This window comes from Harpia harpyja, chromosome 1, assembly GCF_026419915.1.
Source record: "Harpia harpyja isolate bHarHar1 chromosome 1, bHarHar1 primary haplotype, whole genome shotgun sequence".
In the NCBI taxonomy this organism is placed as follows: Eukaryota; Metazoa; Chordata; class Aves; order Accipitriformes; family Accipitridae; genus Harpia; species Harpia harpyja.
The window spans coordinates 10,059,263-10,203,441 of record NC_068940.1 but is presented as its reverse complement, the minus strand read 5'-3'; the positions used below and the strand labels follow the sequence as shown (position 1 = coordinate 10,203,441).

Sequence of the window (144,179 nt, the reverse complement as noted above, 5' to 3'; positions counted from 1 at the left end):
GCTGAATTTACTCTACAAGCATTTTATCCAAGCGTGGGTTTTAGCCCAGGAAATGATTCCTTCAGATAGGCCAAAAGAGGACAGAACAATTCATTTTCTGCTTACAGTGTGCAATGTGACCCAGATCAGATCCTTTTGTCATATCCTATCGCACCCTGAATGTGTATCTCAAAGAGGCTGGACTGCCTGGTACAGGTCACCACGTAATATTTCCCGAGTATTCGTGCTTGGTCTCTGTACAATCACAGATCAGTTGTGAACAGCTGCAGAAAGTGAAAGAGGGTCATGTACTGCTGACACAGCTTTGTAGTCGTTATTCAAATAATGTTCACAGATGCTTTCTTGCCAAATTTTTTTGCTTCTTAAATCAAATGCCACCAGCCCTAGAAAACAGCTTGTCCACCACCACAGACTAGCAAAATAGCAATCATGTTACGTTCCTCCATCACTATGAATTGCCTAAATAAAGCAAAGAATTTGTGAAAGATAGCTTAGAGTAAGGATGGTCTTTCTCCAGAAGAGTTTATAATGTGTTTCTTCTCAGCAAACAGTGGGTACGTGGGTTTTGGCCCCTTCTTGAACACGAGTGGCAACTCTGCAGATAAACTCGCTGCTGTGAGCCAACTTCCTGATTTGCCTTTGGAAATGAGGCAGGACTTGTCCGATTTCTCATGAAACGCATGTTCATTAAAGTACTTACCAGCATCCAAATAGTCAGAGGAGGTAAATTCCAATCGTCAGTTGTTACACAGAAAATATTATTTCAACAAAAAAAGCCCATGAGAGTAAATGAGCAATTAATTTAGCCTTTAACAAGCATAGAGTTCAAACTAATTGATAGAGTTGCTCAAAAAAATCAAGGAGGTTACTGCATACCTAAATGAAGAGGGACCAGACTGTTTATAGACTTGCAGGCTCAGGCTCAGGTATTAGACAGCAGCACCTTTCCAAAACACCAGCAATCACAACGGAGGGGTTTCGCTGGGCAGCACTTACCTTGCCAGGGACGCTGCTCCTAATGCCCTCCACCAACCCTTCTCGTCAGGTTTCTCACATCCTCGGTAAGGTTAACGTAGCCCAAGGAAACCACGTCTGCCCGTTGGCTCGTTAGGGAAGGCTTGGTTGTAGGAGTACTTTTTTACTCCGTCTCCCCTCTTTCTTGTAAAAGAGAAACTACAAATGTTTTTCTTCCGGTTTTAGTCATTTCCCCTTCACTTGGTAAACCTTATTTTTTGACAGGATCTCTCAGATATTCAGCCTGAGTGATCCTTTAATACGAGAACCCACGGGGAAAGTTTAGTGGTCATCTGTGGCTGTCTTGTAGGGACCAAATTCAGTGGAGCTATGCTGAGTAATAATTTCATTTTATTGTGATGATTTACTTGGTAGTCCCAGTTCCTAAGGATATTTCTAACCTTCCTTCAGCGCTAAAAAAGAGCTTTGTAGCTCTGGAAAGTCAGATTGCGGGCTTCAAGCTTTCCATGCCATGGCCCAGAGGTGCTGTGCAGGGTGAGACGGCTGCTGGCTCCAACAGCTCAGCACCTCCATGGATTACAATTGTGGGCAGTAAGAAATGCCTCTGTGCTTCAGGACACTTGCTGTCGTTATTGCAAACAATTAAGAAGCCAAGAGCCTGAGTTGCTTTAAAAAATGAAGTTAAGGAATAGTGGGGTTGCTGCAGATAGAGGTTTCCTTCCCATGCAGGTATGGATCAGGAGTGATGGAGGCTTGGTGTGGAGCTGGAACAAGGCCTGGGTGTTCATCTAAAACCACAAAGTGGGAAAGTACAATTAGGTATATTACCCCTTTCTCCGATGGCAAAATTTCCGTCAGTCACAAAGCAAAGAACGTCTAATGGAGGAGGGAGTGTAAGGGAAGCTGCCGTGTCCTATGAGACATTGCTACAGGTGTTTTGGTTGTCCTGACCACAGGTGCTAGCAATTTCTAGAGAAGCAACAGCTGTAATGTGATGCTGATAGTAGGCTTTTCAGTGGCTCTTTGCAGGGCCTGAAGGGAACAGCCTGTCAAGCAGGGGCCATACAACCATGTTGCCCTTCTACCAGCCTGGCCAAGCAGGCAGGGGAAAACCTAATTAACTCAGGAGAAAGGCACTAATGTCTATCATGCAAATAATACTGAGTAACTAATCTCTCCATATTGAAATATCAGTCAGTACTGAGGAGTCTCTAAACTCTCCTCATTGTGTGATGGAGCATGGCTGAAGGGAGAGAGAGGATGGTATGGAAAGAGATAAAGTGACGATATGAAACAGTAAAAAAGAAGTTATACAGATTTGCTTGTCAAGACAAGATCTGAAAAGCTCTGTCAGTGAGTGGGAAAATTGAGCCAGATCTCTGAGGTCAAAAGTGGTGGGCAGGGGGGAAGTGAGAAGCACCAGGGTCTGATGGGCTGCAGGCTAGAAAGCTGGAGTTAGCAAGAGAAGGAGAGGTGAGAAAGAGAGAAAGGCTAATTCGTTGCACTTCAGCTTCTTAGTGTCAGTGCACATGAATTCAGAGTGGGGTACGTGCTGAAGCCCTTACTCAGGGAAGGTAATACAAAAGTTAATTTATCAATTTCTGTACGCCTCACAGCTACAAAGAAGCCTCTCAATCTGTCCCCAGGTCTATTCTGCTGGAAAAGGGGTAAGCAGCCAAAGCTGATTGATCAGTTACCTTACGAAGCAAGCACTGTTTACATTTTTATCTAAACTGCCTGTTTGTTAGTCCTTGCTTTTTCCTCCCATAACACATTTTTAACATTGTCAAATACTTCTCATCTCCAGACTAATCAGCTGCTCATCTACGTAAACACGGTTGTTAAATTGCTTGTGGAACATTTTGCCAAAGAGCAGTCTTTGCATCTGAGATAGGAGGACCCAGAGCAAGCTCTGTGCTCACTAATAGCCAGCAGCTGGTCATGCTGGTCTCCTTCCTGAAGTTGTATTTCCCTTGTGCTTCATGAGCCAAGGTGGCTGCAGGTCCTAACTCCAGGGGTGCTAGCATCTACTAATTTATTTCGAGGTGGCAAGATCAGGACTTCAGGTTCAGGTCCACAAAAATGGATTGCCTGCCTTGCCCTGGTCCAGAGGTTATCACCTCTGCAGATGCAGCAGCCTGGCTAACGTATCTGCTCCTGCGTTCCTAGGTATGACCATGTGTACCAAAGTGACTTGCATCAGCTTCAACCTGGCCGCAGAACGTATTAGCTGAGCTTTCTGGGTTGCGATCCCTGCTGCACTGGGCTGCTGTGGCTGAAGCAGGGGCAGGTGCCAAGCTCAAGCAACAAGGACTCCTCCAGCTTTTGCACCTTTTCCTCCTCGGACAGCGAAACAGAGCCTGCAGGCAGCTCAGTGCCTCTGTGGGCCATGTTTGGAAAACCTGCTTCCCACAGAAATGAACCTTCCTCAGCAAAGACAGGAGTTGCAGCCGTGCACTAGTGCTGTGTGTGCGTGCTACCTCCAAAAGAAGGGGTCTTCAGGCATTTGGAAACCCTAGAAAATCCAACTAGTTAGACTACATCAGACCTGAACAGGCTGGAGTTGTTATTCTGATGAGGTATGAGTATTATTTTCTTAACCTACTCAGTCCTCGGGGGGAACTGTGACATATTGACAAAAGGTGCCTCTTACTGGTGAAAACTAGTCATCTTTTTGTATACATGTATGAGCTTTTTCATATTAATTTCTGTTGCACTGGGAAGATTGCTGTTTTCTGTGTCAGTGGAGAGGTGAAGCATTTGCCAGGTCCTCGTAATTCTCATCATAGGTTTGTAAACTCTCTGCAGTAATTTCAAATAGGAAATCCCAGCTGGGATGTGGATAAATGCTCCTGGTGAGTCAAATAATAGATATCTTAGAGTAAATCCAAGGAAACATATCTGAGGGCCCTCCTGCATCCAGAAATGAAAGGTTAACTTTAGACGAAAGGGAAGAACCAAATGCTTTTGCTGCAGTGTGTTGAGCATATCAAAATAATTACTCGGGTTTTCCCATCTCTTTCAAGACAAGATCTTCATTCCCAGCTTCTCATTTTCCTCAGCTGGATAGACTGATGCTGTGTGTCCAGATCGGTGCTCCTCCTTTTTGGGTATGACAGCTATGTGTCTTGTTACTTGGAATGGACATGTAAATCAGTTTGTCCTTCCGTATGTGAAACCCATTATTCTCCAAAATTTTTTGTTGAATAATAGTTCCAGGCTTACTTGTCCCAAAAAGAAATTTAGCAATCCTTCCTGACGGTCACCGAGTTGGTGAAAAACGCCAACAAAGTGTTGCGAAAGAAAACAGACTCCTCCTTTCAGGCAGCCTCAGCACGTTTCAGGCTGCATCCACATTACAGACATCAGCTACTGCTGTGTTTTGACTCGCAGAACCTTCTCCTCCCAGAGAGATTCCTGGTATAAATGCCAGTGAGTTCACTATTGAACAATTTGCTGTCTGTTAATTCTTTTACTCTCTTACAGCCTACAGTGCAAAAGTTGTTTCCAGAGGTATTCCACCTTCAGAAGAAATCCTTTCCCTATTCAGCACTGGTCCAATGGGTCCATTTATTCTCCCAGATAGCAGCTTGTACCCCTGCTATAGTCATCTGTAATCATTTTCCCTAAGTCCAGTGGTCATCTCTTTCTATTTTTCTACAGATCCTTCTCTTGCCAAATCATCTTCCAACAGCACCATGAATCTGTATGTTTATAGCCCCCTTTGAGGTAATTAGTGCCTTGTAATGCTTAGACTCATCAAGTTTTGTCTGAGCTTCAGCCCCCGGAGCTGTCTATGTATCTGCACCCCAGTTCCTCAGGAAAAGGATGTTTTACGTAAATCGCTTTTACATAGCACAGTTGTTGCATGAAACCTGACATGAAACAAATGTTGCACAAAATGATGCAGCAGGCTTGAGGACTTTTGCATCTTGCTCCTTTCCCATCTTCCCTGTCTCTGGCATGCAGCCGTCATGGCAGGCGCTCCTGTTTAGCCCCATGCTCCTCAGAGCTGGGGTCTGCAATCTCTGAGCTGCTCCTGGAGCACTTCTTAGCTAATTAAGCTTAACAGAGCAAGCCTCTGGTTGTGGCTTGTTTGTGTCTTTTTTTTTTTTTTTTCCTCTAGGAGTTGTTTTGCCATAAATTCACCTGTGATGAAGCTTGCAAGCAGGACAAATACTCAGGGAGAGGTGGATGTGCCACCCCGGTGTAAGCTGGGGGGTTCACAAAGATTGTTAAGGCAGTGGACTGAAAGCCAAAAGTGCTTGTGGCTCTTTTCCCAGCTCTGCCATGGAGTGTGGTCTCTGATAAGATATTCTGGCACCCTGTTAATACCTTCTTTCTCCTCTTCTCCTTGGCAATATCAACTGCAGAGTCCCTTTGCATCAGGATTGACTTTTGGCTTATTTTTTTTTCAGTGCCGTTAAAACCTGCTTCCTCTCCCCCTGGCCTGTACATTAGATGGATATATTTAAAGTGATCCTCAGTACAAACCTTGAATAATGACAGCAATAAAGAGGAAGGAACTAGAGACGCTTGGTTCTAAGAAACACCAATTAGGTTTCATGGGCATCTGCAGTTGCATCAGTGTGTATCAGGGAGCTCTTGGGCACAGCTTCCTTTGGTTTTCCTGAAAAACTTTTGTTTCAGACATCTGTGTTTCAGGGGTTTGGGTCTGACCCTACCAAACACTCCAAAAAGCTCTTTCCTCTTTCATCGGAACAAAAATCTACATTAAAAGAATCTCAAATGTAGAGATATTGAAACCAGGTACAAACTGTCTGCCTTGGGTCTCCCTCTCATTTCAAGGCACTGAGTTCACTTCTCTGCTGAGGGAATGAAGCTGTCTTGAAGCATCAGCAGATACTGAAAAGTAAAACCATGCACTGAGTTTCAGCTGGGCTCATGTCAAAATTACGTTAAATGATAAGTCTCACTGGGCTTACGAGTGAGGCTATAATAATTGCTCAAAATTGTGCTCGGGGCATTAGAGATTTGCTGGAAGATTTATGGCCCAGAAGAAGCCTTTTACAGTAAATCTGGTCCCACATCTGGTTCGACATTGCAGTCTGAAAATGGGTACAATTTAGAGTTTTGTGTCTTGCCAGGAAGGCTGTTTTTCACCCAGTAGAAACAGAATAGCCCAGACTTGTCTTGGTTTGGATGCTGACTAAAGTGGTGGCTCTGAGAGAAAAGACAACAGTGGCTTCTGGGTGTTTTTTACAAAACTGAAAATACATGTCCAAGAGGTGGGTTCTGGGCATAGTCTAAGCAGTCATGTTGAAGGACACGCTGCTGGGTTATGCAAGGGGAAGCAGAGCCCTTTCTGATGCATCTCAGTGCCAGGGTGAATCAAACACAGGAGCAGTCTGCATGAAAGTGCAAACGGTGCAGAGCAGCTCGACAGGGCTGCTGCTGTGCTTAGCAAATGAGACAGGGCTGGGAACAGTGGGGAGAGAAGGTATAGCACAAGCCAAGCCATTGCGAGTGGCCTGATAGATCCATTTCAATTATGCTCAGGGTCCCAATTCATCTCCCACCTTTGGGATGCTTGCAGTCAAAAGAAATAATAGAAATAAGTTACTGTAAAATGGTAGACTGGGATCAGCTTCATAATTTATAGTCAGCTGCACTTTAAATTCCTTTTTTACTGCTTTCTAACTGAAAGCTTCTGACGCACGACTTTCAGGGCAGATAGATTATTGCACTAAAATTTCTCTGGGATGCTTTGTTTTTCTGTGCTAAGGTTAGATTGCTCAACATCCACTTAAGTAAATAACATAAAACCCAAGGACTATCTTTAGCTACTGCAAAATGTTTTCCCTAAAATAACGAAGTACGTAACTGGCATTGCTTGAGCAAGAGTTTATGATATTGTTTCAGTATTTTTTAGTGTAGTAGGAAGAGGGCAGAGCAGTAGAGAATATCTGGGAGTAATGCACTTGCCCTTTTCCTTGGTTCTAGGAAAAGCAGCCAAGGCTGGCCCTGAGGCAGTAGCAAACCTGACTCCACGGATGACTGAGTGCAGTGGCTGACGTGTGTACGTTGTTCTGACAAGACAGGGGTGAGCAGGGTGGGTGGGAGGCCTGTTTTGGGGGAAGCGTCAGATAGTAGTGTGCACGGAAGAGAAAATGGGAAAAATGTGGATGTGGCACGCATTAAGGTCTGTGGGTTGTTAACAACTGGGAGGTGCTCACAGGCAAAGATTTGTTTTGGGTGGAATATCCTACATCCCTCCAGAGCTGCATTTCTGGGCCAAGGCTGGCGTAGGGTGTCAGGGGAGCTTTAGAGGAAGGAATTGGTGGGCCAGCCTGAACGTGACTTGTGCAATCTCCATTTCTGGTTTTTGTACACAGGGAAAGGAAAGGTATGAGTACACTAGTTGTGTACTAGTTGATCACAAGATCACCGTGAGTCACTAGCATGACCAGCCCTTAAAAAAACGGGGAAATGTGATCTCAACATGAATTACCAGGAGGGACACAGAAATATCAATGCTATTTCGTAAAGCACCAGCAAGATGTCATTGAGAAGTCTAGTCACCTACTTCCAAGAAAAATCAGTTCATACTGGGACAGATGCAGAGACAGGTCATTAGGTTCATTAAGTAAATGATTAGGGGTTGTTTTTTTGTTAGGGAAAGGTATTAAAAAGCCTGCTGGTTTGTTTAGCTTAGCAAAACAAAAGCTTCAAGGGGATACAACTGCTGTCTATAGATACTTCAGCAAATACACACCAGCAAGAGCAAGCTGTTTAAGCTAAAGGAGAGCTCTGACACAAGAACAAACGAACCTCAAGTGCTCACGCCAGCCCTGGAAGGAGACCTCTACCCTTGGGAGAAGAAAGAAGGGAGTATTGGTGTGATAAAACGAAACCTCATTTGAAGGTGCAGACGGAAAGGCATTGTATGACCCGGGACAGGGAAGTCCTTTCCAATCTTAAGTCCCCATTTGCAGCAGGGTTTACAATATCTGGTGGCGAGAACAGAAGCTCTTTAGTTGGTGGGCAGTTTAACATGGGAAGTATTTAAGATCTTCCCTCATATTTTTAATGCCTTGTGCTTGCACGGTTTTGTGCTCCTGTGCAAAGAGCTGTAGAGTGCCATTGTTCTGACTTACCTTTGCTTTGGGTTTATTTGGACAAGGGTAAAAGTCTGCATCGAGACTGAGCTATTGGTTCATATGGAGACCAGCTGTGAAGAAATGGAGAGCTTTTGTGAACGGCTGAAGTATGTGCGAGGGCACTTGCAGCAATTCTGTGGGTTGCGTGTCTTGTTAGTCTTTGCGGTTTATTACCCCGTTGTTTAAAATTAATGGGAGTTGTATGTATCTTGTAAATGAACATATAGGATCATTTCCAATGTCTCTATCCATTTATTTCTCTCCTAAGTAGAAACTGATGAGATCTGCAGAAATCGTTCATTGTAAATAAACGCCTTGACAAATATTTGAATGTTTTTGTTTTATAAGTTAGTTGTAAATATTTTTGTCATCGTTCAATTGTTACCAGAAATAACTCCGTCCTGGAATTCACTCCCTGATAATATGTTACATCTTCCTGGAATAACTACGTTCCAGGGGTCACATTCTGCGAATAGCTTTCCTAACTTAAATTACTAGCCAAATAGTTTGAAGGGTCCTATATGACTGCTGTTGCGAAACCCGGCTTTCCTGGTAGCCATCTGCATTTAATCACTTTAAGGAAAAAAAGTTACGTGCAGCGCTTTTGGACCCATGCTTTTCTTTTGAGAGTGCATAACTGCAAGTATCTTCATTATTCACATTTTATGTTCGTGTGAAGGATGTTCATACCTCCTGTTCCCAAAAACCACAGTGGGGTACTGCTAATAATGGCCATTCTTCAGTGTCAAGTTATACTTTGGCGATAGCTTCAATATTATCACTATGGTGCTATAAAGAAATGAGGAATATGCGTTTGGGCTTTGTTTAGAACAGAGCACTGCAGTTTTCATATATGTTCTTGTTTCTGTAATTTAAGAACTTCCAGGCTCAGTAAAAGTTAGAAATCAACTGAGAGTCTGGAAATGGCATAGGTAACAAAAGGAACAGTTATTCTTTAATTCAAACTAAAGTTATTACTATCCTTAGGGCAGGACTCGCTTGGCAGGGAGAAGGGTGAGGGGTAAAAAGAGATGGATGGGGAGCACAGATGGAGTGATGTTCTTCAGGAGACATCATCTGAATGTAAGAGAACCATTTCACCTCATCTCTTCAGCATGAAAGATATTCAGCTTGCTAAAAGAAAACTTTACAGGACTAAGGACCAAACTACCTTTCTCAGTTACTCCACCTTATTCCTCCAGCTCTGTGAAGTTAGTGAGGAAGCTGGAAGGCAGAAAGGCAGGGCTTTGGCACAGGGAGTGAATGTGGCCCCGGAGAACGGAGCACCACGGAAAAGCATCGAGTGGAGCGGGGCATGGCTAATGGGAAAATACAGGAAATTCTTCCTGCAGTCTCCAGGGAAAAAGGCTTATTTCAAGATCAGAAGAAAGCAGTTATCTCTATTTTCTTCCAGGTAAAAAAAACCCAAAAACCAGACCAACCAATTCCACAATCATATACGTTCCTTTTTTTTTTCAAAGTATGGTTTATCATGAATGTACAAACAGAAAAAAGGCTGCTTCTGAACAGCCTACAAAACTTTTGTTTCCCTGCTAACAGTAAAACAGTGGTATGATCCTGACCATTTGATGAGAAAATAGGAAGGTGGAGGGTCCCTCCAGAACAGACGCTAATTGTTTTTTTTAACATTTTGCGTGGAAAACACTGAGTTGGGCAGCATGTCAAAACCTGCAGTATTTTGGCTGAACTTTTTTGAGCTTGGGAGCATATGGGGTATTTTTGCCCAAATGGTAATATTTTACTCTCTATTAGATGTACGTGATGGATAATTTCATTTAACCAAACCCCTGATTTTTCCATAGGAAACCATTTGCAGTGGAAAAAGGTTTTGTTTCAGCTCTAAGAGCAGGTGACGGGCTGCGCGGCAGGAGGACCAGGTACCTAACGCAGCCTCAGCCCCAGCGGCAGGGCTTATGGAGGGATATGTTTTCCTTGTAAGCTTTTATAACCTCGGCAGTGTTTCTAACAGCCAGCAAGTAGCTACCAGGACTCAAACAGCTCTCTGGTGACCGTCATGTTCCTGAGGCTCTGCTTGACTGCGGCATGACTTTATATAGCCATTTATTCCTTAATAGCTGCAGGGATCGACCACATGGAACAGCATCCTCGGAGCCGGCACAGCACTGGCTCTGAGCCTGTGAGGCCCCCTAATTTCTCCTGTTACATCCTGAGGTTGCTCTCTTTGGAAAGCCCAGGCCTGCCGCGCCAAGCTCGGTGGGATCGATTACAGGGCAGCCGCTGCCAAACAGCTTCGTGGGGCTGCTCAGAAAACAGTCTCTGAACCGGCGAGGCTCAGCTTTTTGAGCAGAGGAGCGGCAAGGGACCAGTGCTGGGCTGTGCGCCCCGGGGAAGGCGAGATGAACGGAGCCATAAGGAGAGGTTGCTTGGTTGTAAGCTGAGGTTTATATCGAGCACCAGTATTGCAGGGCAATATGCATCAGGCTCTCGGTGCACCCTGTGGGCAGTTGGGAGTTAAACCTTCAAGTGGTGGGTGTCCTCAGGATCCCGTGTCCAGGGGTCTCAGGCATCTGTCTCTACCCGATGGGGGGCAGTTGGCTGAGACATCCAGCCACGGCTTGGTGTGAGGAAGGGTGTTCTGCTCAGTGGGCCAGCAAGCATCTGACGAGCGGGCATCATGCTTTCCCCTCCCGCAATCACTGTGCAGAGGTGCAGCATGCTGTGACGGACAGCACTGCTAAGCCTGCCGAGGCCCTGGACCACCCAACGCCATGGTTTGTTGTTGCAAGGCTATGTGGAGCAGTCACTCATCCGTACGTACTCAATCCCCACCAGGGAGGGATACGCAGTGACATTTGGATGTGATGGGCAGGCCAGACCCTGCTAAGTCAACTAGAACCTGCAGCACAGGGTTTATCCTGATTTCATGCTCTTGTGGTGGCTTTGTACTGATGGCAAGGTCTGCTCCAGCATGAATCTTGCCAACGCAAAAGTAGCCAGCAACACTTTTTAACCAACTTGAGCCAGCAGATTGAATTTATGTCAGATCAGCTTTTGCATCACATAGTCGCACAGTTTCACATACAGGACTAGCAGTATCTGAATGCACTGTTTCTCCTAAACTATGCCCTGCCTGAAAAAGGCATCTCTGCTGATCACCTGCACTTGCAGAAAGGATGGGGAGAAGGAGGGAGAGAATGAGAGGGTGAGTTTGCCTGCTGGGGACTGAGGACTTGCACGCAGCGGCCCTAGGAGAGAGTTAACCCTGGAGCTCAGCGCTCACTCTCTGCAGGGCTCTCCTTTGCTTGCAGAGGGGCTAGTAACCCCTGGATGGACGTGTGTCTGTAAAGGATGGGGGAGGGCAGGGGGAGCTTTTATTTAAGGAACCTTTCCAAAAAAAGCTGCCTGTGAGATTATTCTTTCACTGTTCAATAACACACGTTGCAAGAGAGAGGGAGTACGATATTCTCCAGATTAGGGAAGAGGACTTTCTGTGTTTTGAACTGTTTCAGAGAGGCCCCTCACAAAGACTTCAGAACAAAACTAAAAATAGCTTACTCCGTTAATACTAAGGAAACACTTTTTTTTGCCAAGAAACTGCAATCCTATTTTTTATGCCCACTGATTTTAGAAAGCAGACTTGTAAGTCCCTTTGTGTTGGGCCTCTTTCTAAGTAAAGAGCATTAGGAAGATCAAGGTTGCTTTGTACTTTGTTTGAAGAGCTATCAAATAGCAGCAGTATCAGATAATGTGGATTATCATCTTCTAGCTCTCTACAGTTTTATGCATTTTAATTACTTGTACAGAAAGAGTTCTGTGGGACGTCTGAGGCTTAGAAACAGACACTAATTAAACAAGCAAAGTGTGCTGAGATCTCTGTTTTCCTGAACTGTGTCAGTAACAAAATTCTCTAACAGAGAACAAAACAACAAGTTTTTGTTTTGTCTCAACAAAAACTACCTCCTCCCCCTCTCATCTGAACTGTGGGTATTGAACAGTGTAGTGTTTTTATAATCATCTGATTTAGGTAACAGCAGATAAACTCAAAACACAGAAAGAAATTGGGCCAAGAAATCCACAGTTGCTGTTCCAGTAGCTTTCCAGAATCCCTGACAAACCTCACGTCAAATCCCCAGCTGCAGCTTTACCTGAAGAAAGCCTATTTTTTCCCTGTGGATCAGTGTTGTTACAAAAAAACATTACTAAATCGTAGGTAGAAAGGGCGATCTGTTCAAGGCAGTGTAGAAACATATCCGAGCTCAGCCTGGTCCCACTTTGTCTTCCTTCCAGTAGGTGGGTGCTGGGAGGAGCACTCGTGCAAGTTGAGCGCACCTTAGAGACTTGAAGATCATTGACTACTTGCCTAAAGTCATCAGGAAGCCTAACAGCTGACCCTGGAGGGGTGGGAAAGGGACACTAAATCATGATCAAGAATATGCCCAGATTAAAGGAATATGGGTGAAGGGTTGGCAATTTCTTCCAACAACCTTGTCCTTCTGTCAAAATGATGGTATTTTAGCTCCTGTCTGGACTGCTGGCTCTGGGCTGGTGAACAGGATTCCATTTATTGGCCATTTTTGGTTGAATTGTTAGCTGCACGCTGATTATAGAAACCCAAGTGCTAAATACGGTTGCTGAATCCTCAGCATCCCTTGTCTTATTCATTCCCTTCCTTAACAGAGCTGAGTCCTTGGAGTCAGTTTCACACTATTGCAATGGGTATTTAACAATACCTGACGTGACACAGAATACTGCAGTATTTCCAGGAAGAGAGTTCTCCGAGGCAGGCGGTTTCTAGTGTGCACGTATGTGCCTGTACTTGTGTGCGTGCTGGCTATACTCTTCTCCGCAGCTGGGAGATAAGAATGGGATTATCCCGTATCGGCCAGCTACAGGCTTCTCAGACCTTTCTCTGAAGCATCTGGTGCTGGCTAGCATCAGAGACAGGATATTGTGTCTAAGCAAATCTGGCAATTCCCTTATTTCCAGGCACTGGACAGAAACAGACTGTTTTCTAGTAGAAGGTGGCTCATATTTCTTGCCAATGCTGACAGTCAAATACCGCTTTCACATTCTCTCTTACTCCTAATACACAACCTCAGGCTGAAGGTCAAAGGGTAGATCCTGGATGTTCCCATGCAAGGAAAATCAATTTAGATTCACAAAAGGCAGAGCAGTTGGTGCAGAAGGTCACTGCATGGTCTCAGTTGCTCTTTGGGTTTAGAAATTTGGACAGGGAGGAAGGGGGGGGGGGTGAACAAGGATGAATTGATGGAGCAGGATTGCCTGCAGACTGGCAGAACAAGAAGAGGCATAGGCAGAAGGGCCATGTGCAGTAGAGATTGATGCGTCCCACTGTGCCAGGACCTGGACTATCCCAAAATCCCACCAGTAGTTGTAATTTGGCCTCAGTTCATCCCATTGTGAAGCAAGATGTCCACCAAGTTTAGATTTCAGATCCAACCTGAGACTTTTTACTTTATTTTATGGGGATATTTGATACCAGATAGTTTGCTTTGAATCAAGCAACAGACTCAGACAAACAGAGAATGACCTGATTCCTTGCGCAAGGATGAATAAAGATGCTTTTGAACCTAAAACACTGGGGTAAAACTACAAGTCTGCTGTCCTGGTGTAGCAGGAAAATCTGCTTGGCCTCTAACAGACAATTTGACCCCATAGGAAACTAGAGCTGAGAAACACTTTCCAAGAGGTTTGGGGGCGATTCTTTCCCTTATAAAGATGCTCATTTCCCCCAAAAAGGACATTAGCAAGAGTCAAATATTTTTTGGAGGGGCCAGGGCAAAAGACTTTGAATGAAAGGCAATGGGGAAAGCAACTCCCAGGGCAATAACGCAGCGCATGTCTCCCCCCAGCACACAGTGTGTGGAGGAGGTATCGGTCCTCTCCACCTCTGCCTTCTGCTTGCCTTTCTGCTTTCAGGCCGGTGAGTGCATTGAACGGAGCCACACTCCATGCGTCTCACGAGGAAGTGCTTATAGCTTGCGTTAGGGACGTTGGCAAACTCAAGCTACTCATTATCGCATCATGTTTAAGCTAAGTTTCACAAAGGGAGATAGACTATTGCTCCTCTGAGAGGCTAACGTCGTCATTTGGTAAGAAAGCACCCAATGAGTTAATCCCCCCTTCCAGCTCATTATGGTTTTGAGCACCGCTCAGTAATAACACCATGCATAGCTTCAAATTTAAGTACCAAGATCCCTACATAGACCGTTTTGCAGCTTTCATGTGTACAGCAGAGCATGACAGCTCCCCAAGGGCCAGACCAGTGCTGCTGTTTTCGTCTGGAGGCAGGTTCTTGCTGCAGAGTCTAATGCCCCATTGAATTCAGTAGGGTTACATCAGAAGTAGAATATGAATCAGGATCTTAGTTTGTCATTTGGCGTTTAGTTCATATTTGGTGTTGCTATAAATAGGCCATTTGGCTGCAATTCTTATTTCCAGATTTTTTTTTTTTTTAACCTCAGCTACGCTTTTTTAGACCACGAGTGTGTGATGAGTCTCAAAATGTCAGACTTGGAATTGGAAAGGGCAGATAATTGAGGCATGGCTCACTCCTGTCCCAGGTTGCTTGCTGCCTTCCCACTGCGGGCAGAAAAGGGCCAAATGATCAGTCTTGGCGCAGTCATTGAGGCTTGTTTTGAGTTCCTAGGAATTTAACCCTATGACTTTGACCTTTGACAAGAACACTTAATTATTTCCAGCTCTCCAGCCAGGTCATAAACTGGCCCTTTAGAAAAGTTTCCTGCTCTCCATAAAAGAGAGCTCTTGGCTCCTGTCATAGCAGAGTTTACATTCTTTGAACAGAGGGGCTTCTTGAATCAGCGGGATGCTATGGCTGGGTTAAAGAGTTCAGCATTTGGTTTTGTTTTTAACAGTAGATGAATCTGTGTTCCAAAATGCCATCCCGTGTCCAGATTTTGTATCTCCCCAAATTTTCCTTTTGTTTTTTGTTTCCCCAGATTCTGGAATTTGAGATCGTTCCATTATAAAAACAGAATTTATCTACAAAATCAGAATAAAAACTATTCCACCCTTTTTTTATTTTCAGGGTCACACTTGGATAATAATCAATATTTTATTCATCCAAATACCCAGCAGTGACTGTCTTGTGCTCCTGAACCTTTAAGTTTCCGTAACAGCTTATGAGTATATCTCTTCCCTTGGCTGACGTATCAAGCTGCAAATGGCACACTTTCCATGCGAAGCAAGAGAAACTTTTCTTTTCACCTTTTTCTGTAATGTTCTCCATGCATTCCCGTTTGTCAGGGGAACATTCCTCCTTCAGTCAAAAAATAATAAATGCAAAACGTTAGTTATGCCAGACTAGCCAACAACTTGGAAAGCAAGACCCCAGCTGCAGTGCGTCGTGCCTTGATGAAGGAGTATTTCATCCCACGCTTTCTCTGATTTAGGTAAACACACAGACCTAAACAACCACAACGCACCAGGGAGTAAAGAGAGACTGCCTGGCAGCCTTGCAAGGCTCCTGCTTTTTAGCAGCCCAAAGATGGGTGTGTGCTGACCTCCGTGCGCACGTCACTCCGTCACTCCCGGTAAGGAGCTATTGAAGCCTTGCTTAAATGACAGTAAGGTTTAACGGAGAATGTAATTCTGCCTTCCCACTTAACAGCTTTACCAGTAAGTTGCTGCTTTTTCCTTACATGGGGATGTGGCTGGTGGCAACATTCTTTTAAAATGAAAAGGCGGCTCTCGGTACCAGAAACCGCTTGCCCGCATTTCTAGTGTGATGCACTGTAAGGCAGCAAAACAGAGCTGAAAAACAAACTTTTACTGAAACACTTATTTTTAGACTGATTTCCCAGCTTATGCAGCCCCAGGCTGCCCCCCGAGGGCACTGTAACTAGAGCTGGCCTGAGGCAGGCGGCTCAGGTCCAAATCTGCGTCTGCATCAGCCCAGGTCTGCAGCCTGGGATCGGAGCGGGGTGAGTGAGGAATCGCTCGGAATGCCTAGCACCCACACCGCGAAGCTTCGGCCAGACCCGGACGGCGACCAGAAACCCCCCGGGTGCCCCCACGCCTTCACCTCCGGATTTGGGGTCACTGAGGTGCTGCAACCAGCTGCAGGACCGTCACCGACCAGATGTCGGCGAGGAAAGGAATGAACACCAGCCGTTCCTTGCCTCGTTGCGGGGAGGGGGAAATGGAAATGCATGCATTAAAGATCACCAGTGGTAGCAGTGTTTGCATTTCTTGGTCTGCAGAGAATGAATTAATTTCAACAGTGACATTATTAAACTTGTCTTGGAGACCAGAAAGCAGCTGTAAGCATCTTTCCTGCTCAGGTAGTGTCCCATGCCTTGCAGAAGGCTGGATTCCTGAGCGTGACCTGGGAAATCCTGCCCTTCCCCTGCCTCGGGGGGGCCTGCCAGCTTCCACCTTAGCTATATGTGGTTATATGCCATTGCTAGGCCCAGGGGAAAAAAAAAAAATAAATTTAAAGAAGTCTGAAACTTTACAGGCCACAAGCCCTCAGGAAAAGGGCTGCATTTCAAGATGAATTGATTTAGCTCTAAATGCAAATGGCATGTTTGTAAAACGGCACAGAATCTCAGTTGCTGAAAATAAAACAGTGATTAGTGGCGATGCTGAAGTCTGTGTCTTCAACGGTTTGTCTTTTTTTATGCTTTTGTCCCTTCAAAGTCTCCTGTCTGTACATAATGTCCTGAAAATGCCTTCTGCTCCCTTACCCTCACCAACAGCATTTTGCAGCAGATGAACTGCATTTTTGCATGTCCTTTCCTGTAAGTCTTTTCTTCAGTTCAAGCCTGCAAACGATTGACTTTTTAAATTGCAATTCCATGCTGCCTGAACTGAATTCTCACCCAGAGGCTGCTTTATACTGCTCCAGCAATGCCAAACTGCTGAACTGCCAGCGTGGTATAAAAGAGACCTGGACATTAAAAAAACATCCTTTCCTGTCTCTAGAATATTTTCCATACTCTACAGAAGTACCAAGTACTTCTGTTTTCTCAAAATAAAAAAAAAACAAAGCAGCAAACTCACCCATTTAATATTCCTACTCCCCATATATACCATATGGTATTTTAAATACCATCTTTCAGGGCCCTTCTTTTTTAAAAGTTAAGAAGTTTTATAGCATAAATATTTTCCCCATGAGGTTAAGAAACCAATGTGTCGGACACTATATTTTTTAACAGTTATGGTATATTAGATCATGGTCTTTTGTGGTTAGGTATGACATCAGGCCACCACAAAGCCATACCAGGAGAATCACATGGAGGAAAACATGTCAAGTTAATAGCTTTCAACATGCAGGGGAATTCAGAAAAGCCAAAACCTGGGTATGTGGAATGATCTGTCATTATTCTGACAAAGCTAACCTGAGGTGACTTGCAAGCATGTATACTTATAAGAAGTTTAGAGGAAGAGATAAGGTGAAAAGAATTACTATTTGGATACTGCAACTTCAGCAAAAAAATTGGCGAGGCAGGCAGGTCAGCCACTGCCCCCACCTGCCCTCCAGTAAATCCCTGATAATTCACCTGTGATCTGAAGCTCTTGGTACAAGCTTAGGCTTTCCTAAATGAGAACGGCAGCCCAAACTGTTAACAGACCCACCTCGTTATCTGGTGCACCTGGCCTGTCACTTTGGTAATGTTTTCATTTATCCATTCCACTTACCTAGTTGGTTTGTTTTCTTAATGCAGCACAGGCAATCCTTAGACCTTTTGGCCATCGTCAGGCTGGCTGTAGGTGATTTAGGTGGGGAGGGAGCTCGGGACCCAGACCTGGGTGGATATAACCTGTCTTGCAGGGTTTCCTATTTTGGGGCTGGGTTGTGGAGCTGCCCTGACTTGTCACAGGTGCAGAGGGATTAGTTCCTGCCTCCTGCTGTCCCCATCCTCCTGCGGCTCATGCCATAACTGTTCTCCCACCCAGAGCAGCTGGGGAGCCTGGTTTTGCTCTCCTACTGCATCTGCAGCCGCAGTCAGTGCTTGCCATGGAGCAAGGGCCTCTCCGAGACAGGTAGCATTGCTCATGCGGGGAAAAGCAGGTCTCGGCAAGGTCTGCCTCGGCGGCAGGTAAGCAAACATCTACAGAGGTTTGCATTGACTGCTGAGGAGAAGTTGTTGCTTCTGTGGAGCTCAGATCCCAGGGTTGTAGAGGGGTTTTTTGCCTGTTTTTGTTCAGAGCAAATGCCTGCAACTTTATTTGGGAATTTGCTATTTCTGTTTCTGACCCATAAAAGAAGTTGTCTGCCTGGGAGGTTTTCTCCTTTCTCTAGCTATACTAATTGGGCTAATGAAAAATATTTCTTCTACCTGTAAGCTTTATCTTGGCTAGGACTTACTCCATCCCTTTCCCAGGAGATAGCAAAGTGTGGTTCTCACTGCTGGCCTTGTATGTTGAAGGATAGAGGCAACACGCGAGATACCCTGTATCTCTGATAAGCCTTAGAGAACTTGAGTTACAAGCAGTCTCATACTGATGTGTGTACATGCCTGCATACATAAGAGATGCTATCTCAAATTGCAAAAGCAATCTTCCTATTGGCATTTCTTAACTTTTAAGTCCTCAGCTTTGTAAACTAAATAATGTCCTATTAGCATAGATTTGCATTTAAGCATGCAATAAAACGCCTTCAGGTGCTGACACCGGCAGTTACTTTATATCATTCAGATTACAGATTTATTGATACAACAGGTGCAATTTTCCTCCCCGAAATGGAAAGGGTAAGAGGGACTTCAGATTCAGATGTATTTTATACACTGACATTATGAACCTCTGCTACTTCTGCTCCACGGTCTGCTGTCACTGCTGCTCCTGTCCCTGACACAGCAGAGAAGCAATGTCAGACGCAGCGGTGGGAGCTGGTTGAGCCCCAGCAGCAGGGGATGCAGTTGCTACCAAGCTTCTCTAATTTTCCTTTTTGAGGAGGGGCATGCCTTCTACGCTAGTGTGTCTTAGGCACTGGAAAATACATTAGTTGCTGGGACTGCTCATACATGCAGGACTCTCCTGGGAGGTAATCTATTGATACTGATTTCCATTGTAGCATATATTGATTTGATGTCTATAATCGGTCGAGTCAGCAGTATTTTTTTAACTGAACAAGTGTCCTATGACTATCTTATTATTTTTCATGCTTGTAATTTTTCTATAGCTATTATGACCTTCTATTCTTAATGGGGCTTTCCTTTGCAACGTGCAGCTGAGATGCGTAAACAAAAATTTTTCAGAAGCAATTTCACGTGACCCATCAGGCCATTCAGACTTAACCAGTCTGCCTTGTACTTTGAATACTGACTATTCACAGCAATGCTATTACAAAGCATATAGAGCTCAAGGATTCCTGTTAGAAATTTTTAGGGAAATCATTCTAAATAAAGAACTCACTCAGATTTATTATTTTTTCAGCTGTTTACAGACAATCTACAAACTTGGTGAGAGAATAAGTTTGTGGACTGCATTGCATGAAATTGTAGCAGCTATTAAGTCGAATCTAAGCAAAGTGGACTGGATTTTTACTTCCTCCTCCTGTCATTGTCTGTGCTAAATGACTTTTACAAAAGCACTGATAGCAAATTTCACTCACAATGTTTCTTATCAGCCCTCACACAGGGAGATGAAGATATTTCTGATAACATTTAAAGTTATTCTTTTTTTAGATTCCAATGTGTTCATAACAGCATAGAAAAGGGAATTGGTTCTTCTGACTCTGCACGTGGGACAAACCCCCAAGGGCCAATTCATTTGCTTTGCTCACAGCGAGCTGCTGCTCTCCACTTTTGATTTCATAACAGCTTGACACTAGCTTAAATATTATCCTTTTTAGTTTGCTTTAATGTGCTCTGGGATTTGATTTTTTTGTTGTTGTTGTTAGCTGGTTTTGTTTTGGATGGGGTTTGGAGGACTTTTGTGGTCAAAAGCTCTGACACAGGTCTAAAACCCCGCATTGCTCCCTGTCCTGGCAGCCTGGGGGAGATCAGCTGAACCCAACCTGCCCCGCTGCTCCCCTGAGTGAGCAGTTACAGAGGGGAACTGGGGCAGTAGGAGGTGTGACACTTGAAAAAACAGAGGGATCCCATTTTCTTTGCAAAATGACAGAGAAATATAGCAGGCCAAGCCCCTAGGTATGTCTTTGGGTGCTGCACCAAACACTGGCCTCCTGTAGCTTGCCTCTAGATTTTTAAGGCACTTTCCTGAGTGGGGCTGGGGAGGGGGCTTCATAACCACCTCAAAGCCACATCGTGCTGCACCCTTGTCCTGCGTTAGCATCATCCCTAACAGCCCCTAGCTTGTGGAGAGGTGGGGGGAGCCCCATCAGAAATGCACCTATCATTAGACCTTCCACCAAGGGCAAGATACTCAGTGTTTGCTTCGTGTTGGGTTGGGTTGGGCATGCCTGTACTTCTAAGCCCTTAACACCAGGGAAATGCTGCTTCCTTGCCCTGGGTTATTGCAAAACACAGTTATTAATGGTTGATGAGTATTTATCAGAGAGTAATAAGGAACTTCCTGACTTTTCAGGGAAACATTTAGTGTGGCTTTTCTAAACCACCAAATAATGATTATGGCCATAATTTTCAAAGAAAACCCTCAGCTAGGCACTGAAAAGAGACACATGGTTTCCACAGGCTGGCAGCACTGCACAGCTCCCCTTGCAGCTGCGGGGAATTAGCGCAGGGAGCAGCAAAGCAAAGCAGCCGGCAGGGAGGCAGCTTTGTACGTTATCTGCAGATGTTGTTGAGAATAGCACTGCCCTGGGATGGCCTAAAGGAAGAATTTGTCCCAATTACAGCAGAACCTTTGGAAATTGGTGGAGTGGTAAGGTCCTTTGTCAATCTAGCAGCAAAATCCTCTCCCTCCTGTGTTCTGTGACAAAGAGAGAGGACAAATATTCTGGGTTGGGAATTGTACAAAAGGAGCCCTTAGAAGTTCTGCAGTCCCTGGTTTCAGGTCCTTAGCAAGGGATTGCTTCAAGCTGTAAAAAAGGAGTTTAAACAGTCCTTAGTTAACCTCTTTTCTTTGTCCAGAGTCTTCTCATGTCTCCAGCTGCTGTATTCATGTGCTTCCCCAGCTGAAAGGGAGCCAGGCACAGGGCAAGCAAGTCTGTAAGCTCAGAGACTCCCTCTCTTACAGTGTTTGGAAAGCAGAGTGAAAGCATTAGAGAAAAGCAGTCGTGGCTCTTTCCTGGCCTGTTTTGCACCTTTTTGGTATGCTCTTACCCCAAAAGCTGATGATTGCTAGCATAAGGATTGCCGTGCTGGTGGTTTTCCATTCCTAGTGGAAGCTTAAAGTTTCTGCTTCTGACTGGTGTAGTTCATCGCAACTATCAATAAAAGCAACGGATGAAGGTTAAGTCCTTGAACTCTACATTGGCTAAGGTCCAAGTCTTGCATCTACTTACATTGGTGTGCTACAATATATTATAAACCTCTGATCATAAACAGAGATTAGATAAATACTGCCGAGACAACTGATAATGGCCAGGAGTTAAAAAAAAAAACCAAAACAAAACCCACAGTTGTTTGTTGCCAGGATGGTGCTTGTCTTTTAGAGGAGGAAGTGTTGTCTTTTTTCTGATGCTGACAACTTTCCCCGGTGGAACAGCCAGCCTTTCTAGGAGCAGAAATGTGACTGTCACTGTATAAAACCTGTGTCTCTCTTACTTTGTAGATTAAACTGTGTATAAAAGACCACTCATTTGTATACCAGACAAATACACTAACCCCTTTGAAGCTGGCTGAAGGAAGGATTTTACTTGTTATTTTTCAGGCAGTTCTTGGCTAGTTCTGGGTGCACAAAACATACAGAGTTCACAAGACCCTTCCTCCCCTCCCTTGCTTGTGAGGAAGATTAGACTTGATGTTGGAGAAGAGCATGTTTTCACACTGTAAGCAAGCTGTGGTGCTGTTCCTGCCAATGTGGTTTAGAAAAGCAAGGTTCATTTGCTCTTTCTGATGGCTTTTATTCAGAGGGACTCATGGACTTCAACTTTCCATTAAAAATCCCAACTGTTTCTCTTACTTTTCATAATGGAAGGAATCACATAATGTACCTAATGCTGGACTAGATGTTGTTGATACTGCTTCTCGGGAAACTCAGAGTAAAACCATTCGTAATGCTGATGGCCAAGTCAGAAGTTCTACTGGAGGCAGGACAGTGGGCTTTTTCCATTTGTACCATCAATGCTTGATGGGCAATTTGTCTAACATGGTAATAATCTGGACTGGAAAAGGTGGAAACAGTAAACTAAAATAGGCAACTTTGGGCATCACATGAAGTAACACCTGCTGCAGTACCAATGTAGCTCCTGGGAAAGCCTTATTTAAAAGGAACATGGAGAGATGGAGTATCTTGCTCGTGTACTACAGTCTTCCACCATCACCACCATGAGTTTCTGTAACATGTAGTCAGTGAAACAAAGAAGTGACTGTTAAAATTTTGTTTTGCTGGCAGATTTCGTAGAGTTACTTTAATTATTCTGTGTTCCTGCTCTCAGCAGCTGAGGAGGACAAGTACAGTAGACCCATCCTTCACCTCTTCACCTCTCAAGCATTTTGCCTGATTGCACTTTTCTCCATTTTCCTTGGTGGCAGTGGTCTTGGAGGAGTCTGCTCCAGAGAAGAGGTCTGGGTGAGAGGAGTCACCGTTACAATGCACTGTGTGGGGTATTCTCTGAAGCCAAGGTTGTGATAATTTGCCCTGTCCCTGCTCCTGCCTTCTCTCCCATAGCTCTGCTGGTACTTTGCCGTACTTCCATTGCTCTGTAAGCTCACAAACCAGCCTTTCGCTGGGGAATGGTAACAGACGGACTCTTCCAGCACCTCCTCCGGCCTGTGCAAAGTGTCTGTGTCCTATGACAATTCTGTTGTGGCGTTCAGCAGTAGGATTGTATGAACATGTTTATGGTCTGTTTTCATAATTCTGATAAGAGGGAGGACAGGCCATTTAAATGTTAACTGTTGGCTACCTGCCTGAGGGACCTAAGCACTAATTACAGCAGGCGTGATTGGGTTTGATTTAAACAGATTCTCTTATGAAGTTTTTCCTAATATATGTTTGATAAGGGAAAAAAACTTTAGAATTTGAATAATTAAATTAATTAAGTTCAAAGCATATTAAATTCAAAGCACAAATCTGAAGTTGAAACAATCTCCTTCCCTCCTCTCCCCAACAAAAGAGATTATCTGGATTTTGAGACTGGAAGGTTACTATCGGGTGACAAAGGAGACCTTTGTTCTGCTCTTGGCTGCGCTTCTTGCTTGCAGGCTGACCTTCTTCAGGCCAGCCTCTCTTGCCCCGCTTAAAAGGGAGTGTAATGATATCGACCTATTTGGCAAAGTGCTTTGAGAGCTATCTGTGAAAAAGTGCTGGGGGTGAGTTGCATTTGCAAACTTTGGTTGTTTCACGTTGGTACGCTACTTCAGCTTGGAAAATATTACTTGCTAAATTTGGACAGGTTTTAGTGTTTGTGATTAATTTGCAGGGAATTCCTGACTCCTTTAAGCTCTTCCCTTATTTGTAGGTATTTGCTGACTGGTTTACTAAGTGGGCTGTTCTGAGGCTGTTCACTATACTTGACATCAGTTATCCCTCCGTGCGACTGAGTCACGCACCACCAGGTTTTACACTAGTGCGTGACAATTAAGATAAGGTAGACGGAAGCAAAAACCCAGCCTTGAGCACAACCTACAGCTTGGCATGGGGGGGGGGGGGGTGTGTGACACTTGGACTCCGTCGGTGTGTGACTCACGGCTGGCTGAGCAGGCAGCAGTGGGACTTCTGGCAGGTCAGAAGCTTGATAACAGCCGAGGACAAAGAGGAGTTGTTATCTGGTGTGCACGCAGAAGCACTCTCGGTGCAGACAGGGTATCTGGCACGTAAAATCATGAGCTAAGCACTACATGCAAAAGGTAACTGTAATAGAAGTATACTGAGCTCATTTTGTTCACGGTTACTTCCTTGATAAAATAATCTGCAAACTGCAACAGCTCTTTTCCTTTAGCAACTTTACTTTCTCCCATAGCTCCTATTTTAAGACTATTTGCATAACATATTCTGAAAAAAAGTATCTCATTATTTTGAAGCCTCCTGCAGGGAACAAAAATGCAATTACAACCTGCTCGTGCTTTCTCATAAATTGATTTAAAACTTTGTACGTGGATACGCTGTGATCTCAACTAGTACTCGGACTGATGTCTTCCATGAAAACACACAGCTCTCCCTTAATGGGAGATTAGTGATTCAGTAAGATGTCTTTTTATTACTGTGGTTGTTTTCTCACTAATGAAACAGGCTTGTGCTGTGTGCTATCAATTACATTACAAATCAAGTACTGTAATGACTTGGTACTTTTTTTTTTTTTTTTTTTTTTTGGAAGATGTAGCTCTAAGTTTTATTCGGTCTGGTTATTTCATGGCTTCAGAATTTGTTGTCCAAGACCCTAGTTACTGCAGCTGTAGATAAAGACTTGAAAATCTGAATCTCTTAAAGCTCAGGAACATGACAGAAAATAGCCCCTAAAAGGTCACACACAGTTTGTTTCTGTGGGAGAGGAGAAGGTGAGGAGGAGGAAATAAAAATCTGGCATGGGATATTTACAGCTAAGACTGCTGTCAGTGGGGCTGCTGGCACCGTGTGGCTTTTGGGGCTCTTTGGAAAGTTTTCTCTGTTTAGCCTCTGAGCCTGAATTCTTCCAGCCTTGTTTAGTCTTTCCGGGCTCCCTTAAAGGTCAGCTGAGAGAAAACATGAATTGGCTCTTCCAGAGGGAGCTGCCACTTCTCTCTCTCCGTTTGGCAATGCAGGGAAAGTGTCTAAAGCATGGTGGTGTGAGAGAAATTAGCTGCTTCTGCTTTCTCCGTTCCCCTGTAGTAAATTTTGTTCCCTGAATGAATGAGCCAGACTTAGTACCAATTTTATTCCCAACAGTCCTTGATATGCAACCTAAAAAAACCTCAAAACCCACACATATTCCTCATAGCCCACAGCTTTTTCTGGAGCTGATGGAAAACAGAGCTGATGTCATGGGCTATTTCTATACAGTGATGTCTAAAATACTTGATTTTTGTAATAGTGAATGACTGCACTAAACTTGTAAGTAAATTATTTCAATTTTATTGTTTCCATTTACATAAATTGACAAATGTCAGAACTGAACTCAGATGGAGCAAGTCTTTTTTTTTTTTTTCTTTTTTTTTCCCCCAATTACTTTCAAGTTCTTAAGTCCCACTTCCATTCCTGTCTTCTTCCCCCAAGTCTCCTCCAACAGCAAGCCCCAAGGTAACGCCTGCCAGGGATGGGCTGAGCTCTCAAGACAGTAGCCTTTTGTCTCAAAATAAGAGCAGGTGAGTAATTGCATGCTTACAGCGCTGGACCGGAGCGGTGAGTGCTGCAGCGGAGGTGGCACATTCATTCGCAGTCCCTGGAGTCTGTCCTTTCGGTCCTGGCATCCTTGTGCTGTCCTAGCAGCTGTGATAAGCCACCAAAGCTTCACAGGGAAGTTCCTGAGATGGTGGCAAAGAGAGCGAAAACCCAAATGTCCAACTTCCATATAGAATGAATAGTTGTCATTAGCCACGTCAGATATAGGCTGGGTGTTTTTCCAGTTTCTGCTTTTCTTCTCCTTCGATGTTGCTGAAGTGTTTGGGCAGCCGGTCTGCTCCCTGTCAACACCCACTGTTACTTTTTTCCTTAAAAGTAATATTAAAAGTGCTTATATTTAATTGTTTTAGTATCAAAGAATAGCCCAGCGTGCAGAGTCTTGCCTGCTGGGTTTACTTTTCTGCCAGCAAAGTCACAGCTCCTGTCGTGCACTTGACACCCTTTTGCTGCTCACTAGCAACTCAGGTGGGCACAGCACTGCCTTTGTCTTGGAGCCGTCCGTTAGAGTAAAGTGCATTTTTTGGCAATTCAAGCAATTACTAATCTGCAAAACTGAAAAATAGAAGCTCACTAAATGGAGCGCAGGATGCTGCTGAATGCAGAGCTGTTTTTAAAAGGAAACTGTTTAATGAAAGTAGTACAGGTTCTCTCCATCTTTGCCTTCTAAAAATCAAATCACTGAAATTAAAATGTTTCAGGTTTTATTCAGACCCTACTTTAGCAGCATCTGCCTTACCTGGGGAAACAGTTATGACTAAGGTGGTAGACAAAGGGCTCTTTTCCAAAAGGATTCAGGTACCTAATGTTGGTTTGAGATGCTTCTGTCTAAACACAGATCCCTAGAACCTCTTTGCTGGAACCGGAAGAGCCAGGACAAGCATAGGGCAAGTTGTGCAATTTTTGCCCAGTGCAATTTCACTATGGATTTACTAAGACAGTTACTTCCCTCTCAGGAGTTTGTCCTTCTGAATGCCCAAAGGCACCCTCAAATTCTTTGCCCTTTATGGGCACCTTGCAACTGAGATCTGCCTCCTTTGTATCTGTTGTTTTGATGGAGCTGAGCATAATCCTGCATGATGTGGCTGCCCATATTTCTCTCTCCCTTTGAGATTCAGCAGCTGTTTCTATAAAGAACCAACCTTTCCTTTTTCCAAGTCCAGCCCTTCTGCCTTGGAGAAATGCCCTCCCCTCAGAGCCATGCCACCTTCCTCAGAGTGTTTATGTCCTTTCCCCAGGAAAGAATTACAAATTATGGCGTGAATGCATTTTTTAAAACACATGACCTCTTATTGGACAATGTTTTTAAGTAAAACAGCAGGTGAGCTTGTTAACTCCATCTGCCACTCTTCTCATGGAGTATATGTTTTTTAAACAAACTTTAATATCCTCTACTAAATTAAAGAAGTGTTGTTTTCAACAGGAATACCCTGAGTATAATCATGATATACGTATGTGCCCTTTTTAAAAAAAACCCAAAACCTACCATCTGCCACTTTCTTAGTAAACATTGTGATATTATGTCATGAACTCAATTACGCAGATCACTGGGGTGTGGACAACCGGTTGCTGCTTTTTAAAAATAGGTGTTGAAATAAAGCTTTGCTTTAGGTGCAGCAAATCCATTACTGAATGTTTGTCAGAGAGAACAGGCTCATTTCAGCCAGCTGTGCATGTTCCCTTACATCAGTGGGAAACTGCCTGGGTACAATTAGCTGGTATCTTACTGACTCTGGGTTAATACTTACTGACTGACTGGGTTAATACATGGCACCAGTTCCTGCAAAACCTACTCTAAACCCTCATTCTGCCTTTGGCTAAGCCTGTTGAGAAATGATGATATCTTTCACCAGATCTGCTTTTTGGCCAAATGTTCTCTGTGGCAGGGGATGCATGCCTCAGGCTTGGTTTTAGAAATAGATTCATTGCCAGCCTGAAGGGCTGAGACACTGCTAGTACAGGGGAGAGAGGAGGCAAAAGAGAATTTTGTTCACATGAGGAGAAAATTTGGTGACCCCCTTGAAATCTGAGGTTGGAAACTGCTGGGGAAGATCAGAAGGAAAGTGGGACTCGGAATTGGTGGAAAAGTGCTTAAATTCACTCACCAAAGGCACTGGACAGAGAGGGAGCATGTGAGAAGAAAGGCAGAAAAATGGCAAAAAGATTCAACAAGCATTTAAGGAATAGAGTGGGGGTCCCTCCTCCCTCTCCCCAGGTCCTAAGAAATCAGTTTATTCATTAAAGAAATGGTGGAAGCTTGAAAGTTAAGAACTGCAAGGTTAAGAGATGCTTGTTTTAATTTGAATCTTTTTACATATAAACAATTAGAAATAGTTCTTAATTGTACACTAGGTGTGATCATGCAGCGAGCAACGTCTGCTAATTGAATGAGGAAAGCATCTTCTAGGAAGAGAAACAAGTTATGAGTCTAGGGGCAATCTATATTGCAAATCTAAGAGGACAATCATGGTTACAATTCCTAATTTATTGCTCACGGGCATTGAGTCATCTTCTCTGGAAAACCTACAGAAATCTACTGTGTTACACCAGGTATTATTCAGAAACACATTTCATCCTTTTTCAAATTATTACTGGCATCAGTTTCAGCCCAACACTTCAGGAATCTTCAAATATCTACCTACCTGTCTTATTTTATGTTCACAGAACATATGAGTCAGACTCCTATCATCCTGCTTCAGTATTAGTTGTAAATTGATGTAAGGTTGATACACCTGAAATGACTCCTGGGAAGTTTTAATACCTTCTTTCTCTCTTTTCATTTTGGCCTGTCTTCTTTCCCCTCCCTACCCAAACTGACCTGCTGCCTCTTACTGATATTTTAAGCAGGTGATGTGGGGGAAAGAAAACCCCTCTGTGATAGGAGGAGCCAAACTGCTTTGATGCACACAGCAAAACTCCTGTTTGACTTTAATGGAAGAAGGATCAGTCCAGAGCCTGTCTCTCTCCTTTGTTGTTGTTGTTGTTATTATTGTTGGTTTGGGGTTTCTTTTTGGCCAAAATGCAATAATATGCTGTGTCAATATATCTATTGCATTCAGTAAGACACAAATAGAGAGCTTTATAAGGTTCCCATGACCTATTTACTATTCAGGAGGTGTCTGCGTTTGATGTGGTCGGCACATTGTGCCTGATTCATTACACCTGTTTGGTTCTCAGCTGAAATCCAGTGGTGCACAACTACAGCCCTTTGTACTAAGCAGACTGGTGTCTTGGCAGGTTCATTGTGGGTAAATTGTATGTATCCCTCTAGCTGAGTAGGACCTTGATGAACTTGTATCAAAGGATTTTCTGAACTCGTTTTAGGAGCATGATGTGAATTATATGGAGCAGGTGTGAGTGCCAGAGGAAGGCGGAGGTTGGTGTCACACTTCACAACTGAAAGCCACCCACCATCAAGGCTGCTTTTCATGTGCTCTGCCAATATGAAAGCTACTGGAAACAGAAGGCTCTCTGAGGCTACATGGTAAGCCTGAAGGGACAGAGCAGGCTTTTGAGGGAGGAAATCCAAAACATCGGAAAAATTCCTGTTTCAAATCAAGGTAATTTTTAATGACTTGTAAGTCAAGACTAGACTGAAGAAAAAACATCATGATTTACAGAAATCCTCTCCCTTGCCTTCAAAGTAAGTAGGATGCTTTCCAGGTCAAATCAGTTGCATCAGCCCACCACAGCAAAACAGAAGGAGACTTTGTAAAGGGAGCTGGTTACAATTCTAGCATTGTGGTGCTACCTTCTGTGAGGAGGTGGTATGTGGTTTCGTGTCAGATTGTGCCATGTTATAGGCAGTGAGAGACAGTTCTTTAGAGTGGCAAATAATTGTCTTGACTGGGAAACAGGACCATGCTGTGTGCCCTCTTTTTCCCCCAAGGAAAGAGCGATGCTTGGATTCAACCCTTTTTGTGCTGCAGGTGTTGGGTTAGAGCTACCCAAAACCTGGACTCTTTCCTCCTGGAGATATAATGTTTGATGATGCCCTAAGGCTACAGGTAGAATGCCTTAAAAGGGACAGTCTGTGGCTTTGCTTCCAGCAAAATTCACGAGTCCCTACAACTGACAGAGCTTTTGTACGTGTGGGGTAAGAAGTGTGTAAGGGTTGATGAAACTTTCTGTTAAGAAAGCAACTTTGAGTGGCTCCTAGCAGTTAGAGAATGCTTACATTGTACACATCCAATAATATCAACTGGCAAGTTATTCTTGTTACTGTGTTTCCTGAAGCACTGATTTCTCAACTGTTGTTCTGATAATGCCCCTGTGTATCCAGCATTAGATGCTGCAGAAGACACCTAAGCCTACAGTAGAAATTCCAGTGCACTTGATGGAGACTATATCTCTGGTCCAGTGTGGGGATAAACCTGAATCATGAAGTAACAGAGCTTTGGGTATCCATGCTCTATGAGCTGCTCTGATTAAATATTTGGAATTTGTATTGATTTGTTTGGTTTTTAAACTGAGTTGGCTCTTCTGTATTGATTCTCCCTTGGGGAAAGAAAGCCCTTGAGGAAAGGAAGCCCCAGGAAAATACTGCCATGGAAGGTTTCTCTGCTCTAGTACCGCTAAATTAAAATGGAGCCCTTCACCATGAAAACGTTGTGCCTCCAGGAAGAAGTTTCACTAGTTAAATCTGACCAGTTCCAGCATGTTTTGCTGTGTGGGTCTTTACCCTCTGCCTTGAAGGGACATGGCAATGGGGGATGCCTACAGCGGTTCTGACATAATGTTTTGTTTTCAGCAGTTGGAATTTGGGGTGGGGGAAACAAACAGGAAAAGAGCAGTAGTGGGAATGTAGTAAGTTACTGAGTGTGGCAAAAGGAGTCTGAAAGACTGCCATACAAAGCAGACTTCCTGAAAAGTTAGATAATTTCTTCACTGTGTTGGCACATACCTGAAAAATTTTGTAAGCTTCCTTATATATTTCTGATTACTTAAAAAAATTGGGGAAGATGGATTACAGTGTTACCGAATATCAGCATGCTTTATGTAATTCTAAAGTAGTAAAGTTACAAAATTCAAAGGCAGTTTGATTTTACTTTTTTAGAAGATTTTAAGCAGTACAATGTGTAATAACAGTTGCTACCTGTAAAGGTGGAAGAACATTTTCTGACAGTTCTTAAATCAAGGGTTATGTTTGCAGAAGTGACCTTTGCGTTTCAAAACTGTAATCTTCTGAAGTCACACTCCTAATAGAGTGGGTTCTGTTGGTGTAAACTGTGACACCTGCATGTGCAGCCTCTCATGCAACAGTTAAAGTTTGAACAAAGCTTCTGGCTGGATTGAACCCTCTCACAATTAGCAAGTCATTATAAAAAAAAATATTTTTTTTTCCAGTTTCTCAAAGCCAGCATAAAAAACCCCAAACGTTATTGCTTAAATAATGCAAGGGAAGATCTCATGTAATGCATTGACATCTGCAAACCAGAGTTAATTAATCTTTACAGTATGCTTTTCAGAAATAAGCTCCTTTACCACTTCTTGGTGAGTGGGGCTAGCATCAGCTCCCAGTGGGAAGAGCAGGGCTAGCCCACAATCAAGTACTACACTGGCAGCAGAATAGGACGAGAAGTAGAGCTGCGTTAACCAAAACTACTCTTTCACTTCTCTGTAGTCTTGATTTGGCAGCTTGCTTTACCCTTTGACCACAGTCCATTGTGCCATGCATCACCCTCTTACTCTTTGCAGTCTGAAAATATAATGAAGAATACACTTACTTCTCTGATTAAGATCCTCCCAGCAGGGCTAATCTGAAAGAACACAATGTCACAATGGAGTCCAGTCAACCAACTAGCAAAAAAGGGGTAATAGAATAACAAACTTGTAGCCATGAACTAGGTATTACTTGGTACCACTAATAGTCTTGGGATGGTAAGAATGGTGACTCTAATTTGCCTGGTATTTTATGAAGGAGTTAAGGATAGGGCAGCAAAAAGGACTTTTGGCTGCTATAAGAAAGAGGTGAGAGCTAATGTTTTTCGAGGCTAGCATTTGCCAGCCAAATGATCTGCACAGGATTTGTAAGACCATAGGTGAGTGCAAAGGATGCTTTGAAAGTAAATGCCTGAGGAAGGGTTAGATGTAAAAAAGCAGAGACAACAGGCTCTTCTTCATTTTTCCTTCTCCTGAGAAAAGTATGTGTGATGTGCCATGTCCACCATCAAATGGCCTTTGTATTTGTTTGCGTTATTTTCCACTAGCCCCATCTCTTCCACCGATCTCCTCCTATGTGAATGCTTTTGCCTGTGCATTTCTACTTTAGTGGCAGGAGGAAGAACAGGGATTGAGGACAGAGGAGAAGACTTTTCTTAGCCAGTCTGCTGCATTCTGAAGGTCTTTTAATCTCATGGTAGCCTGGTTATGTCCCTGCTTTCTTTACCCTTTAAGCATTGAGTGATGTTGTCCATGATAGAAATCACAGGTGTAGGCTGGTTTAACACCCCCTCCCTCCCACCTCCACCCCTGGTTTATGGTTACTTTAGTTAGGTTGTTTTGCCTCTTTTAATATAACAAGTGGCAAGTGCTGATGGCCTAGGCTAAGGAAGTGTTTTAGCTTTAAACATGATTTAGGTCTTCTAGCTATTCCTTAGGTTAGCAAAGGGTATTCCCTCTTGCATCAACCTAAAAAAATAGTTGAAAACTGCAGCTATAAATATCCATCCATCAGAAGCAATGCCTGGGAAAACAAAAAAAACCCCAGTAATTGATGCTTGTTTGCTTTATCCTCAAATAAGCTTATTTTTCAGCTGGATATTTTAGATGTACTTCCTTAGATTCCTCCTCTGGACCAGATACCATGGCTTTTACTTACCCTATGTCCTGTTTCAGAAGTACTCCAGTGCAGTTAAGGCATTAAGTGGCACTGCTTGGAACAAATATGTATGACAGAAGCAAGGTCATCTGTATCTGCAGTAACTGTGTCAATATGCATTGTGTTAATATGTTAACAGTGACTAAGTAAAAAAGTTGCTGGGGGTGAATACAAGCCAGTAAACTGTTACAGAGCCTTCCTCTCCTAAGCATATAATGGATTCCCCTTCACTCTTTCAACTTCCTTTGAATTCAGCTGGATTAAAGCAGTGAACAAATATTGCAATATTGCAAAATTGGCAGGAGTATGATGATCTGTGACAATTATAATATAGGAGAAACATGCCAAAATGCCCAATAACTTCCTCACCATCCAACAATTATGCTGGTACAGCACAGAGCATAACTGAAATGCTGGTTAATAAAACTGTTAATGAGGTAATTCTAAAACTTTTTTCCTGCTTTTCTTCTGGGGCAGTATGAGAGGTTCCTAACCATCAGTGGCATGGAGGGGGCTTTACAGGAACAGGGGAGAGGGAAGAGGAAGTCTAGAGAAAAGAGTGTAGACATCTGAGCATGGAGTATTCCCTTGAACCTAAACAATTTTTTTTTCCTTTTCTTTCCTAGAAATATGAAAGTTTTAGGATGTAGTTACCTGAAACATTTTCTGTATTGACAAGTCTCATCTAAGGAGACTACTGACCTCTTGCTCCTATGACTGTGCTGCCATATGCCAGCTTCTTGCTCTGTCAGTGCAACCATCTGTGGTGCTGCATGCTGAATAGTTTCCCCTGCCAAAGAACATGGAAGGCCACTGACCACCCCCGTGAGCAGCAGCAGATGCTATACTGAAGAGCTTGACAGGCTTTTCTGGATACTGTCAGAAAAACCCAGTAGCTGATAATGCAGTGGATGGGCCATTAAAAAAAAACCCTGAAAACACCTCTTGGAACCTAGAGTAGAAGCCCTTAAGAGGGCATGGACCTCTGATTTGTGCTTACAGCTGGGTTATGAATTTTGGAAAGATCACTTCCCAAAATACATTCCAGGAGACTATTCTGGTCTTTCTTACCACATTTTCAGAAGTGCAAAATAGCACATTGGAATATCCAGTGTCTCCTCTTCCTGCCTTCCCAATAAGATCCCTATGCATTGTGCTTGTCCCTCCTCTTCCCCTTTTTCAAGAGGTAGAAGCTGTAGATGTGAATGGAAGTTCAGACATGAAAACATTCAGCAAAATTTAATTGCCCTGCGGGAAGAAAACCTGCCTGACTGTTCTTAATTTCTAGCTTCTGTGCACAGACTAGTCTTTTATAACTTCAATGTGCTTGTCATAGTTACTGTGTTGATTAAACAACACCTGTTTGGTCATAAATATTCTAATTGTTCTGAAGTATAAATCCGGGGGGGAGGAGGATTACAGATCATACCATGCAGAACTGTCAAAGGATATGCAAAGACTTTGACAGCCTCCTGAATAATGTAAGGCATACTTGCGTTTTCATTAGAGTAACGGTCTACTCCTGAGCAAGACAGAAAGCAATTTGTGCCCTAAGGAAAGGTATGTGACAGAGGTCTATGTTCTTAGATATCAACGGTAAGCAGTGCCAGCAATATCCGGTAGATCAAATGTTTCTAGGATCTCATGTTACTTGTCTGTGAAATCAAACTGAACCACTGGCTCCCAAAGAACTTATAATGTGAGTAACGTTCCCAGCTAAAATACTGCTTTGTAAACCAAGCAGCACTAAATGCATATTACGTCTCCTTAATCACTACTGCTAGGCATCCCAGCATGCAATTGTTAATTCCAGCTGCATTTATTAGTGGGCTCTTAGGCAATGAAATCTTACTTTTCCAATGTCATTTGCCATGCCAGCTGCAAAGTCAATGCTGAATTAGTCACATTTCTATCAATGTTCGGTTACAACCAAAGAGATTCTCTTGAGCTCAATACCCTTGTTGTCTTTACTAACTAAATCAAAAAGCAAAATAAAATTGTCTTTCAGCCAAAGTCTACACTGGCATATGGACGTTCTTTTCCTTCTGACTAGTAATACAGGATGCATAAGGAAGAGCATGCATGTTTCTGGACCTGCTGTACACCTCCAACTCAAGGTGTGTATGTAGCACGCCTTGAAATTTGACCTTTACTTCCAGTTCGTTTGTGGTATGTAGCTGAGTCAGCAGAGGAGTCAAAATGGATGCATCTGGATGATAGGGAGGCCAGAGTAAAGGGAGCAAATGGTTGGGCCCAGTGATATAGAATGAGAAACAGAAAGGAATTCAGAGTAAATTCAGAAGATTGGCATTAAAACATCGAAAGTTGCAGGTTATAGGCACTAACTAGAACATAGACTTTTGCTAGGCTTGTTGTATTATTATGTTAATACTATGAGGACATGTTTTGGACTACAGACAATGTATTAGTGATGATAATTCTGCAAAGAGGTCATTATTCACACTTGACGCACACCTGGCGTCAGCTCAAAGGTAACTTTGTAACTTGCCACAGAGATCTGCATGATCCTGAGCTTATTGAAAACAAGGCTGATTGATATAAAACCCAGTAGGCTTTGCAACAGGAAGACATGGAATCAGTATGATAAATGGAGCAATTTCAGAAATGTACTTTTGTTGTTGTTGTTTCTGTTTTCATGAAGGATGATATTTCAGCCTTATGTGGAGAACTTGACTGAAGCCTAGGCAATACTTGTGGACCATCTAAGCTCTAGCCCTTTGATTTATTTGGAACACTATCAGAGTAGTGTGGTTTTGGACTATGCACTCTGGTGTGGAATTTCACCCTTTGGGTTTATATTATCATACTTTGTTGCAAAAACCTAGTGAAAACTGAGTCTAAATATGACTACACTCTCTAAATACACCTCCCTGAAGCTGACCTCTTTGCATTTCTTATCTGGCTATATTTAAAGCTGCTGACACTTTTACATAAAGTTTAATCCCATCTACCTGAAAGAAAAGACCAAACCTAGCTGTGTTCTGCAGAAAACAAGCACAGCTACTGTAACTTATTTGCCCAGGTGGTCATACAACAGCCCATGCTATTATGTTAGTTGCTCATGAGCTTTTCCAATTAGCATCCTAGAGCAAAAAGTTTATATTGAAATACATGTTTAAGCACTGAGGGTCAGCATCTCCTGTTTAATGCCTTGGCAGGGGAAGCTCCATTGGGCAATTTTGTATTTCACAAATAGCATCACTGTCAGTACCTGAGCCTGTAACAGAGTAAAGTAATTGGAGTGTCAGAAACTGGCCTTCCACCACACAGATTCTATATTTCTTTTGAATTCTTATTATATTTATGGTTCAGCCCATGAAGATCAGAGTGAGCAGAGGTAACCATGGCATTGCAAACCATAGGATCAAACATCAGTATAACTTTCTGCTTAGCAAAAAGAGCATAGGTATTCGCCCCTGTGGAGTGTAGAACTGAAGGGATTAGCTGCTCTGCTAAATTCCATCCCTGCAATCACCTGACCAAACCAAGTTCATCTGATGCACCAGAGCCTACAAAACATCTCCCAGCACCTTGTAGCAACTGTAAGGTCTGTAGTGAAAGATGAAACATAGCATAATGTACACCAGCTGAGGACCTGTCCCTTTCCCTCTGCCTGCCTCTCTTTTCTGGGTCTTTTAAGATCTAACATTTTATTCTTACTGAGTCTGGATATGATTATCTTTTGCCGCACTTATATACCTCTATAAATATCTATATCTAAATAAAATTCTAATGCAAAATAATAGTCTTCATCTTCTATAAAGTACTGAATGTAAATAAGATAATATTGGCCTTGATCCAAAAGTCACAAGGTGCTTTACACTGCTTAATGTTCCTGCTGAACAACCAAGCCAAGGTTGTTATTCTAAGTACAGGGTGAAAAAACTAACCATGACCTGGATTATAAAATGTTGACATTAAAGGTCTGTTGCTTCTTGTAAAGTGCGTGGTTTTGTAATTTAAAGAAATCTGATCTCCTGAAAGTGCCCTGCTGGGCCTGCAGCTGACATCAGGTTTGTCTGAGCTTTAACAAATTCAACAGGAGTAGTATGATTAAAGCAACTTTCAGCTCCCTGTATTTTTGGAACAGAACTGTGGAAAAGACACTTGGAGTTAAAGATGACAGCTCCCTGGAGATCTTGACTTCACCAGCTTCATTAGAAATTAAATTACAAAACTTAAAGCTATAGCTGAAAAGGATCCAGAGTTTATTTGTCATTCCTTGGTTACCTGTGAAAAATCAGTTATTTTTTTAGCTGTGGTCATTTAGTATCAGTGTGAAAGGTATGTGTCAAGGAGAAAGTAAACTAAAATTGCATTCATAGCCTCTAACTTAAGCTGCTGTAACTGGCTGTGCATGTATTCTTACCCAGCTATAAATGCATGGCAGCTACCTCTCAGCAATAAATTCATGGCAAGGCAGGGTAATAAGACATTGTCCTTGCTCTGGACTGATTAAATAAAGAGCAGACTTTCAACTCTAACTGCACTGTTGACTTCTTATCAGAGCCCTCATCGAGAAGATTATCTTGGAAGGTCCAGAGGGAAACAAGTGCATGTAATTACCACATATGCAAATAGAACAATTGTATGTATCAATGAGAGAATTCTTATCTACAAAGGTCAGCAGGTAGGTGCCAGCTGCACTACGTTTGTACACAGAATGTTATCTACGATGTAGACAGGTATGTTTCTGCACATAGACCTTGAGTCATGCTTTAAAGCAATTCTCTTTTTTTGCATTCTTTTAACGATATTGTTTTTCAGTTATGTTAGGGGATTAGATCTCTGCCTTTCACTTCAACTACTTATCTTGATCTGCTTGAACTCCTTATCTTGACCATCATAGCTCCTATCGCTATTATCACATTTTGTCAAGAAACCCTTCTGGAAAACTACTGTTACCTTGCAGAAGAGCACTGCATGCAATTCACCACTATGAGGCATCTGGTCTTGCCTATGTTATTCACCAATGAGAGTTCAGCTCAGCCTGGAAATTTGAGTGATGTTCTAATTTTGCAGTGATCTCTTCATATAGCAGTGATTTTTCTCTTCTTAGAAATCCCTTCAAAACTGCAAAATCAAAATTTAATATAATCAGCAAGCCCCTGGCATAAAAACCAGATTGTACTTGCAGAAGTCAAAATAAGAGTAATACAGCCAAAAAGACACAATGAGCAAAGCACTGTCCACTAGAAACCTTTAGGAATAGATAACATTTCCAACCAAAAGATTCTTTAACTTTGCTTTAATCCAGGAATAGTTACTCTAGACTTTATGATCCTCTGCATGCTTTTAGACGCAGCTGGAGGGAGTGGGTTGCCTCTAAACACGTAGAAGCAGAAGAGCTGAAGGTGAGAGAGAGGTTCAAAAAGTGTTCTGCATGGCTACGGAGAATTTCAGGTTCAGAATGGTTCAGAATTTCCCTTCCACCCAAAAGAAGGGAAGCAGCAACATTAACGTACATCTTCAGCGCACACCTTACCCTGGGCAAGCCTTGCAGTTATCAAGTTTCCAGTGCTGTGCCGTGCAGAGTGGAAAGGAGGGTGGGGAAGGCAGGGCAGCTATAAGTCTTGGGCAACCCTCCAGAAGAGCTCTGGCAGAAGTGGCTGCTGGTGGACGGCGTTGAATCATTGCACCCTGGCGGCACAGCCAGCCAGCACCATCCGGTTTCTGAGCAGCACTGGTTTCCTTTGGTAGGTCTGGCTGCAGGAAGGTTGCAGCCACTCACTCCAACTTCCTCCCCAGACAGACAGTCTGTCTGGAAGGCCCGGTGCCAGGGTTCATGCTGGCACAGGGGTTCAGCCCCTAGTTAGGAGGATTTTGTTACTAACGCGTTTGTAATACTGATGCTATTAGTACTTACAGTACTGTTGTGCTTTTTACAGAAGCTGTATTTGTTTGCTCCTACATGAACAAGTAGAAACAGAAAGGGTATTTTTTTTTGTTATGTAGTGAGAAGTGGAAACCAATGCCTAAAATCTTTTCCCTAACGTCCTGACCCATGGTGCTGCTTTACCCATAGAGGCTGACAGAAACAGAGGACTTGGACCAACGTGCATTTCTCCTTGTTTTGCAAACTGACCAAGTTCCTCTTTCCAATGCAAGGTAGTACGTGTATACACACTGTAAGACCAAACTGTTAGCTAATCCTCTGTTCTGGAATCTGTCTGACAAAGGGGTAGAGTGGTGAGACATTTTCCTTTTGTAATCTGTTTAAGTAAACGAAATTAAATCTCTTCTTGGCCAGTTTTAAAGATCAAGTCATAAAAGCCTGGAATAGATGTGTTGTATATATTTCCCTTGGAAAGCATCTGCTTCAGCTTTTCTCTTTGTTAATCAGGTCTGAGACCTCCATTAGACAATAGTTTATTCCCAGCTTTAGTTAATATTTTTCAAATGTGCTGTATTTGTATACATCAATTCCTGCTCTCTCAGGCCTCAAAGATTATCTGAGGACAGGACAGCTCATGTCTACTGAAACTAGTCAGTTTTTTTCCTGATGTCAGAGTAGGGACAGGAAAATTACCTGTAGAAAACAACTTATTAAATTAGCTGTGGTCCTTTCCCTTTTGTAAGACTCTTTTGTGGGTTGTTTTCCTGAGTAATGGATTGTTTAAAAGCAGGTTCATTATTCAGCGCACATTACAAGCAAACCTGTTTAAATTGTGATGTCTTTGGGAAGTTTGTTTACCTTATGTATTCATTTTGTGTTGTTATTTCTGTGAAGACTGCTACCTGCATGCACTAATTCTACTGTACTGTTTCTGTTCCTTACCAAGCAAGCAGAAGGTGAGGAAAAAATTTGTGAGATGGTCTTTATCATCTTATCAGGATTTGAATTATTTTTAGGGCACGGCCATAGCAACTGGTGCAGCCAAAAGCTAACATTGTGTAAGCTAGGAGTATTGCCATTGCATTCTTTGCCACTTTGGGTCAGATCCTGCCTTGCCTAGCAGTGATAAGTTTGTATTACCTTCTTTTTCTTCCACTATTGTCGCACAAAGCAAGGACTTAGGACATACTTGTGTAGAGATGTGTCTGCAAATGTTTTAAAAGAATGCTGCCACCTTAACTACTTGTTCCCTCCCTCTCCTACAGGTACCTTACTTTTCAGACCACTCAGCTTACTACTCTGGTCTCAGTGCCCAGCTTTGCCAGTGCTGGCTTGGCTGAAGGAAGAGAGTGAGATGGTCATTTTCAGTGTCAGTGCAGCCTTAGGCATACTTAAACTGATTGTGAAACTGCACTTCTAATTAGGGCTTTGGACAAGGAGCCTGGCCGTGAATGAATTGCAAAATACCCCTGACCTAAGGCATTTCCATGCAAGCAGGTGCAGATTAGTTTTGTGCAGTTCAGCCTGCACTAATCCTTGAACCAGGAGTGCAGGAAAATGAAATGCAGAAGGCAGAGCTCTTTCTCTCCGGCACAGCCCCGTGCAAATGTGGCCACGCTGCTTCCAGACCTAGGGTGGCAAGAGGGTGTTGCACTGTGTGGCCTTCTCAATTCAAGTCTCTATCAGCTAGGTGCTCTGTACAAACAAATGGCAAAATTTTCCCCTGTCAAAGGAGGAGGAGATTTCTTACAGCAGATTACAGAGGGCAGTTGAGCCCAGATATAGTGACTAAGGTCACCCTTTGAGTGGGGGAGCACACTTCCCATCCTCACCTGACTCTTTTTCCCTGTTCTTGAGACCATTGAGTATCACGACAGCTCGCTTGGAAGGGACCAGAAAAGTGCTTCTGGACAGGGTGTTAAATACTAGCTTAATCAAGTAATTCACTTTTTTTTTTCTTTTTTCCCACTTTGGTTTTTTAATCGGCTAGAGCTTACAAATCTAGTAAATCAAATATTTCTCCTACCGGTGGTATTAAGTTGCATGCAAAGCACTGTGGGCAGGTAGCCAGAACAATAACAAAGCCGTCTTGAAGGTATTTATCTCTGGCAATACTTTATACTTCTCATTGCTGTCTATCTGAATCTTTCAGTGTATTTTAAACTGTCAGTGAATTAAACCTGGCAAGTAAGGTTATCTCTCTTTTCCAATTGGAGAAACCAAAAACCAAAGGGGTTACAAATAGAATTTGGAGGCCCCTTTGTGTTTTGAGTACTACCCAAGCCCTGGGACCCACTGACGACAAGAGGGCTATTCACAGAGCATGATACTGTCTAATGTGAATCTGGCCATGTGACTTGCTTATCCGTCAATGTGAGGTTAGTCTAGAAAGAGATGCCGTGTCTTCTGATTCCTGGTTGTGCACCTCAGTTACACTGCTGGCTTTTTCCTCTCTTTAGAAGCAGTGTTATTGAAGAGTCAGGCCTTATTGAAGACAGTACAAATAAGCACTCAGAAGAAAAATTTTGGGGTGTGATTGGATCATACATGCAGAATTTTCTGAAGTATCAAGGCCTGATCCAAAAGAAATACAAGACTCTGCGTATTTACTGCTTTAACAGTTACAACTACCTGCGGTTCCACATGACTTTGGTTTTCTTTTCTTCAGAACTTGAGATCCCTTTGCTGTAGGCATGAGCTGATTTCTTTTTTCCTTTTTGCCTACCCTGAGTCATTTTGCTCAGCAATGCAGAGGTGGATACCTTTGGAGAGCATAGTTGTGTGGCATATTTATATGATCAGCCTGAGCTATGAACTAGGAGAGGAAAATCTAAAGGAGATGACAGAAATTTGAAGACTTGCTGAAACAGCTTGAAAATTCCAGGAATTCAGAGGGGAACCTCACCATGGTCTGAAGTCACGTATGCTTGTGGTGGTGCCAAAAATTTCAAATTAACCAGTAAATTAAAATCAAGTCAGGAGTCAGATTTTGAATTTCATGGGATTGTGGTAGGGCTGGAGGAACCAGGAGAGATTAAAAAATGATGGCAACACAGTTGTACTTTTTAAAAAAGGGGAAGGAGATGCCCTCAAAGATATTATCTGAAGTAGACTGTATCGATAAAATGGACAATGAGGTTATGTAAATCAGCACTGCAAACATGTTGGGGTAATCAAGAACTGGGTAAGACTAGATAAAACTGACCTATACTGTAGGGGAACGAAAATATGTACCAGTGGCCTTTAGTGACAGAAAGGAACTGTTTCTCCCCTAATGCAACTGAATCTGTAGAAACACCTGTAACAGTTCTACTAAACATAATTATAGTTGTCAGATGAAAAGAAGATACGATAAGATCAGATAATTCCACCATCCAGAACCAAATGTGAGGTCCACTGAAATCAATTAGATATTTTCAAATTACTTCAATGGATGCCAGGTCAAGTGGGGGAAGAATCTGCTTAGGAACCAACTGTGGTATTGCGAAGCACAGAAATGATTTGTGCATAGCACAGCTGCCTTGGGGGTAAAACTATGAGTTTTGAGGAAATGTCTTGCTTTGTGATGCTGATATATCACCTTCTGTGTGCTCAAGAGTGCATCTATTGAGGAGCAAACAAGAGGAGAGATGGAGCTCAGCGTAAGGGTGCTGCAGATCATAAATACATGCATGCAGGTATTGCTTTAACTGTGCAGGTTGAAGTTACAGTTATTTCAACAAAAATTAGATATTTTGAAGCTGATTTTTCCTGAATTTTGAATCATAAAAGAAATGCAAACGTGTATTGCAAATCAGATATCCCAGCACTTAGAATTGTATATACAAGCTGTGCGTAAAAGCCTGGACAGTAAAATGTGTATGTGAGGATTAAATAAAAATTAGTTTAATGAAGGAACAGATTTCTCTACCAAACTTCCAGTGACTTCAAAACAAAGAATTTAAAACCAGAATATTTCAAAACTAATAATTTGACAATGTCCTTGTTAGCTAATGACCTAAGCATACGAGAAACCTGATGTGGCTATCGTGCATCACGTTGTTGGCATGGATCTTGAGATTCTGGTAGATTATTTAAAATAATTGGGAGAGGGGAGACGAGACTATTCTAAGAGAAATAAGTCTTGTAGCAAGTAAGCTTTTTGCATTTTAGCCAAACAAACTTTTTGAACATGGCACTGAAGAGAACAAAGGAGCAAGGGCTGTTTCCCACTTTTACTTTATTTTTAACTCCTGAGGGAACAATGAAACTAGTTTCATCCATGTTTCAAAAGACAGTTGTTTCTGCTAGCCTATTCCAAATATTTCCTAATGGCAATTTTCACAGGTAATTTCCTGCTTTCAGCCAGCTTAAAAGGGGAAACACAAATGATAATTTAGGCTTCATGTGAACCCTGATAATGTTCTTAATCATAAGAAAAGATTCCTGTAGATGTGTTCACACAGAGTAAAAAATCCTTTTATAAATAGCAGCATAGTTGATATTAATAGTAGTCCTGACTTAAAACTGCTGCATGTGCATGAGTGCACACTTATGTGTGTGTGTGTGTGTGAAGAGGGTAGGAGAAAACCTTACTTTCTTGAGCGGTGATCTTGTTTAAAACAAATGTGTAGCTTGGTCTTTTAAGCAGTGCAGACTTAAATGCTAAAAAACCAAATTTAGACCCCAGTTTAGGCAAGAGTTTATTTATGACAGCACTTCACAAGTCTTTTTAGAATAGTCAGTGGGACTTTTATACCTATTTCGTGATGGGTCCAATCTTTAAGGCTGTTTAATACTTGCAAACTACTGGCTAAAAGTTAGTGTCTTTTACAGAGGGATATTCTGACACGACTAAGCAGACTTTTTCTTTCAAAGCTTTAATTAAAAAAACCCCCGAGATTCTAACTGCGGATTCTAAGTATCCACAGGTACTGTGTTGAAATAACTTTGCCGATAAAGCCATGGCAGCATGCGGGAGACGCGGCCCGCCGCTGCAGCGCCGGCGGTGCGGAGGAGATCTCCGGTACCTCAGCGCTCCATCTACCGGTGCGTGGGGGAAGTCCCCGGTGCACCGCCGCCTCCCTCTGCAGCCTTGGAAGCCGGCTCTGAATGATTTTTTGGTGGCTTAGATCAACCTGTGAGCCTGCTTTCATGCTGGGGAGAGTTGCGATATTTAGCCCGTGATATCACCTTACTTCCTTCCTCTCCTACGTCGCTGTCAAGGCGTCTTCATCCATCATGCAGGCGAGGGGCTGAGATCGTGTTTCAGCCTTTTAAGAGCTGAGATTACGAGGCAAATGATCTCCAACGACCCAGTTCTCAAACCACAACTAGCTGTGGCTGCCAATTGTTCTGATTGAGTAGTAACTGCTGTGCATAAAATGGTGGTCTAGAAGGGGGGCAAGTACGCAGAAAGCTATTGCTAACGTCTGAGGTATTCGTTTACTATCTGCACTTGGTCATGTCTTGTCAGCTTCTTGAATCACAGGCTAAAAAAACCCCTTTGAAGTGGGGGGGGGGGAAATGTCTGGATATCTGAACAGTGCTGGGGTTATCCATTCAGCAGAACCAGATCTCGAACAGATCTTTAACTGCAGGGCCAGTCGATCTGCATGGCTAGTGCTGGTTAGAAAAACTCGAGTGGAAATTTTTTTTCTCCAAGGGGACCAAAATATGTTGTTTGGATTTTGACTTTTTACTATGACAAAAAGCTGATTTCATGATGCAATGATGTGACAATACAGGATGCTCAGTGTTGTTCCGTTTCCCTAAAAAGACGTGACTTAAGAAATCGGTTCGTTTTGAGCAGCATTACCTTTCCAAGTGGAAAATGATTCATTTAGCTACAGGCTCTCCAATCAAATTTATCATTATTTCTTCAGCTTCCGAAAGCAATACCAGAAGTTAATAACAACTTATGTAGACATATTCTAATCTTTCGCGGGGCGGAGAAACTAAGCTGACCCTACTTTTCCACCTGTAAAACTAATTTCCTTCCACCGAAGTCGGGGTTTCCAGCTCGCTCCTTGCAGCGCTTCACATTCCTGCGGCTCGGGGCAGGTTCCACATCCCCCAGCTACCGCCAGGGAACGGGGGAGCGGGAGTTAGGCGGGAAGGGAAGCGAGACGAGTCGTCCATCTGTGAGTTTTCAGGCCTTCCTCGCGCAGTTTTTCCTCGGTGAAGGCGGCCCGGAGTCTCTAAGAGCTCTAACGGTCGCTCGGCGGTCAGGGCCGGCGCTCGGGCCGCCCGCGTTCGCCTCGGCCCCCGCGGCCCTGAGGGGCGGCGGCCGTTGGCTCCCGCGCGCGGCGGCCGTTGGCGGCCGGCAGAGGGCGCGCGGGGCCCGGCCGGGGGGGGGGAGGGCGGCCCCCCCCTCCCCTCAGGCGGGACCCCGGCTGTGGTGGGTTCTGTGACCGGCGGTCTGGCCCCCGAAATACCCCGCTGGAGTGGAAACGCCGGCTCTATCTGTACGCAAATGGTGGAGGTTTGTTGGTGGGGTTGTTTCCCCTCGCCATCCCCCCGTTTTTCCTTCTCCTAATTCCTACTAATTCCTACTTCTGTGGAGTGTTTATTCGTGCCGGTCGTACCCCCCCGCCCGGCAGCCCTCCTCCTACCACCCTACCAGCAAGCCCGCCGAGCCCCCTCTTACACAGCCCCCGTCCCCCATCTGTCCTCGCGTCCCCTGCTCTGCCTGTCCTTCCCTCCCCAAGGTACCACAAGGGTGTGAAGTGGTCTCATCGGGCCCTTACAAAAGGGCTACTTCTCCTGTTTTTTTAACCTTTAAGGAACTACCTTATCTGATTAAATAATAAGATCATGTTCCCTTTTTTTCTTTTTTTTTTCTTTTTTTTTTTTTCTGCTTTATCTACCAGGGCAGATTGTGATTTCTCCTCCTTGAGGTCTTCCCAGCCATTGCTGCCTGTGCTTGCCTTGCCCAAGCATTCCCAGCTTATTCTCCCCCAGGGTCACAGCTTCAGCAGCAACCTAAGCCCAGCTGCCTCAACCCTGCCAGGGACCCCTTGACGTCATCGGTGTTGCTCTGTACATTGCTGCCTACAGAGCTCATAATAATCCCCACAGGGAGCTAATACTCTCAGGCCTTCCGTGGCAACACCTCCCCGGTGAGAGGTCTTGCTGAGGACAAAATGCTGGCCACAAGTCCCTGCTTGTATGAAGTTAGTTTGGAGGAGTGAATTTCGGTTGTTTCTGCTGCTTCATTCAAGGCACGCTCTTCCTCCAGCGTGGTCGTCCCAGTGCGGTGCTACCGGGAAATGTCATTGCCATGCACCAGCTTTTTTTGCTTTAAAGTCAATACTTTAGCAATATTTTCCTCCATGATCCAGTTAGCTTTGTTTCCACGTGACAAAAAGTGCATTTCAAATCTGTATCCCGCTTACCCGCTGGATGATGGAGTGAGTTGAATAAATGGGACTAATTATGGCCCCTTGTAAGATGAGTCCCTGCCTCTTTATCCCTTCTGCACTGTCAACAGAGCTTCTCCAAGTGCGTCAGTGTGTTTGACCAGAAAATGTTCCATTAATTAAGAAGTTGCATGCCTGAGGTTTGACAACCAATGCAGCATTGTATACAGATACGTGCATGTTTCCATACATGCCTCTGGCCTATCAGACAGTCTTGCTGACATCTGTCAGTAGGTTGCAATGGGGTTTATAAGCTAAAATGTTCACAAAATGTTAGTTTTCCTTTTGTCTTGGAATTTCTCTGATTACACCACAGTGTCCCGTGGAGTATACTTGTTCTTGGGACATTGGTCTACATTACAAACAGCTTTGGTGTCGGGCATGGTTTTTAAGCACATTGAAAAATGCTTTCTCAAAGTTCAGCATGCAGAAGTTAAATAAACCAGAATAACTGTTTTGAAATTCTTCACTGTACATTTCACATTCAAACATAAATGATACGCTATTTTCTCACTGAGCCCTACTCAAAGCGTGGAATAATTCTGCCCTAAAACCAAATCACTACTGTGTAATGAAGGGGACCATTTTCTGTGAGGCCTGAATTATACAACTGTAAGGTGGTGGGAATGTAGGAAGAGGGAGGGAGAACCTTCCCTCCATCATAGAACAGGGGTCTGGCCTGGCAGCTGAGTTCTTTCTCCATCACAGTGATTCTGTGCTTGATCAGTCAAACCCAGAGCCCTCTAGGGAGTCATTCGCCCTGAGTTTCTCATTGTCTGGCTTGATACCTACTTGCAGAAATGCCAAGCATTGTCAGCTGCAAAGAAAAGGCTTTGGGAACGGTCTGCTGAACCAAACATCCTGCAATAGTCTATCTGAAAAAAATCAGGTCATTGGGATCAAGCAGGATATTAGTTGATTTATCTGTCGTGGCTCTTCATCTATAAATTGCAAATTATATTGCGAATTACTTTACCTCTCCAACCCCTTACATCAAAGGATGCTGACATAAAATGATGTTTATAAAGTACTATAGCAAGCACTGTTGAAGAAAGGCCAGTGAAATGTGTGCACAAAATATGGCCCAGGGACACACATTTAAGAATGGCGGGGAACTTGCTGGCTTTTAAATCAGTAAGCACCATGCATCCTGTGCTTTGAAAGAGGCAGTGTTCAGCTTAAAGGCTGCTTTTTAAATTATTATTATATAAAGCGAAAGAACTAACTAAAGTAGGGTTACAGAGTTAAGGTTCTCCGAAGCTTTCTCATCTTTTCTAACTTCTGGGGGCTTTCACCTGCAGCAGCACTGACTGTAGAGCTCTTGAGTTCAAAGGAATAGCCAGGAACGTTACGCAGCGTCACCTGCACGTTGCCTCAGGATGACAGCTCCTCTGCCGCACACCTTACCGTCACCGGAGCTCAGGCATCTCCGGCCTTCCCAGGCAAAATCCACCTTGTGCGCCGAACCTCCCTGCCCCGTCCCGTCCCGCCCGGCCCCGCCGGCGCTCATCGCCCTCTCCTCAGCTCGCCGTCTCCTCACCCCTCCTCAGCGGCGAGCGGGGGACGGCCGGGGAGCCTCAGACCCCGCCGCGGAGGTGCTAACGGCCGCGCTCTCTGGAGCTTTTGTGTTTTAACGCCGCCGCCGCTTACTGTTCCCGGTCACGGCATCCCGGCCGCCGGTCAGTCCCGCCCGGCAGGGGAGCGGGGCCCGGGCGGCCCCGCCACCGCCCAACGGCGGGAACGGCGCGAGCCGCCAGGGGGGCGGCGCCACGGGCACGTGGGGTGAGCCCGTCCCTATGGCGAGGGCCAATCAGGGGGAGGTGCGCAGCTCGTGCGCTACTTAACGGTCACTGGGACCCTGCCCCTTCCCCACGCTCCGGGGAGTCGCGGCGCTCGCGCCCTCCAGCTCCTCGCACCGCGCCTGCGCGTGGGCCGCGTCGCCCCCTCCCACATCCCACTCCCTTCCCCTACGGCGGCGGCCGGCGTCTCGCGCCGGCAGCCGCGGGCGGCACGCGGCTTCTCCCGCGGGCGGGGCCGCTGCTGCTGCATGGCGCTGCCCGCGTGAGGGAGGGACGGAGGAAGGGAGGAGCCTGGCGGCCGCCCCGCCCCCTCCCCAGGTGATGCCAGTGGCCGGGGTGACGATGCCGGTGGCGAGGCGGCGGCGGCGACGACCACCGTTCCTGACGGAGAAGGAGGCGGCGATGGGGTCCGGGCGGGCCTCCTCGTCCGTCCCCGCCGCCGGCTCGCACCTCGGGGCCGCCCTGCCCTGCCCCTGAGCCGCGGGGAAGCGCCAGCGGCCGGCCCCATCGCTCGGCTCACCCCCCCCCCCGCTTCCCCCAGCCTCGCCGCCATCTCCCCCTTCCGTCCTCGATGTCTCCCCCGCGGCGCGGAGGCCCCTTCGCCGCCTCCCCGCCCTCTCGCTCCTCGCCGCCGCAGCCCTCCCGCCCCGCGGTCCGGCGGCGAGAGGCGTCCGGCCTCCCGCTGGTCAGGCCGTCGCTGCCGCCCGTCCCCCCCGGCTGAGGAGCGGCGGAGGCCGCCGGACCCCCCCGCCGCGATGAAGGTGGAAGCGGGAGACAACTCCATGATCAACCTGTCGGTGCAGCAAGTGCTGAGCCTGTGGGCGCACGGCACCGTCCTCCGCAACCTCACCGGTAACGGGGCGGCGGCGGGGCGTGGGCAGGCAGGGAGGAGGGTGGGCTGCCTCTGGCGCACGCGTGGGGCCGGCGGGGCGAGCTGCCGGCCGAGGGGGCTGGCGTGGGGAGAGTTGCGCGGGTATGGGTGTGCGCTGCTGGAGGGGGGAGGTGGGCCGGTAGTGCCGTCGGTGTGGGAGCCGGGGGAAGCCGCTCCGTGACTGGAGAGCGAGCCCCCCCCCCCACCCACCCGCGGTACACAATGGAGGGCGTGGGTGTGGGACCGGTGTGCAGGGCTGGTCTCCCTGCGTGTCACCCGTAGGGAGGGCTGGTGTTTGTGTTCCCGGGTCTGTGTGCACGCGTGTGTGTCTGTGGGTGTGCATACACGCTCGTTCTGTGAGCATGGATATGATGCGTGCGTGTGGGCTTGGGGGGCTTGGGTGTGGGGCTGGTATGTCCAGGGAAACGAGAGGGATCTGTGTGTTACGTGTTGGGAGGACTGGTGTGCGTGCGTGCCCGGTATCTATCCAGTATGCCTGCAGGAGTAAAGGAGCTGAAGATGTCAATGTGTTCACACACTTTTGTTTGTATGTATGTAGTAAAAGGCTAATGGTACAGGGTATATGAGCAAATTGATGGGTACCTGTGTGTAAGTAAAGGGTTGTAGAAAGCGTGCGTGAATGTATAAATATGTATGGAAGGCTGGAGTATGTTTGGGAGAGTGTTGGGGTTTTTTTGTGGATATAGGCTCATTGGCATACAAAAACCAAACAAAAAAACCCCAGAGAAATGAATGTGAGAATCTGGGACTTCCCCACCACCCCCCTGAGTATACCCCTGGACAATGAGGGCTGTGGGAGTTAATGAGGGGGCAGATGTTTCCTGACAAAGCATCAGGGATCCTTAAAGACTGAGCTGTTCTGAAAAAATTCTGTGAACCAAAGTAGAGCCAGGTCTTCATGCTGTGTTTGGAGAGGGGAGCTTTAGCTAGCTTTGGCAAGAAATGGCTTTTTCTTCTGCTCCATCTCATGCTGAAAAATGAGTGCGGATTACCGTGAGACCCAAGGCATATAGTGGAGAGGTGTATCTTCTGACTTCCTGTCCTGTCCAAGTGTAAGGAAAAGCATAAGCTTCCAGCTCTGAATAAGCAGGGATTTGGTGCCAATAGCAGAGATGTTACTGAGTAAATTCTTTCTACTTGGTATAGGGGTATATTAGGTGGTGACAGATTAGTGGAAAATGTTGAATAAAGGGGATTTGTTTCAAATATTTATGAAAATATTCTAATATTTATGAAAGAGTATTATGCCATCTTTTTCCCCCCTCTATAGTAATGATTGATAGTTTTGATTTTTTTTTTGACATCTCTTCAAGGTGGAAGAAGTATAATGAAAATAGAGGTATAGCTGAAGTTGAAGCTGTAGCAAACAGAAAGCGATCATCTTAGGCTTTATTATCTTTCTCGTTCTTTTAACTTCCAGGATACTTTTTAGCGTAACAAAAAGGTTATACAAGTTGGTTTTTTTTATTTGATCTATGAACTTTTTCAGATGTGTGTCTGATTAAATTTTCCAGGTATTATTGTGGTGACACACTAATAAAACTCATTTTCAGAGTAGTTATTTTTGCATACTTCTTATAAAAATACATCTTGTACTCTTAAAGTAAAAAGTTCACAATGGATTTAACTTGTCTTTGTGCCAGGCATCCTCTATAAAGTTTTTCTTATTAAAGCATTATGCAACATAGGCGTTTCTATGAAATTCAGTTCCAAGTGTTAAGTAAGCAAAATTGTTTCTTGGTGCTTTTGCAATATAACGAGGGGTTGCACAAGGTGTTTTTAATGTGGAATGGTTTTTCTTTTTAATTTAAAGAATATGAAAAATAATTAGTTATCCGTTGTAGTATTGCTGGAGAATATGTCAGCGTCAGTTGTAGTTGCACTATGGTTTCTGAATTGGTGCTTAAATGCAGGTTGTCCTTACAGCCATAACCTGTTGTGCTGAATGTTCTTATGGACTGTCAACAGTTAATAACTTTCACTGGATTTAAAATCTTCTATATAAGATACACTGTTACTGATTATATCTTAAGAAATTTTTTAATATAATAATTGATATTAACAAATAGCTGTTATTAAACTTACATAAACCCTTCCTAAAATATTTACCAAATTAAACTTTGTTCAAAACCAGAAATTCTGGTTTTTCCCTGCTGAGAAAATAGGTATGTGAATGACTTTGTCTTGTTTGACTACTTAATTCATTCCCTTTGGCACCTCTGTAAAGTATGAGGAGAAACTTCTTCAGAATACTGGGAAAAGAAATTCATAAATATACGGTGTTCCATGAATGTTCTTTAAGACTGCTTTGTGTTTACTTTTGGACTTAAAGTTGTGGTCTGGACTTGGCTTTTAAGTTGCAGAAGTAAATATTTATCTTCTTTAGATAAACAATGTTGATTGTGTTTGCACAAGGTTATAAAATTTGATCAGCATCCTTCTTAAAAATATATTAATTTCCCAAAATTTTCAACAGGGATCTGATACAAACTCCAGCCTAAACCAGGAATGCTTCAAACTTTAGTGGTTTAAATTGGGTGTTTTTTCCCCCTTAATGAGAAGCTGAACCATTATTTTTAAACCATATATCTGATTCAAGTTCAACATAAAAGAAGAAATCCTGTCTTTCGTATATGGCCCAAAATACCCAGGAGACCACAGACCTTTTCATTCCTGCCACATACACATCACACCCTGTGATAGCCAAAGCTGCAAGTGCTGTTCTTTTTACCTGAACCTAGGCCCACCAACATGATATACGTTGCTTCATATCTTCCTGCCTTCACTTGGGAGGTGAAGGTAAGGCTCTAGTAGCCATGGGAGAGGTGGCTTTTACCTCACCCTGTTTTACCTCCTCCAGCAAATCCCAAGAACAGCCCCCTTTATATGAATTGGTTGTGTTTCAGAGTTAGTGGTAGATCAGGGTTTACTAGAACAAGACAATAGCTGAATCTGAACTGAAAAAACCATCCCAGTTTGAGTGCCCATGAAAATAAATTATTTGTTTAAAGGCTACTTCCACAATAAAGAACAGCAATATTTCTACTCTTCCTGTAACCAATTTAGATGTTTTGTTTACGTCTAGTTATTGCATGTTCTAAAGATCTAAGCTTCTGGTCCAAGTTATTGCATGTTCCAAAGGTGTAAGCTTAGGGTCTGAGTGGGTTCTATATTAGCCTCTGTGAGGAGATGGGGGGAGAATGTTGTATGGAAAAAAAAAAAAAAAGCAAGCTTGTGTTTTACTGTATGGCTTCTAAAGTCAGACTCACCATCTTCTTCCTCCCCACATCCCAGTGTCCTAAGGTAATGAGCTCAAGACTCCAACAGTTTTTATAGACTTTGAAATAAAAGTCTATAATTTTAAAGTGCTGGACAGTAATAACTCCTGAATTTGTTGAAAGTGAACATTTATAAGAGATTATGGGTGTTGCATAGAAGATGTTCCTTGTCTGTTATATTTTTTTTTCCTGAAGCTCCATCCTGTACTTATTTGTCCCCAGTCCTGTAAGCTGAGAGGACTAGTCTGTAATTTATGATTTAAATGCTCTTCAGCAAGTACTTCTCTTCCACTTAATGCAGCAAAAACGTTAGCATCTCCAAACAACAATTTGACTGTGTAGTCCTGTTAACTTTGAAAGTACCAGTTAATATGATAATTAAGGAAAGGTCCCAGCGATGAAGAAAATACTGTAACATGTAAAGAGCTGAGTTACATTTGTGGGTATAATATGATGTCATTTCTTCATCTGAGTGCTTTGAGTTTATAAGTCTACAGGAATATAACATTATACAGTTTCTTAATTCAAATTTCAACATGTGCTACCTTGTTGACTTAAATTTGTATCTTTGTATTCACAGCACAGATACTTATTGGTTGACAACTCTGTAGCTAATAGTGGTAGGCTGGGTACCTAGATCAGAATCTCAAGGGAGCTACTTTATTTTGGAATAATCAGTCTTGACTTACGAAATGTTATAGGCAATCATTATTCATCTGTCAAAACAAGCTAAGGACTAGAGAAAAAGAAAAATGCTGAAGATGAAGGTCTAAGGAGGTACTCCATGTTTACTGAAGCTGAGTGGCAGTAGGACAGCATGTTCATATATAGACAATATTTGAAAATGTTATCATTTATATACTTTATGTGTTGACTTTGCATTTTTTATTTGCCCAAGATGAAGCTGTTGATGGAGTGCAACTTCAAGTTTTGATAAGATGGAAGTGATATGAATGTTGTTCTAAACTGTAGCATGCCTTAAAAACTTTTTCTAATCTTTAAGGTTGTGTATGCTGACACTCATATACGTATAAAGTGTATATATAGTATCTAAGCGTAACACATGTATGGTATATATAAATACCTAAATTAACAAAGAATTACTGTAAGACTGGAGTGATAGGGCATGAATTACAAGTTAATTGAGCCTTGCAACTTTTGTGGTAGAAAAAATCCCCACCCAGGTCAAACTAGTGGAAAGGAACATAAACTGAAAACAAGATTTAAGGTAGTGGTTAAGTGCTAAGAATTTTAAATAAACCTGAAAAATGGATTTCATTTGTCCTTATTAGAAAAGCTGTGGAATCTATGCAATAGATTGGTTGTCACTGTGCTTGTAAGCTAGTAGGTACTGGTTCTTTCCTAGTTCCCTGTATTTCTTTGGCAACTGCGGAGTTTTGATACAAATAAGTTGTGTTTTGGCTACTTAAAGTAATTTGGATACACCGAAAGTAAGCTCTGAAACTTTCTTAGGGTCAAGCAAAGGAAGTCGGGAGGGGTTTTTTAAAATTTTATTCCATGTCTCTTTAGGATAGCTCTGTGAGGGCATGACTAAATAAACTGAGGCTAGGCTAGTATTTGGAGCTCGCTGCCAGATAAAGCAAAGTCATTATTACCATACCGGCAAAGTATTCCATATGTGCAGCTCATATCATCAAAAGAGCAAGCTAATTAGTGTAGCTACACAAAGACCATGTGCTTTTTTAAATCAAGGTAGCAACAATAATCATGTAGGTAAGTTTATACCTCTTAAAGTATCAGTCAGTATATAGGACATAAATAGCCATACCAGTATGTTCTTAAGACACTTCAGTCTCACTTCCTCTTCCTTATAGGTATTGCAAATCTTTCAACTACTCAGTTATTTTTGAACAAGCAAAGTCTTGACCATTTGTGTTCAGAGGTCCACATTCTCTTTCTCTGTTTTCTAGTGGCACCTCTCAGTGTTGTCCCCAACCCATCCTTTGCTTCCTTCAGTCTTACTCTAGCACACTTTTTTCTGACAGTCCTCTCTCATCATGATTCTGGAGTTAGATGATGCTGAATTTTACAGAACTTTGAACTGTTCCACTCAAATACCTGTGCATAAAGTTCTCTGCCCTCAACCTGTCAGGATAAGAATGATTACATTGTCCTCTAGGTTTATGGAGCTTGAAGCCTCCTTTAGTTTGCTTAGAAGATTGGCTGTCCTCCTTATCTTGTTCATCTATGTTAAACAGCTTACTCAGGTGTCTTCATCACTGGCCCAATTAATGGGCAGAAGTAAATAAGTGTGTTGAACTACCAGGCATAAAAAGAATAAATAAAGGAGGATAAGAAGGGATGACTTCCTGCCTTTCCTAGGGAAAGTGCTCAAAAGTGATTTGTCCTGTTTCAGCTTCTAGGACTGAGCTGACTTTTTAATGAAGTGAGGTGGTGGTTTAACAAAGTGGATGATACCTATTCAGGCAGATAAAGAAAATTCTTGGATTTGGAAGAATTGCTAATAAATATGTAGTCTCTTACTAAATGTGTAGTCTATAGCTAAAGAACAGAAAACACTTATGTGAAATAGTCAATTGATACAATTCTCTGATTTACAGATCTTTCAGGTTTTTTAACAGCTACTTTAACATGACAAAGATGACTGTGATAAAAGGTTCATAGATTATGATTATAAATGGCTCTGATTTTGTATGTTGTGTAAGTTTTCTGGAAGATATCTTGCTGTGTTCCACTAAGTGCCTTGCTAGAAAAGCCAACTTTGCAAGAGAAAGTTATGATCTAAATCGAAGATTAAAAAGCTTTGTGTGATCAAGTTCTCAATTTCTTTAATATCAGATTTTGAAATGCTACAGTCATATAATGACTAGGTAAGCTATCATCCCAGAATATTTGAGCAGTGTGATTATTCCTTCTTCTTTGTTTTGTATCAGGATACAACAATATAAATTATTGTATATTCATTGCTAATCACAACCATTCAAAAAAAAAAAAAAAAGAAAAAGAAAAACCCAATAATGAATCTCTAGGAAATTAGAGGTATCTTGGTACTGAGGGGAGATGCTAGAATAGTTCCAACCACAAGACAAAGTGGCAGAGTTGTACTTCGTTCCCTGTTCAGGGAGACTTTTTCTCTTCCTTACCTTTTAAAAATTCAGTTCTTGTTCCAGGAGGTGAGAATCTTTAGTGAGAATGTGTGTGAGGGGAGAGGAAGGACAAAAAAAAACCCCTTCTAGTCTCTCTGCTCATAGCTTGTCTGGTAACTTGGTAAAGAAAAGCTTTTCAGCTACTTTTATTTAACATATTTAGATATTTAAGTTGGTGGAAAGTGGATAATCTAGGGCATATGTGCTTGATGGAGTTGCCCAAATAAAAAGCAACTCCAAATAGAAGATGATCTACAAGTATTTTGCCTACTTACAGGATAAGACAGTTAACTCCACTGCTTGCTCTATCCCTCACCCTGCTGCCTGCCTTCTGCAAATAGGTGTATCACAGGCCAATGTCCTTAACCCTTCTGTTCACACCTGTCACTTCCCCCTTCTGTCTCCTTCCCAAATGAACAAAGTTTTGGTCCTTCTTCCCTCTTATCTTCAGCTGGACATGAAGGTGTTCCCACCCTCCACCCTGTTCCCCTCCAACTCTTCTGAAGTGAACACCTACAAGTTTTAACATCTACAGTCAGTTTGGCAAAATTATAAGCTATTATGGATAATTTATAATAAGAAGGTACTGGGTTATTGCAGGTATGTGTAACACTACCTGTATTTCTTCCATCACTGACTTTACAATGCTATTGACTTGGAAACCTAAGCCTCTGTGAAGTGATGGTTTATAACTGTTTTCTTTAAATACTACAGCTGCATTTGTGTGGAACAAGGAATATTTCTGGATGTTCTCTAATTTCCTTTTGAATGCACTCAATATGTGTGTTGCTTTTAAGGAGTAGGAGAAAAAAAGTGTGTACCAAAGAACTCAAGTTTATATTCCTTTATCCAACAGGACATTTGGGGCTTGTTCTAGTCTCATGTCTCCTGTCCTAAATATAAAGTGAGAGGTGATGCTAATTTTCCTTGAGCCTCATTTGGAATGTAAATAAAACCCAAGATAGTTGCTCACTATGCAGCTATTTTGTTGTGTAAGGGTTTGTAAATATTTTTGGTTTCTTAGTTACAGGGGAGTAGTTAGCCTTCCCATAATCTTTCCCTTTGTTCTAAAAATACAGTCATCCTAATAAGTCTTTCCTAAGACTGGAAATCAATTGCCTTTTCTACCTGGTGAGGGTCGACAGTGACCACAAACACTGATTTACTAAAAGGTGATGCAGTACCTAGCAAACCCTGTGGAAATTACAGGGAATGGTGGTGCCTAACAGAGTCAGATTCCAACAGGCTTTCCTGGTCCAGTTTCAAGCTTTTCAGCTGCAATGGCATTTTAGGAGAGAATGACTTTCAGTGTCCTGGGACTGTCCCACTACATTTGCAGAGAGACAACATCGAGAGCTTTGCTTCTCTTCCCCATAGCATATCTACGTATTGACCAGTCTCTTCAGAATAACTGGCTACTGAATAGGCTGCCATAATCACAGGTCCCCTCTTACCTGAAATAACTGAGTCTTCTGTTCTTGGGCTTCATGTTAAATGGGGACAAGTTTGTCTCATTCTGATGCAGTTTTATGAAATCAGTTGATACCTGCCTGAATTCAGTATCCACAACATCACACTTTCCAGAAGTTTGTTTTTAGACTGTGGAAGAACTGATAGGATAATACTAATCAATACACCATTGGTGTAGTTATGGAGTGTTTGGCAGTCTTGGAAGCCTGTAGTTGTCATGTAACCTTACATAAGAACCAAGCGTTTCCTTCAACTGCAGATTTGAAATATGTATTCTCAGAGTCTGTCACTGGGGTATCAGGTTATCTTTACTCTAGTAAAATTGCAAGAAGCCCTTGCTTTCTCTTGGTAGTTGATGTTTCATCTCTTGCATCCATCTTAGTCAAGAGAAATGAAAGTTTGGGCCAAGAACATTGTCAGCACTATGTCCTGATGATCCAGGCCTCTCTTTTACTGAGTATTTTGCGTATCAGTATAATCTGAGTGGTATGAAAATTGTGTGACAAACTTAATGGCAGGAAAGGGTGCTGTGTCCAGAAAATAAGTAGCATCTCCACTACAGTATTTACTGGCAAACAAGGCAAAACATCTTCTGTGTAAGAACAAGTTATCTTTTGAAATAGTGCATTCAGTGTCACATTTACCTGCTAGCAGTTTAGTTTCATACTACTCCGAATAATCTGGGAGATGGGCTCAACCATGTTACTGTAGAGAACTAAAATGGCAGATCTAAGATAAGCACATAATATCTTCTAGGATTGAAGGTCTTCAGAGATTAACTTCTGCAAGCAAGGAAATGCTTGCTCTTGCCTACTAGATACATTCTTAATTCCCATATTAGAGTTCTTTTGTCTAACTTTGTTCTTCATGGTTATTCATTGTGTTTTTTCACTGCCAGTATTGCCAAAGCAGTTTAGACTTGAGGACCTGTTCAGTCTATTGCTGAACTATAGTCTGCACAGTCCATACCTCTAAAATTTATTAAGTATCTGCTAACAGTCTGCTTGGTGCTCAAGGAAATGATCCCCCATGGGACAGGAGCTTAGTTGTTATCATGTTGGTAGAACAGTGTTTTGAGCTGCTAGGAATCTGGTTTTGTGACCACTTTCAATGAAAGGGTCTTCCCTGGTAGGTCTTCTGATGTAGAAGAATGAAAGTGTTCCTTCCTGACAGGGTTTTCCTGCCCGAACTTGTATGTGATTTACATTTGCAGGAAAGTAAACTTTTTTTATTCCCCATCTCGTAAGGCTTATTTCCCTATGGTCAAACTGTAGGTCTAGCAGGGCTGCTGGGTTCTATATTGATAGATCCTTTGGCTAATCTCCTTGCTTATTTGCTTCCACTAGAAAAAAACAATGGGAACACCCAACCTGTGCTAGTAACAGACAAAGCCTGGTAGGACTGCAGGAGAGGTTCCCCACCCAAATTATCCATGACCACGGGAGATTAGATCAGCAATCAGTCAATCTTTCTTAATGTTAGTGAGGGGTTTTGTCAGGTATTTGTAGAGTGACTACTTGGCACTCTTGCCACTGTTCTGTCACAGTAGCTTCTGAGAATGAGAGGTTTAGTGGAACAGTACAGTGGTCATTATCCTTTTGCAAAGATTTTTGAGGCCCAGCTTGGGGCAAGGTGTAAAGGGATGGAGGATCTGAGAAGAGCTGCTTGGAGCCACCCTCAATATATGTGTGCATATATCCGAGCACTCAGAAAAGTTACACCTTGAGCTACAGCTGAAGTATTAATTGAATGTAGATTAACTACCCACCTTCCTTGCTGTTCTCAAAAGAGCCTTTTGGTGACCATAATTTAGAGGAGTTGTAAGTCCTGTGACATAGTTTTGCCTTTTATGCCTGTGTGAAAGGGGAAGGGTTGAGTCTACTCTCAAAGTACTGCTAAATGAAAAAGCTTAAAATCTGTATTTGTGCTATGGATATACATACTATATTGACATTGAACTCAATGGACACTGGTTATTGTGTAGCAACCATTCTTTCTCAGAATATTTTCACAAGGTGTTTTGAGCTGCTAAGTATTTTTTGAGTTAATTGGGTCATATTTCTGCTCAAATGACTGAGGTGTGTCAAGCTACAATAATACAGGCTCACCTCAAACAATAAGTATCCTGCTGTTGTAAGGAAGCTGTGTTGTTTTTTTGAGGGGGAACTGCAGCAAAAACTCTGAATTGATGACAGTTTCATAAGATTATGTCAATTGGGAAAATGTGCCCCAATTTGCTGAATTCTGTGATGATATATACCAGCTGTAGTTGATGTAAAAAAAAAAAAAAAAAATTTCCTTTTGCATTTCCCTACCCTTTTGAGTTATAGTAAATGTTTTTAGAAAATTACCACCAAGTGAGAAAGGTTCTTTAATTCTTATGTAGCTTCATTGATGGTTTCTGCTCTCTTCTTTGAAGGTAATGATCACGTCTGCCATTCTTTAGAGAAATGTTTGTACTCCACACATTCTCATGATCTCTTGTCCTTGCTTAGTAATTTAAATAATAGTGTCTACATGTGTCTATGAAGTTTTGTGCTAAGCAATTAGAAGGAAGGGGTTAGATGTGTTAAAATTTCTTGTTAAAATTATAGTGTTTTTATTTGTGCCTTTGAAGCTAATTCGATGGAATGTTCTATTACAGCTCCTGGGTAGATAAACTGAAGTCTTTAATCTCAGTTTTCCCATTTGATGTTACCTGATGCTGTCTCTTCTTTTTAAAAAAAAAACAACAACAAAAAAAACCCCCAAAACAATTCTTGACTTTTTCCTGGTTCAGTCTTTGTTTCAGTGAATATTTCATTCTGCAGGAGTAGTTACAATACCTAGTAAGGTACTGCAATTAACTTTGTTTAAAGAAGCCATTAAAAGAATGACGGACTTCTTGTAATAATACATCTGAATTAAGAATTGTGCCAGAATGCTTTTTATAATTTTTTGATCATAAGAGTTATTCCTTTATGATACACTGCTAAAAGGGGAAAAGTGTCTTGAGCACATGCTGATGTTGTCACATTGATTCCTTTTAAGGTGGAAATCAGTATTGCTTTTCTCTTACTGTTGACTGTATGCAATGTTTTAAAGTCTCTTTCTTGTTCTTGTCTCAGAAATATTAACCCTTTATTTGACTGCTTTCTTTCAGAAATGTGGTACTGGGTTTTCCTCTGGGCTCTCTTCTCCTCTCTCTTTGTCCATGGTGCTGTGGGAGTATTAATGTTTGTGATGCTGCAGAGGCATAGGCAGGGGAGGCTGATCTCTGTCATTGTGGTCAGCATTGGATTTCTGGGTTCTATAACTGGAGCAATGATAACCAGTAAGTCTGTCTTTTTTGTTTTGTTTTGGTTTTTTCTTTCTTACTTTACATCTAACTTCTAAAAAGAAAAAAACTTTTTCTTAGTGATTTGTTAATTGTTTATTAAGGATTTTCCCTTAGTTATATAGCTATCCTAATGATAATGACAGCTGAGTTGCTCTTCTGTTATGTAAAGATAAAACTACTATAAATTGTCTGAAGAGTGCAGAAATTATTGTACTCTCTTGTTTTGGAAATGTTGGGTACCAAGCTATTCAAAAGGTATATACTTGGCAGGTGGTATCTTTTGGTGATCAGGAAGAGCTGTCCTGTCCTACCATACTTGTTGCGGATTTTTTTATTAAAGGCTTCTGATCAAGATCACCTCTTAGTACCCTTAAAGCCACAAGGATTTTTTTGGAAATGAGGTCCTGATTCCATTGATTGCAAGGCTGAATTCCTGCTCGTTTCCTTGGGCCTGCTGCAGGTTTTTAAATTGCAACTGGATAGGATGTTGCTCTTTTAAAAGAAATAAAGGTGCAATGTAGGTAGTGGTTTACAGCTAAGAAAATTCATTTGTTTGGAGAAGTTATACTTGGCTCATGGATTTGAATGAACTTTCCAGTCTTGGCTTGGCCATAAGGTTACTTTCTACTTTATTTGGGGTAGGGAGGAAGGCCATTAGACTTCCACCGCCCCCCACCCCCCCCCAAACCCCCCCACCCCCCAAAAAATTAAGCTGTGCTGTTGTTCTAGGCAAAGTGGTCTTTGGCAAGGGCATCTGTTATGGAGTTTCTTATGGTGTTAGTCTAATGCCTACCACTCAAAGTACATTTTTAGACACTTTTTTATTCCTTGACATTGTATCCACAGATAAGGTGCTAACCATTTCTCTGTTAAAGCAGCATGCTGAAAGGTTCACAGAGCTATAGTTGAAACCTATACTCGTCATGAAAATATTGCAGAAAGCAGGAGTATTTTATAACACTTCTGCACTTTACTACATACCTGTCCATATATGGTACAAGTGATGTTGCCAAGATCATTTTGAGGAAATTCTGCTTAGCTGTTTTCATCTAGAGTTAGTGGTATCAGATACTGTTTTTCCATCTTTCCTAAGAAATTCTGTTATCTGTGTCAATACTGAAATATATGCCATAAGACCAGTAGGACACTTTATTCAGTCTTTGGTTCTATCATATCCAGCTATGTTTATCTAACTTATAAATAGACTACAGTAGCTTTCCCAAGCAAATAAGAGCATGGTGAATTTTCTGTTTGGCAGGGGGTGTGGAGAAATAGTGAATATTATTCAGGAATTATACAGGAAAGAAGCTTGTGCTTTGTTGTCTGAAATAATGCCAATCAGCAGTTCTCAACATTAAAATCAATGGATTGAATGGGGCCTATGTTAACCTTAGTAGTAGTTTCTGCCCAAAGATCTTCAGTATTGTTAAGATGGTCTAACTTGAAAGGCCTTTCTGCCTTTCATTCCCATTTTTCTGTGTACTAACCAAATTATCAGAACAGTGGTATCACTTCAGCTTTGGACACATTCATGGTTGATTTGTGACAGATTTTCTTATTGCTGCTGAAAGTCTTTCTTGCCTGTTGGTTTTCAAGATTAAATAAAAATGCAAATTTCATGAAAAGTTTCATTAAGACTTTCCTCAAAAAGTTGTTTTAATTACTATATATATCTCAGCCTAGAATTTCTATTATTTAACCCAGTATAGTTCAGTATAACTCCACTTTTTTTCTTTTTTCTAAAGTGGGGTGGAACCAGTCTGAGTGCCTTACATTACATGTTATGCTGATTTTTGTCCTATGATTAAAGTGGCAGTGGCCCTGTTACAAGGTCAATTGTGCACGAGCATTTCTGAAGAACTGAAGATAAGAAATGTGATGCTGGAATATCCAAGCAGAGTCTTTTATAGTATTCTGTGGTGGGGAAGTTTCAGGTTCAGTGTTTCTCAAATAAAAGTACTCTGTGTCTTTTATCTAAGCATAAAAAGAGGAGCAACACAGTTGTATTTTTGGCATCCAGTTTTGCAGGTCAAAACATTTAATAAGTAAGCGGCACTGTTCATGTGCAAATTTACCTGAGAATTTCTCCAGGCTTAGACTGTAGACTTGTTACGCTGTTCCCACAGGTTTTGCACAGAGCATTGCAAAGTGGTTAGCCAAATACTTTTAATGCCAGGTATTTTTGTTTCTGGATGCACTGGGCTGTTTCATACTGAAAGAAACTCTGTGGGGAGCTTCTGAAGACAAATTATGGTGATAAAATATTAAAGAGAGGATTTTTAATAGCAGTTGTGCTGCAAACTGGGATGTAAGTTGAAGTATTTTGTTGTTTGGATATGCCTGGTCCAGTGCTTAAGTAATTGAAATACAAAATGGAAGTGGAAGTCAGTTTGTTATTTCCAGTCCTCTGCATCATTTGTGTAGAAGAATGAATGCAGTATAGACTATTAAATAATGCAAGTTTAATTTTGCTCAGTTAGATCTTTCAAACTTTCTGGCCTTCTGGAATCTTTTTACCAGCATGTAGAAAAGGAGGAAACCCCTCAGTTTCAAGGCTTTGAAAAATCATGGAACTTAACAGTTATTAAAAAAAGGTATAAAAAAATTTATTAAATAGCAGTGGATACTGTCCAAAAAAACCCCCAAACCAACCAAGAACAGATAAATGTCAGGCAGTTTGAGGCAAGGATTTTAACTGTATTTCATCCACAAGGGTCTATTCTTCCTCCTCTCCCCCAGCACACTCTTTTTGGTGACATATTCTCATTCCTCTCATTGGCAGCCTATTGTAGTATACTTTAGCTCTATACCAATTGTGCTGGGTTATACATTACAGGTTGTATTGTACACTGTTATTTGATGAGTACAAATATGTAATTATCAAACTACCAATTTTTTTTTTATTATTGATATTTTTCAGAATATCTCAGTGTTTTCTCAAGAAACCAAAAATTTCTGTTATTGATTAACTAATAGCATCAAATTCTGGTATCCCAATTTGGCTGATTTGAATTCACTTTGAGAGTTCAATCACCAAAATAATTTTAATGTCAGTACTGGGCTCAGTCTAAAGGATCTTGCTCAGTTTTTGACAGCAGATAGTCAAGGAACAAATGGAAAAGCTTATGCAAGGTAGCTGAGTGAAATACCATAAGGCTAGCCTTCTGGCGAGATATTTCTGACAAAATACACTTCACAGAATGTTTTTTAAAAAAACAGCAATTAAAAAAACAACCCACAAAAACTAAAAAACCCCCAAATTTACTCACCTAACAGTCTGATTAATTGTATTTGCAAATGCTGTTATGGCCAGAATTACTAGTGAATTCTACTCTTCCTAAAATTTTTGTAAAAATGAGGTGTTACTTTTCTTAAGATGTCAGATGGTTCAGATACACATTGTACTTTCAGAAAAATCTGTTGGGACTTAATGTATTTCCATGTCACTAATGGGTTTTTGATCACTTCGGCAGACTATTCCTGTTAGTGACTGTGCAAAACCAAGAAAATTCCAATTTTTTTTTAACTCTTTCCTATTACTTAAAAAAAACTGTGGTGGCTTTTCAGTTTTCTTTGAGCCTGAAAAAGCCTCTGTGATCCCTGAAAGCATTTATTACGATTAGATAGCATCTGAGACCATACATACTGAAGGTCTATCACTAAATTTTGGGTTTTGGTCTTCAGGAAAAATTCATTCATTCATTCTGAAATAAAGGACAATAAACTTAATGGTTGTTCTTAAGGCAAGGAAAGCAAGCACTGTATAAAAAATACTAGTTCAGAAACTATTAAATAAAAGCTTCATTCTAGTTGAACCTTTGAGGTTTGGGTTGAGTAAATTTTTTACTTATGGACACAGCCATATACAGCCTATATTTCTTTTTTGAATGAACATTTTTGTATCCTTAAAAGGCTCAGAAGTTGGTTGAGCAGAAAATGTTATTCATCATTAGCATGTTATTATTTTGACTGATTGATACAAAGACTTATCTTTTTCTCAGGCATTTTCTCCAAGACATCACAGCTATAAGTTTGCTCTGTGACTTTTTTTCTTCAAACACATGTGATAAATTCAGTATGTGAAAGACAGTTAGAAGGGAGTTAGTAGCACCTGTCTGTGTTTACAGTGCAGTATTTTGTTTCTGGTTTATCCTGGCCATTTGATGTTATACTTTAAACAGGAATTTGCACAAAACTGTATAAGAAAAATAGTCTCTTAATTTTTAATGTGTTATAGCTCAAAATCTAATCATATTGATTAGAAATTTCCTCTCATACACACTTGTGGATAACAATGCAATACTTTGATCTTTTTCATGTTTTGCTTGATTTGCTAAACAATTGTTAACAATTTAGTAGTTTAAGTCAAAAACCAAACTGACACAATATGACAAGGTTATTCAACTGAAATATTAAATGAAGCTGATAAATGTGTGTTTATGGTTGTTTTGTAGACACTAGCAGTTTTACTGTTCTTGCCTTCTCCCTGCCTATACAAGCACTATTAAACCACACTTCAGACATGGTCAATTTTTAGGGGATTTTTTTGCTACCTTTTTAAATTAGCAGAAGGCAAAAATGTAAAAAAAGATTCTAAGATGTCTACAGGGAAACAGCAAGATTCAATTTTCTTAAATCAAACTGATGTTGGAAAAGTTAATCTGGTTCAGTTGGAAAAATCATTCCTGAAGGACTTGCATAACTACAAAAATACAAGTAAGGCTAATAATTCTGTAATGCCATGAAGTAATACAGTGTTTGGTAATGTTCTATAAATAGCTGATACATAGACATAGTAAATAATTTGTCATATTTCAGCCTTGGCTGCTTCTGTGATTTGATAAATGTTTTTCTTGTGATTCTTAGGTGCTGCAGTAGCTGGAATTTACAGAGTAGCAGGAAAGAATATGGCTCCCTTAGAAGCTCTTGTCTTTGGCGTTGGACAGACAGTACTGACATTAATTATCTCGTTTTCAAGAATTCTTGCAACGCTTTGAGACTTATGTAGGAGGGGGAAAAAATCAACTAGTTTAAAGAAATCTTTAATCTGAAGAGAAGCTTCCTGAAAGTGGATTCATCAGCTTACGAACTTGAATTCTAGTGCAAGAGAAAGGAAGCAATGTGGAACGTGCACTACAAATCTAGAGGTTCGGTCAAATGAACAGACTGTCCTCTAGTGTCTGAACTGTTGTACTTCTGCACTGCGCCTTATGTGCCTCAGTCATAGGCAAGGTGCAATCCATGTGTGCGAAGTTGAGATAAAGCACCTTGAATAGATGCCAGTCAGGTTAATGCTTGGTGATGGGATCATTGTTCTTAACAGTGTTGTAATAAAATAAAGGGACGCTTCTGACAATTGCTGTATGTGCCAAACTTGGAGTTTAATTCTTAACTGTTGGGTCGGTAAGCTTTGAAATTGTAATTATAGAAGAATGCTGTGAACATACACTCTACTTGAGTTCGGGTAAAATAGCAAGATAACTGACTTTTGAGCAGAATCTCTTTGAATGCTGAATATTTTTATTCAGCATTCAAAACAACTGTTAGGTCTGTTTCAAAGTGTAGGTGAATTTTGATGGGGTTTAAGAACCACAACTTTAGCAACCCTGGTGTAATTAGCACTATGTGTAGAATGGCTCATGGCAGTTTTCTGAAGCTCAGCACATCATTTCTTTATGGTTTTAGATCGTCAGAAATCAATAGCTTAGGGAGACTGTATGAGGGTTACTAAGTACAATCTGTTGGGTATGCACAAACAAATCTTAAATTGATGCTTTCCTTAAAATTATTTTGTCTTAAACATACAGATGGTTACCAGCCCTTCTGAAAGCCCCAGAAAGGCTACTTGTTGCAAATAAGCTCCCTATATTTATTTAAGCACCGATAGGACTCTTAACCCTACACATATTCTTTAAAGAACACACAAATATAACAAACTTCAAGAGAATACACCTATGAGGAAAATGGATAAAAAAGGATATACTGGTTTTCTACTGAACAAAAATGTTAATTCTAATAAAATAGTTACTATACTCCAAAAGTTTGGAAGTGGGGCAGTGCTAATGTATTTACTACCTTGTTTCTAAACACTTTGTATCTTTTGGAAAGATTTAAGAAACCAGGAACTTTCAAATACTTAGCTTTCAGTAGCGTTTGTGCTTGTCTAGTTTAAAAGGGACAGTAGTGTTGTGCATGTGAAATGTCTTAAATGTGAATGTTTTGGAGTGAATAGAAATTTTAAATCTAATTACTAATTCTATATGAAATGCAAAATTTAAAGGGCACAAAGTTCTGTGTGAGGAATAAGGAATCTTTTACATCTTTCCTCAGCTGAATGCTTTTCAGCAGTCAGCTTTTAATGCTGACAGGAAGAGTAAATTGCTCAAAGGTTTTGCAGTTAAGAAGTCAAAAAGACTTTCAGGACTGTTGAAACCACTGGCACCTACTGCACAGCTAAAAATATGGTTAAAATATAACTTAGAATCCAGTCATATTGCTTAGTGCTTCAAAATATTATAATGAATTAACCTTGTCTGCCTTTATTTTACTCCACAAACTTTTTTTAAGTGCTAAGGATGCTAATATTACTTGCTTTCTTTAAAAGTATTTAAGTCTTGTTTGGAAAATGTACAAAGTTACAGGCTTTGCAGGGAACAAGGTAAAATACAGGTTTATAAACCTTTTCAGCATTATATTTTTGGCTTTGAATTGCTTTAAAATGTGACTGAGTACGTATATTCTCATTATTTTGAATGTCTTCAAAAACTTATTTATTTTTCATGGTTTGGGTTTTTTGTCTTGTGGCTTTTACTTTCTGATGATACTTTTTGGCATAACAATCATTGCACTTTAGTAGACAATGAAATTATTACATCTGTAAAAGGCAATTTAAACTTCTCCCCGTTGTCTTAAATTATGAGAAAACTGGTTTCAGGTATTTAAATCAAATTGAATAATAAAGTAATTGAAGATATTTCTCCTAATGTGCCTTGTTACATATATTTTTAGGGGAGAGGTTTTTTAAAAAAAATTACCATATCTTCATTCTTGTTCTATTTTTGCTATTTTGTTATTAATTTGGTTATTTGTTATAATGTCTTACTCAACAGACATTAAAACATTTCTGTTTGACAACCTGGAAATGCTTGTCTGGATCAAACCCAACTGTTTCATGAAGCACTGTATTCAGTAATTTAGACTGTCTCATGACTTTACCTCACACTGAAACTTCTTCCCAGTTTCCAAATTTCCTTGAGTATCTGAATTCTCATTTATGGTACGAGGCTGTTATGCTACCACTGATCAATGGCTTGCTGTCTTTCACTGAGTTAAACTATAACAGACTACTACTAACTTATGAAATGCATATATGAAACTTTTATTGATGAACTTCATTCTTCATTTTAATTGTTGTGCCAATGAAATTGTTGTCATGGTAACTTTCCTCCTTTGACAAGGAGGCATCTTTGCAGATGTTAAGTTACCTTCCTCCAAATAATTTTCATTGCATAGGTCATTGTAATCACTTTTTAAAACATTGTTAGGTGCTTAGTTGTCTCTGCTTTATATGGCATTATTGCCTGGCAACGATGAATAGGCAGATAACATAATGCCTAAGTGGCTTAACAGAGACAAAGTTATGTATTTGATAGAAAATTGTTTTTAACTATTTCTCGTGAGGAATATATGAGGACAGATAGTTTGTCTATGAAGTACTCGTTGATCATAACATGAACTTACTGTATAATAACTCCAGCAGTGAAAGGAGGTGTAAGTAAGTGGCCTTATGTCTGTGAATCTTTGAAATTTCATTCCACATCATTAGAAACAGCATTGTTAAACATAAGGTGCTCTAGTCAGTGCAGTGTATGCATGTGTATGTGTGTATATATATATGAATGGTGGTTTTGGGGTGTGTTCTATACCTTACACACACTAACAATTGAAATAACTTGCCCAAGAAAAAGCAAATTACTTCAGATAACTTTTTTTTTTTCCCCTCTTGTTATTAGGCTACAAAGATATCTTGTGTGTGAATGGCACTGATGGTACTCTGGTTCCCTTTGGACAATACAGTGTTGTGCAGATGTCCACACAGGGTCTTTTAGTGCTATCTTCAAATAGCTCTGCCTGCCTCTGCATTGTATCACTAGGCACATTCTGCATTGTCAATGATTAATTTCAACTAAAGAACAAATAATAATACATCAATGCAATTTAATCTAGGGGGGGGAATACTGGATATAATATTTAATGTGAAGAAGCTTCTATTGCTTTGTTAGAAGCTGCTGTTGTTAAAGATTTAAACATTCCACACACTTCCAATTTATCAGTATAGTCATAAAATAATAGAATACCAGGTTGGAAGGGACCTCAATGATCATCTGGTCCGACCTTTCTTGGCAAAAGCACAGTCTAGACAAGATGGCCCAGCATGCTATCCAGCTGAATCTTAAGTGTCCAGTGTTGGGGAATCCACTACTTCCCTGGGGAGATTATTCCGATGGCTAATTGTTCTCATTGTGAAAAATTTTCCTCCTGTGTCCAGTTGGAATCTCCCTGGGAGTAACTTGTACCCATTACCCCTCATCTTTTCTGTGTGACTCCTTGTAAAAAGGGAGTCTCTATCTTCTTTATAGCCACCCTTTAAATGCTGGAACGTGGCGATAAGGTCTCCCCTAAGCCTTCTTTTCTTGAGGCTGAACAAACCCAGTTCTTTCAGCCTTTCCTCATACGGCAGGCTTCCCAGTCCTTTGATCATCTTTGTGGCCCTTCTCTGGACCCTTTCCAGCATGTCCACATCTTTTTTGCACAGCAGGGACCAAAACTGAACACAGTATGGGGCCAGGTGTGGTCTGACAAGTGCTGAGTAGAGTGGGATAATGACTTCTTTATCTCTGCTGGCGATGCCCTTGTTGATGCAACCCAGCATCCTGTTGGTTTTCTTTGCCACAGCAGCACACTGTTTGCTCATATTGAGCTGCTTGTCCACCAGGACCCCCAGGTCCCTTTCCACAGAGCTGCTCCCCAGCCAGGTAGATCCCAGCCTGTGCTGTGCACCTGGATTATGTTTTCGCAGGTGCAATACCTTACACTTGTCTTTGTTGAACTTCATAATGTTCTTGTTAGCCCACTCTTCCAGCCTATCCAGGTCTTCCTCCAGGGTGGCTCTCCCTTCTGACGTGTCTGCTTCCCCACTGAGTTTAGTATCATCAGCAAACTTCGTCAGGGTACACTTGATCCCATCATCCAGATTGCTTATGAAGACATTAAACAGTGTTGGGCCCAGCATTGACCCCTGGAGGACCCCACGTGTGACAGGTTGCCAGTTTGAAAAGGAGCTATTTACCACCACCCTGTGGGTGCAGCCTGTCAGCCAGGTCCCTACCCACTGCACGGACCACTTGTATAGACTGTAATGCATCAGTTTCTGTAGGAGGAGGCTGTGGGAAGCCATATTGAAAGCCTTGGAGAAATCCAGGTAGACAGTGTCCACTGTTTGCCCCACATCAGCTGAGCAGCTTACTTTGTCATAGAAGGCAATCAAGTTTGTCAAGCATGATTTGCCCTTGGTGAATCCGTGCTGGCTTTTCCCAATCGTGTGCTTTATTTGACTTGTGATAGCCTCCGGAGGATTTGTTCCATAACTTTCCCAGGGACTAAGTAAGATGGATGGGCCTATAATCTCCTTGATCCTCCTTTAAGCCCTTCTTTGTAGATGGGGATGCCATCCATCGTGATCCTCCAGTCATGTGAGTTGTCCCACCATGTTTCAGTTATCCCTATGATATCATAGTTTTCTGACTGGGCGCGGAGCTTCAGTTCCTCCTGTTTGTTCCCCAGGCTGTGTGGATTGGTATGCACACACTTGAGGTGGTTGGTCTTCTGGTTCTCATCTTGGGAGGCAGCTAAGGAACATTCGTCGCTGCTCTGGTAGGCCTGGCTTATTCCCCAGATCAAAAAATTTTGTTTTGACTCAAAAACCCCAGCTATATTGCAGAAGACAAATCTTCCAAATAATTACTGTCTTTCATTTTGTGGGTAATTCTGAGTTTATGAAATTAATGTATGTACCATGAGTAGTGATATAATTTGAAGTTTGCTGTTGACAGTTTTTAAAAGAAACAAATAATTTAACCAGTTTTGAACATTCAACATGGACCAAAGAGAGTAGTCCTGATTTTGTGTAAAGTAGCTTTCTATTTTTGAAGTACACTGTTTTTATTACTCTAAAGGAAATAGTATTCCCTCTTCAACATATCACACATTGATATTTATTTTGCTTACAATTTCTATTTTAATTCTGTTGAGGGGCAGGCATATATAATGCAATTTGAGCAGAAGCTGTAATGGAGTCTAAGCTCTAATAACTGTAAGAACTGATTTAATTGTTACTTTCTGCTTTAATTTATGTATTTCATGCACTAAGCGTATTCTAATAACGCCTTTCCTGCATTAAATCCGAATATTATATCGTGAGCATATTAAGCTGCATGGTTTTGTACATAGCCATTCAACATCACACGTATGTAATTCCACATAAGCAATTAATTTTCTTCTTCAGATACAATAGTATTCCTAGGTGTAACAAAGTGTGGATGAATCAGTTAGAGCCCCTCCCAAAAAGTATGTGACTAATAAGTCTTAGAAAAACAATTGTGAACATGAGAATTTTTTCAGTTACTCTTCTGTTTCTAGAAATACACTTTTTCATTATATGTGTATTTCAGTTAAGAGGAAAAAAGTGGAGATTGGTTGCTAGGATGACAACTGCAACCTAATCTACTTCCAAGCAATTTGAGATAAAATGAAATTCTGAATTTTGTTCATAAATTGTAATGGAGTGCTACATATATATAAATGCTAGAACATAACTTTATTTTAGTGTTACCAGAATTTAACATTCAACTGCATCAGCATATTGACAGAATACCTTTTTAATTATTTCCTTTTTTTAACCTCTAGATTGGGAGCAGCCCAAGGTAAAAAGACTGTTTAAATCCTCAGCTGTTGCTTCAGAAGGAATAAGTGTTCTTTGTGTACAGGTGAATTGAACACCTGAAAATTTGTATTGGGTTAAAACTCAAATATTTGGTCACACCTTGGTCACCACCACTACAACCTTTAAGGTCAGTGGGAAAAGTATTCTGTTACAGCAGTGAAATTTTCAGGTGGGCTGCATTAACTTGTGTACTTAACTGCACATCCTTTGGTGAAAATGAAGTTGTCGTAGAAGGTAGAGTTTAACTTGAGTACATACCATTTGATACGTTGTAAGTGAGAAAGATTGTGTTCTGACAGCATGCTGTTTCCCACAAAGTCCGCAAAGATACGTTACTGCATAGGGTATATATATCCCAGTATAGCAGGTGTGAACCCAATGATACTCTAAAGTAATGATCTGTAGAAGTATTTTCTTTCAGGAACACACATTTTTTCACTTCTAATTGTTCATCTTGTAGTTACTGAACACTTAAGGAAGTTACTGCATGAATACTAGTAAGATTTGTCAGTTGTTAAAGGGAATAGATAATATATCCTTTTGTTCTGCTTCTGTGAATTGAAAAGAAAAAACCTATAAGGCAAAGTAAATACTGAAGACATTTTAGTAAAATAAATAATATTTGATTGATATAAATGTCATTCCTTTTCATTTGAGATCTAACTTTTGAAGTCTAATTCAGGTATTTAATATCACCATTGTAAAATCCGTTTCTGGATTATCCATCAGTATAAGGTATATTGATGAGTCCATCAGAGCTAAAAATCTATAACCTTTTAAAATTACTTGGCTGGAGTTTTTACTTGTTTAAAAAGTGCTTAACTTTTATACAGATAATGAAGTTTTGAAGGTCCTCAATGTTTTGGGGTTTTAGAGGATAGTCAGGTATTTATGTAACTAAACTTTTGACTGTGGCAATATATAGAATAGCACATAATTCTTCAGAAATGCCTACAGAAACCACTGAAGATAGATACGTATTTTACAGTTAGAAAAAGGCTAAAGTATTTGACATCTGTATTGGTAACTATAACAGTTGTACTATAAGCTTTACAATTGCAATCAGTATTATTTGGATTTGCCTGAGCAAATAAGGAGCAGAGGAAAAAGGGAATTTGAAAATCTTTGAAAATTAAAAAGGCAAAAAGTATCCATTAGTCCACTGGCAAAATTGTGTCCCTCTAATACTGTATTTCATCAAGCCTGACTTAAACAATAGATCATACACAATGCAGCATAATATCTCTCCATAAAGTGTATTGTGGATAGGATGCATTCTGCAAATTTGTATTAGAAAGAAATGTTCATATTTTCACTTGATGAAGTTACCTAAGCTAAAGGATCGTGTCCTAGGCATTATGAAGCTTAAAGATAGCAAGAATGGTGATGGAGAAGAGTGATTTAACATATACTTGTTATGCTTTGTACAGGACTATATTATACTGAAAAAAAGGTATTCATTTTGAGTTGTGGATGTACTGCATGTTCATGTAACAGTTCAGCTCCAATTAAAAGCAAAAAGGATGACATTTAAGCTGTAAATACTGTATACTATTATCTTTCATTTTTTTAAGCAACTTTTTTATTTCCCTATTTGTGTACAGTTCTCTATGTACATATAAAAAAACCCAACATGGCATTTGGAGAAAATTTTGTAGTTAACTTTTGCAGTTAACTTTTGCATTTTAATTGCAGGAATGATCTAAATATGTCCATTCAGCTGTTTGTTTAGTTCGAAGTTTTCATTGTATGCTTTCAGGTTCTTTGAAAAGCAGCAATAACAGTTGGACAATTATTTAAAGTAAAACTTTTTTCTGCACAATTTCCACTTCCATGCTTTAGAATGGAGGCACAGTGGAACACTTGTCCAATTGTAAGATTTCAAGAGCCTTTAAGTATTTTTTTATCTTCTTTTTTGGTGTGATGGGAAATGTTTTGTAGTAGCCTACATACAGAATTTCCAAGTGAAACAGTTTCTCATGCTCATTTATTTGATTAAAAGTTTCTGTTAAAATATTTTCATAAACTTTCCATAGCTTATTGCATGTTCTTATAAGTAATCATAAAGCTATGCGTCAACCTCTGTATGAAATACTCTGATAATGAGTTTTACATTTTGTGAACCTGATGGAAATGTATAAATTTACACATAAAATAAAGCTAAAATTAATAATTAAGTGATGCACTTTCTTCTACACTGTAGTGGTGTGTTCCTGCAAGTGTCTTTCTATAGATGGAAAAAAATCTCAGTGGGACCTGTGTTGGCACAAGACTGAAGTGTGTTGTGGGTGAGATTTTCATTTCTCCATTTTTTCACATGTTATTTTAATACCTATGGCCTCTGGTTTTGATAGTTGAATCCTAGCACGTGGAAAAAAAAATGCCTGAGCAAATGAAACCTATGTAAATGGCTACAACAGAAACTGAGGCAGCTGCTTTTGTGGTTATAATAAGGATTTGTTTATGCAACTGGATATGCATAGTTTAGAAAAAAAATTGGTTGCAGAAATGAAAACTAGATTGATTTAGTTCATCAGGTTAAGCCAGCTCACAATGGAATGCTGTTTGGGGAAAATTATACTTAGTCAACATGATGTAAATGTTTTTATCTAGTTTGTTGTTGTTGTTGTTGACCTGCTGAGGTATATAGATGCTATTTATTCCTGCTTCTGTCACATGTGCTTTATTTTTAAGGAAGTCTAATTCACCGTGCGTGTATTAGTCATTACCTCTTGGAGGTGCCATTTTGACAAAGTATAATGTAAGCTTTGTATTGCTTATTTTCAGTAAAAGATACAGTTTTATTAGCTCTATATTTTATTAAATCAGTCTGAGAACATTCACCAGTAAACCTGTATCTCTTCCATGCAGCCTGAAAGCACTGCTTTTAGAGATGGCATCACAATAGCTGACTTCTCGTGAAAAGCTTAAGGGGCTTTAGAGAGTTTAAAACCAGGTTGCTATGTCTCAAAGTAGTGGTGGTTTGGGTTTTTTGTTGTTGGGTGTGTTTTGGGTTGGTTTTGGGGGGGGGTGTTGTTTTTTTTTTAAATTTGTAAGTTAAAGTTGCTTTCAAGGTGAGCTTTTATTGCAAGTGGTGGAGGCACAAGAAGGGAAATCAGTCTGGAGGAAAAGATTCAAAATACCTGAATCTTCCGATTATAAACTCTGGCGGAACTTGTGTAAGGTACAATGCAATATTGTGCAAAAGTATAAGCTTTCAGAGTAACTGCCAGAAGCAAGTAGCTGCTGTAGTTTTGTGGGCTAACTGCCTCTGCAGAACAGCTGGGTACCTTTGGGATCCGCCTCTGACCGCAGCAGGGATGCCTCACCGCCGCAGTGCTTCCTGGCTGCCTGCCCTGTACCGCTGCAGGAACATCTGTGAAAAACCGAGCTGTGTCCGCATCGGGAACCAGGGGGACAGCAGAAGCCGAAAGCGCTAGAGCTGCTCCAGGGTAAGTCATCACCGCTCCCAAACTGGAGCCCTCTGTCAGAAGAATGATGTCCAAATGCCACTTCTAGTATGCCCAAACGGCTCATTCGGAACTAGTTTGGGCACTTGTTTTCCTTCCTGAAAAGTAAGATGTGTTCATTTTTAAGACATATTTTCTCCTCAAGAAGAGACTTTCTTGCTTCCTGAGAAGCTTAGTTTCGGGGAATGTTGTTAAGCCATTGCATTTTACGTTGCTTCACAGAAAGGTTTTTAAGTCAGTTTCACTCCTTCTGACACCAGAGAAATATTTTCATCTTTTCAATACCAAAACTAATTAGCCTGGTGAGGTGGATGTTAGCAGAATAAAACTCCACATTAGTGTATTTTATACATTATAAAATATATAACATGTGTACATACATATATGGAGATATAAATATAAATGTATAATACAGAATTTTATATATGTCCATGTTTAGTTGAATTTCTCATACTGGCTATACTTTTGTAAATAATGGGGTTTTTTTACCCTTTCTTTTAAAAATAATACCTGTTACTTCTCTTTTTTAAGTATTTCTAGTAAGCTTGGGCACAGAAGTATAGTGTAGGTGGAGCTTGTTCAACTGTAAAATAGGATACATGAAGACCTGATTTTTATTTCAAATATGTTCCTTTTGTCCAAATTAATTATGGCATGTATCAGCCCAACTGCATTGATGGATTATAGAGCAACGCTGATTACTGACATTGCAGGCAGTTTGGTAGATATTGGCAGTAGCAGGTGGTTGGGTTTTTTTTAATTGTTAAAAGCTGAATGAAAAGATTGTTGTAGAATAGCAGCTTAAAATTTTATCAGTAGAAGGGGAGCCAGAGTAATCAGTTGTCTGAGCATATAGCTTCCTATTTAATGTGTAGTGTATTTCAGCACAACTATTCCAAAACCAGACAAAGCTATCCCTTTGCACAGTGCCTAAATATCAGCTGAGCAGCACCTTTGTACAGTGGTTGCATTTTACTTTAGAGCTGTCTAAACTGTCCCTGGTGCTATTAAAAAAAAAAAAAAAGCTGCCTTAAAAAAGGATATTTCTAATGCCTGCACTATTTATTCTTTTTTCAGTGCTGTAGCAGTTGCAGCTAATGCACACCTTTCTATTTCAAAAGCTTACTGGGTGTAGCTTCTGCTTTTAGTACAATTCCTAGTACCCTCCCTCACTGTTTATTTAGATGTTATTTGTTGTCCACTATGTATTCAGCATGAGCCATTGCTTAATTTTTTGTTCAGCAACTGTCTGGGAGAGGTGTGCAGGACTGGGTAGCCCAGAGCTTTGGTTTCTGACTGTTCCCCTTTTGTGCTAGCATGCACGCACAGGACCTACCCCAAATAGGCTATGACTAAGTGTAAGACAGTAGAAAACAGTCATCTAAAGATGGGATGGGAAGTACAAGGTAATAGACAGCATTGTTTGGCATGCTAAAATGATAGGGTTTAAATAATTACTTTTTTAAAAGCCATAATTAATCCTGTTATCACAAAGCTAAGTAAGTTTAGTGATTAGGGATAAAGCATAACAGCGTTTGAGAAGGTAATGACTGCTGGATAGTGACATGACAGGCCCATTGGATGTGGGTGAAAATACCTTCATAGTGTACAAGATGGCCTGAGTGGCACAAGCTATGGAATACCTTGAAACAAAAGCATGAAAATTAGATGGGATGGAGAAGCAGAGCGAGGGATGGGGTGGCCAGGACTAGGATGCACTGGGTTATGGCAAGGATCTTTGTAGTGTGTGAAAGGGAGAGAGCAAGGAAAGGTGTATTTCTCAGGACTGGGGAAAAAAGATACCACAATAACAAGGTAGATGGCATGAGCTTCACTTGAAAGTCTAGTTTTCAACACACTTGTCCTATCTGTAGGAGAGATTTATTATTCTGAACATAAGAATGTAGATATCCACATCAAAGATCATGCCTCAAGTTTACCATTTCGAATGATGGCAGTGCTGTACAGGGAGGGAAAGAAAGTAGTGAGTTATGAAAGAAAAGAATAATGTATTCTGCTGGAAGAATTAAAGACAGATTCTAGGGAATCTTCATACTTCACCCAAGTCCACTTCTGACTCCATCAGAGTCCAATGCTGCACAAGGGTACACATACAGGGCTGTTGCCCTCATATCGGAGGAATGCTTCCTCTTTCATAGAGTTCTTAGTCTGTGTTTCTCAGGGTCCCACCAGTTCAGAAAACTCCTGCCTCTGTTGAGTAATGCCAAAATAATTTATTTCAAAAATGTTCAGGTCCAAATAATATTTAACTTACTGTTATCTAAGTTGTTACTTTAGGGAATATTAGAACAGGTGCTTTGCCAAATTATTCTTCCACAAATTCAAGAAAATATTTTTTCTTGATTGTTTTTAAAACAAGCAAACAAAAAGAACCAACAAAGTATTAAGAACCTCACTGCATCTTGCTCTGAATTTTTGCCTAATCCTGAAGGAATATATAATCCTTACATTAGAGGATTATTACTGTAAAAGGATTGGATGGTTTGTTTCTCTGGCACAGTAACTTGTCTAAGTAAACCACCTGCAAAGCAAAAGTTCTGTCACTAGGTGGTGATCTTGGCCTGTGCAAGCTTTCTCTTCCTCTCTTTTCTCCCACACTGCTGTTCTAGATAATGACCAAAGCAATAATCCTGTTTTAGTGCTGCTTCTGAATATTATGTCTACAAAGGTAAAAAGCCTTAGCATCTAAAGGCTTAGGGTAGACTGAAACTATTCATCCTCATCTTTTTCCTCTAAACTTTATCTTTGCTTATGATGTCTGGTGCTCAAGGCATTATTTATTATTTATGGCTGGTAGCGTGCTTAACATTGTGCTATATAACATGAATACTTCTAAAAGTCAAAATAAAAACTACAGGAGCAGATGAGAAAATCCAGAGCTGGAACACTTCGATGTTAAATTACTCTTTACATGACTAGCAGAAGAAATGGATTTTTTTTTTTTTTTTTTCTTCAACAAAGAAATAGAGTGGTAGTGTGTTGGTTTGGGAATCCAGGGCAAAAACTTTTGCCTGGTGACAGGTAGTAAGGAAACAGTAAAAGTGGGAGTGGGCAACAAACTGGGACAGAAGGGAACCTCTTCTTGAGACTTTACTTCTATTTGACTTGCTACTGCAGGTGCTTTCTTTGGTACACCTTCTTCCTTTCTGTGCAGTGCAGGTCTAACTCAGCACCTTCTACAGGCCAACAAAGTGGGCCTTTAAAACTGGGAATTTTTTAGGAATTGAACGTGATGGTTTTGTCTTCTGTATTTGCTAGTGCAAGTTGGGACTTGGACTCCCATAGGTCAACTTTAGGCTCACACATGTCAGTGCATGGCCACTGCATTAAAGCTTGCTATCATTCAGTTGTGTGTTTTGGAAAGTGAAGTCCCTGTCGACTTTCTAACTGGTCAGATTCCTCTGCTTCTAAGTATGAAACATGTCTTCAAAGCTGAGATTTCAGAGATATTAAAATGTGAACGAAGCTCAAATTCTAATTCTTCAGTTTTGTGTAGATACCATTGGCCATTTTGCTGCACAAGAAGATATTGTGAACAAAAAGAAAAAAGTCTGGAAACTAAAAGGAAATTTTCAAGCTACAGCTCTGTTGACCCTTTCCTCCTACTGTTCTTTGAACATATTTGTTTTAATGAATTCCCTTCCTGAGTGTTATGTACCCAGCTTTACCAAGTTGGCATCTTTGGCTAGATGTGTCTACCAGAGTAGCTGATATACAAAGGTTTTCTTGCAGTTTTCTTCTCCCTAGTTCTAGGATGGGGAAATAGAATAGACCTAATCACCCTTCAGCTTGTTATTGCAACCTATCATAGTAAAGAAAACCCTTTTTGACGTTACTGTACTTTTCTGCCATTCTGTAGGTAGCTATAGTGATTAGTTTGTGTTATGTCAAACATTGCCCATTTGTTTGAGGGGAAGAAAACCCACCAACAACAACAACCCCCCCCCAAAAAAACAGGGTCTGTGGGGGGTGGTGTTATAGACTTGTATATCTCATTCCTCCCACCTCCAGAACTCTGAGATTCTTGTTTCAGGTAGGAGATACTTGAGGAAGAAACACTTCAGTGCTAAGACAGGGTCTTGCATTTTAATCTTTGCGAAGGACTAACCATGTGTTTGGCAGTCAGAGTAATTTCTATGCAGACAGACAGGATCTTGGTCAACTAATGCCTTGACTGGCAGGTCTAAGGAACATCAGCCCTAAAGCAACCAGATCAGTCAAAATTACATTAAAATCTCAAAGTCAACTGCAAGAGAAACTTACCAGTTCCCGCTGGAAGTAGAGCTATTTCGCAGGACTTCATGTCCTATGGGAAAGATTCCACACAGTCCTGTAGTGAACTTCAACTCCACTAGCTGTTACAGTGGAGAAGGAAAGTGCCTGAAATTCCTGGTATAAGCATTAAAACCCCCATACTTCCACTTATCTGCCTAAACAGATACATAATCACAGTGATTGCATATGCCCAGGGCTGAGCCACTCATTTTCATATTTAAGATTTATGACTCCAAGCCTGACTCCACCCCCCAGAAGACCTCTTAAAAATAGATATTTGAACCATTCAGTTAGTGTGACTTAGACTTGATGATCACCACTTTTCTGCTCAGTATTTTCCAGGCTGGGTGATACTTTTGGCAGATTGGTTTCAGACAAACATAGTGATTTGAGGATGCAGTGTTGTAGAATATATTTTCTTTATATACATTAAACAACAACCACCACCACCACAAAAAAGCAAAAAACCCACAACCCCCCCCCCCCCCCCCCCCCCAAAACCTCAGCCCTATTTTGGAGCAAAGATGAATGCTAGGTGACTGAATGAAGTTGCTTTTCTTCAAACAATTTTTTTTAATGTGGAATCCCAGTCTTTATTGAAAATTTTTGCCACTATCACAATAGAAATAACAGCACTTACATTGTCATATGTATCTGACAGTTTATATCTTGATTGAGAAGTATGCTATGGTATAGTATTAACAAACACAGCAGACAAGTTTGATCATACTATTTTTATTTATTTTGTAATAGTGTATTATCCTGTAATGAATCAGGGGGGAAGGAAGGACCTCAGCCTTTGGCGGTCCTTTGCATTTAAAGTGAAGTCCTTTTTGGATCAGTAAGATAGTCACTCCTTTATGTTTAACTTTGTCAGCTTCTGAGTACAGATTCCGAGTAGGTTAATAATATAAAAAAGACCAGATTTCTGAATTTAAAAATTGTGAGGTTTTTTTGTTTTGTTTTGTTTTTGTTTTTTTCAACTAGGCTAAAAGTCTTTGGAGCACTGCTGCTAACTGAAGTCATCCAACTAATTATTTCAACAGGTGAAATCTGTTAAATCTAAACTATAAACATCTTTGAGATATCCTTTGGAAACTTCCAGTTGAAAAAATAAATGGTGAGTCCTGTTGTAAACTTTCAACAATGCCAATAACAGCAATATTCTGCCCTTTACCATAGGCCTGTGGAGTGAGTTTTCTAGTAAGTTTGCAATGTAATAGCTGAATGTTCTTGCTTTTGCTGAGAGGCCTCTCTGAGCACGAACAATGTAGTGCATGGATCATGTGTTTGAAATGTACTTTAAATAAACTGTAAAGGAGAGATTTATTGCTCCAATAATTAAACAGAAAGAGTAAAGCAAGCATTTATTAAATGTCAGAGATTGCATGATGGGCCATTGGTCCTGCCATCAAAATACTAAATTAGAAGAGGTAGAAAATTCATTGAATAAGGTCAAACAGTTCCAATTTTGAACCTGAAACTTGTAGAGCTATAAGTTTTGAAAAAATAATGTCTTTATTTAAAAACAAAACAAACAAACAAAAGTCTAAATAGTCTGACCTGACCTATTGCAAAACAAGTCCGTACCTAAAGGTCAGACTGAGTTCTGGAAGTGCAGGAGGAGTGAGTACTGATAGCCATCTTCTGAAACCAAACAGTCCATCATACCCCTCTGAAAAGCCAGTACCCATCAGCACTGCACTCAGTATGAAAATATGCAGCTATGGCTGATCAAAAGATTGTTGCCTCTGACTTTGGATGTCCACGTGAGAAAAGGGGACAATCACCTTTAGTGAAATCTCAGTGTTAGCTAAACAATGAACCCTATCTGACTGTAAAAATGTGCATTTGAGGCTTTAAAGAGTATATTTGCTGTTTTATAAAGTGGCTATTACAAATCTTAAATCAAATGTCTGCGAGGTACAGCCTAATATTAGGCTTCTTCAGTCTTGTCTTCTGCTGATCGTACTCCAAGTATTTGACACTGGTCTCCCTTGGTTCATAAAGGTTCAACCTACTAATTTCACCCTATACCTAAATTAGGACTGAACATCTAATAGCCCCATGCCAAAAAGGGCAGAAGCAGGTGGTGCTGCACCTGTGTGAAAGTATTAGTGATTGTAATGCTATCTGCCCAATTACTTCCTCTGAATAATAGATGGGTCGTGACCAGGTTATATCAATTGATCTTTCCAGCTTCTCTTCTATAATTGTCAGGAAATTTCCCTTTCCAGGCTCTGTTTCACAAATGTAATTTAATAGGGGCATGGTTGAATTGCTTGGCTTGTATGGTTATATGAAAATAAAGGCTGAGAGCTCAAGAACATAAGAGCATGCACAATTTGGGGGGATGGGGTCATGACATTTATTGTTTGTCTGTAGTGAAAAAGAGCCCTGCAAAAAGTGAACTTGTTGTTGGTTTTGGGTGCTCCTTTCTATGGCAGTGAACATTCTGTGAAATCTCCCCAGCGCCTGCATAGTTTCTGCTTTTGTATAAACAGCACAGGGAGTGATAGTGTGTCCTAGAAGACTGACCTAAGCTTTAAGTGTGAACATCTTTAAGGCTAGCTTGCTTCTCAATACTTCCAATTCACTAATAGGTGCTACTCTATTGCCTTCTCATTCACAGGTTCTTGACGTGGTTTTTGCAGCAGTGCTCTTCTGAAAGGCTGTTACCTACCTGCAGTGGTCCCTGCTCCCTTCTGGTTCCTCTGGCCTCCTGTAACTCAGTCTTTACAGTGAGTATGGGATTAAGTAAAAAAATGGGATGTGTTTTTTTTCATTACTGCAGTCAGCTGAGGTGTTCTGATACAAAGCAAAAATCTTCTTGGTATGCCCTGTCTCATACATATGTATACTTACTAGGATAACACAAGCTGGAGTGAAGGAGTAATTCGTGGTGTGTACCAGTCCTGCAACATGCACAATCCTATTCAGTTGCTCTTAACAGGTTTTTAAGGATTTCTAAATTTCAGTAGTCTGCCAGGTCATATTCTTGCTGTATATTTGGTGGCACCTATGCTGACTATATGCCCCTTTTTCAGTGAGGATAATTTTCTTTCAAATAGCTTTTAATTTCTGCTGGAGGTTTCTCTCTGACTTCCCATTTTTTAATTAAGATGACACTTTTTTTAATGGTTTGATTTATGTTCTGATAGGAAATTATGGCTGCTTTTGCATGTCCCTGCGTCATTCTCCCCTCTTCCCCCAGTTCTGACAGAGCTCAAAATATCCAAAATTATTTGTCTTCAACTGCCTGGGACAGTTGATACTACAAATACAATGTTATACATAAGCACGGTCAAATATTCCTCTTCTCCAAGATTTGCTTTTGGCTGCATCTTATTGACTGGATTCCTTAAATGGGCTATGGAGAAGAGAACTTTTCCTTCATGTGGCTTGAGACAGAAATTAAGCAGCCTAAAAATAACTTTTTAAAATAAAATCTATGAAAAATATGAATTAAAAGAAAAAACACTATTATACTAGGGGCAAGCAAAATTATTGTTTGCTCCCTACCCATGGGAATCTTTTTCCAGGTGCTCTAGGGACATGCAGTAGCTGTCTGACTGAATGCATTTATGACTCCTTTTAGCTGTGTAAGAGAAATGTGATAACTGACTTACACCAGACAAAAGGATATCAGTATAGAGAATGTGGTTCTTGGTTTTTAGGTGCAAGGGGAATCCTATGGACATACAATAGTAAAATCTCTTCTCTTTGGTTCCTTGGTGCTCCAGGAAAGGCAATCTGTTAGGGGAGCAGTAGGGAAATTCAAGCTGAAGATGTGCAAGATTTTTGCAAGGTTGTCTACTTTATAAGATATTGTTCATTTGCTTTTCTGCCATGAGGACTTTGTATTGCAGCTAGAGTGGATAAAGGGGAAAAGGTGTATTGGTGTAGTCTCCTCTTTTACTCTTGATACCTGGAGTTATTTTAGAAAACAGCAATTCTAGGATAATAGCTTAAGTTAACAATATTCCTTAGCTAGACGAGCACTACCACAGCTTTCGTTAGTGAATATACAATGTTTTAAATTTACTTTTTATGAGACGCGTATCCTAAAATCTCTGGTACATTTTTCCTAAGCTAAAAGACACTTAAAAAAACCCCAAAACAACAAAAAAACCAGACACCCATGCCATTTCAGAACTTTTCAATGATCCAGGATGTATCTTGAAATATATTGATGATTTCATCCTTTGCAGATGACTGTTCATATTGCACATGCCACCACAACAAGATATTAGTATGTTCTGAGAGGTGACGTGTATTGAACGGGTTTGGCAGTAGAGCAATTTTCTTCCTGTAAACATTTATCGTTTTCCCAGGGCAGTGGTATCATGAGAGAAGGGCTGAAGGGGTAGGAAAGGAGAATATGAAGAAGTCCTATTGCTATTTTCTGTGGCATCTTGATTTATGGTTAGGGTGTTCCCTGTCTCAGTACTGAATAGTATTGGTAACCCCTTCAGGAGAATTACTGTTATTTTAAACATGCTCTGATTTATTTTCACAGAAAAACTTCAGATAGATGTTTCATGCCACTGACTTTTGTAAGTAAGCACTCCATGTTTCACTGAAGCTGCAGTAAAAGCAAACCATACATTAGTAAATGTATTTCACCCATAATTCTTTGTTGCTGCACACTTCATGGGTGCATTGATCCAATGTCAAAAGAAGGGGTCAATTTAGTTTTAAATCCTTGCTCTTGTGACAGCAGTTCAGGCACTGATGAAGGATTAAACATACCATGTGCAATGGCTACATGAACAAATTGCATATGGACAGGCGCAATCTCAAGCACTTCAGAAAACAGAGAGGCTTGCAAGGTAAGATGTGTAGGGCCTGGCTTCCTATGGATGTTTTCCATATATGAAATTAAGGTGAAAAATTGGTGTGTTAAAGGTCAGCATGTGGAAGACTTAATTGATGGGTCCTATATGGTGCTGACAGAAATATAGAGAATAGATTCGTAGAATCATAGAATCATTTAGGTTGGAAAAGACCTTTAAGGTCATTGAGTCCAACCATCATCCATGCCCACTAAACCATGTCGTGAAGTACCTTGTCTACTCGCTTTTTTAATACCTCCAGGGATGGTGACTCAACCACTTCCCTGGGCAGCCCATTCCAATGTTTGACAACCCTCTCAGTAAAGAAATTTTTCCTAATATCTAATCTAAACCTCCCTTGCCTCAACTTGAGGCCATTTCCTCTCGTCCTATCTCCAGCCACCTGACAGAAGAGACCAGCACCCACCTCACTACAACCCCCTTTCAGGTAGTTGTAGAGAGCGATAAGGTCTCCCCTCAGCCTCCTCTTTTCTAGACTGAATAGCCCCAGTTCCCCCAGCCGCTCCTCATAAGACTTGCTCTCTAGACCCTTCACCAACTTGGTTGCCCTTCTCTGGACCCGCTCCAGCACCTCCATGTCTTTCCTGTAGTGAGGGGCCCAAAACTGAACACAGGACTCGAGGTGCAGCCTCACCAGTGCCCAGTACAGGGGGACGATCACCTCCCTGCTCCTGCTGGCCACACTATTTCTGATACAGGCCAGGATGCCATTGGCCTTCTTGGCCACCTGGGCACACTGCTGGCTCATATTCAGCCGGCTGTTGACCAGCACCCCCAGGTCCTTTTCCACCAGGCAGCTTTCCACCCACTCTTCCCCAAGCCTGTAGCGCTGCATGGGGTTGCCGTGACTGAAGTGCAGGACCCGGCACTTGGCCTTGTTGAACTTCATATGACTGGCCTCAGCCCATCGATCCAGCCTGTCCAGATCCCTCTGTAGAGCCTTCCTACCCTCGAGCAGACCAACCCTGCCTCCCAACTTGGTGTCATCTGCTAACTTGCTGAGGGTGCACTCGATCCGCTCATCCAGATCATTGATAAAGGTATTAAACAGAACTGGCCCCAATACTGAGCCCTGGGGAACACCACTGGTGACCCGCCACCAACTGGATTTAACTCCATTCACCACTGCTCTTTGGGCTCGTCCATCCAGCCAGTTTTTTACCCAGCAAAGAGTACACTTGTCTAAGCCATGAGCCACCAGCTTCTCAAGGAGTATGCCAGGAGAGACAGTGTCAAAAATATCTAAAGACCCAGATGACTTCCAGAAAGTGTTTGATGACACTAATTACTGGCTAAAGCAGTGATGACAAAGTCCTAAAACTTTTCACCCTCCCCCCAAACACAATTTTTAAAGAATCCAGTGAAAATGAAGTAGTAGTTGTTCAGCATCCTACCTACCTGTGCCTGCAGTGTGGTGGCATGTTGCACACCCCTACTCCCTTTTGCCTACATGAAGCAGCACCTTCTCTTCCTCCAGAAGTGACTTCTGCCATCAACAGTAGTATGCTATGTCAATATCTGGAGAGAAAAAAAAACTCAATGCGTCCATCAGGATATGCTTTCTTATGGGCAAATGAGCAACTGGTGAGAGGATATGTCCTGTGGAGAAAGTTGCTGAGTGATGTAGGACAGTGAAAGGAAGCAAATGAGCAGTTGATGATTTAGAGAGAGAGCGAGAAAGATGTTACAGGTCAGTTCTGGCAGTGAGAAACAAGGTATTTCAAAGCTAATTAGCTGAAAAAAAATTTGGTGTGTTTTAATTTCCTGAACAATTAGGACAAATAGAAATGTCTTCTGCTTTCTTTGGAAAACATTTTTTAAAGCACATCGTGTTAGGAAAAGAATTAAGAATCTGCAATAACAGAAATGGGAAGTCTAATAATCAGCTAATTAAACCTAGACAATAGATCCAGCCCTCATAAATAAGATCACTGTCTGTCTGCTGATTGGCACTGAATGAAATCAAACCTTTTGCAAAACATGTTTTGAATGAAGGCTAATTCACTTCCATGTAGTGGCCACTTATTTTCTTAGAAAAAGATTGTAATAAAACAAAGCACCAGGGCGTTGATCTTGTAATCGGAAAAGGGAAGCGTGAAATTTCAACAGTGAAATTTTTAGAGTTCTAATGATCCTTGCGGGAGCAGGTCTCCAGTTGGTACAAATAATCAGAGCTTCATTATTCAGTTTCATTTTGTAGGTGGCTTTACAGAAACTGTAGGTTGCCCCTGGGCAATCTAGATGCCTAGTCAAATTGTTTCACAAATTGTATAAATGGAGAAAATCTTTAGCTGTGTGTTGAGGCTATGTGGGAGGGAAGCATTGCTGCTGTTCATGATTGAATGGCTCACCCCCCTTTTTATTCTCAAACCCTACAGCATCCTTGTGGCAACCTCATTATGATTTGCCTGGAAGTTAATCCTAAGTGTAAGTGCATATTTTTAACTTTCTTGAATTCTGTACTTGCAGGACTGTCAGCTCTATCACTGCAAAGCAAGTGAAAGAAGAACGATGCATGTGGCTTTCTGTGCCGTATCAGGGCTGCTGGCCCTGCTTGGAGGCCCCAGTACTGGGCTGTTTCACGCTTCTTAAATTAATTGCTTTAGGTTTAGCTTTGCCAGAGTGAGTTCCTGGGATAGATTTTGTTTTTCACCTTTGAACAATAAAAAAACTGGCGCACTACCAGGAAGGGCAGTGGCTGGGGTGGGTAGGCAGGAAAGTATCATATAGGAAATAATTGTGTAGGAGGTTTTTGAGTATGAGGAAGTAGAAACCAAGAGACAGGTCTATAATAGATTTGTGATGAATACATATGTTCAGCTATAAATGGTATCTGCCTAGAAAATTGATCTATTTTTTGTTTGCAGGCTTTGTATCACTGTTCTAATGTGCTACTCTTGTTTTCCCAAATGTATTAATCTCTGCAGGTGAGTCTGAACTGGAAAATTAAACGTGAACAACTCTGAACGGTGGCGTAAATTCAGGCTGCAAATCCCAACCCAGGATTCATACTCATCTGTGGTATGTGTGGGACTGAGAGAAAGAATCACCTGGAGATTTGAACTTTGGTGGAAAACTAGCTGACTGCCCTGGAGTTGTGGAGTGGGCATGGGGTGGAGGAAAGGAGACCTGTGATTCTTGCACAGCTCAGGTACTCACAAGGACTGCATTTTCTCTAGTAATGGAAACAACAAAATGTCCTGACTTCCCAAACCATGTAGTGCTCTCAACTGTCCATTGGATGGACAGCTTTTTCTGTCTATCCAGAGTGGGCACACTACTGTGAACAGACGTTATTGGGGAGGAAGGGAAGGAACAGTGCATGGAAGTGAATGACTGGCATTACAACTTTTCTTTATTTCTATGACTCTGTGTTTCTTCAGAAGCACAGATGGGGGGCAGAGGAGAAGGGGAAGGCTTTGTCAGTATGTGGATTACCAGTAAAGCAAAGGGCTGATTGTCTCAAGTGCACTTCTGAAAACAGAAAGTAAAATTAATGGCAATCTTTGGGTTTTTCTTCAGGAGGCATTTATGCAGGCAAATTGCACTTGTTAAATAGCTTTTTAGCACTTTCTCTGATCAGGTTGACACTTTCTGTATTCTTAATTTGAAGCTGCTGGAGTGCTTGAGGATAATTTTCAGTCCTTGCAAGATGAGAATGACTAGTAACTTGTTAATCTTTATTTAATTTTTAAAATATGGTGGTCTAAACAGTGCCTTCTGAGGTCTGTGAGAGATTGTCATGTAAGTGGAGTTAGGCATAGAGCACTACATAAACAGCAATACTGACAGCCAGCCAAAAAGATGCCCTAAGAAGCAGTGCCAGAAATGGAAGTTATTGTAGAGGACACCTACCTGTATTTGAACCTTGATGGTTTTCTGGTCACATGGTGTTGCATCCTTGCACAGCAGATCCTTTTCTAGAGGCTCTCTTTGTAGCTGTTTTCCGCTGTGGATGTGTGTTTCGTACTCACCCATGCATAAATTCTGGGTACCTTTGAGAAATAAGGAGGCAGTGCCTACCTTAGCCTGACTTACCAGCTCTACTAATTCTTGCGGGTCCCTGTGAAAGACATAGCCTTGATACAGATAGCTCAGCTGTTGCCTTGGCAGTCTTCCCAGCACTTTCTTTTTTGGTATACAGCTTTCCTACCTGGAATGGAATAATTTTCATGCTGTCTTCCAAACTATTTTTTCTGCTCTTATACTCTGCTTTTTTTTTGGTTGTTTGTTGTTTATTACAATTCAGCTAATCATCTCTGGCTTTAGGCCTTGGCACAAAGGCCTTTATCCCGCTGCTGAAGTGGCGTGTTGTGAGGCGCACCATGATACTCTGCTAGGGAGAAGAGATCTTTGATGATATCAAAGAATTTTTACAAAGCAACACCACAAAGATCTGTGTTGTTTCTACTGCTATTGGCAGGAATATCTGGAACAAAGCAGCAAATGAGCTCTTGGATGCTTCAGATCTGAAAGAGAAGCAGCAAACCTCAAGGTTGAAAGCAGGGTGAGGTAGTAAGCTTGATCTGATTCACAAAAGTGCAATGTAGTTGCTTTCTGAATTCTGGGGCGCTCTTGATCTTTCCTTCCTCGGTTCGCAGAAGGACACTGTGAGTTATGCTTCTCCTGTGAAATCTCGTGCTGCATCACATACTTCATACATGCATGGCAGAATTTTGTCTGTCACCTTAGCAAAGGTGTTTTGTTTGGTCTCCCATTCTGCCCCCCCGCCCCGCTTTTCCCTCAGCCAATGGGACTTGGCCAGTCAGCCAACGTCAATAATTAATAGTGAATAACAATTACTCGCTGCAATTATTTCATGATCTGTTTGTTTGCACAGACTAGTCACTGAACAATGGCAAACAGAAGGAGTAAGTATCTTGGACTGTTTATGCTCAATTTATGAGCAGCAATGAAGTGACTACTTATCTATGAAAGTAGTACAATGCTTAAATGAAAAGGGTAAGAAAGCCAATTTAAAGATATGGGTTTAATCTTCCTAGCTGGTGGCTAACACAGCATTTAGACAGGTAGGTAATATTGCATATTTAGTAAATATATATGTAAAATATAGTATATTACAAATATACTATAGAAATATCCATTTACCACCTTCTTATTGTGGCATTTACTTTATTTTCATTATGTTGCGGGTGCATACGCATATTTAACTTTTTAACCTGTTAAAGATTTGTACAACTACTTTCTGCTGTCGCTTACTTAGAGGTTTTGAGATGGACTAACCCTAAACAGTTCTGGTTTGTTTTCAGAAAATAGCCAGAAGTGACAAAACTTGCCAAATTTTTCCTTTTCCTTGAAAGCGCAGATGTCTAAGGGAGCGCTGCTTTGCAAGGACTTTTGCAACCTTTGTTTTTCACTCCTCTGGAATGTGACACATTGTTATCGCAGTTGCCTAAGAAGGCTTTGGTTGCAGGTTTATCGTATACTCCAGGCTCATGAACTATTTCCCTGGGGACCACACTGCATTCTTGATTTGCATGGCGTCTTGTGGCCAGCCAGCACCATTCAATTCCTGTCCTCTTGGCATCCTGTCTTAGAAAATGACCTTCTATTCTCCCTCAGTATCTCCAAGTTGCTATTGAAAAAGTGCTTGCTGTTCAGGAAGACCCACAGGGGTGTCTGGCAAGAGAAAACAGCATTCGGGTCTAGGAATTTTCAGTGATGCATATATACACACACAGACAGTCATCTCAGGAAAAGCGGAGATGTTTATGTTCCTGTCTTTGAAATGATAAAGAATACAGAAAAATTCCAAATATGTATAGTATGAAACAGGTGCAGAGGAGCCCAGCAACACACAAAGGGCAACACATAATACCCCTGCTTCCAAAACACAGGCTGAATTTGCACGTTGCAAAGTGCAAATTCATAATTTATTTCCACCATACAGTTGGGCAGATGCCAGGGGTTTTTTGGTGTGCCTTTTTATTTTATTTTTTTCAAGAATTTGGTTTTGAGAGGAAGAAAATAAATAATCCCTTTTCAGGAATTCATTGCCAAACCATCCTGCAGTTCTTGAATGGTAATACTGACATTAAGACATTTGTAGGTTTGGCAGGATCCCTATAGAACAACCTTTTTAATCCAATATGCACTCAGTCAATTATCTTAATTGAGGACACAATTAAAGCTGTTACATTTTTGGGAACAGGTGCCTACTATCTCCTCTACAGGGGAATGACCCTCTATAAAAATCACATTTTGCTGACAGGAAAAACTCTTATTTCTTTAACTATCTCAGAAAAAATGTCAATTTTTTTTTTTTTTAATCCATGAGGATTTTCATAAAGGCACAGCAAAACTTTTCCTTCATCTTAATGTTCATTAAACTGTCAGTCCAAACTTTTAACTATGCATTCCCAATTGAGAAAATGGAACAATAAGTTCCTGATTTATTTTGTAGCAGTTCTTTGCAAATCTTACAGTTTCCAATTTAGCAAGATGGGTAAATGCATATTCAGCTGCATGCATGTTGTTTTCAGTGAGTTATAGGTGGGGTACATACGTAAGTTCCTTGCTGATATCTTGTGCAGTCTATTCAGTTTGATATTTTTAAGAAACAGTCTAGCTACATTTTAGAAAAGTATTGCTTGTACGGAAACCCAGTCTGTAGGGAGCATATGCACGTGTATGGTGATTTTTAGAATACTTACATATATGAGTGTACACATGAAGTCTCTGCAGCATGTAGACCTGTGGTGACTTTAGGAAAAAAAAATAAATCATGCTTTTAGTGGGTACAGGCTGGCCAATGTAAAGCATAAGCTCCAGATCATAGAGTTGTCAAGGGTCTCTTAGGGAAAAGAGAGGAAAGGAGCAATTTATTCCACCTGTTGCACTCCTGCTTGGGTTGCAAGTCTGGAATTAGAGGCACTGCTAGAGTAGTTAGTGACCCTAAAAGAGCATGGCTGGGTAAGTGTCTGACCGCAGCCCTTTCACTCACCTGGAGGGCAAGGAGCGTCCCGAGGCACAGAAACAAGGTGCCTCTGGCAGGGCTGTGTTTCCCCTGCGGGGTGCCAAAGGTGTGCAGCTCCTGGTGCTGGAGCAGCTAACAGTGTATATTGCTTAAAAAAAAAAAATTAAAAAAACAATTTTTTTTTTTTAAGTGTTTTCCAGAATATTTAAAAACCCGGCTAAGGAACAGTGCCCTAGGAAACCTTGGCTCACCACCCAAGCATTTTTCACTCATGTTTCGGTTTCAAAAATAGCTCTTGTTGTTAAGGCTAATCTCAGGACAATAACAAAGTAATGATGATGATGATGATAAAAAATCTCCACCTCCCTCAGAGATTGGGTAGAAGTTCATACCCTGATCTTTCTTTCAAATGTAGTCTTTCCCTATCATGGCTTTTAAGGCAATTTGAATGTTATTAGTGACTAAAAAAAAGTCGTATCACTGTGGAGCACCAAGCAGGAGTTTTTTCCCTTATCATTTTAACACAGAAAAATCCCAGACTCTAAATTCTGTTCTCTTCAGATATTTATCTTCAGCACTGACAAAACTAATACCAAGAGCCAGAGGCTTATGTCCCCAGGTATGTGCTTTTCTAGTCCTCTCAGTCTCAGCAAGTTTTAGGGCTGAATGATACCTTGATGGTGGTGGGCAGGTTTTGGGGTGGGAAAGACCTTAAAACTACAAAATCTTCCCCTGATTTCAGACTTAGGGGGCATCCTGTTGCTGCTCTATGTCAAGCTGAGGCCAGGGAGGTTTCCTCACCTTTCTCAATAACTCCATTCTTGATATTATTCCCAGGTCTTTGCCTCAGATACTAAAAGCCAGTGATGTAGTATGCCTATGGTCTGACATGGTTATGTGCTCCCATGCTGATTTTTATGTTACTCCTTTGATTTGGTTTAACCACATAGGTTTACATTGATTATACAATAAGCTCTTCAGGTAGGAATGCAGAATCTAATTGCAGTCAACTATCACCATTTTAGTACTTAGTAATGTTTGTTCTGACAAGTCCTCAGAACTTGCTATTGAAACAAAGCAGCAGTTGTGCTTTCTTCTTATTAAAAATAAAACAATAAAAATGTCAGTAACTCCTTTTCCCTCTCAGGAAATGTTTAATGGATGTGGTTTGAAGTTTGTTGTTGTTTTTTTTAATCTCTTATGACATTTTTATGTGCCTGTTGAATAGAAAGCTGTAAACAAAAAACTTACATATAATGTTGCTGAAAACCTTTGGTTACAATTTTATATTTTAAAAAAAAAGGCTTTATTATTTGAAAACTAAGAAAAAATTGAAATTTTTTTTCCAAAATAATTTTTTGCAGCTAAAAACTTTCCAGCAGACAGCACATAAATATTTATAGTGCTGCTTGAAATTTTCTTTTTGATTTAAGTAGTGTCAACAATAGGAGTTCAATCAGCCCTAATTACTACTACAGTCATTGATTTTTGGAGGGCAGGTGTGCTCAGTGAAGAGAATATCTGAAACATGCTGCAATTTCTTCCCAAAACAAACTTTTGCTTATCTGATAATGATACAAATTTTAAAAAATTTATTATAAAATACTGCTGAATTAAACTGTTAATCTGAACTTTAAAAATATTTGAAATCTGGGCGGTTCATTGCTAACTGGGATAGAAAACTTAGTTGAAATCAATCACCTGGATTACATTGGGAGACTGCTGATGGTAATTAAAAAAAAAAAAGAGAGAGAAGAAATTGCCCAGCTGGACTAATACTGGCTCTGTGTACAACAGCTTTCCATTCCTGACTAGTTAGATGATGTTTCTTTGCTGGAGCAATTATGCATTCATCTCCCCAGGGGCCCATGTCCTCATGTAAGCATTAACACACATTCCTCTCTAAAAGTTTTTGGGCATGTCCAGTTGAGGTCATGGTACTTCGAGATAGAAAAGACCCTCTGGATCACCATGTCTTTCCACCTGCCAATGCAATTCTGGGGTTTTTAGGAGGTGTATTTACAATTGATTTAACAAAGCTTTGGACAAGTGACTCGAGTTGAGACAAATGCTCTTCGCTAGGGAGACTGTTCCACATCCAATAGATCATAAGAATAGTCTTTTTTTCTGATGTTTTCTTATATTTTGCTTTGCTGCAATATATTTTCATCTGATAGGCACCTGAGAATCTCCAGTAACAATTTAATTGGGATCTTGTCTGTCATTAGCAACTTCCTACTTCATCGTGTCGTGCATTAGCTCACTCCCTTAGTAGACATTTGGTTCAGAGCTCAGCACATGATGTGGACTTTCTTAGCTTTTTATTAGTCTGTTGTTGAGCCACTTTCTTTCCTGGGAACTCTTCATCTCTGCTGGGCTTAAAGTCAAGTTTGCTACATGTGAACAACAGCATGTCAAACAAAGTCAGACCTGCAAGTGAAGGTTTTGGTTTAAGGGAGGTTTGGGTTGGGGGAGAAATGTTTTTTCTGAGTTCTGCTGCTGCTTCTTGTTCATAATACTGTCTGAGTTAAACTATAATTACTGGTCAACACCACCTCTCCCCAACACCTCTTTCAACTAGATTTAAAAGATTGATTTAGAGCTCACTTAGTCTGGGCTTATATCATTGTAATTCCATATGGTAAAACCATAACTCTGTTGAAGGTACTAGCAGTTTTTACCTGTTTTCCCTGGAGTTAACTGGTATAAGTCAGATGTCGGCATTTGTATTGTCACCATGTGTCCCCTCTTGTATGTGCTAATGTATCTATTTACCAAGAGAGGTTTTTCTTTCTCTGCTTTCTTCACTGGGTACTGGATGATGGGAAAGCTTCATGTTCTGTCATCTTTAAATAAATACCCTTGTATTTAAAAAAGGAAAAAAAAATTAAGATGTAATTGTTTTCAAAAGCTTGATGAGAACGAGGCTGCTTTCTAGTTGTAAGTGGTGTTTAAGATATAAACAGGAAGAATTGGGAGGTTGTTTTTTTTTTTTTTAAAACCCCCATGTTCATAGCTGCCTCTGCTTTGGTAGGAGGCTAGGCTGGATGATCTCCTTAGGTTCCTTCCAACCTGGGTTAACCCGTGATCCTATGAACCTGTTTGAGATAACAGTGGATAATCTAGATACATTGCTTGAGGAAATTTCAGTAAAAAATGATTTGGTAGAAATTCATTGTCTGGTTCTCTCTTGCATAGCTATGTTTTCACAAAGAGCCACAGGATTTTAGAATTAGGTTTTTTTATAATTCTTAGAATTTATCTCCATGTTTTCTTTGGTCTTCTCTGATATCCCTGTAAGAGACCACAGTTTTGTCACTGGTATGCTAAATCGCATGCCAAGCTCTGCTTCACAGTCGAACTGTTGCTTTTACAGAGGAGATAAAAGCTTAAAAAAAAAAAAAATCACACAAAACCACAGCAACTTTCAAATAGCACACAGACAGCAGCGTGCATTATAGACATCCATACTTACACAGTCACCTTTGAAATATCAGCAATTATACTGCATGAGGCACTATTGCTACTCATGTGGCAGTTGTCACTTTTTAAAAGATGACGATTAGTTGTATTTCCTCCCTGTGAGACACTGTGAAGTTGCTTAGCATTTTGAGCAAGCAAGAATGTTTTCTAAAACACATATCCCTCAAAAAAAAAAAACAAAAAACCCAAACCCCCACACAACCAAAGAACTTGATGTCTTTAAGTGGCATAGGATATTCACGGCATAAATAAAAGCTTACTTTCTGTTGCAGGCGAGGGCTGCTGTCTGTACTGCCACTGCAACCTCACCACTGGAAGAGTACCATGAATATGTACGACATACAGGAGATCGTAAGGGAAGAAAGCAAAGGCAAGCTGTGGAATAAAAGTAAGTCTGTGTCACCAGCTCCAGTGTTAAAATATTTTTGTATCCATTACACAGAGTCCTGATTTCTGTCCCTACACTTCTGCATTTTTTTTTAAGAACTTAAAATTTCTAATAAGAAATGGTCTTTTAGGTTCACTGAACTCTTTCACACAAAGAGAAAGAAAAGAATTGAAAAGCTGACTCAAAGTCTGTGAAGTAATGTGCTTTCTAGATGACTCTTAGTCCTCATGTTGGTCTCGCCATGTGCTCATAGAAATTGGGGACGCTGAGACAGATTTAGCAAAAGGATTTAGTTTGTAGGAACTTCCAAATATCTCTCCGTTACACTCCTTTCTTACTCTGTGGTTGGCATTAAAGAAAGAGATGGAGAAACTGAATGGCAGAGGCAGAAAGAGAGTGCTATTCTTGGGGGGGAGGAAGGGGGAACAAAACCAACTGAGCAAAAGACCTTTCCAAAATATCAACGAAGGCTTTGTTGACTCTTTCTTCTGCTTGCTAAGTGTGTTAACAGCAAGCCAGCTAAACAGAAAACGAACAGGACCTAGTCTCATAAGGGTCATTGCCAGAAGGGGCGGAAAGTGGCCGTGATCTTTTATCGCCTGTATTTCAGCTGTAGAGTATCCTAGCGCTAACTAGCTGGCACAGCAATAGCATCCTACCTCCTGTATCACCTTCCTCTGTGCTACACAGCCTTGCAATGGCTGGATGCCTCATGTGAGGACAGACTGAACCAGAGTCTGGATTCATTAAATAAACAGTACTCGTGCAATAACGTACGCTTGTCACTGTTTATTGGGAAGAAAAAGAAGCCTGAAATGGGAGTATCTGCTGTTCTGGCCTTTCTCAGGAGCTCTGTGTTGTGCGAGCCTAATGTTAAGTAATTTCTGGTGTCTGTCAGATTTAATTACAAGCATTTTCAGAGCACAGGAATGAAACAGCTAGTGAAAAGTCTCCAGTGCAAAACTAATCTATGCCACTTACTTTTCATTGTGATATGAATTTGATACAGTGACAGGCAAATTGTATTAGAAATCGTGTTCAGTGAGTAGCACTCATTTCTTTCCGTTAGTGGCACCAGTTTTAACAAAATGCAAACTGTTCTGTGCTCTAAAAGAAGCACAAAAGGTTGCTTGGGACAGGCAAAGTAGGTGTTTGCCTCACACAGAGTCAAATGAAATATGGTTGATATTTACTACTGTAACTCGGTTCTGAATGTACTTTGTGTCTCCATGAGCTGCCCAGTTTAGATACCTACAGCCTTATTAGTATGAAAGTCGGGGAGGGAATTAAAAAAGTAGGTATAATAAAAGGAATATTTAAATTTGGTTTTATTAAGAAAAATAATATTTTTTTCTTTTAATTTCTGAACTGTTAAATTTCAGGTACAAGTCACCATATGGTTTGATACCTACTGCTCTAAAATGATATTGCTACTTATTTGCATTTGAGGAGGAAAAATCTTCATTGTTATGGGTGAGTAGTCACAGGAGAAACTTGCATTAAGCTAATCAATACTGTGCTTAAAAATACATTACCTGGGAAAGCAAAACAGATGCTTGAGAAGAGGGATACTAATTACCATTCTGTTTCCAAAGTAAATTAGTTCTTGCACAAATTTTTTGAGGAATCCCAAACAGACTGCTCTCCTTATTTTTTGAGCAAGAACAAGAATTGTCTGTTTGCTCTATTGGATCTGACCTCTGATGTCTTATCAGAGAATTGCCTACATCTTTTTCCTTAATTTTTGGGGGGGATTCTGAAAATAGTTGTCTCCAAGGACTTGGTTTCATTTGTTCTAAGATCTAGGAAAGTCTGGTTTTGCCACTATATTTGAAACCCCTTTAATTCTTGAGAAAAGAATTGATCTTACCGTTTAATTAAACTGAATGTGATTTTTCTGTGGTTGCATTTATGAAAAAGAAGGTAACCACTCTGCTACAGGCATGGAGTGTTTTGCTAACAATCGACCTGTGTGGCCCATGAATAAACCTCATGTTAAACAGGTTTTGATGGAGGGGTCACTGCTGGATTTGAGGAGAGCTGGCATCCTTTTCTCTCAAGCTAAAGAGCTCAAGAAGACCTACTTTTAAGGCTCCTCTATATGGAGAAGCTGTTGAGGGATAAACTAGTGGGAGAAGTTAAAGAACAAAAGCTGGTCTCTGGGAAGAGGCTATTGTTCCAGGAGGACACCAGCACTCTCTGCGTAGCACCTTTGGGTCACCTGGTTTGATTCCCTTCCAGAGATGCTCAAGGGCTTTAACAGCAGCCCTGTGTCACCTGAATACCTAACCACGTGCGTAAGTCTTAGCCTGCCACTGAACTAAGCTCAAACGTGGGCTTACACATCCTTGACCATGCAAGCATGAGAGCTGATTGTGGGCTGTGTACCAGACTGTTTTTATGGAGTACAATAGCTGTGTTGCAAACCCCTGCTTTTTTTGCTGTGAATCATGGTGGCAGCGTGGTTTAGGCTCCACTGTTCCAGTGTCGCTTAATTATGAGAACATCTGATTACTCATAAATAAAGCACAAAAGGCAGAAAGAGATTCTAGTCTTCATTTTGCTTCTGAGAAAAGCGTAGGACTTAGTGGATTGCTGGACAGAATACGAACAAAAAGAACCCCAGCTGAAGTACTCTTAATGTCATGGTTTTTCAACATGGCATTTAAAGACAGTGAAAAGCAGAGCAGGGTGGCAAACTACGCTTATCAGTGAGCTGAATCTCTTAGAGGCGTAATTAAACTGAACCAAGCAAGGCTTGAATAGGTAAGACTATCTATATCAGAGTTTCCAAGTATTGAATTAAATCAATTAATAAGCCATTTTAAGCTAACCTATTGCAAATTTTGAATATCAGCATTCATTGCAGGGACCCAAACATAACTACCTCATGCTAATTCCTAAGAACCAAAAAATGACAGGCTGAATATTAAAGTAAAATGGGCTCGCTCAATGACGCAGTCCAAGATGGGTGAAATGTAAATAAGAAAACAGCCATATGGAGTGATGTATCAGGTAATAATCACTTTATGTAGATTATCAGACATAACCTTTTTTACCAGTAGAAGGTGAAAGTTCTGTCAAATTGCAGGGGCCAAAATTTTGATGTAATTTACACGGGACTATTGCCAGTGCAACTAAGAACAGAATTAATTCCACAATTTGTCTTCTGCGTGCACCTTCATTTCAAAATACCTGATTGTGTGCATATGTGATGAAGCTGTTTGTTTCTTTAGAGTCTAGATGAGAGTGAAAGGGGAAGAACGTCCAAATCCCTTTTTATGTCTCATTATTGTTTTGGCACAGGAAGAACTCAATCAATTATGGTATTTGAATCCACTGGCTAAAAGCAGCCTGGCCTGAGGTTGAAATCAATGCAGCAGAGCTACAAACAATGTGCTTTGCCTATTCAAATGGTGTCTCTTTGCTGTAACATCATTTACTGCCACGTTGTTGCCAAGGCACACCCATGTTGCCCCTGTCAAAATGTCAGTTTAGATCGGTACAGCGATAGGACTTAATTCAGCTGTCTACATGATGCAGGGTCACTGCTCAAAACAAAGCAACAATACTGCTCCAAGCTGGTAAGCTGGCAGTAGGGCTTGCGAGAAGGGAGGGCAGGAGAGGAAGGTGAGTGTGTGTGAATAAAACAAATAAGGAGCTGTAATTACAACAAATGTACTTGGCTTGATTACTTGATAACCTCAGTTTTCGGCTCAGTATGACCATGTGAACTTTGTGGCCAAAACTTTACTGAAACAATAGGTATAGCTGTGTAACCTTTACTGATTAAAACCATAATAATAGCATGTGACTGTACAGGAGTGCATAGTTGAGTGGATGGCCAAAGTTAAAGCCCAGTGGAAACGTTTTTTGCATGCATTGATCTAAAGCTCAGCAAAGACAAAGGGAATGAAATGAGGGTCTTGTGGAAGGAGCCAGAAGACCCAGATCCTCTTCTGATAAGTCTGGAGCATTCTGGCTTCATGTGTTTTAAAAGTAGCTTTTGGTTTATGTGCTTTTCTATTTCAGGGTAATCCAGGTTTAGAGCCCTATGACCTGGCCATCAGAAGTACTGTCAGGCAACCATTTCCCCTGACTTCTGTTGTGCTGAACTGTACTGAAAATCCAGTCTAGGTGCACTTTTCATGTGCACCTATCCAGAAGCAGTGGATATCATGGATTACCTGGGTCTTGTCTTCTTGAGACTCAGTTTCCCTGCTTGTAAATGTGGTATTAAAGTATTTATCCTATTTTTAGGCTTAATTAATAATTTGGGGATATTTAGATTTTCTTAGATGAAAGAGCCACAATACAGTTACGTTATGCCAGGTCAGCAACTCCAGACATAAACTGACATGATCCCACTAATTTCAGATAGAACTACGCTGACACCCAGCTGAAGTTGCTACCCAAAGTACCTGGAGATCTGTTCAAACGAAAGATTGTTTAATATCCTCTTAGGAAGAAGGTCAATCTGCTGAAACAGGATTTCTGATTATTATCCTCTGACATTCACTCTTCCTTAAAGCTACAAGGAAGCCATGGCCCTGGGATACCAAAAACTCTATTAATATATAGCAAACTATGGACCTTTTCCTGAATAACTCTTCATTGTCTAGGGTTAATAATGTTTTATACATGTTTTAATGTTTCCATATCTGCCTCGGGGCAGAAGTTTGGAACAGAAGAACGAAGAGGAACAGTTCTTCTGGGAGATCCTGAGGGGAAGGAGGAGGGAAACTCTGAGAGGGAATATGGCTCTTTGTAGAGGGTGGGTGACTGGCATCTGCTAGGGAGTCAAGTCTGGGATGGAGGAGGAGGAAAGGAGAGGAAAAAAAGAGGTAGGAAGGTTTCCTGTTAACTCAATCTGTTTAAGACAGGCATGGAAATTTTGAATGACAGGAGAAAAGAGAGGGGGTCCTAATGTTTCCAACCCCTCCAAGGGACACGGGGATGCCCTGGAATAGAAATTGAGAACCAGTTACAAAGGCAAAACTTGGATTCAAATTTAAGTGCTTTCTTCAATGTTTGGATTTTAGAAATGCTTTCATGAATGGGCAGAGGGATAGATTGGGTGATAGAGGTTGAAGTGCTGGCAGTGACCTGTCCTTGGACATCAGCAGCCTTGTCATGGAAGAAATTGTGAAGTTTCTTTTGTAGGAAGGCTGGGGGAATAGAATGGAGAAGAACAAAGTAGGGCAGCTGGAAGCAGATTGTGCTACTAATTGGTGATTATTCTGTGTTATATGAAATGTTGTCATACATTTTGAGGTCTAGTAAGGTAAAGGGAATTTTAGCAGGGCACACTGTGGTACAAATATGAGGGGAAAAACAGATGGGAAGATTTGAGAACAAGATGAAGCTTTTTAGGATTGTGAGGATCAGAAAAAGATAAAAACAGCAGTCAACCTTGGGGTAGCTATACCCATCAAATTGCAAGGCAAAGACCACCCAGATATATTCTTGTGGTGTGGAACTGGAGCATCATCTGAGATGTCAGAGGCTTAGTGGCAATGAACTGTTATGAAAATCATCCTATGGATAGAAAATATTAAAAAAAAAGACAAAAAAGAATCGGCTCTCCTGCAAAGAGAGGGTTTCTCCCAGGCAGAAACCAAGGCCAGTGCTTGCATAGGGGAATGCCGTGCAAAATCAATGTAATGTGCAGAAATAAAAACTGTACGCAAGCATGGCGAGGCATTACAGCACACTGACAGCTGCACTGTAGGAAAGTACAATGCATTTCAGACTTGAAAAGTTGAAATAATAACAGACTTTTCCTAAAGCAGGGGCCATAAATGGCACCTACTAAATTTCTTTCGCGTTTCACAAGCAAATGCAAGCTGGGTGAAGAGCTGCATCCTTTGCGTTATTTTCTCTCCCCGTTAGCAGTCGCTGCTGGTGGAGCACACCCGAGGTGCACAGATCCTCTCCCCATCAGGCAGGAGAGCTGCTGTCCCTCAAAGCCACGTGCCCAGCCCAGCCGGGAGTCCGGTGCTCAGCAGCACGCTCGTGTCGCTTTGGCAGGGATGGAGCAAGCTGCTCTCCTTCCACCTCCACCCCCGCCTCCATCCTCTCCACGCACAGGAATACCCTAATCAGGGAAGTATGCACGGGCTGTTTAGCAAGGGGTCAAATCCATTTGGATGAAATTCCAGGGCTGCAGGGATAACAATGGCAGGAAGAGAGGTCCTTGAGCTGGCCCATGCTGCCCGCATCTAGCAGCACGTTGTTGACAGATGTGGCCTGCTGCCTGCTGCCCCTTGGAAAGTCCTGGCCGCTCCCGACACCACGGAGAACCGAAAGCTCACCGCAAGTGGAGTTAAACGGAGGAGCCCCTCCATTAATTATGAAATTATTCTATGACTGTACTGCTTGCCCAAACCTAAATCTTCTTTTTAACCCGTTGGGAGTTTTAGGGGTTTCATGGGATGGTGTGTTAGCCAGCGGAGAATTCCCCTTTGCCCCTTGCTTCTTTCCTACAGAAAAACCCTCCCATATGAACCCCAGCGTGAGTGTGCTTCACATTGCAAGCCCAGGTCTCAGATATTTTCAGTCTATCTGAGGGAAATCATGCTTTACCGACTGCTCCTCAAAGCGTACGAGGCAATATACAAATAAGATAGAGCGCACAGGTTTTGCGAGCTTGTTGCTGATTTTTGGTACAAGGGCTTATTTTTCATTCCTTCAGCTACTGTTTTTTCTGCTTTGTTGAAACCCCCCATCAGTTAAGGCAGGTGTGCAAACCAACAAAACCCGGGGCACGAGATGGCTTCTGGCATTTGGTGCAGCAATGCAAGTGCTGTAGCCTGGCTCTGACCCTGAGACGAGGAGGGAGGAGGAACTGGGGAGGGCTCGTCCAAGTTAGAAAGAGCGTAAGCACATTTTTTCATTTCTAACATGCCACGCAGTGCTCCAATTGCCTGATAGCAACTGTATGGGAAAATGCCATCTTATCAATTTGTTAAAAATGTCTCTCTCTTCGGGGAATAGGAGACGGCACTCGCATGCACAGACAGAGAATGTAGGAGTGCTTTGTGAGTGCTCTGATAATTAGGAAACTCCAAACCCCCGTAATTAAGCAAAACAAACCAGAAACTCCTAAAAGGCACCACCACCGCTAAAAGGAAACGCATTTTTTCTGTCAGAGTAATGACCAGATCAACCTCATTTCCATTGTGACTGTTTGGGGTTTTTTTCCAGCTGATGACAACAGTGCGCTCATGGAACGACATCCCGCACCGTTTCCCCCAGGTCATTTCCTTTCCTTCAGCTCTGGAAGCAGCTTGCACTGTGTGGACCCGAGTGGTCGGACCTGGACCCACGTGCTTGTTTCCCTAGACATATAGATGCCGGCTCCCCCGAGGAGGAAGGCGCTGCAGCTGTACGTTCCATGGAACATACTTTTACGATGAGTGTATATACACACACCACCAGGGACAAAGCTTGGGGGATGCATCTGAATGGCACAGGCATTGCCTACAGGCTGTGCTTGACATTGGTAATGTTTTTCTCCCTTATAAGGGATGGTCATATTTAAAGAGAGCATAACTGAGTCTCTCCCACAGTCTGGTCTTGCTGGCCACTTGGGGTTTGGGGGTTTTTGTCTTTCTTTTTTTTCCCCCAGTGTTTCTCTACTGTTCTTCTGTGACCTTCTAACACTGCAGATCATTTATCAAATAGCCAGTAATGGCTAAACAGAGGCCCATTATAGCAGGCATTTGCAACATTTTGTTAGCAATAAATATGCTGTGGTTAGTAAATATGTTGTAATTGGACAGCATTACATGGAAATATCAGCTTCAATACTTGCCAGAAATTCAAACTGGACTTTAAAAAAAGTGGTTTTTTAAAAATTAGCTTTTAATAGTTGAGGTGACTTTTCTTGGCCTGCTTTGTTTCTTCTACACCTATGGTTCAGGACTTAAGTCAAAGTTCAGCTGTAAATTTCTGTCAGTCTAGAACTGAGACTTAGGATGACTGAGTAGGCTGATGACTAGAAGTAGAAACGTGAAGGAAAACTTGAAAGTCAAACTTTCACACAATATACCGTATGTGTGCAGATTTGTCCTTTCTTTCAGGGCTTTCTTTGTTGATAAGATAAATGTATTACTGATGGAAGATGGATTATCTTTATTTTATATCAGGAAGTGTACAGCAAAGACAACAACAACATGAAGTTCCACTGACCAAGATGCCTCTGCCATGGCCTGGACTATTGATAGGAGAAAAGCTAAGCTGACCCTTCACTGGTATTTTTTGAACTACATGTAGGAAATTCAGTTATTAATAACTCCCCACTCCCCCCACCCCCCCCCACCCCCCACCCCCCTGCTTTTCTGCAGTTTTGAATTCAGGACACACCACCTGTAAGCCACAGGCTATGTATATTTAGCTGTGTGTCTGTCATCCCTATGATTTCCGGATATTTCATCTTCAAATAACTTTTTTCCCCAACCAGGGGGGTAGCCATTGTATGTTCCCTCACAAATAGTCATTCAAACTGATGTTTGTGTCTTGAGAAACAACACTGGCAAAGTTGAAGTAAAAGCTGAAGAAGGGGGGGGGGGGAAGCTAAAAGAGAAAACTACTTCAGCCTTCTGTACCTTTTTCCCTCTTGCAAATCATTTTCTTTCTAAAATCAGAGCTGCATAAAAGCACCATTTAAGGTGCAGTCATACAACAACCCTGCTCAAGAATAATATGCAAGTTTTAGTAATAGGAGCACACGGACAGAGTACTCAGATATTTGTGTTTTGTTCTCACTTACACAACAACATAAAAACAGCTGCTTAACTTAAACACTTCACTATCTTTTAATATAAACTCTGCCTTATAATGTTTTTTTCTTTTCCATCCCCTACTGCTTTTATTCCTACTCCACCCACTTCCAATGTTTCTACATGCTTTTTAAGTCATTCTGCTCCTTTTGGGTTTATTTGTGCTGTACACCATGCATAAAGTCATCTCTGGAACTTATAAGTACTTTTGCAAAGACAACAGTGGGAAGGCAGTTGCACATCATATTATTTTTGGCTAGATCCTACAGGAACAATGGCTATTGTTTGGCAGCTAGCAACAAGGAGGCTGCTTTAGCGATGGAACAGTTTAGAGCCTGGGGGCTGTTCCTCAAAAGGTTGTGAGCCATTTTAATGTATGTGTGATTCAAGGTCAAAACTATTTGGCAACGTCTGATTTAAAAAAAAAAAAAAAAAGCAAAACCTCCCCAAACCTGAGACTATGGATAAAAATAATGTGCTCTATTAGCTTTTGTTTCTTGCCTCTTCCACATGATTGTTACATGTGTTGACCAAAATGACCAACTTTCTCTTTATTCTCCCTGCGATTTTGACTTAATAACATGGTGTTGGTTGGTTGTGAGATGACACAGCGGGACAGAACGTAGGTTTTCTTTTGGGCTGGTTCGGACTCGCGCGTGAAATCATGCCTGTGCCGCAAGTCTCCACCGCTGCTTGAGGAGTAAATGCTAGCACATCTGTGGGCAGTGCGGGTGGCGTGTCTTGTAATGAAGTATTAATTAGCACCGGTTATGATCCCGAAGCGACCCCCGGTTGCAGCATCCCAGGCCGCCACGGGTAACGGTGAAACAACCCACAACCGCAGCTTTTTCCACAGCGGCGTAGAACGCTGCAACGCGGCCCCTCTCGGCGCCTTAGGGGCGGCCGGGCAGCCTCGGGAGCTCGCCGGGCGGCCCCCGCGCTGCCTCGCGCTGCTCCGCGGGCGGGCAGGAGGCGGCGGCGCCGGCGCGGCCCACCAGGTGGAGCTGTGGCGCCTCGGGAGCCCGCTCCTCCTCTGGAAATTTAAAAAAAAATATAAATAAATAAAAAAAAATTAAAATAATCGAAATGTCGGCACCCGCGATGGAACCGAGGTGCTGAGTTTTGGGCCTTTTTTTTTTTTTTTTTTCTTTTTTTTGGTAGCAATACCCGCGCTTCAAAGTGAGGTGGTTCTTCCCGTTCAAAGGCACGCTTCCAAAGCGGTCCTCCTGCGTGGACAGAAAGAAGGGCTTCAGCCTGGAGCTCCTCTTCTCGGGTACACGTGTCCCCGTTTCCCGCCTTGGCACGGATGCTCAGGCCGGCCGAACCCCGCCACGGCGCGTGGGGTAAGGGCCCACGGCGTTCTCGCGAGGGCGACGGCTCCGTCAGCCTGGCGGGGACACGTGCCGCCCGCTCCATCACCGCCGCCGCCACCGGAACGGTCGCATCCGAAGGTGGCAAGGCGGGTGCCAGGGGACAGTCACCTCTCCACAGCACTCGGTTTGTAAACCGGTCCCTTTCCCTGGGTGCTTGTACCCTTGCGGTACTGCATGCTGCGTCAGGGCCAGGGGATGCTGCTACCGGAGCTTTTGATGTGGAAGAAAAGCAGCGGAAGGGAAAACTGGTGTTTCCAAACACAGGCAGAAGTGGCGGTGTGTTGTAGCACGCAAACTTTTAGCAGACTAGGTGACGAACGCGTGTCTCGCCTGCCAGCTGGCAACAGCATTGTCACTAGGCGGTTCCGCGCCACAAACTCAAATGAACATCTCAAAACGAAAAGCAGGTATGCGTTGGTGCATTCTGTCTTTTCTCCTTGAGGAGCGTAGTCCTTACCAACATTGAAACCAGATCGTCCTGTGTACTCCGAGGAGGAGAGAGTTCTGTTTGTCTCAGGTGTAGGAAAAAAGCGTTATTCTTTTGTATACGTGCTCCTCTCCAGCGGGAAATTACTGTCTCAAGGTGAAAGAAACTTGAAGGCTTGCTTAAATGTTTTGAGAGCGTTTGATAGAAGATGACATTTGAAACACCAAGTGTTATTACGAGATTTTATAACTCAGAACTATTACTGGGCCGTGTCCTAGAGGTTTTACTCAAACCCATGTTTTTAAACACCAATGTCTGGAATTTAAACTAAAGTGTATTGACGTCAAACACCTTAGGTATTTGGTTTGCTTTTCAGAAACATTTAACTCCTTGCTGGATAGGGCCTCTGAAGACTTTAAAAAGGCAAAAATTTCACTCTGGAGCTTTTGACCACTTGTTACGAGGTCTGGCCTCTTGTAATTGTATTTGGGTTTTACCTGCTGATTTTTCCTAAAAGGTTAATTCAATCACAAACAGTTCTTAGCTGTAAGCAGTAGCTTTAGTTCAAGAGCAGAACTTGGTATTGGGGTTATTCATATGAATCCACACAGACAACAACCTCTTCCTCCAAGGTAACCAGATAGTAAGGTTAAATACTAACAAAAATTAATATGAATCCATATATAAATGCAATTATTTTTTCCGATATTAACTGAATAACTTGCCTGGGAAATGGGTCTTAGTTTAGCTCTCATGGCTGATCCTAAACCTCCTCTTACCAATACCCCTGAGACTCTCCGGTTAATTTTGTGGCACAAAATATTTAATTATGTGCTCTGCCAAGTGAATACAAGGTCTCAAATTGAATTTCAGCCTCTCTGGGCAACTATTTTAGACACTTTGGTAGAATGTAAATGCATATTTTCAGCATGCCAGATCCTGGCCCCATATCCATCAAAGTAAATCTTCAGGAGTTCCACTGAAGGCTTGGAACAATCCTAAGTTATGTTATTGAGGTCAGATTGTGACCCTGAAGGCCTGGCAGAGACCCAAACCAAGAAATTTGTGTGGGAAATTGGGGAGGGAATAAATTAGCACTTGCCTATGCTTTTTGTGGGAGTAAACTGTTACAAAGGTGTGAGCGAAGATGAAAGCTCCTAATAGTGGTGGATATTGCTTTCCAGCTGTTTCTGCTGGAAATAGCTCTCTGTGTGTGTGGATGGGATGGGTCCTTATTTTCTGATGGTGCTCTATCTCAAATAACAACCAATTTTACTTTTACTTCCCCTGACTGTCCCTGTCCCCTAACTCCCTCCAAAGAAAAATCGCTTAATCTAGTAAAGAGAAAGTGCAGGGTTAGGTTCTAGTTTGGGGTTTTTTTTGCTCTGGTGCATTTAAACCTTCATTTTCTCTCCTTGCCAAAGTGGCAGGTCTAAATAGTATTAGGTAATTGCGGTTGTCATACTGCACATTGTACTGTGGAAAAAATTAATTGCTGTTTTTTCGCCTGAGGGTTTAAGCAGCCGTCCCTTCGTCTGACTGGGAGCATGTCGTTTTCCTCCCGATTGAGACTGCGTACTGTCGAGCAGCATGAAAGGATTCCTGTACAGCTGCACTGGGTGAGTGGGCGGGCATCTCATTCAGTAATAACATCTAATTTATACAGCCATGAAAATCTACAGCTATAAATAAACAGTTCTGACTGACTTTGCATACTTACTCAAAATAAAATGAGAGAGAGAAACAGACTGGAAAGAGAAATCTAGCGTAAATGTGAAGGCCAGATCCTTACTCAGAGTGCCTCAGTAAAGCCTTTTTGAAATTACAGGGAAAACGTCGGTTTGTGAGCAACAATGCATGCTGCCTTTCTTACAGGGCTTTGTGTGCATCAGAGAAAGGAGCAAAGCAAACCCAAGATCCCAGCAGTTGTGTTTTGGGGACAGGCATTCCTGATTGCTTTCCCAAAGCGCATGACTGGGATCCAGCCTGTCCATGCAGGATGTAGCAGAGCAGTGCCTCTGCTGAGCCCTTTTCAAAGGAAAAAACACCCCCCGCCCCGATTCTCCTCAAACCCCTGTAGTCCAGCAGCACAGTCACCGTGCCAGATCCCGAAGGTAATCCCGGCACGAGCAGGAGCTGAGGACGAGATCTGCCATTCAGCCCCTCTGGACATGGAAAGAACTACTCCTGCATGTCAGGGCCCAGGCTTTGTTTTAGGTTTCTGACATTTAAACTGCATTGGACTGTCAGTACAAAATGAAATAATTTTTAAAAAAAAAAAGAAAGAAAAATACCCACCAAACCTGTACAGGGAGTCTCCTGAACTTTCTCCTCTTCCCTAATTCCCTTCATGGTTTTTCTTCTGTCTGTCTGTCTGTGTCTCTGAAATATTTCTTTTGACCAGCATCTTTCAGCTGAATTCTTTCCATGTTCTCCTCTAGCTGCGACAGAAGAGGAGCGAGGGGGTTGTGTGTGTAATTGCTTACATTCCTCTTGCAAAGTTAGCTGGAGTGAGTTATCTAGATAAGCTGGAAATTATTGAATGCATGCACGTCTTTCATTGAGTTAACTTAGTTTACAGTCTAGCCCTAGTGTGTTAACTTCAGACTGGAATTTTATCAGGTGCTTAACATGTGAGAAGAGCAATCTTATGTATACACATTATTTTTTTATTGCTCACAGGCAGCTTACAATGTGTTTCGTTTTTACTAAGCTCCAGCAGCATTCAAAAGATGAAAATAACACCCCGGTGAACTGTGTGCACAGTAGCTCTAAGCTTGGGGTTTTGGCAACGAAGATGGAGTTAGACATCTACGTACTGCAACTGGTTTCAAATCCTCATTTAAATGCAAGGTTAATAACAGAGATCTTTCTTTTCCACATTGACCATTAAGAAACACTTACGCTACTGTCGGTTTTGCCTGTTTATTGGAGTTTGCAAAGCAGATCTCCAGTGTTTTAGATGTTAACAAAATGTTGAGGCTAATAACAGAAATCAACTATATTGAGCAAGATTAGTAAACATGTGAATGGAGTGTAATTATATGGCAGGCAGCGTTATGTTAAACAGTGCTTTAAATTAACATGCTTTCTGTCAAAGCAATCATACAGTCAGTATAATTAGGTTACTTTTGCTGCAAGATTAACTGAAACCAAGAAAAAGGAAGAAAACGTTGCATTCAGATTTCCTGTTAAAATGGAGGGGGGATATTGTGCATATTAATATTCCAGAAAGTTTCTTGTTAGAAGAACTTGGCTTCACGGTGAACTTTCTGAGCAGACATTCCTAATTACAGTCCTTGTTAGCCCAATTTGTTATCTAGCTAGCTTGGAAGTCACAGCACTGTTAAATTTATCCTTCATCTTAATTTTTTCCAGACTTGATGAAGGACAATCCAAACAAGAGCTGGCCTGCGTTCACAGGTCTTTTACAGAGTGGTGCCAAGCTTATGAGGGAGTTCGTTTACCAGTGATGAGTTTTAACCATGGACACATCCTCACATACATTGTGCAAGAGATGAGAAATCTGTGTAAACAGATGAACACAATTTTCTTATTCATAGCAGTTGCAGAGTTATCATGTAAGAGGCAAATATTTCATATTTTCCACCAGTTTTCCATATGTCTGATGAATAAATGGCTTCAGCAGAAGCTGCAATGCATTGGAGAAAGGATTTATCACAGCTGCATTTATTTTCCTCTACTTCATGGCTTCAGCATTCATGGAGACATTGTTTGGCTTGAAGAGGAGGATTCACTTGCCTTTCCGCCTGTAGTCCAGTATTACTATTGAATCTCCTGTTAGGAGGCAGAGGAAAAGAGATTATTGGAAAAAAAAAAAGTCACAATAGAGAAGTCCTCCCACAGACCAAGCACGCTGTTGGGAGGAGGATGTGAACCTGGCCCCAGCCTCCCACCTTCCCTGGGGAACTGAACCCCTCTGGGAGTGGGAGTAGGCTGTGAGTGAATGGCTTGGACCAGCTGCTAATGCTGAAGTGCTGCAGAAGTCGAATGGGATGTCCCTAGCAAGCAAGGGATTACTCGACTACTGAGGAATGATTTGAAATCTAGCATGGGCCACATCCGTTGAAAATAATGGTGCTTTGCTGGTGGGGGAAAAAGTATCTGCCACCAAACAAGCCTAGCTTGGTGCAAGAATATGTGAAAAGCTGTAAAAATAAACCTCACCTGAAAAGGCAACAGATGATTAATCCTACAGCTAAGGTATGTGGAGCATCCTCACGTGTCTGGCCAGGATCGCAGAGGACCTGCCAAAGACCCACAGCTTTCTGAAGCACCAGCTAGAGACCAGATGTGCTACTGTGGGGCACCAAGTGTGGCAATAACCAAATATATTTGGGTACCCTTATCTAAAGCACTGTCTCGGCCTCTCTTCTTCCCTGTTGATGATCCTTTATTCACAGGGAACCCTCTTTTAAAGGTGCTTTCCTTGTCCATAGACCTCAGGGGCTCCGAAACATTAATTGCTGTATTTTATTTATCTCCAGCCTGTGTAGCATTTGGCAATTGGCCTGATACGGAACAAAATCCTGGCATTTCTTCCTTCCTAAATGATCCTGTAAGTATTTTGTACTGACCAAATAGAAATTTTAAAGATGAGGGAGCAAAAACTCCACCAAAAAAACCACCTAGCCTATTAGGCCAGGGACAGCATATTAGCAAGCACCTGTTGATGTCTGGCCTTCAGTGATGAAATTGTAAGCCCTGGGTTGCCAGAGCTTCCGATCCAGTCTGCCTCCAGTGGATCATCAGATAAACTTGTCAGCAAGAGTAGAGCGTGTGACAGATGGTGCAGGTTTCCTTTAAATAGCTAGACTCCTCTACCCGAGGGGTAAACTGCAGCTTGGGGGAGTGACAAATATGAAGGATATAAATATGCCATCACAGGTTTGTGGCACAACTAGGATGAATGGATGAGACAAAAGTAAGTATTCGTATTTAGTTTGCAAACTCTGGGCTGTAAATCCTCTTAAATCTGAGTTCCATTCGTCACTGGCAATATAGTGAAATTGTAGATATAAACATTATTTGTTCACTGAAAGAAATAGATATACCCTGGACTCTTATTCTTTGTTCTTAAAGGTGTGATAGAACAAATGAAGATATCTTCTAGACAGGAGGCTCAGTTCAAAAATCCCTCCCCAAAGTAGTAAAGAAGTAAGAGGGCTGTAATAACGATGGGTGGAACCTGTGTCTGGATCCATAATTATCTGCAGATCATAAGCATTTTAACATTCATACAAAAACTGCTGTTCATAAGCCTGTATCAGTGCAACAGTAGAATGACTTTGTACCCCACAGATGCTCTTTGCAGCCCTTCATTTGCCACTCTGGTTTCTGCAATCTCAATAGCTGCTCAGGAGAATGAGAGCATCAAGAATTCAATCATATTATAATATTGCTTTGTAATGCATGGATTCACGCGCAGTCACATAGGCTGGCGTTTACCAATAGCTGACTACAGGGTATTAAGGGAGCTTGGTTTCACGAACACATAAATGTAAAAAAAAAACCCCAGGGAAAACAATCAGTTCCTAAAACTTGTTTTATTTTTCTGGAAGATGCATTTAATGCAAAAGTACTCCAAAAAGAAGAGGAAAAAAACATTAAAGAGAAGATTGCCATCTAACTTTAGCTCAGGCTTAGGTGAATACATTTCAGCAATGTCTTCACAAGATATTCAAGAGCTCGTAGAAGATCCGGAGGAGCACATCCATCCGTGCACTGGGCACAAGGAAGTTACTGCAACATAAGTTTCCTCTTTTTCTTGAGAGCAACGGCTCTTATTCTTGTTGTACTGCTTTATCCCTTCCTTTAGAGTATCTTTAATTCTGGCTTTGCCCCCACGGTGTTCCTCAGCCACCTGCTGACCAAAGCTTTCCCTTCTGGAGGGGAGTGAGCATCCAGGCACGAGTCTGTTGGAGCTGCTGCCCACTCGGACAGCCAGCCTCCCTTTCTGCCTCGTTTCTCTCCCAAAGGCCAGTTCCACCACCTGGGGATGAGCATTTCTCTGGATGTTGGCAGAGAGACGCCTTGGGGCTGTAAAGTCTCACGAGTGGTTTGCCCAGTGTCTCTCAGCAGGCATTTAAATCACTGGTGGAGTGGGTAGCTGTTGCTAGCTGTCGCTCCTATCCACCTGAATTTCAAAGTATTGAAATGAAACAGCTGATTAATGTTGTTTTGCATTTTTTTTTCAGGTGTGTTAGATGGAAGACAAATGAATCTGCTCCATCTTCAAATGCTGGTGCCAGAGAAGACACCTCACCTGAAATGTTGCTCTCTGATGTGGAGAACTTTGATCCAAATTTCTCCCAAGGATCTGGTTGTCTCACTGGGAGCAAAACCCGAGGGAAAACTGCTTTGCTTTATTTTTGAGAGTTCTAGTTTGACTGGTCAAAGTGACATGAGATCAGTTGCCTGCGTGATGTTTTCTACCCATCGGGAACGGGAGAAGCTATTGCACGGTTCATCTTTGGTACTCAGACCCTGCAGCCAAATTCTTGGCTGAGGTAAATTTATGGCAGTAAAAGAATCAGCCCATTGTTTCTAGTTACCCTCTTTGGAGTTTCCGTATTGCTCAACATTGTCTAGTACTCTAGAAGCTCTGGGATTTAAAACAAAAAAAAAGTCATTACTGGTACTATTTTCTCTGCCTCTCAGGCTGTGCAGCTGGGTTGCCTTAGTTACCACCAATCCAACTGTGCAAGGGGAGGAAGAGGCACATGAGAGATAATACATTTTTAAAACCTCCAATACTGTATGAAACAGTTTGTCTATAAATAATAAAACAAATATAGGGTCTGGCATCTTTTGGTTGTTCCGAAAAGGAAAAACAAGGTTATATTATTTGACAGCCTGGATTTTCCAGCTCTCAGAAATGATACTGCATCTTTTTGGTCAAGCACAGGATGTAGCTTTAAAAATTACTTGCTTGAAGCTGAAAGCTGCCATCCATAGACTTTGGAATAAGTTGGAACTGAACGTAGTTTTAAGGGTGAAAAAGAGTAAATATTTATGTAGCTGGTTTTAGGAAAAGCGATAGTGGCCTGAAGCTATAAAGGAACATGGAAGAGAGCCCATATGAAGCATGGGATGCTGTGAGACAAGCTTCATTTGCAGCCTACAGTCTGCCACAGGATGCAAGTCCAGAAGGAAACCAGGCTTGCCACTCCTGTGGAGCTATTTGTTAATCACTTCTTGCACCTTCAAATAAACACAACTTATTTGGGCACAAACTCGGCAAGCTTTCTCCCTTCAGGCGGGAAAGAAAGAAAGAAAAAGCAGCAGCTGCCCCAGAGCCTTTCCCTTTGGGGCAAAGCCTGGCCACAGCAGCCCAGGCAGGGGTCTATGCCTTGGCAGATGCCGCCAGCACCGGGTCCAATTGCTTGGTGGCTGCAGGTGTTGTTGGAGAAGGTGTTTCCAGATGTGCTTACAGGAACCCGGTGGACAATTGCATTACTCTGTAATTCAAACTGTGCCTTTGGGGCACTGAGCAGAAAGCAAAAGAGAGGGCAGAAGTGCTCTTCCATGTACCCTTTCTTTTGGGGGAGGGAGGAGGTGGGCAGGGTGGAGGGTATGGAGAGATGAAGAGGTCTGTCCTTTACCACCACAGATTGTTTTGCTTTACATGTGTTGGTTTTTTGTTTGGTTGGGGGTTTTTTTGTTTTGGTTTGGTTTTTTCCCTGCAGGGTTATTTTAACTGCATCATCGACCTTATTGTGGTGGGAAAGTGAGACAGGAAAGGGTAGGATGAAAAAAAGTACGTGGAGCCATTTTTGCTGTGAGAAGAAAGGTATGTTGGAATCGCTTCTTCATTCAGTTTGCAGCTCTTTTTACTCTGGCAATGCTGAGCCAAAGATTTGTCTCAGTCAGGAACATATTAAGACTCTGGCACGCTGTAATTTGGAATAGCTTCTCTCTGGCTGTGTCTCAATGCTTATTGGGACCTTGTTATCAATACTAGCTTAAGGAAGTCCTACCCTTCTCTTGGGTGGACACAGCTGGGAAATGGATTGGGAAAATGATCTGAGTTGAAAACAGCCCCTGCTTGCAAGAAACAGGCATGTGTGGTGGAGTAGGGAGGAGTGAGGGGCGATGGGCAGGAGCTTATTGAGAACTTATTGCTGCCAAAGCCCCCGTATTATCGAACTGCAGCCTCAGATACCGCAGAGTTGCCAGCTTTTGGGGTGCAGCTTGCAGCTTCTTTTATCAGTGTACAGCAAATCCAGGCAATGCTGCCAGGCCTGGGGGTGAAGTGCTGAGGATGCACGCGAAGTAGCAAGAATTTGCACAAACATGGGGAACCGTGTCTCGGGGAGTGTCCTGCATGTGGATGAAAACACCATATAATTGTTAAGGCCGTGATTTTGTGGCTCCTCTGAAAAATGCCAAGTATCACACCAGATATCAATGGAGGATATTGTGTATGCCATGTTTATATATTATATTCTGCGGTTACATTCATGCTACATTCATGGGGGTGCTTTTCAGCCTTTCTGTGTGCACAGAAAAGAAAGTTGACTGCTTGCCCAGTTTCTTTAGAAATCTCTAACATCTCTTAAGTGAGTATATTTAGTCAGCTGTTCAAAATGCATCTAATTTTTGCAGTTAATTTGATCTCTGCTTGGCACAACTTTTTGTCCGATCAATTAACACCTTGGAAATCAAATTATTTTAATTCTGATTATCTCCAACTTACACATCAGGCATACTTTAGGCCTGAAATTACTAATATGTACTCAGTGATGAAAAAATCTGATATCTAGATGTGTCAGATATCAGATTTCATATAAAGACCTATACTGTCTTGTAGCGATGATATGGTCTTTGATTAGTAATAGTTAATGTTTATGTGATGCCTCTTAAACCAGAGCTAGTGCAGAAAGGCTGCAGATCTGTTTTCATTTACCAGCAATCTTCATCTTGTATCATGTTTATGCAAGAATAGAATTCAGCCAAAATTTCCAAACATGGACATGTAGAGCAAGCATCTTATTTGCAAAGGTATCGAGCAGTGAAGTTGGTTATTCAGCACATTTGAAAGTCAATCTGCTGCTTTTAGGTAGCTGAGTACGGATGGTGAGAGACTAGCTACAGACACTCTACTTTGGCTTGACAGGCATGTGAGACTTCACAAAATGGATCAGGCATCAAACGTTCCCTGAGAACAGAGGGAGGTTGTCTTATTTATTTTCAGAGGTGTTTTTGCAGCATTTTTTCTTTCATCAGAAAGCTAGTTTAGGAAATTGCAAATGCTCACACATTTGTCCTAAATAAAATACACACGTTTTCCTGACAGAAACACTTTCATCCTCAAAAACTTTATCTTGAATGAAAAGAAGAGAGGAAACCAGAAGGGAAAATACTACTAATAATAACAACAACAACAATAATAACAATAATAATATCCCATGCCAAAACCCCAAAGCTGCTTCATCAGTTCTTTCTTTCTTCCACCTGTTGAACGTGTCCTCCTAAACTACTTTTTTTTTTTTCTAACTGCCCATTTGTCCAAGGAAGCTGCCTTTCATTTTGTTTAAATCACTACTGATTATACCACTACCAAAGCAGACGGGAGATGTTCTCAACAGTTTGTAAAACTTTCTGAAGTGTTGTTTTACTCACAGAGCTGCTGCAATTGCTTTCACTTGGATACACTAATGCCTTCCTATAAATTGTCAGTAAACAGTGCCATTCCCTAGTCTGACAAACACCACGTGATGCAGGTGCAAAGAGTTTTAGCCAGAGAGATTTGGCTTCTCTGGACCCTTGTTAGAGAAAGAATTCAAAATCCAGTGATTATGCTGGTAAGAAGTGCTTCTTGAGCCACATTAGAGAAACCTGGCCTAGCTTTTTATCTGGTAGGGTTGGGATTCTTGCTCTGATTTGTTCTCTGTTTGTTAGTAACTGGTTAGGACCTGGCAATCTCTATCAGACACCCAGATGCCACCCCCCCAGTGTACAAGGGCTCCCTTCCTCTCCTCACCTGCCTAGGCAATCACAGGAATTAATTTTAGATAATTTTTTTTTTCATATGGATAGAAGTGAAAACCAAAACTTGGACTGACCCCATATCATACGGTTGAGGAACTCCCCGAAGTTGTAGAAAGAGACGACGATGGCAAGGCTACCGGCGAAAAGGGCTGCTAGCCCAGCCGGGCTGAACAAAGCAAAGAGAGGATATACCCACTCTCCCGTTACAGAATAAATCCACAGGACCCTAGGCAAGGAGAGAAATGACCTTTGGTTAGGATCATTCAGTCAGAAGAACCACTTCATGATTTCCAACTCCTGAAGGGCCAAGCTACCAAAATAATCTTGATACAGAGAAAATTAGCTCAGCTGTTGACAGATCTCTTTGGCATTTGGGCTATTTGCTGTGAAGCACACTTGAACCACTGCTAAATTAGATGGGTTTCAGCGCAGGTTGAAATGCACACAATGTTCTGCTGTCACCCTGGTGGCATTGGCTATTAACGGCAGTAAAATAACAGTAAAATAGCAAAATGCTCAGAAATAGGGATGTGCACTTGGCTATTCGAAGTGAAGCTTATTCAAATAAGCTCTCGCATATATGTTTGCTCTTTAGTTACAACAGCTTTTCAGCCCCCATCCAGATCTCGAGGGACTGTGGACACTAAGTGCTGTTTCTCACTGTCTCTATCCTGCCACTGTTGACCACTGTTTTGGGGAGAGGAAAGAATTTTTCAGGAGGCGAGAGGGCAAGGGGAATTCTCCAGCGCCTTTTCTCTTGGTCTAAGAGGAGGAGGAGATGAAGAGCAGGTAGGTAGGAAGCAGATGTAGCTGCTTTGCTCCTTTGTGCCAGAACCATCTACAAAACACTGTTTGGAAAAGGGAAGGAAGGAAAAGGAAGAGGATGAACATGCCTGCTTTATAGGGCTTCTTTTCTTCTACTTAGGCCCTCTCTTTCTGCCTTTTTCTTTTCTCAAAAAACATCTTGCAGTGGCTGTCAGTTCACTGATAATATTTTCATTGTTTATGGCTCCTAAGAGTGGCTGGTAGTAAATGCCTGGACTTAAGTTTATAAAAATGGTCTTTTTATGTTAAATATAGGAAAAAATACATTTTTATAGATCAAATTATATATATTTGTATTGAATATGTAAAGAATGCGAAGAACAGTGTAGATCTCCAGTGACTGTTATGAGGATGTGCCATTATAACGATGGGCAGCACTTCCCTAAAAAGAACGTTTGGGTCCAAAGAGTCCTAAAAGGTTTAATTCTTGATTAAAAAAAGACATCTGAGTATGCCATGTTTTCCACCACCAGTGCTAACATGGGAATGCAACCCCACTCTCTCTGACGGCACCCAGCCTGCCACCTTACACTGAGCATCACTCCTCAAAGAGAAGTGACAAGCAGGCTGCCCCACCAGCCTGAAACTGTGTCACGAAACTGAGGAATGGGAGGGTGCTGAGAGAAAAAAAAAAAAAGTCTGAAAAGATGATTTCTCCTTTCTCTAGTTAGAGAAGGAAGAGGTAAGACATAAAAAAATAGGTGGGTTTTTACCTCGCCTGTAAAGAGAGATTCACTAATCCCCACCTAAGGGGTAGAGTGGAGAAATGGAGGGGGTTGGTAGCGGAGCTGCCTGGGCTGAGCACGGAAATGTTAAGTGTAGAGACTCATTGTCATGATTTAAGGTTCTTTCATGAAACGAACAGGGCTGTGAAACATCTAAGTAATTTAAAAAAAAAAAAAAAAAAAAAGCCTGTACAAAAGGCCACAGAGAGGCTGAGCAGAAATACTGGTGCTAACTGGAGCCCATGCAAATGTCAGCATTTGTTCTTCACTGCACAGGGCTACTGTTTTCTTAATGTGTCTCAAACAGTAAAACAGAGAGTGACAACCGCCTTTATTTTATATAATGAGGAACTAGATTATCTTGATGCAATTTGGCCAGCTGGCGTGCCCCATATGAAGCACTCCAACCTGTATTTTCAAACCTAAACAAATGGCTGTGCAGGACCACTAAAGCACTTTCAGCTTTCTGACTTGGTGGGAGCTGTGTGTTGCCAGGTTTTTTATCTTGGGGCATACCTCCAGATTCCTGAACTTACTCATTTTGGTCACCAAATGGTTGACAGGTTTTGGTTTTAGTTTTGGGTTTGGTTTTTTTTTTGCTAGGGATTTCATAAAGTGCACCCCACAACTTGCAAATTTATATTGCTCATTTCTCATGGGTAATCACCTGTTAAATATACATGCAGGATTCAGAGGCTTATTATTCTGAAGATTTCATTTTACCAAATTTCAACTTTTTACCAAGATTTTACCTTAGATTTCAGTGAGTGAGTCAGAAGCAGACAATGCCCTGAATTATGGGGGGGATAGATTGAGATAACAGCCCTGGGTATAACCAAAGTTGCCAAACTGCTATAGGATGGAGGACAGCATACAGGTACCAGGGAGAGGTGATGTGCTGTCATAGTACAGCTGGACGCAACTGGGGGATTTAGCCTGTCCTCTTGTTACCTGTCCATTAATGTTATGGGACCACTGCATTCAGTGAAGGGAAAAGAAAGTATTACTAGGGAATTATTAAATGGGAAGATCCAGAAAGGAGAAAAGAACATATTGGCCACATATGAGCTCTCTGAGACTGTGGTTAATTCAAAATTAAAAGGTTGTGAACTGAAAAGGAGCATACAGTGAAGGAAAAATATTTTGATTCCTAACAGAGGTAGAATATGGACATATTACAAGAAAGTCATCAGTCTCTAGATTTAATTTGGTTTGGGGTTTTTTGTATTTTAGTTTTGTATACAGAGTGCAATCTATAATGATTTATATTCCCTTGCAAAGGTAGTTTGAACTTTTCTCCAAAGACACGTGCAAAATTGTGAAGATTAAGATTTATTTTTACTGGTCTATTACCACTGAAATGGGAAAGGGCAATCTATTGTTACTTCCTTTTTAAGATCTAAAATGCAAGTTCTAAAATTTATATATTCTTCACTGTTTTCAATGTGATGACTCCAGCAGTAAGGCATTACTTAATGCAACCAGGAGATGCAAGAACCATCCTTGCAAGAATTAACTAATATGCCTAACAGTTCTCTCAGCCCTGGTGTCTCACAACTGAAAGCCACCTTTCCTTTTTGCACACTATGGCTATTCAAAGCTGTAGTGAAGCCCCACTCAGACGCAGGTACCTGGTGCAAGGCATCACCGGCTGCTCGGTTTCTCCACTGCCTTGCAGGCACCGGTCCGTTCTCAGCCCATCGACACTGGGGAAGGGGAAGCGCAGCAATGACAGTGACAATTCAAGGAGAGGCTTTTAGGAAGGACTCTGTTGCTTGTGAAACATAAGGTGCCCAAATGGCTTGCAGCACCAACAGTAAAATGTGTACATGTGTTAAGGTTTCACTGCAGAGGCTAAAAAAATTTTCTGTTAGTTGAAAGCTGTTGTCTGTGGTTGCAGGGAACCAAGACAAGGAGGCAAAAAGAAAGCAGACAGGAGGTTGCTTGCTGCCTCGGGAGGACAGAAAGCAACAGTATTGAAATCCTAGTATCCTTTATCCAGTTATCGGGGCCCTGGGACACAGGGGACAAGTGCTCTAAGGGACCGCCTTCCACTCAGGACCCTGGCAGCACCATGCAACATCAATTCAGAGAAGATACTGGGAGGGCACAAATGTGTTGATGCTTGTGTTGATCCTCATCCTCAGGTTCTGGCATGAGCTCTGTCTCCTGTGGGGTGGAATTGCTCAGCTGATAGGGGCTGTAGGGGAAAGCATGGCACACATGACTGCAGTCGTTGCCTGGAGAGCCGTCTGGTCCCAAAGACAGTAAAAAACAAATGCTGTCAGAAGACAAGCAAAACAAAGCTGGTGTTAAGCAACTGGGTGTATCAGAACATAGAAAAGGAATTTAGGAAGCCGTGGTCGTAATCCTATTAGGCTCTGGGCTGGATTAGGATAAATGTCTCCTAACTTGGTTACGTAATGTAGCAGTGAAGTCCATTGCTTCCACAGCCGCTCTGATGGGTTTCAAGTCACAAGAGCATTTCATCTGTGCAGTTTATTTTCTATTCCAGATTTTCATTCGGTGGCCTGAAGGTAGTCTCTAGCTGAGAGTGAGAACTGGTGGGTAGGATTGGGAAGGATGGGCTCCCTCATAGTCCCAGTGATTTCTCAGAAATCTTTGCATGAGGACAAGTCACCTCCCTGCTGACCAGTTGTTCTGTATCCTCCACCCTAGGGTCCGGGTGTTTCCTGAGCTCTGGAAAGTGATATTGCAGCGTACCCCAAAACTACAAGGACCCGTTCCTGAGCTGATTCTCAGCATAAGGCATCTTCAGAGAGTGGTGTGAAGTGTCGGCAGCTGCCCACAGTTAGATTGAGCGGGCAGTGCCTCCAGACCCCGGCACTGCAGCTGGGATGCAATGAGCAGGAGCGGATGCAAACCCAGCTCTGAGGGGTGTGTGACAGACACAGAGAAGGTGGGTGGATGGCTATGGGCTGGGGGTCAAGGGGGGAAGCTGGTTAGATATAGTTTATTCTCTCAGGATCACCCTCCAACAGGTTGGAGATCAACTGTGGTACATTGCTGGAAATGTAGGTGGTGTCCACCGGTGGAGTGGGAGGTGGTAGTGGGGCAGATGCCTCCTTGCTACCCGTCAGTTTGCACCTGGCTCTGAGTATCATTTTCTATCTCGAGTTTCTAAACCCAGCCATGTGTCCCTGCCAAATACCAAACTGAGTTTTACTCCTCTTCCACTCCTGTGACCCCCAGACCTTTGAGATTTGGTGGGTTTGCAGTGAGCAAGACAGTGAGCGGAGGTAAATTTGATGGTACTGGTAGAAATAAAAACTCCAACCCAGCAGAAATAACTCAAAGTACCCCAGAGCTTATGGCTATTTAGTTGTTTTTCTATAAGAGGCCTTAGAAGAGCAGGAGATACTATGTATGGTCTCAGGACCTGTATTATGTTTGAAGAAAACTGCTCTGCATACATCGGGAAATAGTTTTCATGGGTCTCAGCTGAAGTTTAAATGACTTCTCCACAGAACAGACTGCTGTCTCCCGTGTGCCTGGGAGGGAACTTAGATTTAAGTACAGCATTTGGCCTTGTTTTACAAAGTAGGTCACTTGAAGAAAATGTTTTAAAGTACGTAATTCTTACCAACTGATATACAGAAAAGCGACAAATCCTAATAGGATCAATCCCTTCTTCTTTGCTGGGTAACGGTGCGGCGTGGCAAGAATTTCCAGGACAGCAAATGGCAATACAGCTGTGTGCTGAGGAGAAAAGAGAGTCCGTCACTGACCGGTCGCAGTGCCTCGCCTTTGGTCATTGCTGATCACAAAGCTCAAGAGCCTGCCCATGAACAAAGGATTATTTAACAATACCGAATGCAATTGTATACAAATGTACATACTTCATTTTTTTTTTATAGTGAAGAAGTACCCCTGCAGTAATGAGCACGGAAATTTTCTTGTTAGTATGCTGTTAAAAGTACTGTAATGAGGTCTGCCCGTAGAATGATCTGCACTATTTTATAATAGGTGAGGTTTCCTTTTACATTTTATAATGCAATAAATTTTTTGGTAATTCCCATTAGAGCACAAAAGACATTGAAGTCTACTGTTATGTGTGCATGAGGGTGTCAAAAGTCTCCTCCTTGAACTCATTAAGCAATTGCTGAATTGCCTTCATGTTCTCTTCAAGTCATTATTGTATTTTATATATTGTCATTTATTACTTACTCCAGTGCAATTGCAATGTGTTGTGCTTCTCTTCGTAAACTGAAAAATGTGGTGGTAAACATACAGAGGACTTAAGTTAGCTGTGATTCAAGACGATCAAGGAACTTCAAACAAGCTTAACCAAGAGTTAGTAAAGAGTTACCTTGCTGGAGAAGCTTTTTTTTTCTTCTCTCTTTTTTTGTCAAAGAGTTTGAATTGTATTAAGCAGCTTCAGTTTCAAGGGCTTTTATGATGATAACTGTCTGAGCACGGAGGATTTTCAGCACAGGGCAGACAGCCTGGTGGTACTGACTGTTTTGTGGTGGGGAGCTGCCTCCAAGAGGGATGCTCCTCACTGTGAGGAGGTTGGGAACACAGCAGAAGTCCTTCTGGGCTCGGATGTGAAACAAACAATGCAGGGCTCTTGGGATGCTAACGCCTCAACTTGTTGGCCGATTTCTGGCAACTTCAGAAAATAATTTGTTGGGGTGAAATTTCCCCACTAAAAGTTTTGTAATATTCTCTGGGCAAGCAAACAATAGTTTTAAGTTGCAATACCTAGGACAGAAGGCCTAAACAGCACTGGGGGACAACACAGCAAAAACAGTCAATGAGGTGCAGTGGGAGAAAACTATAGCAACAACTACAGCTGACTAGTTGGTTAAATTCCTATTAAGCAAATAGTTTCACAGGTAGATGGGGGGAGGAAGTTGGGAGGGCAGCAGAGAAAGATAGATAGACTTTTAAACAGAAAAGAACACCAAACTAATTATTTTTTGTTTTTTCCCTAAAGGCACAACCTGCTGGGTATATAATATGAAGTTTCCTCTTGTCCCAAGTAAGTGGTTCTAGTACCTTCAATGTACATATTTGTCAGAAGCTGTGCTGAGTATCTGATATGGTAGTATGGTGTCAAAGTTTTATTGCTGTATATTTATAGTACAAGTTGCCACAAATACACATGAAATTCTTTAAATGCACATTGAGCTACATACAACAGGCATGAAAACATTCTTTACCTATTTGTTTAAGAGGCAGACAGCCATTTTTGCCTGCCGCTGCCAAGTGACAACTTGCTGGAAGCTGCATGTCCTCCCTCAGGCCCCGCAGCACAGCCCCGGGAGCTGCTATTCATTCCTGGCTGTCCTACTACCAAAATAACCCTCCCACCTCAGTTATCATTTTTCCGAGAAAAGAGAGAAAAGATTTATTTGATGTTCCAGTTCCTCTCACTCATTGGCACTGAGATTTTCCTCTGTTCTGTTTCACAAAGATATTCTTCAGCTCTACAACCTGCTTGGTTGATAGCAGATGTCTCGTTATATCAGTACAAGTGATTCCTGGATTCATTTAACCAGAAAAATGTCTTCAGTGCACACAGTTTTCATATATAATCTCTGTAACTGTCTCTTAGTGAGAAATCTATGTGTTAAGCTGCTTTTAGAATGATTTAAAAAAAGTTTATTTTCCATAGGTGGTCCATAGTTTGTCTTTGAATAAACCAAAATGCCCATGCAAGACAGCAATGATGGAAAACTTGCACTTGGTCCTCAGTTCTAGGCTTTAGCCTTTTGCCGTGGATTTGTCCATTATGCGAAGTGGATATAAGTCCTGGTTTTCATCTGATATCCAGTGGGCTACAAAATTCCTTTGGGACACATGAAATGTCCTTGCTAGTCTTTTAATTAATTTAAACACTTTTAACAACTATAAGCTGGTTGTTCCAGCTGTATTATTGCTGTCCTAAGAGGGATCTAGTAGGAGTGACCTGGTGAAATAATCCTTTGTCGAAGTGAACAGTTTTTAGGTGGGGGTTATTTCATATACTTATTTCCTTAGTTTGGGGCTTTTTGTTCTCAGAGTAAATGTTAAATAAGTATAAGTCAGCAGTATGATGCTGCTTTAATAGAAAAAGCGTGTGGCATTCTGGGATGGTATTAACAGGAATATTGTGTGTAAGAAAGACCTGGGAAGTAACTATGCTGCTCCACTTGAATTGATGAGGTTTTGGCTGGCACTCTGTCTCTGATTTAGGGCACCCCATTTTGAAAGGTGCAGATAATTTGGAGCATGTCCAGAAAAGGACAGCACAAACAGCCAGAAAGTATGAACAGGAAAGCAGTCCAAAGACAGGCATAGAAATCAGGACTGAATGCGTTGTTGCGGCTAGAGAGAAAAGGAAAATGGGAGAGGTTTCAAAGGCTTGGGAAGGTTGATACAGTGATGACTGCGATGCGCAAGTTCTCCATGTCCATTGTGGGTAGGACCAAGGGCAATCGGCTTAGTTTTCCTCAAGAGAGATGTAGCTTTATACTGGGAAATACGTAACAAGGGCAAGCAGGGAAACAACCAGCTATGGGAGCTGGGCAAGCCCTTTCCAGGAGAAGCTAGACTAGAAGTTGAGTGTGATTCTGCCAAGCACCCTCTGGGCATCTCTGACTCTACCTCAGTTTTCCTCTGAACAAGCTACCAAGGGCCGTGCAGACTCCAGAGCTGGTGCAAGTGCACATGTCCATAAGCAGAGATGAAAGCGTGGAGAAACAGGGGGTCTCCTCTTCTGACGGGAGCAAGCGATCATGACTAAGACCACCAACGCCTCCACTTGCTTAGCCAACTTCTTCTCTTTCTCAGTTCATACATCTTTGCGCTACCTTACAGCACCTGAATCCTGCAGGAAAGGGGGAAGAGGAGAGAAAAGCAGAGCTTGGCACCTCATTTACAGTTTCTCTTTTTCCTCACGGGAGCGAGAGGCACGGCGCTGGATGATGGCTGGAGGCACCCTGCAGCAGCAGCAGCAGACTGACAACCCGCGGACAGCACGGTACGGTCACAGGGAGCAGCGAGCTGGGGGTGCCGAGGGAGAGCCCGCTGCTCTAACACGCATTGGTACTGCAGATGAGTAGCAAACTGGTAGTGGTTGTGAAAGACAGTTGGGATTTAGAAAAGGTGATTTAGAAAATGCTGATTTGCTTAGCTAGTTGTTTTTTGGCGGGCTCCTCCACTTATGGAGGAGCTGGAGAAAATACTCAGGGGCCCATAAATCAAAAGAAGTTTGAAAGTCACTGGCAAAGCTGGAAAATGTGGCTGCTTTTGGAAATAGCCAAGAGCTTAGTGGAAGGGGTAGGTTCAAATTTCTGCTCTGCCTGATTCACAGGGGCTTGAAGCTGATCTTCCCACTGCCTAGAAGAGTGTTTCCACCTCCAAGAGCTGCGAAAGTGTTCAGGAGTGGGGCTGTCTGCCTCTGGTTTTGTGAACAGTTTGTTAAAGGTCTTGGATCTACCCTGATTTGAAAAAAGAAAGAAAAAAAAGGAAGAAATTTGTTGTGGCATAGGAAAGCTGCTTTCTTCCCAAGTCCAATGATGACACTGGCACGTGACTTTTTAAAGTGTGTGCTGTGTCTTCTGTACAAATAATTGTATCTTTTAAAAAATATTTTGCCATTTATTAATTCAATTTTATTTATTAATAGTTTATTAGCTTATTCCTAGTTAGAGAGAATCACTGTATATATTAACTAGACATGCTTTTTGTAGGGCCATTTAAACTTGCCATGCAAATACCTTCTTGAGACAGATTTCTACAACAGTTCTCAGCTATTTCATGCACCCCCAGGATGAAAATCTTTTGGTTTAGCATTTTTTCCTTTGTGGATATAAAGGTTCTTTTTTTTTTTTTCCCCTGCTTCCTTCTCATGTACACATACACCTCAGGCCCAATGCACGTGTGGGAAAATCTTCCCTTGCACTTCGGCTACCCCAGAGTCTGCTGGTGACTTCACGTATTTCTGCTGAGCCCCGTTTGTCCATTAACAATAAAATCACGGTGGAATTTCTACCCAATAACTGAGCATGTTTGTGAGAGCAGATGTGTATTTATACAGGAACGCGTGGTTGGCTTACGGGTGCAAAGCCTGCCCTTTGCCTGCGACACGCAGTCGGCTTTCCAAATGATTTCCCTCTCATAGCCGATAGACGTTGACTTTGGCAGCATCATTAGTGATAGACCATATATCATGGTTAATCATATCTGCTGAAAGGCTTTAAAGACTTCTCATATCCTTCTCAATAAAAAAGATGTATTTTCTCATTCGAGTGATTTTTACCATAGGTCTCTAGTGCATGGTCATTAAATATGCTTTCAAACCTATTTAGCTGCACTTTGTATCCTTAAACAGATGTATGTCTGAAGAGTGCAGTATTTGTACGGGGCCAAATCAAAATATACAGTTTTGCCTCCTGCTTTAAAGAAAACTTAATAATTAAGCTCAGATTGACACAGATCAAAACATTGGCAAAAATTGCTGGAAACAGTGACTCATTTTTTATTTCAATTAACAGTTTCTCAGTTTCACATATAAACAGTGAAACTGTCAAAAATAATTATCACAGAGGGAGGAAAAACCTATTTCACTCCAAGGTAAGGAAAACAGGCTAAAACAATAGCTGTGGGTACTGATCAGGCTATCAATGAACCGAACTGAATCAAAGAGCTTTTTTCTTCTCTTGGCAAGAATCCTGTTAGTACTTATTTTTACGTTCTTTGACATATTAATACATTTACTTGTCTAATAACCTCTGTTTGTCGAGGAAAGCTTTCAGCTTACAAATAATGTAAGGACAGAAGTATTTTAAAATGCTTTTTTTAAAAATGTATTTGTACAGTGGAAATATAAAAGTTACGGGACTTTCAAAATTATCAGAGACATTTTGTTAACTAATCACACTTATAATCTGAATTCTGATTCCAAACATTTGCTTTAAAAATCCTCTGTGGCTCTTCTTGGCACTTATTATGATTTTTAACTTGGGTTTGGTTTCTTTGCTTTTTTCCTGACAAACTCAGGTGAATCTGAACTAGTTATAAAATTGCAAATTTCTTTTTGTTGCTCATAAATTCTGGCATATGAATACAGGGGGAAGAAAGTTTCTTAAACATATGCGGAACTTTATCTGAAATATTGGCATGTTAACTCATCTCCTGCAAAGAAGAATGAAATTATAACATTCTCCTGCTTCTTTATTTTTTGTTTCCTACCCTATGTTGTACGTTTCCCAGGGTACGTTTCAGGTTCATGAGTTTAATCTGAGATAAATAGTCCTGTCTGGGTATTGTTTCCACTGTTTGGTAAGACCATATGGAATTTTTACTTCCCATATTTTGAGTAATTTGTGTATTTATTCAATGTTATATCCTCGTTTTGCTGTTGAGAATGTAAGTAAAAGCCAGTTTCCTGGGGCTGAGAAGACAGGGTTGGGTAGAGTTTGTGTTCAGCTGCAGGCTCCAGCCTAGGCTGAGTTTTAAGCCCATGAATAATCTCCCCAGAGCTGCTGAGATCACTCGTACGCCTAACGCGTGTGTCGCCGTTTGACTCGGTTTGACCCCGTTTGACTCCAGAGTGAAGGAAATGATGCCTCGGTTGACCATAGCTGTTTGTTTCTAATTCGTCTGCATTTACATACCCTCCGTGTCTGCTTTTCATTAACATGTGAGACTTTAGCGGGGGATTTTTCACAAACAGTTACCACTGGCCAAACTAAACTCCACTGGGCACAGTTGGACACCATCAAGTGCTTTTGAAAAACTGCCCGTGTTTCTCCTTTCAGACAAACTCCCCGCAGAGCTTGTGTGCTGACAACCACTCGTGGCCGATACTCATGCTTGTATCTTCTCCGTCGGTATGTTGCCGCAAAGAAAAAAGTAAAAACCCACTTTGGTGCTGTCTTAGGAGGCTCATGCAGCCAGCGTTCATCGGTTGACCCTTGAGGTGTTTACTCAGTTATTCAGCTCTTGGTTGGGAAACGTCCTCTTGCCTATGGAAATTTCCTTGGGTTGGATGCTTTCATAAACAATTACAGCCTGTGTTATCTGAGTGTAATAAAACTAAACGGCTTCCTGTCACTATAACCTCTATTTAGTTTTATACTCCCCATAATTTTCTGAATCTCTGTATGCTTTCTCCTTTCTTGGCTTCATTTTGGAACAAATTCCCTCTTTTGATTTATTTTGCTATGATAGTGCTTTCATTCAAATGCCTCCTTTAAACTTTTCTTTTGTAATCTGTCTGTACACATTTTGCTTCCTCTCTTAACCTCTTTTTAGTTTTTGGAGTGGGAGGGGCTTAAGCATTATTGTTCATTTTATTTCTTTAACTAGTACATTGCCATATCTAGTTAAAGAAAGAATTCTCTCTTAGAGTTACTACCTGTCTTTTATATTCTCAGCCATCAGTACATTTTCAGGGAACCACAGATTTATTTTATGGAAAGAGCAGGAGGCACAAGGAGTCCTGTTACTGAGCAGGTGTGGTGACAAATTAGTCAGGAAGCTATTGCTCAATTTAACTCCAGCAGCACTCCCCTCTGAACTGTCAGCTACTATCCGTTTCTGCCCTTTCCAGGTCCGCTCATGCTCATCTGAAAAGCAACATTTTTTTCCCCTGCTTTTTCTGAGATGTGTAGGTAGTTTGGGAGCGTTACTGTGAAAAATGGATGAAACATCAGACCAATTGTATGATCAAAGGTAAAAGAGCTTCAGAGATAACGTTTCCTGCGTGCACGCATGCATTTTTGGAAATAAGGCCCTGGCTGAATATCCTGTTGCTTACTAGCAAATGTTTCGTCTCCATGTTAATGCCAGAATTTTAATTGCATTTCTCCCTGACATTAGATACGTAGTCTAAGAAACTGATGTTGCACTGCAGCTGGAAGCTGACATGAGACTGAAGTGACACATCCTTCGCTGTGGAATATTTGTCTCCAGCTGTGCCTTCGCAGGGTGGGTTACAGAGACGGCACCTGTGCACGCCGGGGTAGCAGCAGCCAGGGAGGATTCCCTGCCATAACATTTGTCTGTGAAACACATACTTTCTCCCTGAGGAAATGGGCTTATGTCAACAAAAATGGAAACTTCAAAAAAATATATATGTAGTGCTGGGAAAAGCTAAGCATCTTTGCTCTTAAATGTGCGGGGTGATTAATTTCATGTGCCATATCCCTCACACACACATTCTTCTTCTTTGCCAAAAGCTGAATGTAATTGGAAGCCTATGAATGTCCATAGTTGCCAGACAGCTTAAAATTGAGATACTGTGAAATGCAAACAAATGGAAATGTTTCTCTCTTGTGTAAATATGCAAGAATTATTAAGCATTAAATACCAATTGCAAGGAGAATCGTTTAAGATGGTCAAAGATGAACCTGAGGTGGCTCTTGTGCACAAACCTGGAGCAGGAGTCCCGTTAGAGTGGCCTGGACAAGCGGGTTCTGTTCCACACACTGATTTTGCACTCCCTTGGTTGGTTAGGGTTGCAGCAGCTTCCTAAAAAAGCTGTAGGAAGATATAATCCTTCACACAGATGCCCTCACATAGGAGTAAGAGTAATTTGTATTCATATAACTTATTTTCTTTTCCGGATGGAACTAAATCACACTGATCCAAAATAACATTTCTGTTGGTGTAGTTGTGTCCACACTAGGGAAGGTAATGGTTTAGCTAGGTGGGCAGAGCACAAGCAGCTTGTAGATACCAAGAAGCTCCAAGATGAGAGAGGACATGGCAAGTCTTGCTGGTATTCTTACTGTCAGGGCATCGATGGCTTGCTTCGGTGAAGGAAAATTACTTGTATGCACCCAGGTTGTTCTTTCACTCCCTTGTGTTTTCTTCTTACATTCAGATACTGCTTAGCTACACCAGGGCAAAGAGCAAAGGCGCTTGAGAGGCTCAGGCCATGTAGGGTCTGTTGTCATCTTTGCTGAAAGTCTGCTAGGTAAGTCATTTTTCTTCTGTGCCTCCATTTACCATCACTCATTTTTTATTCTTAGTTATTTAGCTTACAAGGTCTTCAGAACATGCACAGTTCATAACTATGTGTCAGTAAAGTTCCCAGGACGCTAAAATGCTGATTTTTGTCAAGATGAGAGGGTAACATGGCTACAGAATAAATTAGGAAAAGAGACGGCTAAACTAAACTTAGCTGCAGCCTGAAAATAAAGAAAATCGTGCTTATTGAAGAAAATTTGCGTTTTACAAGAACTGTGCCTTACAGACTGAAAATACAAACCTCCTTTACAAAAAGGCAGTTGTACCATTACCATTTTTGTGAACACATCTGGTCAATGTTGATGTGTATCTTTTCTTTTTGTTACAGACTAAAATGTTTTTGAGTGATCTCTTCTGACCCACCATTGCCCCTCTTTGTTTAGCGTTCAATTCTGTCAGCCCCTTCAAAATGTAGTGTTCCCCTACGCTGCCATTAAGTTGAATAATACATGCATATGACTTAATCCAAGCTGTCTCCTGCAGTTAGTCGCCTTCTGGAGAGTATCCAGGTGTTGCTTGAAAAGAGATGGCTGGGAAAGAAATAAACAATTTCACTTGACGAATTGGCCAGTGTATCTTTTGTCTCAGCCATATTTCACTTTGAAAATCTTGTTCAAATAAAATAATTGTGCTTGAGACATAAGGGGGGGAGGGGAGGGGTGGGGTGTTCACCCATGCAGCTCAAAGCTTTGTATAAAGACGGTAAAACATAATTATCCCAGGCAAACAGAAGAGGAAACCGAGGCATAGCCCTTGGGTTAAACTCAGTAGAAAGGCAAAGAGAGAAACCCAGGTAGTCTGGAGTATTTGGCCTCCTTCAAATATTAGCAAGATTCCTTTCTGCATTAGCCATCCTTTCTGCGAAACAGAAAATGTTCCTGCTCGGAGTGCAAAAACATGCCTAAAATGTAATGCTCTCTGTACGACTCTGGGTTACCAGGTGGGCAACGACACTTTCCCACTGTAAGAGCAGTAAATGTGAGAAAAATAAATGGCTAGTTCATTTTTGCAAGGAAGGTGCTGCAGCATCACTGCGAACACAAGGAGCTTGGTATTCCTGAAGTGTTTTTGCATGATTATTTTTTAGGTTCACTCTTCAGTTACATAACAACATATGCTTTCCCTATTTACAATGTTAAAATAGACCGAGATAAAAAAAAAAATATACTCCCACTGCGAACGATATGGCACTGACGTCTACTACTGATACACCGATGTCTTTTCCCACCAAAGCCAGCTAGATGCTGCCTCAATCTGCCATGTAAAGTCTGTAATCTCAGAGCCATAAAGTATAGCAATGTGCAAGGAAATGAACCCAAAGAAAAAGCTTGGCAATCAGAACTTGGAGATTGTCCCTTAAAGTGTCGGTAGCTGCCTGGATCTTCCTAGTGTTCCCAGCGGATATTTTGGGTTGAAAGAAAGAAATGCCTCAGCTAAGTCTGAAGGCACCTGTTGGAAGGTGTCCCAAAATGTGGGGATTGTCAATAGCGGGGATCGGTCTACGCTGGTGGCAGATGTTTTATGCTCAATAGTGACTGGAAGGAAAATTTCCCACCCAGGAACTGTCAAGCACAAGAAGTCTGCAGTGTATTAAGAGCTTTAGAATAAAATACTAGGTTGTGGTAGAGGTTTGCTTTATGTGAAGCTTCTTTCTCGTCAAAATAATTTTGAGGAAGAATTGTTTTCCTTTTTTAACACCTGTTTTTGACATTTCTGAAATGGAAAAGCTTTTTGTGGTTGTCAAAATGACTCTGTTATGAAATGTAGATGTAGGTAGGGTAAGAAAGAAGTTATAACGAATACGTTTGAGGGATTCCTGCAAAGAGTTCTTGCACATGAAATAAAAATGTACGTTCTAGCACATCTCGACCTTCCCATGTCATAAACAAATGTGGAAATGGAAAGGGCAAATTCTCAGCTGTGCGCCGGGATTAAAACAAGCAGCAAAGCCCATCTCCTCTCAGCTCCACCCTGTGCCCTCCCTGTCCCCAGCACCTCCACTACCGTGAAGATTTTAAGCTTCAACCAGTCGCCCATAGCAAATCCCGGACCTGAAACCAGCGTGATGCTGAGGACACAAGGAATCTTTCTTTTTGGTGGACGATGGTTTTGAGAGAGAGTGGTGCCCGTTTGCTTCTGTGCAGAGGTTTGGACAGCCGCGCAAAGGCCCCGGTGGAGACGAATTGGTGGGCAGAGAGCAGGTGATAAGGTTAAAAGTGCACGATGGCTGCAGTTTTATCACTCGGATATCAGTAATGCGGACGTGCCTATGTGTGTTTGGATTCCAGGCACACGTATCTGAATACGCCTGTCTAAATCAAGCGGCTGCTCAAAACCTTTAGCAAGTGTCCTCAGCCAGAAACCCCGAAGCCTCCCGCGTTTACCTTCAACACGCATCGGGAACTGCCGCAGTGGGTTGCAAAGCGTTGTACTTAAGAAATGAAGTCTGGAGAGAAATGAGTCTTCTGTGCAATTATTTCATACTTTTTGGCTTCTCTGATTCAGTCTAGTGCTGAACCTCTCCCTTCTCTCCCCCTTCCCATTAGCCCCACGAGGCCTCCCTGACCTTACAATCCACCCACGGTTTCCATGTTACTGTCAGCCTCCTTACACTTGACTGATGAGAAATATGTGATTATTCAACACATCATAAAAACAGCCAGAGCAAATGAAGGAGAAATCTGGAAAGTATTTATAGAAAATCTGTAAACAATCATTGCAATTCAGCTATTCAAAGCTGTGCACACATTAGCTTGTTAGCTGTAGAGCCGTCAGATGTTCTTTGGTTCTTTTACCTTTTTTAAAAGTTAAGAACTGCTTTGTTATACTCCCAGCCATTTTGTATTTCATAGGCTTCTGTTTGCAGAAACAATTTCTTTTTGAGCTACAATAACCGAGAAGAGATTTTTTTTTCCTTATGACTACACATCACTTCATTGACTTCAGAGGTTTGACAAGCACCGATTCACTGACGTTGCTTGTGTGCTAAAAGGCTTCTTGAGGTGACTTCAAGCACATGCATCTGTTTGCTGCGTACAGCTCAACATCAGATTCAGATAAGTAGGAAGGAGGAGGTGAGAAAGAAGAAGCCGTGAAACTCTCCTGGAAAGCGACACAATGCAACGGTGGGACACGCATTGCAAAGTCTCTCTTCTCTGTGAGAGGCAGGGGTGTTTCTTACTCACCATAGCATGATTTAACCAGAGTGGGATGATTCCATCAAGGCTTTTGGGGTAAACCAGCTCTCGATTGTAGGTATACAGTGTCCAAAAGGATATAGACACAAACTGGAACCAAAATACAAAATGAAAGAAATTTCAAAATGAAAGACAAACCTAACTGATGGGATTTGGCTAGTGCTTTCATTTCTAAGAAGGCAAAACATCTCCTACATGAAATGTGGTGATATTGCCAGATAAACTCACATATCTCACATGTTACAACATAAAGAAAGGAATTTACTCTGAGCTGCAGTGTTCTGTGTTGATACTGCGAGAAAAACCTCCTTTATAAACTACCAACACTGACATTTTCTGTGGAATACTAGCTTTAAACTTCCCCCCCGCCGCCTCCTTTGCAGATGGGATCTTTTGATGGTCCAGAAGTTCTCCTCGAGGGATTGACTGTCAAGCCACAGCATTTGTTCTGCTCAGTAACAAAGTAAAAACAGATCTTGGTAAGACAGTTCACATAAAACTTACCCTTATCTTTGCAATTCATAAGGCTAATTCCTAAACTGCAGGTGCAAGCCGCGCTGTGGGCACCCATCTTTTTCCCAACAGAGAAAGATTTACAGTGGGAGAACTTAACTGCAGGAGATGAACCCTGGTATCAGTTACTGATACCTGGAAGCTGATTTGCACTTTTTTGGTCTGGCTTTGTATTTGAGCACACTTTGTGCTTGGGGTTGGAAATCAGGGACGTGAGATGCTGGAAGAATAAGACTACCCTGTGCCTCTGTCCTGCGGGCATGGTGAGGATCCCTGGGGGGAATATGACAGCAGCATCGTGAATACAGCTGTGCAGGGAAGCTAAATTAGCCAGTCTCTCTGTCTCCATCCCTGGCAGGACTTTTTTAGTGAGCTAGCTGGCTGAGCTCCTTGTGGACCAGATTTAAGCAGCACTTCTCAGCCCTTTGAGATTCAGAGGTGGCTGCAGGCTTCACTCACACAGAGCAGTACCTACATATATAACGCACCGGTTCGTGTCCAACCCACAGGACCAGATAAACAGCCTTTCAATAAACAGCATTGTCTGTGAGGGAGTAGGTGATCCGTGGTGAATCTGACATAGGCTGTGACTACAATTATTTTCCTGTGAATCTGTTTCTCTCCAGCGCTTATTTAAAGCCACACTGGAGTCAGAGAAGGAGATGGGAGATTCTGCTGCCTCTTAGGTACCCTCTCGTGTCCTCCTGGCCCGTGCTGCCCTTTAGAGAAATGCCCTGAATCGATAAACCCACAGCTATTTGGACTATGAGATTAATGAAGAGGTTACACCTCATTCACCCTTTGGGGTCAACCTGTATTCACTCAGGGACAGCAACCCTAAAGTTTGTGCAAGAGGCCTTGCATTCAACCATGACAAGCTCAGCACTGTTTCCTCTTCTAAACGCTCCAAATCCATTTTCAAATGGTAAGAGAGAGCCTACAGTTCTTATCTATTTTATACATGTGTATGTTATGCTGCTATACACCCCTAATCATTTATGCATACATAATTTTTACATACAGAGGTTACTTACTGTGGACACTGGGAAAGCCAGGACACTGAAAAGAAGGTCTCTGCTGGAAATTATGCACTTAGCACATCGCAGTTTCTTAATTAGTCTCAACACATCAGCCAGGAAGGACACCCCATAGAAGACAGCCTGCAAAACCTAAAGTAATTACACCTAATGAGGGAAACTCATCCAGCTTTCATTAGCACGTTCCTCAATGAACTCTGTTCTTGCTCTTCAGGGAGCTGTTTTGTTCCTGAGATGCAAGCCTGTGTAGAGGGAAATAGCTGTTGGCTAAATCTTTTTTACTAACGGAAACTGATTAAATAAAGTTGTTCGGGAGGTAACTTTAACAGTATCTCATTTAATAGACTAAACAGAGATGTGTAATGTGATTCAGATGGGAGAGGTGGCAGGACATGTTGAAAGCCAGCTCCTTCACACTTCCTATGTTAATTGTTATGTTCAAGTTATCTGTGTAGGAACAGGAGAGAACAAAATATGCCAGGAAATGTTTCCTGTAAAGCAATTGCTAGATAGCTTCTCCCCCCATTTAGCCAACACAGGGCCTTCTTTCCAGGGACTCAGGGTGCAGTTGATCTCAGTGTCAAGTAGCTCAAAATGCTCTAACGTGAGAATTAGGTGTGGAAGTTATCAAAACCAGAACCTCTTTTGCTGAACTCAGAGGGATTCAGGAAAGGATTTCAAGTGCTTAAAAGCAGAAATCCAGACTTCAGTAACCAAAACTGAGCAAGTTAAACTATTTATAACTATTGAATTTTGGAGCTCTGCGTGTGTGTTGTTTTGGGTTGGTTTTTTTTTTCTTTCCTTAAATCATTTACAAGTAATGAGGATGGGGTGGTTTGGGGAGGGTGCTGGGAGGATTTGGTAAAGAATTAGGTAAGTGCACAGCGACAAAACAGAATTCTGCAAACTGTGTATGAAATTGCCACAATATTGTGGTTTAAACCAATATTGCTTTTTTGATTACTTCATCTTCTCTCCTAACACTGCACAGGGGATCTTGTTAAATGAGATTTGTCAGATGCACAAAGGCAAAGCCTTGCAGAAAAATATTTCTCCCGTTACCTTGCATTCAGCACTGAGTCTAGTTCAGTTCTGTTAACTCACGGTGCGGCCTCTTCTTTTTAAGGCTAGGTTGTCCCAGAGTGATGCAATATGGGAAATGCAGCGTACTGCAAACGCCGGACCAGCTAGCGATGCTTAAACGGAAAGAGGCTGTGTTACAGCTTTCAGGATGAGATCTCTTTTGCCATGATCTTACTCTGAACTGGATATTTATTTAGAGCAAAACGTCTGAAGTTGTGGCCAGTTACTTCATCAGTTTCTGAAGGAGCTGAGAAGGGTGGTGCTTGGGAGGGGACAGAATTAGTGCAATGCTTTTCCATCAGAAATTCCTTTATCATCAAAATATCTGAGGGAAGGAGGGGACTATGATTTCACCGTGCCCGTTGTCAAACAAGGGTTTCTGCAAGCTTTAGTTTGCAGAGACTGACTCTTCCTGGGGAGCAAAATGAGCGTAGTTTGCATGGCCGAAGTATCCTTGCAGTTATCCGCAAGCATCCCCATCCATTTTGTGGCTTCCCAGCAAAGGGAAAAGATACATCCCTCCTTCCCTATCCTTTCTGCAGTCCAGATGGCAGCCACCGCAGACTGCAGCCGGGTGCCCCTGGTGGGGTGTCCCCCCTCCCTGCGCAGACCCACAGCGGTGGAGGTAGGGAGGTGCTGGCACGGGCTGGGTGACTGGCCCAGGGACACCCAGGACGAGGTATCAGAGGTCGTGCACCACCCGGTTCAGCTGCAAAGCCCCGTGTTTCCTCTCAAGAGCATGGGGTGAACAGCCACGTTTTTACATAAAAACAACCCAAGCAGCTTCATCAGAACCCACATATGGTTTTGTTCAATTCTGAGGCACCCAAACCAGCTCTTTCAAATGTGGTTTTCTCTCTCTCTCTCCCCCCATTATCACAATTAGCCTCTGTAACTGCAGGCGCAATTTCAGTCAGTAGGGATTCAGCCCTCCAAGTCACAGGTCTAGTTCAGAAAAGTCCGTACTGGGGCGCAGCGTACTTCAACCCAAGCACACGTTCAACCCAAACATCTGCCCCAGTCCCCGGCCTCACCAGGACACCAAAACCAAGTCCTTGAAGAACTAAGAAAAACCTGGTAATAAACAGAAGCTCTTGTTACACCCTGCAGAGTCAACAGTAACTTTCTGTAAAAAGCATGAAAAATGAACATGAGGATGGTGACAGTCTGGTGACACATGGTGACTAATTGCCAATAAAGCAATTAGGGAGAGGCCTGGTTCCCAGAGGATGGGGCTATTATTATCTTGTTCATGGTCAGCCTTACATTAATCATGGGACAGGGATAGGCTACTTCTTCCCCCCACTTTCAAAATTAACTAAAACAAACATTTCTGAAAAGAAACAGTCCTAAAACAGCCACATTCTCAGCCTGGTAAATATTCTGTCATATGCAGGGGAGGACAATGTTATCTTCTGTATGGAAAATGCTTATCTGAGTGTGTAACCTGACCCATTTCTCTGGCTGAATACGGAGAAGAACAACTCCTGAAGAAGTTTGAACTCAGTCAGTCTCAGGAGCTTGTTTTTGCCCTGCTCATAGCTCTACCCTTGTCCGTCCCTGTGGGTTCAAAGGCGTTTCAGTCAGTTTGTGATCACCCTGTATTTCCAGGAGCAATGGAAGAATATACAAGTAATTTTCAAGCTAGAAAACTGAACCTAGCTAGAACCATCCCTAGTAATGCTCAGTCTGGCAGAGCGCGCTACCGGTAGACTGGAGTCAGAGCTCCAAACCCATGCTCTTCCAGGCTTTATTCCTGTAAGAAAGGTGCATCCAAATCTCGCAGCCCTTCACTATGGGAAAATGTTGACATTAAAAAAAAAAAAAAAATTACATGAAAACATCAAATTATTCCAGATGTCCTGTGAGTTTCCCAAATAGCAGTGCTGGCGCTCACAAATCCATTGCAGCCACTCATGGAATATAAATCTGCTGGCTGTAAATAAAGAGGATCCCCTAAAGTATTCCCACACAAACAGAAGGAAGACTGGAAGCATTCAGAAAGCTAACAATTAACCCAAAGAAGAGAATATGGATATGATTATCCGTGTTGGAGAGATGCCGCTTTCCTCTCTAGACCCACAACGCTCCATGGCACTAGGTGCTGTAGAAATGCTAAATTTGACCAGATCGATTTTCCAAACTGAGAGTCATAGTGACAAAGACAAACCTTAATTTTTATCTGCTGCAGTGATCAAAGGGGTGTTTCTGTTTAACTAACCTGACATGATTTACTTTCGTGTATAAGATCTAGCCATATGTGTATATTGAAATCTCCAACTAGTACAAATAAATCGGGCTCCAAGCTCTGCCCTTAAGGGGGCATAAATCCAATATTCCAAATAGGCTATTAGACATAACAGTCAACTTTTAGTGTAGACACACATCCATTCACATGATAGAGACCTGGAAAATATGTATACTAAATACTGGGTCTATTTTGAAATAAATAAAAAACAGCTTTCAAGAGAATTGAAAAGTATTTCAATTACGAGAGACAAAGGCATAAGGAATAAAATGGGGCAGGAATGCAATTAATAGTTTTTAAAGGTACAGTGTGCTCATTATGCAATGATTTACTAATAGATTTACAGCAGTGAGCAGATTTTTACGAGCTTGGATATTTCAGGCAATGAATGATTCAGCTTGTACTGTTTTGTGTCACAGACAAATGGATACAAAACTGTTTTTATCTGTCATTTCTGCTTGTTCAATAATCGGTCAATGAACTCCTCTGGTACAAAACCCACTTATCTCTTTTTTTTTCCCCTACAAAAATATTTCCTTTCTGAATCTTGATTGCTATGATCATTAACTAGATAAATGAATCTGAAGTCACGTCAGAGCTGTAGCTCTCTTGGGAGAGCTGCATGACTAGCGAGGAATTGAATGAGGTGATAAAAGAGGGTCATATCTAGAAAAAATTCTTCCAGCATCCCTCCAGCAGAGCTAGGAGTCAAGCTGCATTTCCATCCCCGGAAAATGTCACATTTCCCAGTATTTCCATTTTGGATGAGAGCAAGCCGGCCACAGCAGCTTTCCACAGAAGGAAGTTTTCAAATGCAATTCCAAAGAGCTAAGAGGAATTTTGGGGGAAAATTTCCAAGTGATTCAGTCAGCTGGTGCCAGAAGCCAGGCAATCACAGTCTGGCAGGAGACAGGCAGAAGAGCTGGGCAAGCGCTCTGCGTGCCTGGCTCTGGGGAAGCCTCCAAGGTACGGCCCAGCCCTGCCCAGCGCGGCGGTTCCACCGAACCAGCACAGCCCAGCGAGAAGCTTTTGCCTGATCTTCTTCCCCAGGACCGTACCTCCCGGCATCCCGAGGCGTCTCCTGGGACTACGTCCAAAGGCACAGAAACGTAACGCATCGGGTGTGCACCTGATGGACGTCTGTGGTTGACAGCCGCCTCCCGTTCCTTGATGTCCCTCAGCAGCAGCAGGGAGTGGTTTAATGCCAAACCATGGGACGGCTCTTCTAGGTCCTGGGGAGCCCCACAGGGAGCTCCATGGTCCCCTGGACCATGTTGTCTTCTCACCTTCTTCCTCTCTTATACAGCGGCTCAGGAAAATTTTGCCACCTGGAGATACCAACAAACGCTGTCCAAATCAGCGGGAGAAGGGGGGATGAGGGCATTTCTCTCCCCGTGCCCCTCTCCCTTTTGGGCAATCCTTCCTTGAAAAAAACGTCGTCTCTGTAGAACAAGGACTACTGGCCATGAAGGAGTGATTTTGCACATGCTGCCCCATTGCCACATTTTCTGTGTGAGAGAGAGGCAACATCTTCAGCCCAAACCATGTCCCTGTTGGCTGACAGCACTGTTTTAGCGTCGGGATTGGATTAATAAGTGGTTAAAATATGGGAGACAAAGGACTGGAGAAGTGGAGCAAGGGCTCCTGTTCACGGAGATTTAATGAGACCTGAGCTGTTCAGCAGATCCGTAAATGAGCTGGGGAAGGGAGCAAACACTGAGGTGGTAAAGCTTTGTAAATCTTTTTTTTTTTTTTTTTTTCTCTGTCAAAGCGAAGCCTGACTGCAAAATTGCCGGAGAATCTCAGGATGCTGAGTGCCTGAGAGATCAAATAGCAGGTGAAAATCAGTGTTGGTAAATGCAATGTAATGCATTTCAGAAAAAAAAGCAACTTCAATTATATATTTTTCAACAGTGGGTTCTAAATTAACTATCGCCATCCAGGAAAGAAATCACTGTGGATAGCGCTCTCAAATTGCCAGCTGCTTGCTCACCAGTAATCAAAAAAGACAAATAGAGAGTTAAGAATTGTTAAGAAATAAACAACAGAAGAGGAAACACCTTTAGGCCACTGTATAAATCCATGCTGTGCTCATAGCTCGACCACTGCAGCCTGCCCTACTTACCCCTTTCTGAAACTAGAAAAACTACTGCAAAGGGTGACAAGGATGCTTTAATGAAAGAAGCAGCCCTTTGTGAAGAGAGATTAAAAAGGCTCGGACTTCCAGCTTGCAGAAGAGAATAACCGAGGGGAAAATCTGGTGGAGGTCTCTAATGAGTGGCAAAGAAAAAGTGAACAGGGGTGGACAATTAAATTATAACACAGAACTAAAGAGGCATTGAATTCAGTTGTCAGGAAGCTGGTTTACACCATCAAAATGAACTGCTCTTTCACACAAGGCACACTTGCCTCATGGCACTCATTGCCACAGGATAGGGAAGGTACCAAAAGTATGAACAGGTATGTTTTTCCTTTAGATAGATGAAGGGAAGGCTTTGAATGGGTATTAGCTACCTCTGGATTTCTCTTCTGACTGGGCACATCAGTATGCCAGCGTGAGGGTAGAGTCACGGAAAGTTCATTTTACACTTACACATGCTCTTGTCTTGTGCAGCCTTTCCCTGATCATCCACTGCTTGTCACTAAGGGAAGATGAATGATAATTTCAATGAGTATTTCTGCATGCCAAAATACTGGGAGATGGGTTACTTGCTTTCTCCTCTTGATCTCATGCTTTAGAGTTGTGTCATATACTGCGTGATAGATCTCATTATAATGGTGCCAGGGGATGGGTGTGGAGATGCTGTTTTGCCTGAAGGTATGGCTGATACTTTAATGGGGCCAGCTTCCCCAAAAAACAAAGGAGAGGAGCTGGGCACCCAGTCTCTTGCCTCGGACTTGGCTGGTGATGTTTTAGTCTACTGACATATGTCCCAGCAGGACAAACTGAATATCCTTAAGGTTGTGAATCCTGACCATTTGATCGCTGGCATTTCAGAAAAATTAATTTTTAAACCATCACAAAAAGCCTAGATGTACTGATACAAAGACAACATAGCAACAAACCATACATGTGCCATCCTGACTGCAGCGATATATGTGCCCTCATCCTTCCACAGCCGACTTGGCCACTTAGAAGGGCACCGTGGCTCCCTGAAGCCCAGGCTGTTGTAGCCACCTCACATGCCATTCACTGCCTCCTAGTTGCAAATATTTCACAGAGTCACAGAATGGTTGAGGTTGGAAGGGACCTAAATTTCGCAGCCTCTTGGGGGTCTCCAAAGGCCCCACTTGGAGCTAGGGAGCCTTTAAATTTCCATGGAACTCCACCATGGGGTGTCTCCTTCTAAAGAGTAAAAGTAGAGACAAACACACCCCGGGCCAGACCTCCCACTGATATTTAACTCTTGACGGTCACACAGAATGGACGAAAGGCTGCGGAGGTCCCTGCGGTCATCCTTCAGATTAGCAAGTGCCCCTGAACTTTGTCCCTTGTAGGAACCCTCTCCACACGCCTGGTCTTTCCACCCCACTGCCACCAGTCAGTGAGGAACCGCTCGGGCTGTGAACAAGCCTTCTCCCCCAGGGTATCTCACGTGCTTTCGTTTTGATTTCTGTCTTGTGAAATGTTAGCATATTAGGCAAAGCAGAACACATTACGGTCTATGTTTTTCTGTGTACTGTTAGGAAATGCAGCAAGCAGCTGAGAGCACTGTTAAAACACATGTACTAATGTCACAATCACCTCTCTCTGCAGGCTGGAATTTCTTTCCCTCGGGCTCTCAGCTGATTGTCAAACTAAGCATGTACTCTGAATGGCTAAATTAGCACCCGTGCTATGCTTTGTTTTACCTTTTTCTGTAATTTACAGGACAGAAAAGCCTATTAAAAAACTGAAGTACAACTTCAAGCAGCATTATAATGTGTATTGAATTAAGGGTTAGATAACATGCATCAGACTTGCAGATGTCCTGGCTGGACGTATGCTACCTTTCTGTCCTTCTCCTCACTGGTAGCTTGTCTCTTTTACAAGGAGGCAGCTAGCTTCAGAGGACTTTCTGAAAGCGAAGTAGCCCACCAGCCAATATTCTTTCTGCATAAAACCTGTGAGCACGTTTCACAGCACAAGCATGGATCCCTACTTAGTTTCCTTTTGGGTATAAAGCGTTAAAGGAAGCAGTTTAACAGCAGCAAATATACCAGCTGCATATGTCTTGAGGCACAGATGGCAGACAAACAAATAGACAAATTGGTATCACTGTACAACATGATTTGCTTACCAGATTGAGGACTGTCAAATATTTCCACTGCCCACCGTAAAGAAACACTTCAGATGGCCGCTCTTCTGTTCTTACGTGTGTGATTGAATAGGCAACGAAAAAATACCAGACAAAAGCAAGGCAATGGTACGTTGCGAGAGTAGAGATTTCCATGCTTTAGCTAAGAGCAAGTGATAATCGGGACAAAAGCAGCTTTTCTCTTAAGGTCCTCGGTCGCTGTGCATGGGAAATGGCAGGGCAGGAGGGTGTACTTCGGAGCAGACTCGGGACACGTTGTTGCCGCTTTGCTCTCGTCAAAAGAAATAATCACAAGGCTGCGAACTTTGCTTCTATTTGTTTCCCTTTTCACTGTACAGATAGGCGGGGGGGGGGCAAGAAGAATAGGCTTATTCCCCAGATTTAAATGCTTTGCTCAAGATTAGCGGATTAGTTGCAGAGTTACATAAGTTTTGGGGGGTTTTTTTGCAAAAGTGGGGGGAGCTTTGCTGCTGATTTTGTGTAACGGGCTGTCACGCTTCGGGTAGCAAGTGAAAACAAGTGGCATTTTCCTCACTCATAGTGGTGGGTGCAGCCATTTCTCCAGCTCAGCCTGGGAAGCCTCTGTGACTGTTTTTCCCTTGTGCCAAAGGAAGAAGTGGGAAACATAACGGCCTGTGAAAGAAAAAAACGAGTTGATTTGTTGATAGGCTATGGAGGTGGCAAGGAAGCTGAGAGGATTCGTAGGCAAAGGTCCTTGGGGTTGAAAATCAGTGCGAGCGTTGACATTTTTTTGTGGGAAAAGGCTCCGCCGCCTTTACGCCGCTCCACGCCGCTGCGATCCATCACCACCGTGCTCGGCAGGTCGGCCAAACCCTGAGTCGCTTTGAAGCTCTGGCAGGGATGGAGACACAGGGCAAAGGCCTTGGGTGACAAACCCTAAGCACTGAGCAGGGAGTCTCGCCTACCTGCTTCTTTACGTGCTGCCATCCACTTTCAGACAGCCCCTCTTCCCTGGCGCAACATTATCGCACCGTCGGGGCTGGGGTAAAGAAGAGAAGAACCGATGCTCACGCAACAACCCTAAAATGAAGCGATCAAAAAAGTTCTCATGGAAATGCTCATTTTTCCCTCCCTAATTAGCACTGGAAAACACACATGGCATTTGCTATTTGGGCCAGAGTCTCCGTAATTGCAGTGCTGTCAGCAGTAATTGCCACCTGAGTGTTTCAGGGGGGCCTTGCCAGGCAGCGGGTACCATGCCCCAGCCCATGCCTGGACCTTGCCCACGCAGGACGGGGAGAGGGGGATGCTCTTCTCGCCCCTGCGGAGGCTGTCCCCGGGGGCAGGGCTGGGCTTCAGCCAAGCAGACTGGATTAAAGGATCTCTTTTTTTTTGCCCCTCTAACTGGCCTACAGGCAGCATTGAGCAATCTGCTGTGTTTTGGTTTGTTTTGGTTTTTCTCTTGCATTTTTTTTTCCCCCTGGTACCAGACATAAGGCTCCATGTGGGATGATTTCCTATGAACTCAGACAGCAATGTGGATGCATGTTGGGAAACAGCCCTTGCACTAAGGCACTTCAATATCTTCCTGTGTTTCATTGACTTCTCCCCTAATTGAGATTACCCGCATCCAGATTCCCCAGGCATTCCAGCCATCACAATCCCAGTGAAATATTTCTGCCTCACTTAGGAAAAATAAAGATGTAGATACTTTTGTGGTTGTTTGAGTTTGTAGGAGAAAACCCCTTGCCAGAAAAAGAAAAAAAAAAAAGAGATGGGAATATGTTTTTTGGACTCTGACAATGTCACCAGTCTTTTCCTAGGAAATCCAGCAAAAAGTTTTCAGCTGCCTTTACAAACTTTCTGTGGAGAGGCAGTGCTGTCGTGAGCGGTTCTTCCTCTGCTCCTCCTTGTTAAGACTCATCCCTGTGACAAAAGGCAGGAACAGAATAGGACCATGGCATGGAAGGGCCCTTTTTATTAGCAATTTGCATATCAAAGGCACCAAGCAGTCAGCACTTAACAAGTTATCTTCACACCAGCCTTTCTGAGGTTTTGCTGTAGAGCAACTTTAAAAATGGGAAGGCATGTGCTTCTGCTCAGTAGGTGCCCGAATGCATGCAAATGAATGTAAATGTATGGAAAATGACAAAGTATGTTTTTTCTTTTCTGGAGGATCTTGGCCAGTATTGCTGGGAAGGTGTCAAGTACAGTGACAGTTTTCTGATGTGGACACCTGTCCAACAGACTGAGACCATCTGCTTTGTTTTCCCATATACAAGCAGCAAGATACTTATCCTTCAGCCTAGATAAGGGATGAAGTTCAGATGTAGAAAAATGGCAAAGAAAGGATGAGAACCAGATAGGATCTGAAGGCTAATACCCCACAGTTCATGGAGTCTTTCTTATTTCACTGCAGTGAACAAATACACTGGAAAGCTCGTATCTTACACCTTCTCTCCACGGGTATGAACATCTACTCAAGGTTCAGTGGAACAGGAAATTCAGCCCCAAAGTTTTTGCAGGGGGTGGAGAGAAGGAGGAAAGAAGGAGCACATCGAAGCACGGGCAGATGTGCTGCTGCAGATCTAGCGGGATGGTTTAGGGAAATACCATTTTCTGTCTGCTTGGTATCACACCCCAGCTCACATCTGCTTCTCCCCTGGCACTGAGCCACATTCATGCACTCTGCCAACGCTCCCAGTCTGCTTCAGGGGCTCATCTGATTTGAGCAGCAACAGCTGACTTTGTACTGAAGCAAACTGGGAGCTCCCACTTTTAGTGCATTAACATGGGTCAGCTGAAGAATAGTAACGAGTAACTGGAGCTGTAAATCACGTTGTATACACAAAATGTCCTCTGCTCATGCCCTCTTCTAGAGGAGTGAGTTACGCCAGCTTGCCTGACTTTGCACCGAAATGGGCTTGACTCACACATATTATTAGTATGGTTCAGGTACAGAGATGACAGCAAACAGTGTAAACCAGTAATATCTTAGACCAACATGTCTGTTTGTAATGTCACTGCGTGTCTCCACTGATGGGCATGGTATTTCCAGGCTATCGAGCACTCCCCCATAAGTCTGTCGTTACCATACAGTGTTTAGTTACAACCTCAGCCTGTTGCTAATGAGGCAGCTGGTAGAAACAAATATTCCTGCTTCCTCATGGGCTGACAATTCGTTTAGAGACCAGTTAGGTGCCTTTCAAATATTCCTCTCTGTCAGGGCAGCATCCAGTGGTGGCAGAACAAGCGAGAGCAGCGCAGGAAATTACTGGCAGGTGACAGCAGTTATGGCCAGGTGGGAGGAAAGGATTCAAAGCCAAGCAAAGCCCTAGGAAAGGTTTGGGGGCCTCAAAAGCAAAACCGGTCTTTGTGCCTGGCTCTCTTTCCTAGGCACAATCTAAGAACAAGGGGCTGATGCGCGACTGGGACTTGTGTCTGTCAGAGGGATTTCATAGGGTGAAGAAAATATGAGGAGCTGGGTAAGTATGTTTTTCTTCTAGTTTCCTGACGGTTGTTTCTATTCTCAATGCAGTTCTATTATCTCATGCGTGGATTTCATAATTTATTTATCTTTAATTTACTGCTATTGTAAGCTGGCTTGCGTTAAGGGCGGCATTCCTTGAAAGCAGGGCCTGGGGCTGTTCTTGTACAACATCCTCTGCGCGCTATGGGAGCGTGTCCACAGTTAACAGACTCCATCTCTGCTACGTTCTGGTTTAGTTGCAGGTAATGCAGAGGTCTGCACGGAAGAAGCATTTTCTGATAAGCATTAGCCAAGAAAGCTTTTTAGCATGTAGTGCGAGGCTGCCTGAGCTCTATGTCCTCAGGGACGTCTGTAATAAT

The 144,179-nt window shown here is 42.0% G+C and overlaps 2 protein-coding genes and 1 long non-coding RNA gene across 4 annotated transcripts; 2 read left to right on the top strand and 1 right to left on the bottom strand.

The window, feature by feature from the left end:
* The first annotated feature begins 47,630 nt into the window (after window positions 1-47,630).
* Window positions 47,631-66,402, top strand: TMEM170B (transmembrane protein 170B). The gene is made up of 3 exons (XM_052773104.1): window positions 47,631-48,194; window positions 59,253-59,423; window positions 64,296-66,402. The coding sequence occupies exons 1-3, from the start codon at window positions 48,098-48,100 to the stop codon at window positions 64,424-64,426; spliced, it is 399 nt and encodes a 132-aa protein (XP_052629064.1). The 5' UTR covers window positions 47,631-48,097; the 3' UTR covers window positions 64,427-66,402.
* A 19,587-nt stretch (window positions 66,403-85,989) lies between these two features.
* LOC128139852 (uncharacterized) lies at window positions 85,990-100,318 on the top strand. The gene is made up of 4 exons (XR_008234529.1): window positions 85,990-86,204; window positions 93,746-93,861; window positions 95,244-95,334; window positions 97,894-100,318. It is a non-coding gene; the product is annotated as an uncharacterized LOC128139852 (long non-coding RNA).
* Window positions 100,319-107,892: 7,574 nt separating this feature from the next.
* Window positions 107,893-140,707, bottom strand: ADTRP (androgen dependent TFPI regulating protein). Of its 2 annotated transcripts, XM_052772908.1 has the most exons (6): window positions 140,352-140,707; window positions 132,738-132,872; window positions 131,179-131,280; window positions 119,613-119,728; window positions 114,533-114,684; window positions 107,893-108,242 (listed from the first exon to the last, which is right to left on the bottom strand). In XM_052772908.1, exons 1-6 carry the CDS (start codon window positions 140,502-140,504, stop codon window positions 108,199-108,201), a joined length of 702 nt encoding a protein of 233 aa, XP_052628868.1. In that variant the 5' UTR covers window positions 140,505-140,707; the 3' UTR covers window positions 107,893-108,198. The 2 variants fall into 2 exon arrangements, with proteins under 2 accessions (XP_052628868.1, XP_052628945.1); XM_052772985.1 differs by lacking the exon at window positions 132,738-132,872.
* Window positions 140,708-144,179: the final 3,472 nt, after the last annotated feature.

Bases quoted from the DNA above. Each gene is read 5' to 3' on its own strand.
- TMEM170B (XM_052773104.1), top strand. From the start codon at position 48,098: ATGAAGGTGGAAGCGGGAGACAACTCCATGATCAACCTGTCGGTGCAG. The intron at 48,195-59,252 runs GTAACGGGGCGG...GCTTTCTTTCAG, and splicing joins CGTCCTCCGCAACCTCACCG to AAATGTGGTACTGGGTTTTC. The intron at 59,424-64,295 runs GTAAGTCTGTCT...TGTGATTCTTAG, and splicing joins AACTGGAGCAATGATAACCA to GTGCTGCAGTAGCTGGAATT.
- ADTRP (XM_052772908.1), bottom strand. From the start codon at position 140,504: ATGGAAATCTCTACTCTCGCAACGTACCATTGCCTTGCTTTTGTCTGG. The intron at 119,729-131,178 runs GTGAGTAAGAAA...TTTTCTCCTCAG, and splicing joins TCTGGTTAAATCATGCTATG to CACACAGCTGTATTGCCATT. The intron at 114,685-119,612 runs GTAAGAATTACG...CTCCTTGCCTAG, and splicing joins GCTTTTCTGTATATCAGTTG to GGTCCTGTGGATTTATTCTG.